Source organism: Zingiber officinale, chromosome 3B, assembly GCF_018446385.1.
Source record: "Zingiber officinale cultivar Zhangliang chromosome 3B, Zo_v1.1, whole genome shotgun sequence".
In the NCBI taxonomy this organism is placed as follows: Eukaryota; Viridiplantae; Streptophyta; class Magnoliopsida; order Zingiberales; family Zingiberaceae; genus Zingiber; species Zingiber officinale.
Window position 1 is genome coordinate 22,833,834 of NC_055991.1, and position 144,179 is coordinate 22,978,012.

A 144,179-nucleotide genomic window follows, 5' to 3' on the forward strand; every position below is an offset into this window, starting at 1 on the left:
GAAGCATCATAATTTCTTCTTTAACCGTAGCAGTTGTACCTATACCTATCTCTTCCTTGATAAAGTCAGATAGTTTGTCGAGATATCTTATAATAAAAAAGTCTACCACTGTCATTTCTTGAGATGGATCGGATGAATCAACGTCATATCATAATATGTACTAAAATATTTATTGCCTATGCTTGAATTCTTACCAACTCATCCTCTAAGGGACGATTTAGTGGTTAGCGTATGAGGTACTGTCATCTTAAGATCGAGGGACGAGCATAGTCACTTTTTGTCCAATTGAATTCTTATGAACTCTTGTTTGCCTTTAGGAGAAAAAGAGAGCCTTCGTATAAAATTGATTGTGAAGAAGTAACCAGAATATTGTTAAGAGATATTAAACATCTAAAAGTGCTTTGTGTAAAAGAAATATAAGAAGAAGAATTTATGGAGAAAATATCATTTTGGATATATCTTTTCTTGAGAAAAAACTTATAAGATTATGCAAATAGTATACTAGTTAATTTCAATTTTAGATTTTCTAAAATAATTTTGAATGAGCAAAAATTAAGTAACCAAAATATTGTTAAGAGATATTAAACATCTAAAAGTGCTTTTGTGTAAAAGAAATATAAGAAGAAGAATTTATGGAGAAAATATCATTTTGGATATATCTTTTTCTTGAGAAAAACTTATAAGATTATGCAAATAGTATACTAGTTAATTTCAATTTTAGATTTTCTAAAATAATTTTGAATGAGCAAAAATTAACTTTTAAAGATCTATCTGTTTTATTAAAAAAAAAATCAACAATGCGTTAAAAATGCAAGTTTTTTTTTCTAACTTACATTTGTTTAATGGATGCACAAGATTATTTTTTAATTAAATAAAGTTTTAAATTATTTTATGGAATTTAAATGTATTTAAAGATATGAATAATTTTATTTTACAAATTCAAAATTTTATAACTGGAGATTGTCAAATTATTTTTCTATTATTTTTTATATTGATTGGTTGTAATTATTTCTTTATTGTGTTATATATTTTTATATAAATAATTTTCTTATGAATTTAAGGATGTGAAATGTTTTATATTATTAAATATTTTATAAAAATATTTTATAAATAAATGTAAATAAAATTTATGCTTTTATGAATTTGATTATAAAAAAATAATGATTTTTATGAATTATATTTATTGAAACTTTTATTTAGTTACGTTTTACACAAAGGTCAACATCTCATTTTCTTAATTTTAAAAATTAAGGGCATCTTTTGATTTTACAAATTAAAATTTTCTATTTTAATTTATTTGGTCTTATCAATAATTAAAATATAATTGATGTAAGATATATCTTTTTATCTGAAAAATTCTCAAGTCAAACAAATTTATTGACTAAGTGATTTGACAAGTAGTTATGTGAAATTCTATAATTCTTTAATAAATCTTAAAAAAACGTTTAAAGTCCAACATTTTCTAACTTTCTTTCTTTGATTTTTTTAATTAAATAAAATTATTTTATTTTATAATTTAAACATTTCCTTTTACTCTGTAAGATTCTCTAGTTGGATATTCTATTTTATAAATTATTTTTGTATAAATTTAAATAAAAATTATAGATGTATGAACATTGTCATATATTAATCTATACAATTAAAATTTTATCAACTTGATTTTTTGTATTAACTTGGACCCGTCAACCAATCTGTTTTTCCAGATTTTATAAAGGTATCTTCTTTTAATATATTTTTACCCAAATTGAATTGATGCATCATCCATTTTGAGGAAGAGGATCTACAAAATAGTTGAATGGTATTTGAGTTTGTTCAGATCTTCTTCCAAAAATAAACGGAAAAGAGTGTTTTGCATACCAGATCGAACTGAGAATATATACAATAATCCAGCAAAATTAAAGGAAGAGAAAGAGCTTGGAAAAGGAAGAGAAGTAACATACCTCAATCACTGAAGATTGAAGTTTTAAGCAAAACTGATGGATAGAATTGCTGGATCATCTCCCAATTGCTCAACTCATCAGTCTATATGAGAGATGTACGTTTTGCTTTCACGTCTATTTGAGGTTTCTTGTTCGGAGGCTGCTGTTGCTGTATAAGAAGAGGTCGGTCCCCTTATTCATGTGCAATTATTCATTCAATGTCGACTACGTACCTCCGTGTTCAGACCCGTGTTCGGCACGTACACTGTGAACATAAAATACTTATTATAAAGAAAATATAAGGAGTAAGATTAATCAAATTATTTAAGATCTAAATTAAATAAAATATTTTTATAAATCAGTCAATTTAATCATATTTTAAAGTTGAATCAGATTTGACCGGCCAAATGGATCATTCATGCCGGTGTTCTCCACATGTTCCAAACGTTGAGAAGGGCATGATGGAAATACAAAAAGCTGCAGGAAATTATGTTAGGTCAGGTCAGCAAAACAATCAAGCAAGGTAAGTTCAACTGTCAGCCATGGAAATTGGCGATCGAAGAAACCTGTTGCCTATTCCAATTCATCTATATATCCACCAAAAACTTGCAGGTCTGCAACACACCCAACAGATTCATGTAGCTGATCTCTAAGCTTCATAGAAGCAAAAGTCTCATGAGAGAGAGAGAATCTTGAAGATGATCTAAGGATGTATGTAATCACACAAATCCCAGACACTGAGATGCTTTGATCGTTCAAATGCAAGATTATCTGCACACTATGATTTTATTTACACCATAACTAGACACAATTATGCTTGTATGGCAGAAATGACACAAACTAAGACTTACCAGTGCTCTATATGTGATGTGTAGGAAGACAGGCCAAGCAAAGCAACCTATGATCTGCTTGGTTGAATCCTCGTCTTCAAGGTATAAAAGACCCTAAATTCATTTGGGATCTTGATAACAACTTCTAATTAAAGTTTTCTACATACTCAGAAATTAAATTTTCAGTTAGGTGAATGGTTCAATTTGGGGATCGGAGGAGCCCACCTATGCATAAGATTTACTGATAACTATCTAAAATTCAACAACAAACATTCCATTGGAAAATTCTTGCCTACTCGCCGAAGAAAAACCCACCTAAAGACATAGTGTAGAAATTTTGTGGAGTAAAGTTGGGTGACACAAATTGAGGCATTCATTGTGAGGTAATCTTCATGACTAAAACTTGACAGCCACCTCGACCAAACTTTCTCATGTTTGATAGGGATGTGATAGCTACACCCCTGTTTTTTGCAATTCTTTGAGCCCATAGAATCTTGTGAACTTTAAAGCTGAGATAGACAAATTGTAAAAGGGAATAGGGCATGAAGTGATTTTGTCTCCAAACACAAACCTATAGTCGCTTTCTACTTTGCCTTGTTCAAACTTTAGGGTTTCTTGTGCATGATCATCACAACGAGGAATCAACAACCTCTTGTCTTTGAACATTCATTCCTCCCTATATATTTGTCTAAATAACACTTCCCCAAGTCAATTCTAGTCATATTCACTGCATAGTTACCCAAAAGGTTATACTCTAATTTTATTTGTTTCGGAATGATGTCATTTCTTATAGGATTCTCCATTTAGTGACGAGGAAGATCAAAGAAGATTTAATGATATTCAAGGACTTCTAGTCAACCTCTTCTTGAGATTAAGAGGCATTATTTATTTACATCACTCTCATATACATTGCCCTTAAAGAAATTGTTAGTGAAAATTGATCTCTAAGATCATGACTAATTGACTAAGAGTTAATTATCATAATATTGATAGAAGACTTTCAATTTGTTAAATTTTCTAACAAAAATAATGATAGATAGCAACTTAATCACAAAGGTTGTGAACTCAAGTCCCCATGATTTATCTTCCTTCTAAATAGTAAGGGACTGTCAAGATGACGGATCACCTTTTACTGCCAACAAAGATGATGAACTAGTAGTGTTAATAAAATCTAAGAAACAATGGAACATGTTCTCACTTTAATGGGCTTGTAAAGTTTTGAACTTATAAATCAAGGGAGGAGAACTAATTGCTAGCACCTTATTATTAATTAATACAATATTTTAAAATCTTTTTAAGGCTAAAATTTAGAATTTACAAATGGTTGGTCAAAAGTTAGAGTGTGGGGGCCACCATCAATAGCTTGTGCTCTCATGTGCTCAAGGGGCTATGAATGTTAACAATCAAATAGATTGAGTAGTTCTAATGTAAGCGTGGTGTGTGGTGAAGGAATCTCTTATATATTCTTGTACCCATTTCATCCCTTTTGAAGGATGCTTAGCTTGCATTGTCTCAAAGTGTAGTTAAAGATTATTATTATATATCTATCAACTTCTCTCTTATTCTACAGTATTATGTACGTAGTTAAAGATGAATTAGATTTGCTTGAATATGTAACTTTCAATAACAAAATTTTTCAAATCAAATTTGCTCAGTATTACTGTTGGTTTATTAAGCGACCATGCATGAAGTTTGTGAGGAGGAACAACTGCAGTGCTCTCTTTCTTTTCCTAGCTCTCTGCATTGGGTAAATAAGTCCAAAACATTTTGAATGACAAGCATCCAACTTCTGTGGCACACTGAGTTTAATTTGTTACCAGTGCAGTAATAAGGTCGAGAGAATATATTTATGTACATTGTTTCACTCGATTGTTAGAATACTGGTAGATGAGGTGATCAGTGGTACAACTTCAGGGTTAAATGCTGGTTGGGTTCAGCGGTTGGCCTTTGTCTCCATTCCATTCTCAGAGGAAGAAACCAAACCGAGAAGGTAAGTGCAACGCGGTCAATGGGCCCCATCGCTTGCCACATTGCGACACACTTGCCTGCAAAAGACACCATGCATCAACAGCAACACCACTCTCCTACCTCCCTTCTCTCTCTCTCACTATTCAAATTCCTTTTTGGTTGCATTTTTATTATTAATTTGTGGTGTGAGGGAGATCGAGGAGAATCATCCACAACGGAGAGACGAGAGGAGGATGAGAGGAAGAAAAGTATGACAAGTAACTCAGAGTTATCACAAGTACTCGAGCAGCAGCAGTAGAAGAACGAAGAGTGGAGAAGGAAAAGGAGGAGGAGGAAGAGAAAGAAAGAAAGAAAAAAGTATCCTTTCTGGTTCTTGCATATTTTCCCTTCTCTTTCTCTCTCTCTCTCTCTCTCACACACACAACACACACACAAGGAGGAGAGGAGGTGGATTGGAAACGGAAAGGAACTTATATCTTCTCTATCTTCCATCTTTTTATATCTGATATCCAATTGTTTGTTTGGTTTTGCCAGCTGCTTTGTTTGTTCTTTAGTAGAGGTGTGGGAATAAAGAGCAGTGATTTTGGAGGTTTTTGTTTAGTGCTGTGTGGTGAGCATGCCCAGATCTACTATCCTCTACCAGTATTTGGGCCTTTCTGGTTTCTCATCTTCTTCCCTTCCTTTGGTTGTTTCCTTGTCTTCAGATCTTGAGGAGGAGCTAGGCCTGAACAAAGTTGGAGCTCATGGTTTCATGTTGGCTAGCGAGTGTTTTCTTCTGCGGCGCAGATATGGAGCAGTAGCTCGTGTCGTCTGACATCGATCGCTCTCCAGAAACCAAACAAGCAACAATTTGAGAAAGAGGAAGATAAGAACAACAAGGAGAAGAAGACCGTGTCCGGATTCCGCTTTAAGATGCAAGCGGCTCCGTCTTCTTCGTCGTCCTCCTCCATGCACTTCTTCGGATTGATCAGAGATGAAGATCACCAACTCATCCACCAAACGCTGCCGCAGCTACCGTCGCAGACGCAGCAATTAGTCACGCCGCCACCGCCGCCGCCGCCGCCACCTGGATCGTCGTTGACCACTGATACTTCTCCAACTACAGTTCCTCCCAAGAAAAAGAGGAACCTCCCTGGAAATCCAAGCAAGTACCTCAACTATATAATTCTTCTCTATTTTCTTTAGGGATCTATCCCCTTTAATTTCTTTAATTTATCTAGTGAATTGACTCAATTTGGTACCTAGGTCGAAGAAAAAGTAGATCTTCTACTTCAATTATTAGTATCACCATGCATGCATATTGATGCATCCAGTCAACAAATAGCCAAAACGCATGCAGCTCGTAAAATATCTTGAATTCTTTTCACAAATTCTACATTGCATCAAGTTGCAGATCCTGATGCGGAAGTGATAGCGCTGTCGCCGAAAACGCTGATGGCGACGAACCGGTTCATCTGCGAGGTGTGCAGCAAGGGGTTCCAGCGGGAGCAGAACCTGCAGCTGCACCGGCGCGGCCACAACCTGCCGTGGAAGCTGAAGCAGAAGAACCCGAACGAGGTGCGCCGCCGGGTGTACCTCTGCCCCGAGCCGACCTGCGTCCACCACGACCCCTCCCGCGCCCTCGGCGACCTCACCGGCATCAAGAAGCACTTCTGCCGGAAGCACGGCGAGAAGAAGTGGAAGTGCGACAAGTGCTCCAAGCGCTACGCCGTGCAGTCGGACTGGAAGGCGCACTCCAAGATCTGCGGTACCCGCGAGTACCGCTGCGACTGCGGCACACTCTTCTCCAGGTACATCATCATCATCAGCATCATCATCATCATTATCATTCCATGTGATATAAAGATGCACACACATACATACGTATTCAATCAATCCTGATCTATCGATCTGTTTTGGTGTTCATGTTGCACGCAATCTCATGCATCGTTGACTGATTAGCGTCTGTGAAGCTTTTAGGGTTAGAGAGTATGAGAATGAAACTGCTCACACGTGAATGTTCATGGCAAAGGAACAAAAAAACACAGCGAGGCTATTGAGATCTCAAGAGAACTCATCAAATTAATATGCCTCTCCACAACATCTCATCGAAACCAACGCCAACGCCCCTCCTCCTTTCTCCATCTCTCTCTCTTCTTCGAGTTCACGTGGTGACTTGAACGCAAGGCTTAGCAGGTGAATTTGTTGCCTTGCGTTTGGAGATATCTTGGCAAAGGGGGGCAACGAGTTGGCCTTGCTGGTCCACACCAATTCACAGGAATATACTTTGCATTATCAACGCCACTACTCTTAGATTTCATGTTACAATTTTCACTGCCTTTACTTCTGACATTTCTGTTAAGGGACCTTTATTTTGTTATCTTTTGTTGTTTTGGTAAGAGTTAATTCTCTTCTTCTTCCCTTGGATGCCTCAAAGGAGTCCAATCAACCCATGAGGAAAGCTTTCATGTAGGAGGAGGAGGTAATGCATTTATTGAAGATAATTGCTGCAAACATTCCTCCATTGCATTGAATGAGGAGTCAGTCCTAAAAAAGGGTTTTGGAGGGGAACAAACTCTGACATTTTCAACTCTATTGAGGTTTTTTATTTTTTTATTTTTCTTTACTTTTCAAACTGATCCCTCACAGGAAGAGGACTAATTGAACTCAGTTTGTCCCTATGCTTTTACCAGCTGAGCAAACCCTAGCACATCTGTATGCATTTTCCATTATTTGAATTGGCCGATGTTATCGTTTTTGTTAACCTAATTTTATATATATAATTCATTTTATATAGACTTCATAATTAGAAAGTATTTGTTGATGATTATTAATTAATGCAGGAGAGACAGTTTCATCACACACAGAGCCTTCTGCGACGCCCTTGCGCAAGAAAACGCCAGGCTGCCGCCGGCCGGCTTGAGCTCGGCGATCGGCGGCGCAGCAGGTCAACTCTTTTCCAGTCGAAACATAAACCTCGGCCTTCCGCAGTTCAACTCGGCTCAGCTCTCGTCTTTTCAAGATCACCAAGATCCGTTGCCGGCGCCGCAGCCTAATTCCGATCATCATCTCCTCCACTCCAGGTCCAGGATCAATATGAGCAGCGGCCAGTTCGACGTCGTCATGGCTAATCATCACCTTAACAACACAGTCTCCTTCCGGGCACCGCCGCCGCCCCATCAGATTCCGCACTCGTCCCCTTTCTTCCTCGGGATGGAGGACGGCGCGGCGGCGCCGGCCTTGCTTCATGGCGGCCAAGGCTTCGGCGGCGCCTCGGCTAATAATAACAGCAACCTTTTCAACCTCGGCTGCTTCTTCCCTCCCAAGGTCGAGGGAGACGAGCAGCAGGGCAACGAGGCCGCCATGTCTCTCTTCGGCGGCGGCGAGCTCATGGGCCACCACGAGGTCCCCACCATGTCGTCTCTCTACAACCCCGAGGCGCCGCCGCTGCTCCCGCAGATGTCGGCCACCGCGCTGCTCCAGAAGGCGGCCCAAATGGGCGCCACGTCGGGAGACGGCGGCTCGATCTTCCTCAGAGACTTCGGCGGCGAGAGCTCCAGAAGCGCCAACGAGAGGCAGTACCAAGAGATAATCATGAACTCGCTCGGCGGTTTCCACCGGCAGGGATTCATGCATGACGTGGAGGAGGAGAAGCTGAACCAGCGCCTGAGCACGAGGGACTTCCTCGGCGTCAATGGCAGCATGATGAGGAGCATGATGGATCCGGCGGCCATCGGCGATCACGACTTGCAGGGATCATCCATGGATCACTCCACCTCCTCCACTCCATCCTTCAAAAATGCCGGTGGAAGATTGCAATAGGACTACTCTTCATCATTAATCTTAATTAGGGCTAATTAATCGAGCCAATCTAATTAGCCTTAATCTTAGTCCCTTCTTCCTAGCTAGCTCGAAAGCTCCTTATTAAAATGTTGAAACTGGCAAACTTTTTCTTCTTGTTTTTTCTTTAAACTCATGCTTAATTAGCTACTTGAATTCATAACTGTCTTTGCAATCTCCTCGTTGCTGTTGATTAAGTTTAATAAATAACAGCTTGAATTTCTCTTCTTAATCTGATAATTAATCCTACAATCGATTACGTGAATGCATGCATGAACTAGTACAGTAATGTAGTACTGCATGAACTTAAAATGCTTTTCTCTTTTGTTTATTCTTATTATATCTGTGATTCAACTTAATTAACGTAGCATTTTATATCGATCGAGGACATGAGTGTTGGCAAAAGCTGATGGAAATTGCATGTTCCTTTTAAGTGTAAGCATCGAAGTGACAAATCAAGTTCACGGGTTGCATTCCCTATACACGAAGGTGATTGTGCATTGGATACGAAATATATTTAAACTATCGATATTTTCATTATTTCATATATGAATGAGCGATAACCAGTCATGTCATGGCACATGAAAATTACTCTGTCATTCTGACAGAATATTTGCAGCAACCTTTTACGGATTTATTTGTTACTCGGATTGATTTATATTTCTGCTAATCATTGAGCATGTGTATAGACGTACGTTTGTGAACCAGATGTTTTATATTTATTTTCATTTTATCAATCCTTGTGGCACTTTCAACTTAGAAATGATGAAAGTTTTGTTAAAAGAATTAAAGTGGCTTCTGTGCTCATCACTCTGAAAGGGCCTTTTTTTATTGTCTTAGACATATACAACAATCTTGTTTGAAGCCTGATTCTTTTCATTATACACAAAAGCATCAAGTAAAGGATGAAGGTTGAATGATCAAAATGATACAGATAATTTTAATTTGGATTTTAATTACTGTCAATCTGCATAGTCTTTACAAAAATGATCTATTGGAAAATATAGCTGATGATCATATTCAATCATAGACTTTTAATGTATAAGTTGTCTGTTCTTAATATGTAGATTGAAAGGATTGCTCAAAATTTATTCAATTATATGAACTTGACCTAAGCATAACTAACCATTATTCAAACCTATGACAAGTATGTGAACAGATATATTAATGAAAGATATATATTAGAGTTCTCTCCACCTAAGAGTTGTGCTTCTTCATCAAGTTTTAAATGATTAATTGGATGATATTATTCAAAAGATCTACATTTATTATATATCATAATTTTTACCATACAAACTTCTTTTATCTTTGGAAGTTGTTTACTGAATTCAACTAAACTCAATTTATAACATTTTTCTGTGAGGATAACAAAGGAGTGGAAAGAGGAGTTTTCTATTGTTTCGAGAGAAAAAAGGTGAGCAAATGTGTGCTTCCCCAAATGCTTCATCTAAAGATTGAGGTAAACAATCACAGACATTTTTACAACAGTTTGTTTTTTTTTCATCAATACGAGATCTGAAGCTAAAGAACTGAAGACATATATAACAAAAAGGAGAAATTAGCATACCTAATTTGGTTACGAGAAGGGTTAAATAAGAGAAATAAGGGTGGTAAAATTAATCATCTGCTTAATTCTCCTTCACTTCCTCTCAATCTTTGAGGGAAGAAATCACTACTCTCTTCTTCCTTGTGGATCCGTCGATCAAAGGAGACACATGAAATGGAGCCCCTACACTTCCCTTTACGCTGCATGTGATCCTTGCCGTGGAAGTAGACAAACCGCCCGTGTTGGCTGCCCATGCAATAGTTAATTAATTGGAATTGGAAGCTTGTGGTGATGTGGATATCTATAGATAGATACGTAGATATTATTTAATTTAATTCAGTTTAATTAGATGAAGAATTGATCGAGAAATTAAATGCGAATGTCGATAAAAGAATTACTTCTCTCGGCGATGGATTCTCAGAAGAATATTGTCACTGAGCTGACCGCAGAACAAAGGAAATAAAAACACTGATAGGCTTGCCTTTGGTAGTACTTAATTTGAGATTAAAAATTTTATCTTTTTATTTTTCAGTGGTGGCGAAATTGCTGAAAGGGCTGCATTTGATTCTATTCGTACACTGCAACAGCACCCAAACCGAGATCCTGCAATGGCCCTGCAAACTCATGTCAGGTGATGCCTCGGGATGTCATCCGCCATGGCTGACTAGGCGTGGAAGAGGAGATGCACAAACTACAAAACCAAGTTGAAAAGGATCAGTTCAATAGAGCAGATGCCGCACGGAAATGAGTACAGAGGCAACAGTTGAAAGATGACGCTGTTGAAGAATGAAGATCTCTGATGCTTTAGTGCTTTGGAAATGGAGAGCCGTCGTGGAGCAGAGAAAGGGGAGGTATTTAGTCCCACATTCTATGTTTCTATTCTTAAATGCTACTTTATAAATATATGAATGGACGCAGTGTCAAAAGTTTGTGTGATTGCATCTAGTTGAGTATTAAAGTCTTGATTGTAACATTTTTTTGAACCGTGAGGTATCGAGCGATTACGTGGAAGAAGCGCGACCGCCATCAAATTTCCATCAACGCCCTTTCTCAGCCGTAAACAATGCACTACATTGCCAGGGGCTTATTCGTAATCCGAGTCCTCCGAGGGTTTAGGAGTTTACCCCGCCGCCACGGCCGCGACGTGGCGTGTTTCCTTTCGCGCAACCGGGGATTCGAAGGGGCGCAGCTCGGCTCTCCCCCACAGCATCGCTTCCTCGACGGCGATCGCGGTCGACTTTGCGGAGAGACGCCGCGCGGAAAGGAGGGGAGGAGGGAAAGCGAGATGGTGGACACGGGAAACGCCGGCGAGGGCAAAGAGTGGCGGAAGGGGTTGCGGGTCTTCTCGCCGGAGTACTATGCGGTCTGCGCTATCGGCGGCATGCTTAGCGCAGGCACCACCCATCTCGCCATCACGCCGCTCGACGTCCTCAAGGTCAACATGCAGGTGCGAGACTCGATTGATTCCTTGAAAAGGAAACTATTTTCCTTCGCTGCGATTCTTCCCTGATGTTCTTTTGTATCGAAACTTGCGTGTATTTGGGGAAAACCTCCGAGGTAGGGACTTTTCCTGAATGAATGCGGCGGATTTCATCTTCTTGTGCATCTTCTACTTTGATAGTGGAGGAAATGTTGAGGTGAAGTTTCTTGTTTATTTAGGAATGTGAATTAGGTTTCTCACATTAATTAGGGATGTTGTATGCTGCTAAATCCCAATAGCAATGGGTTTCTGAGAATGTCTGTGTTCTGCTCTATTGCTGGTTTATGGTCTTGCTCTGCCATTTAAATTGCCCACATTTTTTGCACTATAGCCGATGAAAGCGATAATCTCTTCTGAATTATTTGCTTGAGTAGCTGAAACTTGATCTCAGTGAGTATACACAAATATCTGCCATCTAGCTTCGAACATCCCATAAATCATCCTCATGATTCACTTATCAAAAGTAAAGTGGAAAACTCTGGTTATGAAACCATATTTAGGATGAAGGAAGAATCCTTTAGGTTCATAATCAACTCTAGTACAAACCAATTCTGGAGCATCTAGGTCACACTTGACCTTAATCGTTACTCTCCTTCATATTGCAATTTTGTTCAGTGGGTTGTGAGAGCCTCTTCTTGTAGGACTACTCATCAGTTCTTAATGAGTATTATAAGCTTTGTATCCACTTATCTATAAATTACTTCCAATTACAGGTGAACCCTATTAAATACAATAGCATGTTCTCTGGACTCCATATCCTTGTCAAAGAACATGGACCGGCATCACTTTGGAGAGGTTGGGCTGGGAAACTATTTGGATATGGTGCTCAAGGTGGCTGTAGGTTTGGGCTCTATGAATATTTCAAAAAGGTGTACTCGGATGCGCTGGGAGGACCAAACAGAAGTACAATTTACTTTGTGAGCAGTGCATCTGCACAAGTAATAGCAGATGTAGCCCTTTGTCCATTTGAGGCTGTGAAAGTTCGTGTGCAAACACAAGCACATTTTGCTAGGGGAATGGTTGATGGCTTTCCTAAGTTATATGCATCTGAAGGATTGTCCGGGTAATCGAATTCAGCGATGACCTTTCTTTGTGTTCTAAGATTGTGTCATCCTAGAGCTAATCTTCATTAATCTATGAATGAATCATCCAATATTCATTCTATTGCAGCTTCTACAAGGGACTCTTACCACTTTGGGGACGGAACCTACCATGTACTCACTCACTCTCCTTTTCTCTTTCCCTGCATTCTTACTGAAATTTCTTTTATTCATGTATCAAGCATTTTCTCTTCTTGTATATACAACTAAAAATTTATGTGTTTTGTTGGAATTATTTATCAAAATTGGTCGATTACAACTTCAGGTTGATCAGCTCCTAAATGTTACTAACCATGTGTACTAAGAGGTCCTAGAGTAGACATTTTAGCAACACTTGTTACTCTGTTTTGGTTCTGTCTTAATGACAGTTTTATATGAAGAACAATCTGAGTTTTATAATATACCATGATACAGTTTCTATTCTGATGTTCTCGACCTTTGAGCATTCTGTCGATATGCTATACCGTGATGTCATCCAAAGGAAGAGGGAGGAATGTTCAAGAGCTCAACAACTTGGTGTGACTTGCATGGCTGGCTATGCATCTGGAGCTGTTGGAACTATTATATCAAATCCTGCAGATAACATTGTTTCTTCACTTTACAACAAAAAAGCTGACAGTATCTTGCAGGTACCCATAGAACTATACTCTCTTGAACTGTCCTTTTACTCCACTTTGTGCTACAATCATCGATAACGAAATACTAGTTTCTCACATGTGCAGGCAGCAAAGAACATAGGATTTCCAAATTTGTTTACTAGAAGCCTTCCTGTTCGTATCACGCTCGTTGGACCTGTTATAACACTGCAATGGTTCTTCTATGACACCATCAAAGTATTAACTGGACTGTAAGTATATAAAAACATCAGTAACTACGCAAACTCCAATACTTCGTAGTTAAATGGTGTTTGGATTCAAATAAATGCACTTGAAACACTTGGATTTGAATGTTTCAGGCCAACAAGTGGAGGTATAGCACAGGATTATGATGAAGTTAATAGCATAACCTGATTTGAAGCAGGATCAAGTGCTGATCTGACTGGCAAGATCCAACTATTATTCTCCAAATATATTGAGACTGTAATCAGTATCATTCTAACTCCAGCATTGTAATTTTGGCCAGAGTCAAATTGAATTGATGAGAAAATCAAGGCGAAACATCTGCTATTTGCAATCAGAACAGGTTGCTTCTGACAGTGCTTTTGTTTTTCCCTCATCAGTTGATGCTGATTGCTACAAGCGACACTAATATATGATGAATAATGTTATGTACAGATGGCGTGAATATTTATTTACGCATTTTTCATAAAATAATGTAGATAATGATATTTTGCAGTGCTGTACTGTACTTTGTTGGTTACTCTACCCATAATATCTTATGGGCAAATTCCATTTTGTAGTGGTGCAAGTTATTAACAAAAATTTCCTTTTGTCCTAATTTTTTCTGCAAGTGCTCAAATCGATGTCTAGATATTAATTAGGAATATCATATTTCAAACTAGTTTATTGAATTATTCTGAATCCATCGTGCTATAAAAATTTTGTTTTTAGCTCTGATGTATCAAGAGAAATCCGGGTGAAACACATTCTCCGCTATCCCAGCGGCCGGACTCCCTCCACGGACCTTGCTCGGCCTAGATCTCTCAACTATGCTCATGCACGACGGCTTTCCTATCCGAAGGGATCCTCGCCGAGCTAGGCCTTTTCGACCTCAACCTCTGACAACTCCCGATGAATCTCTGATTTTGTTTGTAGAATTTTAAACCTTAAATTTTGCAATATTAATTTTGCTTTTTCTTATTTTATGTTTCACTGGTGGAGCAGCTGAACTGATCATACATTTGGAGACTTCATCACGTCCGTCCATTCTCCTCCAGGGAAATCGAATCCGTTCATCGGGCATACGGATCCCATAAGAAGTTCCATCCATGCTCGTCATCGTATTATTCTATTACCTCATCTCCCCTTCTGCGGTCGACTTCGATCTCGAAATCTAGGGTTAGGGTTACGATCACGAGCTGGGTAGAATTTGGGCGTTTTACCCGATCATCGGCTTCAAATTTTCTTCGGTTAAGACTGTTATAGGTGTTCGATTTAGTCTCCGACCGCACATCGTGCTTGCCGTGAACGATTTTAGGGTTTTCTTGATTCGTCGCCGGGGAATCGATGAACGACCCATCGCAGGCGTTGAACCGAAGCTACGGGATCTGGCCTCCCCCGCATCCCCCGTCCGAGGATCCGATGGGGTTCGCGAACCCCGTCAGGCTTCCTCCGCCCTTCGCCGCACCTGGGGGAATCATGCACAGCCGAATGAACTGGAATGCCAAGAAAGACGCCGACAAACGCAAGATGGCGACGGGCGGCGCCGTTGCAGGAGTGGCTCCTATGGGTGGTGGATTGGCCCCACTCTGCGGCGGAGGCGTCTCCGGCTATAAACCTCCGAGCCTCAACGAGCTCCAGTTCCAGAACCGAGTCAAGGCCCGCAGGTTCTGCCAAAAGAAGAAATTTCCACGCTTCGCCCCCTTCGCCCCCCGCAACACGACCTCCTTCATTATCCGCGCCAAGAAGTTCGGCGGGATCGCGTCGCAGGTATCGCCGTACCCCGTCACACCCGCGGTCCTCCCGACACCCAAGTTTTCTCCGACTCGCGAGGTCCTGACCGACATGGTCAAGGAGGAATGGGGCGTCGACGGCTACGGCTCCATGAAGGGGCGGATCCGCCTCCGATCGCCGAGGGGCGGCTACGAGATCCGTCCGGGCGGCAGCGGGGAGGACGACATGGAGGACGATGAAGGGTCGAGCGAGAGCGACGTGGAGGAGCACCTGGAAGTGGAACGGCGGCTGGACCACGACGTCAGCCGGTTCGAGATGGTGTATCCACGGGACCAGCACGTCCTGCAGTCGGAAGCGGACCTGCTGGAGAGCAGGGTGGATGACCAGGACGCGCGCATCGCGAGGCTGGAGGAGGAGAACCTGACGCTAAAGGAGAGACTTTTCCTGGTGGAGAGGGAGATGGGCGAACTGAGGCGGCGTCTGCACTTGCTCCAGCCTCACGGCGGCCTCCTCGAGAGGGAGATGAGCAGTAACAACAACGACAATGCCAACAACCACAACAAGAACAACAACAGCGACAGTAGCAACAACGACGTCATCGAGGAGTGCTCCGCCGGGAGCAGTGGCAATCCCACACTGGACTGCGGTGAGAGGAGCAAGAAGGTATAGTTTCTGCCACGCCTGTGTATAGTCTTCGTGCTAAATGCTATAGTAGGATCGAGATGTTGTAGTAGAATCGCATCATATCAACCCGTGTAACTGCAATCGAAAATGGTTCTGATTGAAGACTCGTGGTCTTATCTTGTTGTTTCTGATGTAGATTTTCGCTACTTAATTCCTTCGATGCTGTGCATAGTCTTTTATTATCGATTTGGCTCATAATTTTTACTATGAGCAGTTAATTAAGACAATAATTTATATTGCGGCTAATTTGTCCTGTCCAATAAGTTTGAAACAAGTATACTGAAAATATTACAAATGGAGACTAATGGTCTTTTTAGTTGGAGCGAGGGGCCGGCGGATCGAAAAAGGTGAAATTGTTTTAAAATCTCCATGTAAATTTAAACATTTGCATTCGGTTTTTGTGTAAGATTTTTTTTTTCTTTTTGATACATAACTAAATCGATTTGTATGTTTCAACTCTCTAATTCATACGAAATTATCAATTTATCCTTGTATTAAATTAAAATCTTTAAATATTATTTATTTCTCTTCCTAACGGTCGCACTTTTTCTTATTTTGAGCATTCGCGGCTCTAAGTCATCGACGACGTAGTCCCCGACTTCCCCTTCAAACCATCTTCGACCCTAAAGCATCTTCATCGATATTGAAGACAGAAATCTAAGAATAGGCAAAATCTACTTTCACCTTCAATTCAAGAATCATCGATAAGTTATAATTTTCTACTATATATTTCGATTCATTTGTTATTCTTGTGTGAGAAATCGAAGTTTTAGGTCATCAGTGTTTTAGTTTATAGGTGTTTTCGATTTTATAAGGTTGAGGTTGAATAAAATTGAATCGAATGTATATGAATAAAACTTTGTTCTTCAATTTTTATACGATTGAATCAAATGTTATATTTTTTGTGGATTAGATTAAAATGAATTACGGAAGGAGGCCTTGTAACCTTGTATTTTTGGGTAGTTGTAAGTACAAGAACCAGTTGTTTATGATTTCAATTTTTAGTGGTTGTAGTTTGATGGATATATATTCGAGTCTTGGCAAAAATTGTGTGGAGATTACTCCCGAATCTACGATTTTGCAATACCTAGCTCCACAACATAAAATGTATATGACTTTGAACGATGATGATGATGTGTTCAATATGATACATTTTCATATGTGTATGAAGCTGAGCATGATCGATTTGAGAGTAGAGAGCAGAAACGAACATATTGACGACAGCCTAAATTTAGAGATATAGCATATATTATATCCCTCTTCATATTATGGTTTTGATAATATTATATGTTACATCTAGTACAAGTGCATATGATATAGTTAAGTTGACACTATTAATCGTATCAAACTGGTAAGGGTTGAGGAGGAACAAATACAGTCAAGGAGTTATCAGGAGCCCCATTGTTGAATACTATAGATGTTTGGATTAATTGCATCCATGGCGAAGGGTAAAATTGTTGGTGCAATCGACCCAAGTTTGATCGGTACGATCATGGTTTTGATGTACGTGTCAAAGAGTTTAAGTTAGACTTTCATATGTGTTTGATATGCGTGTTTAAGTCTTGTAGGACTTGGTGAAACACACATGAAGAGCTTGGTGCAGTTAAGCTTGGGAAGCTCATCCTAGGGCTCGAATCATTGAGTCGGTGAAGGATGGTGTGGAAGACATCCGAGGGACCGTCGGACGAGGAGCAACGGAGTGGAGCCGAGGGAAGTGGACTTCAAGGCAACGTGAAGGATGGCACGGAGAGGAGCCGCGTGCTCGGGTGCATCTGAGGGACGAAGGCCGAGGAAGAGGACTTCAAGGGTGACTCCGGAGAGGAAGAGTATGAGTGTGTAACAAGGTGCAGTCAAGTCGGTTGCAACTTTTAGCAGTCGACTACACCAGTCGACTTCATGTTTTAGCAGTCGACTGCACCACTCGACTGGCAGCGAACAGAATCATTTTGTTCGCTCATTCGGCAGCGACCAGTCGACTGATAAAACATGCAGTCGATTGGTAAATGACCGTTGGCAGACCGTTGGTGCTGCAAAGTAGTCGTTGGCTACCTCCAACGATAGCACCAGTCGACTGATAGTTTTGTCAGTCGACTGGTGCCGAGATGAGTTGATATGATGATCAACTCTCTCCTCTTATTTAAAGGAAGCTTTGGGCATGAACCTCCCTCCATATCCGTGGGGCCGGCACTAGGGGGGCCGCTAAGGTAGCGGATCTACCTTTAAAGGAAGCTTTGAGGCTTGAAGGAGGTTACTGATTATTGTTGAATCACTCCTTGTCATTACCCAAAGCTTCCAAGCCTACTCTCTTCCTCCTAAACCTAAGTTCTGTAACAACCCAATTTTCCCTATTTCGAGTTCTAAATGTCCTCAAAAATATCTGGAAATGCTTTTAAAATGTTCTAGAGATTTTTAGAAATTTTTAGAGTATTTTTATACAATAATAAATTAGTAAAAATAAGGCAATGAAGTTATTAAAGAAGAAAAAATGTTTAGTATGATATAGAATAAGTTAATTAAGAAAGCTAATTAAAGATATAAATTAGTTAATAGTATTGAATGTAAGATAGAGAGTAGTTGATGTTATTAATCAGATTTGTCCTGCAAGTCGCCACAAGTTCATCATTGTAAAGAGGAAGAGATCCTTTGTGAGAGGTTTGCTCCACCGAGAAGGAGAAAGCTCTAGCCGGAGATTGCCGGGGATTTATCCACCGAAGGATCAAGGGCTCGTCCACCTCAAGGACACGTCGTGGAGTAGGAGCAAGCAATTTCTGAACCACGTTACATCGAGCTTGTTAGCGATTTGGTATTCTTTCTTTATTGTTTTCATTAGTTAGTCGTATTTCCGCGTGTGCACTAATCTTTTGTAGAGAAGAAAGTGAAGTTGGGGGTAGCCTAGCTATCCAACCCCCTTTTAAGTCGGCCACCGATCCCTTACAAGTGGTATCAGAGCAAGGACGCCTTTCAACGGACTAATCGCCGAGAAGAGCATTTCATCAAAATGGTCGGCTCAAATATTCATCCACCCATATTCGAAGGAGACTTCTCTTGGTGGAAGAAGAAAATGGAGGTATTTTTCAATACCGATTTTGACATTATGCTAATCATGAGAAGTGGTTTTGAAGAACCTAAGGATGAACGCAATGAGACAATTGACATAACAAGATGGACCAAAAGGCAAAAAGAAGAACATCTAGCAAATTCCAAGGCAATGCATCACCTACTACATGTTCTTCCACAACAAGAAGTAACAAGAATTGGAAACTATACAAGTGCCAAAGATTTATGGGAAAAGCCAGTGGAGCTTCATGAAGGGACATCGGAAGCAAAATTGGCAAAAAGAGACCTCCTTCAAACTCAACTCAACAATATCAAGCTTGAGAAAGGAGAAAAGGTATCAATTTTACATTCTAGAATTAAGGAAATTATTAATGGGCTAACAAGTGTAGGTGAGACACTTTCAAATCGAGACATGATGATGAAAGCCCTAAATGTTTTCCCAAGAACCACAACTTGGAGCTCCATTGTAGATTCATACTACATGTCAAAGGTGTAGGACCGTTAGATTCGATAGAGGAGGGGTGAATATCGATTCGAAAATTTAGAGTATAAACGCAGCGGAAAATTAAAATAGACACAAATGTTTTACTTCGTTCGGAGCCTGTGACGACTCCTACTCGAAGGCCCGTACTCCGTGAGTACTTTCGTTGGGCAATCACTATCAATTCGAATATTACAAAGTTAAGTACAAGAATTGACAGATAAAGAAAATACCGACAATAGAATTAAAACAGAACCAGCACTGAGTCGGAGAGCTTTTCGTGGCGTCGCAAGAGCACAGAGCAGCAGATCTTGGATTCTAAGTTCATATATAAGCTCTACCCTTGCCCCTTCTTTTATATGAAGCTCAGGGCGCCCCGGATCCCTTCCAGGCGCCCTGGTGGGACGTGGCAGGTCCAACCAGTGAGCTCCACGTGGCGACGCGCAATCGGGATAAAACTTGCCTCCCGGGCGCCCGGATCCCTTCCGAGCGCCCGGACCTCCGGGCGCCCGGATCCCCTCCCCCTCTTCTCCAGAAAGTCCTTCTCCTGCAAGAAAAGGTTAGTCCGAGGCAAATGTACCCTGCAGCAAAGATTGTTAGCACAGTTTTATAAATAAGCAAAGTATGACTTAGATTCCGTCTTTCCGAGACCGGAATCTAGTCACGATCTCGACTTAGATATCCGAAATGGATCTAAGCCGGATCGACGCCTAATGTTCCCTTCCCGGGAACGCGTCCTCGCAGTCACTCCCCTCCAGTGACTTACCTTACTTACCTGCCAGACGTCCGGTCAGCCCTTCGACCCGTCTGGACTTCTCGCCAGCTATCCGGTCAGCCCGTCGACCTAGCTGGACTTCTCGCCAAGCGTCCGGTCAGCCCGTCGACCCGCTTGGACTTCTCACCAGCTATCCGGTCAGCTCGTCGACCTAGCTGGGCTTCGTGCCAGACATCCGGTCAGCCCGTCGACCTGTCTGGGCTTCTCCTGCACACTCGATCAGAGTGTTAGACAACAACAGACTAACTTAACCTGATTTGTCATTCATCAAAACCTGGGTTAAATCGTTAGTGCTAACCGCACCAACAAAAGGACCTAGAGAAATCCTCTCTAGATGAACTCTTCTTAACAATGGAGCTTCACGAAACAAGAGTTGAAGGATTAGATAGAGAAGCTCATAGATCAAGAGGAGTAGCCCTTGTGGCAAACAAGGGAAAAAGAAAGAAAAAGAAATCTTCATCACCACCATCTTCCGACTTTGAAGAATCAAGTGCCTCAATGGATAGCGATCAAGAGACATATATGGTAAGGAAGATGAGAAAGACATTTAAATCTTTTTCTTCTAACAAATCTCGTGCTAGGAAAAGTTTTAGAAGCAAAAGTAGGACAAGGAAGATCATTTACTATAATTGTCAAGGAGAAGGACACAAAAGAGATGATTGTCCTCTCTTGAAGAAGAAGGAAGGGAAGAAAAAGGAGGAGAAGAAGACAAAAGAAAAAGGGAAAAAGGCTCAAAACCTAAAAGCAACATGGGATGATCCATCATCATCATCGGAGGAAGAAGAGCATCATGTAGTCAATTTTGCTCTAATGGGAATTGATGATGTAGCCTTCACCTCATCCAAACAAGAATAAGGAAGGAGCTCAAGTGAAGATGAAGAAGGGAGCTCAAGTGAAGGGGGAGGACAAACTTCGGATTCGGACGTCTCGGTAAGTGAGGTACATAATCTTCCTCCCCATGTTTTAATTAAAATTATTTCAAACACAAATGATGATTTGTTTAAGGCAAAAAGAAAGAACAAATCCTTGAAAAATGATATTTGCATGCTTAAGGAAAAATTAGAATCCATGACTATTAAGGATAATGATATGCATGCTTCTTCTACAAATTCAAATGATTCATGTTTAGAAGAAGAAAATAAGGCTTTAAGGGAAAAGGTAGAATATCTTACCAATGCCCTTAGAAAATTTGAAATTGGCTCTAAAACCTTAAACATGATTATTGGGAGTCAAAGGGTAAGTTTTAAGAAAAATGGGTTAGGATACAAGGAACTCAACAATAAAAAGACCTACCATTGTCTACTTGCTAGGGGCCAATAAAAAACCAAGACTATAGATAGAAAATGGATCCCCAAGGAATATTTGGTTAACCCAATTAGAAAGAATTTCTATTGAGTGCCAAAATCAATTCTCAAGGGTTAGAGGATTTTAGGTTAGTCAACCATTAAAATCATAGTTCAAATCTTTGAAAAATGGTTGACTTGAGACCTTAAGGGGGAGCACTTAGCCTTGATAGAAATTCATGATCAAGGGGGCTAAGTAGGAGTTATCTTCATCTCACAATGATTTGCATTATTTTCTAACCTTAAATGTGAGTTGATAGAATGATACAAATAATTCACTTATGCTTATGGCATCTTGATGAGTTATGAGATGTATCAATTTTTAGTGATCATAGGCCAATTATGGGGAAAACAAATGTTTAATTAATGGACATCTTGCCCATAGATCATAGTTGGACATTTCAATTGTTTTGTAAACAATTCTATGTTTTATTTATAGTGGATAGTTATTTTGAAACATATGAATTCAAAACTAAGGTTTAATTTGATACAAACTTGAGTGTTTTCAAGGTGTTTGAGTTTTTATCAAAACTTCAAAAATATGATGAATTTTCATAGAAGCATATTTTTCCTTGTTAAAGAACATTATAATAAATATGTGTTCAAAATTTCATGATTTTTCTAATTTTCTAGAATTTTTTATGCATTTCTGAAGTTGACTTTGAAAACTGAAAGTCAACCTTGTAATGTGCCAGTCGACTGCAACAGATGGTAGTCGAATGGTACCTGTTTTCCAGCACCGTCAAGAGCAGATTTTGGGTATTTTTAAGTCCACATTGATACCATAGTATGTGTACATGTTTGGTATAATTTTTTATGGTGTCAAAGGGGGAGAAATGGGTAGAATTAAGTTAGAAACCTAATTGTGTGCAAAACTTGAAAATTAAGGTTGAAGAGCATATGTTAAGGGGGAGCTTGGGAATTATGCTTCATGTTTACATATTGCTTTTAATTTTCATGTTGTTATTAATGCATAACTTAAACATATTGCCAGACATCAAAAAGGGGGAGATTGTTGGTACAATCGACCCAAGTTTGATCGGTACGATCATGGTTTTGATGTGCGCGCCAAATAGTTTAAGTTAGGCTTTCATATGTGTTTGATATGCATGTTTGAGTCTTGTAGGACTTGGTGAAACACACATGAAGAGCTTGGTGCAGTTAAGCTTGGGAAGTTCATCCTAGGGCTCGAATCCTTGAGTCGGTGAAGGATGGTGTGGAAGACATCCGAGGGACCGCCGGACGAGGAGCAACGGAGTGGAGCCAAGGGAAGTGGACTTCAAGGCAACGTGAAGGATGGCATGGAGAGGAGCTGCGGGCTCGTGTGCATCTGAGGGACGAAGGCCGAGGAAGAGGACTTCAAGGGTGACTCCGGAGAGGAAGAGTGTGAGTGTGTAACAAGGTGCAGTCCAGTCGGTTGCAACTTTTAGCAGTCGATTGCACCAGTCGACTGCATGTTTTAGCAGTCGACTGCGCAGTCGACTGGCAGCAAATAGAAGCATTCTGTTCGTTCATTCGACGGCGACCAGTCGACTGATAAAACATGCAGTTGATTGGTAAATGACCGTTGGCAGACCGTTGGTGCTGCAAAGTAACCGTTGGCTACCTCCAACGGTAGCACCAGTCGACTGGTGCCGAGATGAGTTGATATGATGATCAACTCTCTCCTCTTATTTAAAGGAAGCTTTGGGGCTTGAAGGAGGTTACTGATTATTGTTGAATCACTCCTTGTCATTACCCAAAACTTCCAAGCCTACTCTCTTCCTCCTAAACCTAAGTTCATTATTGTAAAGAGGAAGAGATCCTTTGTGAGAGGTTTGCTCCACCGAGAAGGAGAAAGCTCTAGCCGGAGATTGTCGGGGATTGATCCACCGAAGGATCAAGGGCTCGTTCACCTCAAGGACACACCGTGGAGTAGGAGCAAGCAATCTCCGAACCACGTTACGTCGAGCTTGTTAGAGATTTGGTATTCTTTCTTTATTGTTTTCATTAGTTAGTTGTATTTCCGCATGTGCACTAATCTTTTGTAGAGAAGAAAGTGAAGTTGGCGGTGGCCTAGCTATCCAACCCCCCTTCAAGCCGGCCACTGATCCCTTACAAAAATTTCAAGGATGCTGCTGATTTTAAAAGATGTATTAAAAACTATGCTATTTGTGAGATACGACACAATAAAATAACCTATAATGATTTAAAAGAATTTTTGGACATTTTTTAAGATTTATTTGGAGGATTTATGACAGTGTTTAAAGGGATAATGGAAATCACCCTTTGAGGGGCTTGTTAGGGAGTTAATTAGGTGGAGAAATTAAACCCTACCTATATAAATAGGAAGCTACAGTGCCCGAGCCCTAAAGGCTACCTCGTTCCCTTCTCATTCTCTCCGTGTCCACTCTGCCGATAACCCTCGATTTCCTCTCGAGCTCACCTTATCCGCCGACGAGAATCAGCACCGACGCACCTCCCCGGTCGATCGCCGGCGCTTTGTCGCAGATCGAGCCTCCGAGCTTCTCAACCCCTTAACAGAGGTCGCGACGGCGGAGCGTTCTTCAGAGAGCCGTAGCGCGCGAGGAATCTCCGGCCGGAAGGAATTGATCTGAGCTCCGGAGTTGCTGAGGAAGAACCGCCGATCCCTAGGGCCGATCTTGGTGAGAAGTACTCTATACGGTGGATTTGACTTCCCGAGCCTTAGGGCCGAGCCAAATTCGTCGGGAACTCTGTGCCGCTTGAGGTATGTACTGTCGTGGAGGTAAATTGAGGTGAGGATGGTTTAGATTAGGGTTTCTTAGCTATGAAGACTTGTGATTTGATGCCAGGTTGGGAGGATTGTATGGATTGAGGTATTGATGTGGCAGTGGCTGCTGGGAAGGGCTCGATCGCAATTTCAGCAGCTGTTTTTCACTCGGGAAACATCAGGTAAGGTCTGCACCACTCCAGGAGTTCGATTTGTAGATCTAGGTGATGAATTCGGTGAGAATTGGGGGTTGATTAATGTAGGGTCTCTGTGATCTTGGATCTGTGATTTGAAGCCATGAATGTGAGGTGGTACTGATTGAGGATCGTTTGTGGCAGTAGCTCGCTGGGGAGGGGCTTGGCCATGACCTCCAGTAGCTGTTCATCATCCAGGACTTATAGGTAAGATATTTTACAGTATTGAGACAGTAGATTTGTGGATCTGAGGGTGTATTTCATCCGAATTGTGCATTGATAGTGTGATTTCAATAGTTTGAAGGCTATGTAGGAGCTCTGTTCGTGAATTTTGGCAGGGGGTATTGCTGGGAGGTTTGAGCCGAAGACCTCACCTTCCGGCAGTGAGTGATCAGTGGGGTGTAAGGTAAGGTTTAGGTTTTCCGATACCTAGTTTAATTGAACAGTTATTTTGTACATTGTTGTATTGGGTATTAGTAGTCTAGTGTGGTTGCGTTTGGATAATAAACAGAACTTGGAACCAATTCATCTGTCGTGTACATTAGTACAGTTAATTAGTTGCATATATATATATATATAGCTAAAATTGATACGTTGACACAGGACTTGGATCGGGACGAGCGTCGTGACGAGATTGACGTCGGATTCAGCCTACGTTTGAGGCGGGTACTTTTACTTATTTCTCTAGTTGTTGTTCTTGGTGCATGAGTAGCCCAGATAAAGTAGAGTTTATCTTGACTCCACTCATTTTATTTCTTGTGCTTGATACTTTATCCACTCAATCTTCGAGATGCTCATTTCCGTATCTATACAGTCTTCCGTTGTTATTCTTGATAACTAGCAGATACTATATGTCATGTTTACCTGTTTGACTACTGTTTATTTATGCTTAGTATTGAGCATGCGGATTCATGTAGCATACCTGATTTTTGTATATATGATGACTGTTGCATTATTCGCATCATGTCATGCATGCATCGCCGATGACCTTGGCTCCCTTGTGGTTGAGACGGTCATTAGCCAAAGCCGCACGCTCGGCCACTCATGGGTAGTGGCGGCTGGAGCGTGCTGCATGTCCTGTCGCGCTGCACTCGGTCACTCATGGGTAGTGGCGGCTGGAGTTGTGAGCCGCAGGGACCCTATTGCTATGTAGCTATTTAGCTACTATGCAAACTGTCCGCTCGGTCACTCGAGAGTAGTGGCGGCTGGAGTGTGGTACAGTTGTCATCGATCCGGTCTCTCGACCATACAGGGGTCGTGGTGCAGAGAGGTGGGCGGGGTGACCATCCGTGCATACGTCGTTTCTATTATACCTGCTTCTGCTGTTATATGTCTACTTATGCTGTTCTGATACCACATTTATTTGCTATGTATGCTTGGACACTGTTTGCTTTTACAGTATACCTTACATGTGATCTGGGTGATTATGGATAGTACTCTAGCAGTTTATGTTTTCCTCAGACCTTACACTGTTAGCCTAGGATATGGTATCAGGTATGGAAATATACTTTGTTTACTTAGTAGTATCTGCTATTTATCTTTCCGAGACTGTATCCTTTTGTATTCCTGTTCTTTACTATACTCATGCACTGTCTATCCTTTTACCCGCTGAGTTTTATACTCACCACCCGCATTGGTAATTTCACCAGGTAGCTGATAGCGATGCTAGTACGCTTGGAGGAGGATCCCGACTGCCGGTCCCATGTCACTTCTGAGAATGGTTTTACGGTTTTGGTTTTCCTTTTATTGTGAGTCAAACCTTTGAATTTAGCATTGTAATAATTGAGCTGTGGACTTGTTATTTGTATTTGGTTGTTTTGCCGATAAGTCAAGCCGGGCCGGCCCGCGGTGAGTTTTTGTTATCTTATCTTTGTTGATCTTGTTTTCCGCTGTGTTTGACTTTACAGCCGTGTGGGCTGCATATTATCTGCGTGGTTGTGATATATTTGTATATGTATATTCTGTGGTGTTGTATACCGGTTCTATTTGTCACTGCTACAGGGGAGGTGCTGTCCGATTTTCGTCGGACAACCTTACTCTCGGGGCGTGACACTATTATTACAAGACGTTTATTTTTTATAAAAAAAATATCCGCAAGAAGGTAATTGTTATTTGTAGTGAAAGGAGTTATGGATGAAGAATTTATGCTTCAAAATATAAAGCAGATAGTATATTTGTGATCTAAAAATGCAACTTGCGACATACATGTAGTGAAAACAATCTGCATAGTAGAGAGCATCCTACAGCCGATGCAACTTGGATTGCTAATGTGATGAAAGATAAATTGAGAGGAGAACCCTCTTATCGCCCTTGTACAATTCAGAAAGACTTGCAAAGAAATTATGAGGTAGAGTTAGACTTCCACAAAGTGTGGAAAGATAAGGATTTAGCAATGCATGATATTCATGGCACAGAAAAGGGATGCTATGATAGGTTAAGATGGTATTGCCATGCTATTCAAGAAACAAATCCTAGCAGTGTTGCTGAGTGCAAGATTGATCTCATAACATCTAAATTCAAATGATTATTCATTTATTTCCATGCATGTGCAGTTTGTTTTCTTACTGGTTGTAGGTTGTTGATTTTTTTTTTATGAGACTCATATAAAGAATAAGTATAAAGGTTGTATCATAGTTGTTGTGTCAAAGGATGCTAACGATGATCTTTTTACAATTGGTTATTCTGTAGTGGATGTGGATAATGACGCTAATTGGGAATGGTTTTGTTATCATTTGAGAAACATCCTAATTTCATGTCAAAGCATTTCGTTCAACGAGTTCACTTTTTTCTTCGACAGACATCCTGAGATTATGATGGCAGTTGAACAATTATTTGTGGGTAGTCACAATTCCTATTATTTGAGACATTTAGTAAATAATTTTATGAAACAGGTAAATAATTAATTACTTACTTTTATCTAGATACATGTTTTGAATCTGAAATGATTTGTTTGCCTCATTCTAGGTGTCGCGAAGTTATCCAAAACAAAACAAAAAGCACTGGTCTTTGGAATTCAAGAAAGCTGTGTATGCTCCATCTTTGCAAGAGCATGAACAACATATAAACAATATCATCGACTCCATGCCACTTGCCAGAGGGTTTATTGTACAACCTCATTTTCAAAGTTGAGCAAATACTTTCTTTCTTTGTGATTGATGAGGTGTTATGAATAATAACATAGTTGAGTGTTAGAATAATTGGGTTAAACCAGCTTGTTATCTACCTATCGTGGTTATGGTGGACCACATACACATGCAGATCATGAACATAATGCACCGGTGGCGTGAATCAACATTGGCAATGGTTAAGGAATTAATTCCAAGAAAGGAGAAGGCTATTGCTAAAGTATATCTTGAATTTTGAAATTTGAGAGTGCATTTTGTTAGAGTGTATATTAAAAGCCTAGCTTTTTATAAACTTTTATTTTAAAATAAAGAATCACATTGGTCAAATGTCTATATTTGTATGTTAAGTGTAGTTGTTCAATTAATTTATATTATAAATAACATGGTGTGTGGTGTCACACACAGAAGATCATATTATCAATTCCTTATAATTTATAAATAGTGGCTCACGACTAAGATGGAAATGAACAAACCATTGGAATAGCCGTAGTGTAATTTGGTATTAGTTTATCTTAACTATAAAATTACACTAGTACACTCTAAGTGTATTGAGCAGGACCATTTAAGGTAAGTTCTTTTTATACTGACTGAATAAAAGAACAAGACCTTTTGATATTATGGAAGTATGTGCTCTTAATCTGGATATAATAACAAACACTTATTTCTTTGACTTATCAATGGGTGAGATTTAGTTCGATAAATCAAGAGACCCGATAAGTTGAGAAATGATATTATTTATAGTGTGTGTTGTTGATTATAGAAGGAAATTGTGTCCTAATAATCTAGGTTGATAATGTCCCCAAGAGGAGCTCATAAGGATTGCCATGTAAACCCTGCAGGTGGACTCAGTCCAACATGATGATAAGGCTGAGTGGTACTACTCTTGGAGCTAGATATTAATTGAGTTGTTAGTAACTCATTTAATTAGTGGGCATTCGATATCTTAAACACAAGGAGATTAACACACTCATGATAAGAAGGAGCCCAAAATGTAATTTGGGATTGGTGCGGTAGTTCAATAATAATTCTTTAGTGGTATGAACTATTATTGATGAAATTAAGTTGGGTGTTCGGGGCGAACATGGGAAGCTTAATTTCATCGGGAGACCAAAATCAATTCCTCCTCTCGGTCCCTATCGTAGCCTCTTATTTATAAAGTATTATACTCACCCATACCCACCTTCTTACCCACCTTAAGGTGGTCAGCCAAGCCTAGCTTGAAGCCCAAGCTAGGGCCGACCAAACCAAGGTGAGTGGGTTTCATTAGGTAGCCGACCCTAGCTTGAACCCAAGCTTGGTATGGTCAGCCACATTAAATTAAAAAGGACTTTATTTTTAAAAATATTTCTTATGTGGAAGCCATGGTTTTAAAAGAGAGTTAAAAATTTAAATATTTCCTTTTATAGTTTTCTACAAAAGATTAAGTGAAAGATTTTATATCTTTCCTTATTTGTAGTTAAAAGGAATATTTTAATTTTTGATAAAACTTTCCTTTTTTGTAATCATCCTCATGAATTAAAAGAGAGTTTTAAAATTAAATCTTTCCTTTTATAGTTTCTACAAAAGATTAAGAAAAGATTTGATATCTTTCCTTATTTGTAGATTGAAAAGAGAATTTTAATTGTAGAGAAAACTTTCCTTTTGTAAATCATCCATATGTTTTAATAGAGAGATTTTAATTTATAAAAATTTTCTTTTATGACCAACCATGAAGGGAATTTTTTAAAGAGAAATTTTTATTTAAAAATTTCCGGAAACAAATTAGGAAGTTTTAATTTTGTGTTTAAAACTTTCCTTGTTTGGAAGAATTAAGGTAACCGACCATATAAAGTTTGAAAGAGAAATTTTATTAAACTTTCCTTTCATTGGCAAAGAGAATAAGGAAGTTTTAATAAAACTTTCCTTATTTGTCAAGTTCAAAGAATATAAAAGAGAGGGTAGAGGTGTCTCATCTCATAACAATATCTTTTCTATTAGTTCCTCTCTTCCTTGGTTGTTGGCCGGCCCCTCTCTTCCTCTCCATCTCCTATTCTTCTTCCTTGGCCAGCAGCATCTTCATCTCAAGGAGTTTTTGTTGGTGGCCAGATATTGTTAGAGGAAGAATGAGAGATAGGAGACTTTGTTTCTAGCATCCCTTGGAGCTTGGTGGTGGTGGTCGAACCTCATCTTCTCTTGGAGTTCTTGTGGTGGCCAAAACTTGTTGGAGAAGAAGGAAGCTTTGGTGGTTCTCATCTCGGTAGATCGTCGCCCACACAACGTCTGAGATAAGAAGAGGAATACGATAGAACATCAAGAGGTTGTTGCTTACAAAGAAAGGTATAACTAATAATTCTATTCCGCATCATACTAGTTTTCTTTGTATAGATTTTGAAATACCAAACACACGAGGCATATGATTCTAGGTTTCAGATTTGTGATTCGAGTTTGTGTTCTTTTGTTTTTTTCGATCTTGTGATTCGATTGCTTTTTTTGGTTAAACCTAGGGTTACTATAAGGAAATTAAATATTAAATTTCGTTGAAAGGCTTTGTCTAGGAAGTGGTGGATGCTCTCATACCCAAGAAGGCCTAGTGTGTCGCCATGTTTAACCTGGAAGCCAATATCTTAAATTAATATTTAATTCAATTTGTAACATGGGTGGATTTGGATCAATAATGTTAAATATCGTTTGCGATCCAAGTCTAAACCTTTAAGAACAGATAAGTTAAATTTGGAATCAATAATATTAAGTTCCACTTGCGATTCCTAATTTAATTTCTAAAGAACATAATAGATTGTTAGGAATGATTCAGGACTTATACAAAATTTTTGTACAGGGGAACCAGTACAATATTCTGAGTATCAACCAACACATTTGTCATGTTATTGGAGGTTTGAGGTAGTTGATGATAAAAAATCCTTTGCTATTGATTTAATGGATAAGAATTGTTCATGTAGAGTTTGGTAGATCAATAAGCTTCCATGCAAGCACGCTTGCGCCACTATTAAGTCGAGGTCGTTATCATTGTATAATTTTTGCTACAGGTATTTCAAGACTGGAATATATCGTCCAGCATACAAAGGAATTATTAATCAAATCTTAACTTTTAACATTAATGCATTAACTCTTGATGAAGAAAATGTAATTGACGCTCCTGATGTACGTAGGCAGCCAGGCCGTAGGAGGACTAAGAGGATATCATCTCAAGTTGAAGCATGTGTGTCAAAGTATAGTCATTGTCAACTAAATATATGACACTTAGTTTATTTGTGTGTAGCTTGACTAATACATTTTTTACACTTTCGCAGGAAAAAGAGATTGTTTAGAAGGGTAATCAAGCATGAGCTTACATACTATAAGGCCTACACCGAGTATTAGCATTAGTGATTTACACATTGTATAATGGTCCTGTTTTTGAAAACCTTGTGCAAGACTTGGTTTATATGTAAACATATATGAGTTATGTTTATGGTTTATGTTAACTTTGTATCATGTAATAATTACTGTTGTGTTTGTGGAAGAGGTTAGGAATATGAATAATATGTGTTTGTGTTTTGATATTTGATATGTGCTATTTTGTATACTTTGGTTCACGTGGTGAGATTTTGAATGACTATATCTAATTTCGACAGAAACTTGAGTACAAATGTTGATAAATTGGGTATATAATATGCAAGGATGAGTATAAATATTGAGAAATTAGGTATATAATGATAATGACTAATTAACTGAAATATGGTACCATAGGCATGTTTGGTATTGACAAATATATATGATATGTAATGATGTTCCCTGCATAAACATTTAGGAATGTGTGATATACAATACACAATCCCTCAATCAACTTTGAATTTAGATATATTATACCAATTAAATCAAGTAGTGTTTTTAGTGGGGTGCCACAAAAGTGTCTAACCTTAGTCCAAATGTATCTGATAGTTTACAAATTGTACTGACATCGTGTAAATATATACCTAAATTAGCGTCAATTGTGCCTGAATTTGTTTAGATAATGAATCTTAAATGAGCTTACTAAGTATTATAAAATCTCCATAAGCAAATGAGATGGTTAAATTCAGCTCTCACAAGCAAGAAAGGAACAAGAAACAAGTTCATGTAGAAAACAGTTACGGGTGCATTCATCCAACTGTTTTTTATAAGTCAGCTAATGAATCTAATTTGTTTATTAACTTTTCATATATGTCAGCGATCTTAGACGCATTTCTACAGTACTCATCAACTAACTCTAGCTGAATATTGATTAACTTTGATAGTTCTTCAGTTTGCTTCTTTTTTTTACTAGAACTTAAAGAGACAATTGACGTAGAAGTTGAGCTCAAACCTATTTTGGAAGTAGTGGTGAAGAAAGCACGTTGTCTCTCCTTGTATGAATTAAAAGCTATTAATGCTTCCTTTTTACTCAGATACGATTTGTGCAACGCACCGCTATATTTGTTAACTTGAGCATAAATTTATTCCCAACTGTCATAAACATCGGGTTTTCTTCCAACAAAAACAACATACATTTTCTCCTATATTTATAATAAACAAACATTTCAACCATAAATTCCTTCTAAAATAATATGTTGAAATAAAATCTTAGGGTTCACCATTTAGCACTCAAATCTCTCTTGTCGTCCCCACTTATCTTGCTGGCGTCGCCTCTGTTGTCGTCGTCACCATTTTTAGGATACAGATTGAAGTTTGCAAGAGAGAGTTGGGAGGGAGAGGATCGATTTTAGGGAGTTGGGTGGGAGATGAGAGATTAGGGTTTGGTAGGCTTTTACTGCCTCTACTTCGGCTTTTAAGATTTTTTACCCATGTACATGAGGATCACATGCACAACAACTGTTAAGTATTTTGTTTTAACAGCATAGTAGGGACATATTTTAGATGAGGGGGCTTTATACCTGGATGCTTAAATCTTGTATAATTATACTCAATTAAACTACATTTATGATCAACCTATTGCAGATAGTGCACAATTTGATAGAAAATATATTTGATTTAGTTTAAATTGTGTTGAATTAAGATGGAATTATACCTCCTTTTGAACTTTTTGTACCTAATTAAATTGTATTTATATGATCAATGACATATAAATTTGGACATTTAATTATACCAAATTAACATATAATTATACTTAATTTAGGAAAATTTGTACCTAATAAAGTGGAGCAATAGTGTCATTGACCCGAATCTACATTATATGATCAAGTATGCACACAAGGTAATATAACCAAAATAACTCACAAACATTAACCTCTTATAGAATTGGTTATGGGTGTATATCATATCATGTGAATATCTTGTACATTTTCCTTTTCTACTTATGAAGTATTGATTCTCATATTGGTTCCTCCATATTTATGTTAATATGACTTTTACCCTACTGATGGAAATAATCATCCCTAGCGATGTTGTTGACCACACTAAATGATAAGTAGTAGCACTACAAAAAAATAAGGGTTTAGCAGCGGTTTTTCAAGGCCTATACTAGTGGTTTACGACCGCTGCTAACCCTATTGCACCGGTTTTGTAACCGGTGCAAGTGTTGGCGACGCTAAATGCAACCGAAACGGTAATACTGACCGGTGGTTTAAACTTATAAACCGCTTCTAATGCTTACCAATAGCAGCGGTCTTACGGTGGGCCTTTAGGAGCGGGTAGTAACCGCGTATATAGATCAATATGGGTCGCCTTAAGGTGGACCTTTAGGAGCGATTAGTAACCGATTCCGAAGGTCAACTTTTACAAATAGTTAAAACCGGTCTTATAACTTACTTTGCAATTTAAAAATGACGTTTTAGAAGTGGTCTAAAACCGACACAGAAGGATGATTTATTAGAGGCGGTTGTAAACCATTTTAGAAAATAGTCGTTTAGATGCGGTTGTAACCGATCCTATAAGTTTATTATACAACAGTGACACTATCTATAGGAGCAGTTTTAAACCGCCTCTAAATATACAGAATTATCATATTTAAAAATGCTTTTATATCATATTATACCTATAGATTTCCAAAATGAATGCTCAATTTAAATCAATTGATAATATTAATATTTCACTGCACAAATCTAATTTATATTCATAACACAATTTGGATTACCAAATAAACAAGTCATATTCATATTTAAGTTCAAAATATTCATAACATACATTTAACACCACACTATACCACTAATACAATCCTTTCTTTAATTCCCAAAATATATAGAAACTTCAATAACAAGTTTTCTCCGCCAATAAAGCATCAAAAGACATTTGCTTCAAGCGACAAAAGGCATTTGCTCCAACCTTCAATAGCAACCTTCAAAAAAAATGCAAACTTCAAATAATGCAAAGACATATAGAAGGGAAAAAGACATAAAAGACTATATAGCTATAAAGAATGATGAATACCCTTGCAACTTTAGTAGTTGGAAAAAAATACAATACAGGATGAAATAGAAAATTTAGACAAGATCAAGGCACAAAGCAGCTATACATGGTCTTCATAAACTACTTTAACTCGTTCAATGCTTATCTAGTCAAGGTTGTGAGATATGATATTGCAGATCTACAAGATTTCCATCATCAACAAAACTCAATATGAACCATGAAATATCCAAGTTAAATTCTATAAGGAATAAACAACTTTTTTAGAATTTTAGAGAGAATTAAAGTTGAACCTCACTATATATTGAATAAAATTAAAGTTGAACCATTTGCAACAGCTTTTACAAAAATGAAATGAAATTAAAAAAATATTATTATCGAAATGCCTCCTCATGGACTTCTATTGGTTGTGTTCCTTCAGATTTATCTTGAAGGTGAGGATCCACAGTCTCTTTAAGTAAATTCTAACAAGAAAATAAATTGTTAATAGAATAAAAATATATTTAAAAGTCGACTTAAAAAGTGAAATATATTATTACCTCAATTCGTATTTCCTCGTTATCAATAAGGGCGCCTCCTTTCTTTCTACTTCTTCGACTCAATTGTTGTATTTCAATACGACTCGATTTTCTTCCATTTTCTTGAGACTAACAGGATAACAAATCCACATTTAGCACCAAATATTAATAGCATAAATTCTTCTATTTGCATAACAACTTATAGAAAGAAAATAAAACAGTAATAAATTACATTGGTTGTAATTATATAAATTACAGTAATAACAACTTACAGTAATAAATTCTATTTATATAAATTCTTCAAAAACTAACTATATACATTACATTGCTTGTAATCAATTTCTAGAATCCCATAAAACCTTGGAACTTCAAGGATAAGAGCATTAAAGTGTAAAACAGTAAATAAGCAGTGTGAAACTAACTGTAAGAAAGAAAAGAAATAATTTTGATTCTTACAAATTTATATTCCAATGATGGAATATTAGTGCGTCCTTGTGCATGAGTCCCTTTCTTTTTGTTCGCATTTTCTCTATTGATTTTTGAAGTTTTCTGGCACAAAAATTTATAAGGAAATTATAACATCTATAACATATATAAAAAACTATTAATACTAGTTGTACCTCGGTAGACTTCCAATAGTTACATAAAACTTCCCATGTTTGAAGTGTCAAGCCATGAGGAATGGGTTGTATTGCAACAAGCTCTTCTAGTGGAGTATTTGAATCATAAGATGTAGCTTTCACTTCGGTCCTCCACCTTCTCCACGCAGCCCCCATCATTTGCATTATAACTCTTCTATGGCAATTGGAGATACAGAAACGTGCCTATAAACATAAAATAAAATATGTACATGATTTAAATTCATAATTGAAATTATGATCTTGTAAACTTACAGTAACAAGTTTCCATGCATCATTCAAGCGATTTGTCGGCATTTTTCTCCAATCTAAAAAGCTCAGGGGCAACACAACTCCATTCCGTGCAATAGTCCCAATAAAATTTGCAAGAGTCGGTTGTAGATCACCGTAAGGCTGTTCCCTTTCATTGAATTTCACTACCAGCATATGATCGGGATGTAATGCATGAATATATCTCATAATAGTCTTGCCACGTTTTCTTTTCTGAGCTTGGGATGAAGACATGATCTCATTTTCATCTGAAAAATATAATTTTCACTTAGTGTTTCAAAAAATAATTTTCTATTCATATCCAAAAACATTTTTCACCTTGCTCATTAACCTCCTCATTTTGTAGCTCTAATGGTGAATGAGATGTTGTATCTTGTGATTCATTTTCATGATCAACTCCTCTATTACTCGATTCTTCTCTCGTAGATCGTCTTTGGCTATTTTGTATTAGCTTTCGTATTCTTTTGTTTGCCATTTTCAAAAGTTACCTACAAATCACAATATAGAAATATGAATGAAGTTTGAAGTGTAAAATCTGAAATTGTCATAAAATGTTCAAGCATAATAACAAAAGAGAACAAATTTTCTGCATTAAAAAAACATCTAGTTAATTAACTCAGATATCAATAATAAAAGAGAAACAATGTTCCGCATTAAAAAAACACAAGGAATGAATTGTATTAGTCAAAATACATAACTCTAGTAGCTGTAAGAAAAGATTTATGTCAAAAAAAATTTAATCTAGTTGAAGTGGTTGAAGACCTACTTGAGCTGAAAATCACTATAAACAATAGCATAAATAGAGTTGGTGACGACAACACTAAAGAAACACTAACGAAAACAAAATTATGTTGTTCATCATGCTGCCTTCTTTAGTGATATTTACCAATATAAAAGTTATACAAAATTAATCTGATTTGATGAAGATTCAAAGGGACCGAAAGATAACATAATTGAGAACATCTAAATGATTGGCTCAAGTATCATCAATGACGTGGAAACTTTAGACCTTGTACACCATATATTTCTTTCAAACTATATCACAAAATAAGGGGAAAAAACTAAAACAGAAGCTCTAACAACACGAACTACATCAAACCTGATAAATGTAACTGCAAAACAATGCTAATAAATGTTGGTGCAATATCCCTCAGGTCAAGGGTGACCTGGTTAACCAAGCTGAGTCTTGGTTAGGGTTTAGATGTTTGACAATAAGATATTGATTGAAGAAGAGTCAAGTAGGTCAAGGTTGACTGGATACTTGACTGGGAAGTCCTAACTGGCAAGTTAGGCAGAAGGAAGTCCTAGTGAGTGAAGCTAGGCAGAAGGAAATCCTGGTGAGTGAAGCCAGGTGAAAGTCCTAGTGAGTGAAGCTAGGCAGATGGAAAACCCTAGTGAGTGAAGCTAGGTGAAAGTCCTAGTGAGTGAAGCTAGGCAGATGGAAAACCCTAGTGAGTGAAGCTAGGTGAAAGCCCTGGTGAGTGAAGCCAGGCAAGGAAGGAAATCCAGATGGATCAAGGATGATCGGACATCTGGAGTTGGGAAGTCCAAGTAGGTCAAAGGGATTGACTGGATACTTGGCAAGGAAGGAAGTCCAGATGGGTCAAGGTTGACCAGACATCTGGTGGAAGTCCAAGTAGGTCAATGGAGTGACCGGATACTTGGCACGACGAGTAAAAGTCCAAGTGGGTCAAAGGGATTGACCGGACACTTGGTGGGGAGTCCTGGCAGGTCAAGGGAGTGACCAGATGCGAGGCATGATGTACCAACAGGTCAAGGTTGACCGGATGTTGGTTAGGGAGGTTTGGGACTTGGTTTTGGGCAAAAACCAAGTGCTGGATCGATCCGTGGATCGATCCAGGCTGTGGATCGATCAGTGGATCGATCCAGATTCTTCCCAGCGAACAGAAAGCCTCTGGATCGATCCGTGGATCGATCCAGAGGTCCCGATCGATCGGGACGATGCTGCTTCGCGCAACAAGCGTTGGATCGATCCGTGGATCGATCCAGGCGCGTTTCCTGAGCACAGAGGCGCTCTGGATCGATCCGTGGATCGATCCAAAGCCTCCCCGATCGATTGGGAACATTCGAATCGATCGGGATCCGACCGTTGCGTCGTGTTTAAAGCCGCAGGCGAGCGTGGTCTTCGGTATCTCTTCACGAGCTCTTCTCAGATTCATTCCAGCTCCTCCACAGCTCTCTACAAGCACGTGATCGCCAGTTCTTGAAGGTTCTTGGAGGCTTTCCAAGTCAAGAGGCGGATCTATTGCAAGAGGAAGAAGTTAGGGTTAGGGTTTTTACTGCACATCTTGTAAGCTTTTGCTTAACTTGTATTTCCCTTTCTTCTTCTTGTATTGAGAGTGTTGTAGGGCTTCTCCGCCTTTGGTAGTTACCATAAAGGAGTGTTTTCATAGTGGAGGGTGCGTGCGTGGTGTGGATCCTTGGACTAGTCACCTCTTGTGAGGTGGATACCAAGTAAACCAACCGTGTTAGCGTTGTGTGATTTGTTTCTGTATTTTCCGCTGCACATCTTTGAAGAAACAAGCAACGCCGAGCGACGAGCACGCGACGAGCTATTCACCCCCCCCCCTCTAGCTACTTTTGGTCCTAACAAGTGGTATCAGAGCCAGGTTGCTCTTCACCGGAATCATCGCCGGAAGGGTCAAGCATATCAAGAAAAGCTAGAGGGTGAAGAAGTTGGAGCAAATTCTTCAAGTTCAAGACTTCATCAAGCTCAACTTCAAGATGCAATTCCAAGATGGACTTGGATTTGACACAAGGGTGGCTCCACCATACACTTCCACAAGTTTTGATTCTTGGAGATCAAGAATCGAAAACTTTCTTATGATGGAGATAGAGCAATGGTTTGCTCTAATGGAAGGCTTCAAAGCTCCAACGAACTCCAAGGGCAAGCTTCTAAAGAAAAGCAGATGGAGCTCGGAGCAAATTCAAAGGGGCGAGGCAAATGACAAAGTGACCAAGCTTTTGGTCAACTTATTGCCTAGCCACATCTTGGCTCAAGTTGGAGAATTCGAAGATGCCAAGGAGCTTTGGAGCAAATTGGCCAAGCTTCATGAAGAGATCCCCTCCACTGTACGAGATCAAGAAGAATCCAGAGAGGGAGACTCTTTGGAGCAAGACCAAGAGGAGGATTCCGAGGTTGAGAGATGCTCAACCTCCGAAGAAGAGGAAATCCAAGAAGCTTCATCCTCAAGGGAATGCAACGAAGGGAACAAGGAGGGAGCATATTCCTTGTTTCATATTCAAGATGATGAAGCCTCCACCTCTAGGATTGAGGGGGAGCAATCCTTGGTGACACCGGATCAAGAAGAAGGAGAAGCCTCTACATCCGGGTCAAGAGAAGAAGAGGAGGAAGAAGCTTCTACCTCCACAAGTCAAGAAAAATCAAATGGAGGAGAATCAAGGTCCGATCAAGAGGAAGCTTCTACCTCCGGGATCCAAAGAAAAGATGCCACCCCTACAAGCAAAGGTATAAATATTTCAATTAATAATAAAAATCATATTATATGCTTTGAATGTAGGGAACATGGGCACTACAAGAGCAAGTGCCCTAAATTAGCCAAGAAGAAGGGCCAAGTGGCACAAAAGGGCAAGGAGAAGCCCAAGGAGACCATCCCCAACACAAAGAAGAGCAAGGAGCATATTATATGCTTCTCTTGCAATCAAAAGGGGCATTATCGTAGTCAATGCCCCAAGGGGAAGAAGAAGGTCAAGGCTCAAGGAGGCACTAGTCAAGGGGGAGCCTCCAAGGTAAAGAAGAAGGTAACATTTATTGAGCCTACTCCTTTACATTATGGTAAAAAGCATGATAGGTCTAACTTTTATCATTTTAATGCAATTTACCATAAGAATAGAAAGCATGAGGGCTTTAAGGAAAAGCATGTGGCCCTACATGCTAAGACTATCACTCCTAGGGTTAGGAATGTAGGTAATAGTCTAGGCAACAACTCTAAGGATTGTAGATACAAGCCTAGAAACCAAAAGGCTCATGGACTTAATGAAAAACCAAATTCAAAGGATTTAATGATAGAAAATCAAGTCTTGAGATCAAGACTTGATAAAATGGAAAAGACCCTAAAAAGGATGGAAAATATCCTAAAAGGGCAAAATGAGCAAAACCTAGGGCTAGGAAAGTCAAAGCCATCAAATAGCCATAGAGGTTTGGGATACAAACCAAAGGCTAAGAAGGATGTGCCTAGTTATCATAGGGTTCCATATAGTTATGGAACAAACCCTAGGTTTAGTGGTCAAGTCAAGAATACTAGGGAAGTCATCCCTAAGAGTATTTTTGCAACCAAAGTGACTAAGACTTCTAAGAAGTCTAAGAAAGTCACTAACAAGGTCACAAGGGAGGCTATCCCTAGGGTTGACCTAGAAAATGTGACCAAGGCTTCTAAGAAGCCCAACAAGGTCACTAGGAAGGTATCTAGGGAAGTTATCCCTAGTGAGTACCTAGAGCATCCAAGGAGCACCAATAGGTTTTGGGTTCCTAGGAGCATCTTCTCTACCCCATAAATGGGTCAGAGAGTGTCAACTCCAATTAGAAGGGTAGTTAACCCAACTTTGAGGAAATTGACACTCAAGGAGCATTTTCAAGGTTTTTGTTAACCTTTGAAAATGAAATGGAACTAGTATTTACTCCTTGAAAGAGTAAAATGTGCCTAGTGGTGAAAATTTGATTTTAATCTTAAGAGGCACATATTGGGAAATTCATAAGAGCTACCAAGTTGGGATTTTGGTATGTTCTTAGGAAATTTAAGGCAATTCGGGCCTTAACTTTAAAGTGCTACTCTTGTGGAAAAATGAAATATGCCAACATTTGAGGAATATGCTTAATTTCAATTGGCATAAATTAATCAAGGGAATTAGAAATGCCAATTTAGGTTTTGGCGTTTTCTTGACGCACTTAAGGGCAATCTAGGTTTAAGTTGTAAGTTTAGCTAAGGTTTTAAGGATACTTAGATAGTTAATCTAGGTATATTTTATTTATGCTAAATCTTGCCATGATTGTTTGCCCATCATATGCCATGACATCATGTCTACTTTTGCATTCATGACTTATTATGAAAAATACAAAAATACCATGTCATGACATTCATACATCATGTAGTTATAGGATATTTTCTTTTGAAAATTATTTCCTTTTGATGTATGCCATAACATTATCATGCATTAGTTTAATTTCTTGTAATTAAGGATAAATGGCATTTAACAACACTTATTAACAAGTGACATCCTAGGTGGGTGTCTAATATCTCCAAAATGCCTAGATAGATATGCATGATCCCTAGATTAGGGCAAAAACCAAAATCTCTACATCTCACAAAGACCTATAAGATGACTTGTATGTGTTTTAGTACACATTAGATACAAGTGAGATGTTAGGATGATGAACAAAACTCGAGATGTTGATTTAGTGCATTCTTTTGAGTTTTAGTTTCATCAAAACACAAAGATATGTGTTTTCCCATCATTGGGAAAGCTAATGTACAAGTCATGTGCATTATGCCCAAGGAACATGATGGGATATTGGTTTTGAAAATGTTTTAAAATGTTTTTGGAAAACCTTGGTGAAGGCTATCTTTTGATAGTAATCACCATTGAATAGTTAGACACAAACTTGAAGAAAACATTAAAGTTTTTGCAAGTTTTCAAGTTTGTGTCAATCTTTGAAAATATGGTGTATTTTCATAGAAAACTATTTTTCCTTGATAATATATGCCCTAAACAATGTCTACACGAAATTTCATAATTTTTGGATTTTTTGTAGAATTTTCTAGGGGTTTCTGAAGTTGACTGAAATGGAATTTCAGCAACTATCAGAGCTCCGATCGATCCATGGATCGATTGGAGTGCCTGAATCGATCCATGGATCGATTCAGAAGGCAAATCTCGCGAGCAGTAGCTCTCTGGATCGATCAGCCGATCGATCCAGGTAGTCTGAATCGATCAGTGGATCGATTCAGAAAGGTTCAATCGATTGGAACCCAACTCCAATCGATCCAAGTTGCTGATTTTGGCTGGGAAAGCCTGATTTCAGCACTTTGAACCTATTTTAGTCTAGGTAACCATTCCAAACCCTTAAAATACATTTGTATACATAAAAAGGGTGTTTTCGTGTTGAAAACAAGGATGGAATGGTTAAGGAAGACTTCATTGAAGTTTAGGTTGAGGTTTGTTTCAAATATTGAACATTTGAACCTCAAAACTTCTAAATCTGGGTTTCCTAAAGGTTTAGGGATTCCAAGTCATTGTTGGTGCAATGACAGAAGTAACCAGTCTTTAGGGGAGGACTCTTTAAGACATGATCTATTCACAGCCTGGAAGGTGGTTAACCATTGTGAACTTGCTCAAGGTTGAGCATTTAAACTTGAAATGGGGATAAATGGGGAGTGGATATCCTCATCATTTCAAGTGGCAACTCAAGTGGTTGAAAATGCTCAAGGTTGGGTATTTGTCAACATTGAGGGAGAAGTTAAGGATAATGAAGGGTATGGGACCTTCGATATTAAGTTGATCACAATGAGTGAAATTGTGATCACGATGAGCAACTCTTCAGGGGGAGAGTCTTCAACAAATGGAGTTGTTGAAGTGTGCCCAAAATTGGAGCATAGGTTGATGTGTGTCCAAAGACAGGTTGATGTGTGCCAATAGGGGGAGAATGAAAGGAAGTAAGTTAGGTTTTCATTACCTAGAGGGAGTTTGCCCTCTTAGGGGGAGAATGAAAAGCTTAATTTATGGGTTCATTACCTAGTGGCATGAAGAAGGAGGCTATAGGATTAGCCTAACTTACATGTGGGATTGTAAGTGTTATTGTGGTATTGTCAAACATCAAAAAGGGGGAGATTGTTGGTGCAATATCCCTCAGGTCAAGGGTGACCTGGTTAACCAAGCTGAGTCTTGGTTAGGGTTTAGATGTTTGACAATAAGATATTGATTGAAGAAGAGTCAAGTAGGTCAAGGTTGACTGGATACTTGACTGGGAAGTCCTAACTGGCAAGTTAGGCAGAAGGAAGTCCTAGTGAGTGAAGCTAGGCAGAAGGAAATCCTGGTGAGTGAAGCCAGGTGAAAGTCCTAGTGAGTGAAGCTAGGCAGATGGAAAACCCTAGTGAGTGAAGCTAGGTGAAAGTCCTAGTGAGTGAAGCTAGGCAGATGGAAAACCCTAGTGAGTGAAGCTAGGTGAAAGTCCTGGTGAGTGAAGCCAGGCAAGGAAGGAAATCCAGATGGATCAAGGATGATCGGACATCTGGTGTTGGGAAGTCCAAGTAGGTCAAAGGGATTGACTGGATACTTGGCAAGGAAGGAAGTCCAGATGGGTCAAGGTTGACCAGACATCTGGTGGAAGTCCAAGTAGGTCAATGGAGTGACCGGATACTTGGCACGACGAGTAAAAGTCCAAGTGGGTCAAAGGGATTGACCGGACACTTGGTGGGGAGTCCTGGTAGGTCAAGGGAGTGACCAGATGCGAGGCATGATGTACCAACAGGTCAAGGTTGACCGGATGTTGGTTAGGGAGGTTTGGGACTTGGTTTTGGGCAAAAACCAAGTGCTGGATCGATCCGTGGATCGATCCAGGATGTGGATCGATCAGTGGATCGATCCAGATTCTTCCCAGCGAACAGAAAGCTTCTGGATCGATCCGTGGATCGATCCAGAGGTCCCGATCGATCAGCCGATCGATCGAGACGATGCTGCTTCGCGCGATAAGCGCTGGATCGATCCGTGGATCGATCCAGGCGCGTTTCCTGAGCACAGAGGCGCTCTGGATCGATCCGTGGATCGATCCAAAGCCTCCCCGATCGATTGGGAACATTCGAATCGATCGGGATCCGACCGTTGCGTCGTGTTTAAAGCCGCAGGCGAGCGTGGTCTTCGGTATCTCTTCACGAGCTCTTCTCAGATTCATTCCAGCTCCTCCACAGCTCTCTACAAGCACGTGATCGCCAGTTCTTGAAGGTTCTTGGAGGCTTTCCAAGTCAAGAGGCGGATCTATTGCAAGAGGAAGAAGTTAGGGTTAGGGTTTTTACTGCACATCTTGTAAGCTTTTGCTTAACTTGTATTTCCCTTTCTTCTTCTTGTATTGAGAGTGTTGTAGGGCTTCTCCGCCTTTGGTAGTTACCATAAAGGAGTGTTTTCATAGTGGAGGGTGCGTGCGTGGTGTGGATCCTTGGACTAGTCACCTCTTGTGAGGTGGATACCAAGTAAACCAACCGTGTTAGCGTTGTGTGATTTGTTTCTGTATTTTCCGCTGCACATCTTTGAAGAAACAAGCAACGCCGAGCGACGAGCACGCGACGAGCTATTCCCCCCCCCCCCCCCCCCCCTCTAGCTACTTTTGGTCCTAACAATAAAGAGTGCTACAAGGATATTTGTATACTTCTCAAATTCCATAAAAAAGTATCAAGAACATTGCCAGTGATTTTGTCTCGGCATTGCTCAAACATCCTTTGACTTGAACTGCCTATATCAAGAGATTCATCCCTTTGACAAAACCCATAAAAAAAACCCTAAACAAATTCCAAAAGCAAAAGCCTTTACCTGCAAAGAGTAGAAGGATCAAAGACAGGGCAAAGAGAGGTTGAAGTATAAAAACTCTAACAGCAGATAGGATTCGAAAATAGGTCTAATAATCTGTAGAAGGCTTCCAAAATCAATATTAAGCAACATAATAAAAAATTGGAATCAGAGGATGAAGGAAACAGCGGCGGAAGGAAGAGGCGGAGGTTATGGTAGCTGCGTACCTGGGAGGAGACGGAGGTTCCTGGCTGTGTGACTAGAAGAGGCGGAGGTCGGAGGCTCGTCGATGATGGGATGAAGGTGAGTGTGTTTGTGGTCTGTGGAAGGCGACGAGGCGACTTTAGTGGGAATGTAAATTATGTTAAGGTAATGTGAGGGGAGGGAATTAATAGCGGGAATGTGAAATTTGGGTGCAGGAATGTGAAATTTGGGTGGAGTTTTATTTTTATTGTATTAATATTCATATTTTGTTTAATTAATTTAATTTATTAAAATAATTTTAAAAAATAGGGAATGTAAATTATGTTAAGGCAATGGAATTTTGATTAATATTCTAGACCTGGACCGATCAGGCTCCAACCTGATCGGTCTGTGGACCGATCGGTCCCTAGGCTGATCGGTCCCCAGACCGATCAGCCAACTCTCTGTGAGAGTTGGCTGGTCTGTGGCCCGATCAGGCTATAGGTGGATCGGTCCCCAGACCGATCCCCCTACCTTCTTTGCCTCTGATCGTTTCCTGATCGGTCTGGTGACCGATCAGATAACTTACAGTGAGCCACTGTTTGGTTTCTGATCGGTCACCAGACCGATCAGAAAACCCATAGTATCACTGAATCGGTCTGTTGACCGATCCAATGCCCATGTGGATTTAGAAGGCCAACCAGTAAAGAAGCCCACTTATCACTAGCACATAACACTTACTCACTTCATTTCCACAATTGAATACTAGAGTACTTTTAAACATCAGAAATCTGGTTTCATAAGAAATTAGAAATCAGATTGAGAAATCAGAAATCAGAAATCAAATTCATAAACAAATCAGATTCAGTAAATAAATTCTGATTTCTGAAATAAATTCTGATTTCTGAAATTGCCTTCCATAAACCTGCACATATTCCTCCAAATTGGCACAATGGCAACTCAACAACAACATTTTGAAAACAGGTTTCTCAATTTCTGAATTGTAATTACTCAAAAATCAGATATAGAAATTAGAAATCAGCTTTCATTTCAGAAATCAGATTCAGCAAATAATTCTGTGGTTGCTGAAATAAAACTCAGCAGAACACCTTCACTTCATTTTCAGAATTGTGATTTCCAAGAGATTACAACTGAGTTCATGGAGAGTTCAAATAAATAACAATTCCCTTTTGCCATATTGATTTGTACTCACAATACATTAGAAAAAATTCTTATTGATAGAGCTTTAGAATAATGAACGAAAACACAAAAATCAACTAAAGCTTTCATCATCTGTTTCATTGTTCACAACTGGAAGAGCATCAACTATTGAGCCCTCTACATCAGTTCTAATTAATTCAACATCTACTCTATTTACATCACCTAATATTGATTCCATATTAGAAAAATTATTATGAATAAAATGCATCGTATCCATATCATCTTCATTGCCCATGTTATACGTATCTCTTGGTGTGTGACGAATGGCGCAGTACCAATCCTCCTCCTTTGGATCACGAACATAATAAACCATTTGAGCTTGCTTTGTTTTCTCCACATTTGTTCAATTGATCCTGTTTTTATTCTCACATTTGGTTTTGATGCATTACTCTTACCAAAAATCACATTCCTGTTTAAGGTCATTCGTAGAACGTCAGATCCAGACAATGGTGCCAAATCTAACTCACGTAACTCTGGTTTGCCATAACTTGGCATTGTTCGCATTTCTGAATCTGGTGGTAGAAAACAACGATGCCCTCTGAATGACCACTTTTTGCCATGTTTTAGGTACACTGCATCTGTATTATCAGCACAAGTTGGACATGCATTCTTGGCATATGTATTCCATCCAGACAAACAACCCAAACCAGGAAAATCACTAACTGTCTAAAGTAATGCAACCCGCATTTGAAACAATTTTTTTTTCACAAGCATCAAATGTGGCAATTCCATTTTCCCATAAATCTTTCAATTCAATCAATAGGGGGCGCAAATATATATCTATATCATTGCCAGGTGCTTTTGGACCAGGAATAAGGGTGGATAAAATAATAGAATAAGGCTTCATGCATTCCCAAGGTGGCAAATTGTAAGGCATCAGGACAATAGGCCAAGTACTATGTGAAGTGCTTTGATTTTTAAATGGATTAAACCCATCAGCGGCGAGTCCCAAGCGTACGTTTCTAGGATCAGACGCAAATTCATAATGACGTTCATCAAATTCCTTCCATGCTCGAGAATCAGCTGGATGCCTTAGATTTCCATCTGAAACATGTTTTTTGAAATGCCATTGCATATTTTCAGACGTCTTAGATGACATGAATAACCGTTGCAATCTTGGTTTCAATGGAAAATACCAAAAGACTTTGGCTGGAATTTTAACTTCAAGACGTTTTTTTCCACCTTTATACGATCTCCTTGATGATTTCTGCAAATTTTTCCATCTTGGAAGGTTACACACTTTGCAAGCCTGTTCATTCTCATTTTCCCCCCAATAAATCATGCAATCATTTGGACAAGCATGTATTTTTTCATAATGAAGTCCTAAACTAGAAATTAATTTCTTTGCTTCATAAAATGACTTATGCACTTGAGCTTCAGATGGAAGTACTCAACGAAGGAAGTCCAACAATGCTATAAATGACTTATCACTCCATTTTCCATTCACTTTCAGTTGAAATAACTCAACAAGGAACGACAGTTTAGAAAACTCTGTGCATCCGGTATATAGCTGTTGTTTCCCTTCCTCAATTAGTCGATAAAAATCTTTAACATTAGACTCCATCGGTGTATGACTCGTTGATGCTCCAATGTAATTTTCATTACTTGTAGATCCTTCATGAATTCCAAATGCATCATGCAGCATTTCTTGTACCATCGGTTCATGGCTAGTTACTTCAGAAACTTGTTGCACTGAATAATGAAGTTCTTTGTTATCATGATCTTGTACAATTAGTTTTTCTCCATGAAAATTCCAGATGCGATAATCTTGTAAAATACCATTTATCATCAGATGTTCGTGTACTGTCTCACGATCATGACTCAATGAATTTATGCATTTGCAACAAGGACATGGTCTCGTGACATCTGGAGCCGCATCACCAAATGCATAACGCAAAAAATATAGGATTCCCACCCGATACTCAAGACTGCCATGTGGCGCAGCCATCCATTGCTTCTGCATAATTTGATGCTGTTCAATAATTTATAAAAATTAAAACATTGAAGCAAGATTTATCAAAAATTAAAGAAACTTCGTAGATAAAATTTCCAAGAATTCAACAAACATATATATAAATACAATTACTAAATATAAAAATGAAGCTTAGCATCATAGACACGTTGTAAGCAAACTACAATAATAAACTTGAAAAATAATACGGATAACTCGTAGAAAAAAAAAATCAAATTAAGGGATTCATTGGAAAAATTTACAAATCTACTGGCCAACACAAATTAAACCCTAATCGATTATAATTTTTATCACCATTAACATATAAAAACATTGTCACCATACGAAAACTAAACCAAGAAATTACCTCGAGAAACAAAATCAAAGGCGATTTATGATGTGGATGTCGAAGGATGATGCTAGGGTGCAATTAATCTGATGTGTCGCTATAATAGAGAGGATCGCTGGAACATAGATGGTCGATAGAAAAGAGAAGGTCGCTGGAACAAAGAGGGTCGCCGAAATAGAAAGGTTTGCTGGAATTGTGAAAATAATATGAGATGCGAACATGGTTTTTTATTAATCTCATATGTACCCTTTAGGAGCGGTCATAAGTTCCTTTTAGGAGCGGTTCTAAACCGCTTCTAAAAGGAACTTATAGGAGCGGTTCTAATAACCGGTTCTATATGTGTCCAATAGCAACGGTTTGACAACCGCATCAAAAAAATCTCAATTGAATCGGTTTTAGGAGCGGTTACACTTGACCGATTCTATTGGATCTGCTGTTACAACCGCTTCATCAACCGCTGCTATTATTGTGGTCATAATGTCCAATTTTTTTGTAGTGTAGGTTCCACAACATCCTAATTAATTTCTATATTGCGTTCAATTGTTGATAAAAATTATACCCGATGGAAATAATCATCTCTAGAGGAAGTATACCTGATTTAGGACTTTGTGTACCTATATTTTGTTGCATGACTCTAAAAAGTTTTGATTGTCCTATTGTAGACAGTGTTTATTTTGATAGGAATTATACTAGATTTAGAGGAAAGTATACCTGATTTTGGACTTTTTGTACTTATATTTTGTCACATGACTCTAACAAGTTTTGATAGTCCTATTGTAGATAGTGCTCATTTTGATAGGAATTATATAAACATTATGCTGAATTTAGAGGGAAGTATACTTGATTTTGTATCTATATTTTGTCACATGACTCTAACAAGTTTTGATAGTCTTATTGTAGTAAGTGCTCATTGTGATAAAAATTATATGAGATTTAGTTATAATTGTGATAAATTTAAAAGAAAATATACCTTATATTGGACTTTTTGTACCGATCTTTCGTACCTAATTAATAGTGTTATGATTTATCATTATGTACCATTATGATCAATGATGTCTCCTTAAAATATTTCAAGCAATAGTGCCCCAGGTTATTGATCGACCTATTGCATATAGTGTTCAATTGGCTACAAAATATATTAGATTTTAGTATAAATTATCCTAAATTTTGGAGGAGGTATACATAATTTTTGACCTTTTGTACTTATAAATTGTGTGCTCAGGTTGCCATCACTCAACAAAATTTCTGCAAAATAAAATTCATATGTCTGTCATCATTAATCAACATAAAAACTAACAGTACAAAAAAAATTAGCCATCACATATGTTTTTCCATAAACAACTCAGAGAACTAGAAAAATTAGCCAAATATTTTTTCAATAATCCATTATCATCTGATAATATTATTGATGCAACATGTGCTCGATAATTGTTCATCTTCATATCATTGGCAAACCTCTAAAAATTATCAGTATCACAGGATAGACACTCGACCCACATGCTAGCATAGATACCACAATCAAAAGTGGCACTTTGATGACAACAATCGGCTCTGATCACCTCCTGACTGCCTATGGCAAAACCTGAAAGATGAACAATACAACCAGCTAAAAAATGTATCTACAAAATAGGGAATGCTTTAATACTCAATCTTAAGACTTATTGGAGTAAAATATTATCAAACTCACATATACTCTGTTTGTCCCAGTTGAAAATGAATCATGGTTTGAATTCCATAGTTTGAATTTTCCTTTAGATACTTCAAAAACCAACAGATACCAATGCCACCTATCATTAATAGGGAAAATTATATATCTGCATCTTGTAAATATATCTTCATTTAGATCCTGCAGTCTTCCCCTGTGGTCTATGTAAACCTAGCAAGAAAAGGTTCGTATTCTATGTTCTGTAACTGCCTGTATTTTCCATATATCTCCAAATGCATCAACACTTCTTGCTAGATATTTAAAATAAGAGTACAAATGTTACCTTAATTCATCTTAATCTAATAAGAAGTACAATCAAATATCAACTGTGCTACGAACCTGTACAGTAGTGTGTCTATATAATATATCTCAAATCCATAAGTTAGACTCTATTTTTTCATAATCCTCATGTAAACGTTTATGATTTGACAATCAATAGACTTACTAAACAAAAAAGGACAGAATACAAGTCCAGTCAAGCTCAGGAAGACATCTTGCCAAATGACAACACTAGATGAAGAGAAAAATTATTTTCATTATAAATATTGAGAAATAAGTGTTAAGACAAAATTTATTATATTTAAATTTAAATTACTCCAAATAATCCCTAAATAGAAATTTTATCAACACCTTTCTCTCTTCTTCTGATCCTTCTTCGTAGCCACAGAAATCACATCTCCCCTTATATGCATCTATTTTATTTTTGGCATGACTCTTGCAATCCTTCTCAACATCTACAATGGATTTTATCTATGTGGTAACATATTTAGTAATATAAGTTAAAATCCATAATGGTTAGCAACAATACATAATAACACATAAAAACTATTAGACTTCAAAATAACTATTCTAGGTTATGCTCCATCTACCTATTTTATTCCCTTCCTCCTGCGTTTTGGTGTTGAGCTAGGAGGAGTCATAAACATTGATGTCTTTCTTTTCACCACAAGATCAGCCCTATTCCTCACAATATCCATAATAGAAGATTGTAAAAAGCTGATCTTCTCTATTTTTGAAGTAGCAACGTCACTACCAAAAACATGCTCTTCACTTGAACCACTATTCTTTTCTACTTCCAATCCATCACCATCAGATCCTACCAATCTAGTATTTTCTTTATTTAATTGAGAAATAACATCTTTTACCATCAAATCAACATTATCATCCAAGTTAGGAGTTAGATCTTCATTCACTTTCACATTCAACTCAAATAACCCGACAAGTTCAGTCTCACTACCAACTTCGACTTCAACATTCTTATTTTCTTCAAAATTAAAATTTTCTTTCTCACCACCTATTTTTTCACTAACTGGTTCTGCCTCCACATCATCATTACTCTTTTCTTCACTATTTGGTTCAATCATTATCTTTTTATTAGCTAATCCATGACATCTCACACAATGCTTTTACCATCAAAATAAGAGTAGTGTAGTCAAAAAAAATATCTTATCATCATTATTTAACATAAATAATTTTATTATTTCTATATTTACCAAAGAACTTCCTTATTTGCCGCTTAACAGAATCTCCTCATCTGAAATGGTACTATATCCAACACTTTTTCATAATTATAAGTAAAACATCACTTCTATAATCATATTTACAAAAACCATACTAAAAACATAGCAATTTGCTAAAATCAATGTCGATAAATAATCTCTCGGTAGCATCACATTGAATAGAAATCTTACTCCTTTCCCAATGACACAACCAAGGAAAACACCATAAAAATCGTGCATGCCCAAATGAAGGTATTCTTTCATATAACCATATCTGAATACACAAAGGTATTATTACAATAATATGAAATATATCACAATCACACTTCAAAAATTTAAAACTCACCAATAGGCTAACAGTACAATGATCTACATACTTTTTGCTTCCTTTCAGCCTATTGCCATTACCCGTGGTATGTAAAATAAGTTGGTGACATACAAATATGTATGCTGCATCTTGCCACAAGTAATCAAAGAACCTTGTCAGGTTATCAATGTAGGACATAATAAATCGAGGAGTGGAATAGTTACCAACAAGAAAATAACACAGTTAAATAGAAGACAAATAAACATCCTAACAAAATCATCCACTTCAGAATCCTTCTCTGATCCAACTAATACAAGCATTTTATCATGAATTGTAGTCTTATTTACATTGTCGACTTTTCCTCCAAATAACCGAGCCATAAATTTGGACTTCATGCTAGCATCTAAATCAATAGACTGCCCCACATAGGTCAAACCAAAGATGGTGCAAAACTCGATCGATGTGAATGGAACTATAATATTGTCACCAAATAAGAAAGAACGCGAATACTGCTAGAATATGTTTAATACTAAATCTATTCTAGTACTACTAATTGTCATCTAGGAATCTCAAGTCATAGAGCAAGTGGAGTGCTTTTGATCCTCTCTTTTTGCTTATTACCCAAATTAGGTAGCACTTCATCCAACACAGCTTTGAAATATATCGGTGAACAATGCGAACATGATTGTTTACTGCTTTTGCTCTTGTTCTTCTCCATAGATTTCCCCTTAACCTCCTTTAATTTTATAGCTCGGGTTTTCTTTCCCATTTCTACATAAAAACAAATTACTTAACAATTCATAACATAAACTATAATCCATGAAAAATATGAGCATTAAAACACTTAAATTGAGTAAATGATTCAGTTTATTGATAATCACTACACAACAACCATATATCTTATTGAATCATTCAATTGAAAAAGATAAAACACAAATACATTCATAAAATAGGTTATAATTAGAAATACAGAACTCATTTTTATTCAAACTAACAAAATCAACCACACTTAAACAACAAGAACAATTTATAATTTATACTATAAAGTACAAGTCATGGAAAATATAGGCATCAAAGCACTTAAATTGAATATATTATTTGTTTTTTTACTAATTAATACACAAAAGTAATATATATCTTTCAATTCTTCACTTGAAGAAGATAAAACACAAACACAATCATAAAATATAACTCAAAGATCAAAACTAATTTTATTTTAGCTAGCAGATTGGAAAACATAAAAAATTTAAACTATTTACCCATTCATATCCTAAAGTACAAACCCTAAATATTTTAGACATCAAAGCGCTTAAATTGAGTATATTATTTAGTTTATTGATAATCAATACCCAAAACTAACATATATCTTTCAATTGAAGAAGAGAAAATATGAACACACTCATAAAATTACAATTCGAATATTAAACCTAATTTTATTTGAGCCAGCAGAATGGACAACACCAATAATTATAACAATTTATCCATTCGTATCCTAAAGTATAACCTTATAGATTTTGAGCATCAAAGTTCTTAAATTGAATATATTACTCAGTTTATTGATAATCACTATAAAATTTGCACACATCTCACATTCCTTGAATTGCAAAAGATGCAATACAAACTCATTCATAAAATTGCAATGCAGACATCTAAACCTAATTTTATTTAACCTTAACCTCATAAAATCGAAAACACCTATGAACTAAAGCTTCAATTTTTTGAAGACGAATGACAAATTAGTAAAAATCTAGGGTACATAAATTTTATTTGCCAATGATTCAAGGGTTTAAGATGGTTTAGTCGGGTTCTGTCGCCTCTCTGATTTTTGCCTTCAACGTCGATGGAGATGGTTTAGGGATGAAGTCAGGGAGTGCATCGCCGATGGTTTGGAGTCACAGAGGCATTGTGCGTCACCGAGTTTTGGAGTCATGGAGGCAAAGTGCGTCACTGAGGTTTGGAGTCGTGAAGTGATGCGTCAAACGTTTGGAAAGAAAGGAGCAATTGTGCATTTTAAATCCAAAAAGGGCAAATAGTAATATTACCCAGGTTAGGGAGCTGAAACAAATAAACTAGTTTGGTCAAGTATCGAGAACAAACTTATACTGACACGAGGACTGAATGCAAATGTTTAAGTTTGCATAGAGATTTAAAGGTAATTTCCTGTTGAAAAAGTTGAAGAAAAAAATTTCAGACGAAAAGTTTTATGTTATTTATTTAAAAAGATGCATCAATCATCATTCTTATTATTTACTTATCATTTGATAATGGACGGATGGATTTGTGAATCCATTGCGATGATCTCATCATGAAGCGATGAATTATGGATTGTCGATGAGTTGGTTGGGAGTTTAACTAAAAAAGATTTCAATAGGGAAACGCCAAAGAATGCCTGCAAGCACCAACAGGAGGAGGAGAAAAAACCATTAGTAAACATGCCAGGTGATCTCTGGCATAGCTACTCTGACGATCAAGTCAAAATCCGGGAGGAAGAACAATAGTGTAATGGAAGAAAGATAATGAACTTGTGTACCTACGATAGCGGAGAGATACCCCTTTTATAATGCTTCTTGTAATCTCAACATTTAATGAGGCATCTGCTAGTAATATGTCTAATCAGCATGCTTCCACTGTATCCTGTAGTTTCATCATAGGTATGAGGAGTATTACGTATTTGTGCAAAGATATAATCTTTTGATTTTCTGATAAACTCACGTGTTGTATTAAGTGAAAATACTGGCTCATGGGCTAGAAGGCCTATTGGGCTGCTAGAAGATGGACTGAGAACAAGGAGCCCAATCTTTCATGAGGAATGACTAGGTCATTATAGCATCCCAGTGGGGCACTGGCCTAGGAGTATGCCTGATCGGTATTAGACGATCTGAATGTAATGGGGAGCAGAGCCCCATAAGTATCCAGCTGAGTGGGGAACTGGATCCTTGAGAGCATGTCTGATCGGCATTAGCCGATCGGGATGTGATGGAGAACAGAGCTCCATAAGTATCCGTCTGAGTAGGGAGCTGGGCCCTTGAGAGTACGTCCAATCGACATTAGCCAATTTGGTTGTAATGAGAAGCAGCGCCTCGTAAGCACAAAGTGGGGAGTTGGGCCCTGAGAGTATATTCTATCACCATAAGCCAATCGGTATGTAATGAGGAGCAGAGCCTTGTAAGTATCTTGCAAAGTGAATAGCTGGGCCTCCGAGAGTATGTCCGATCGACATTAGTCGATCGGGATGTAATGAGGATCAACCCCATAAGTGGTTGGTAGAGTGGGGAGATGGGTCCCTGGAGGTGCTTGATAGCCCTTGGCCAACCGGCATGGGGAGATCTTACTGGGTAAGTTACTCAAGTTTTGACCCATCTTAGACTTTTGACTGTAATATATTCCAGTCTGCTAACCTTTGAACCTCCTAGGGCCCCTCCCCATTCATCGTATCATACGGATTACTTTTTGGGTTTTTCTTTTGTTTGCTCAAATTGGACAGAAAGACTTCCTCCTCCACCGCATCTCCACCCTCAACTATCCCTGTGCAATGGCACGCGCGATTGACATGGGCAGTAACCTTGTGAGCCACGATGGTCGCCTACGGTTGCGTAGTGCTGCTCGCGAGCCACGCTACCTTCCCAGGGTGGCAACCTCGCGAGTCACAAGTAGTCATTGTGGCTTGTGGGCAGTACTACTCGACCATGGATGGCCATCATGGCTCGCAAGTCAGCTCGCATTCTGCCCTTCCATCCTATGGTGGCAATAAAGACGAACACGCCTAGGGAACCGATGTGTGCGAAGGGCTTCATCCACCTCCGTCACGCGTTCGATCGATCCTCTCTGGCACCTCCCTTCGTTGTGGTTCACGAGGAAACCCACCTTCTGCCCCATGGCGGCGACAAGGATGAAACGGGACTAGATCCTTTGGTCCACTTTTTGTGGACCAAGAAATGGTCCACAATACAATTGCGGTAGGATCGCAGCCACGATTCAGCCACAATTAGTTGTGATCTCTCTCTCTGAGTTCACCTTCCCACTCAGGTTATAGTTTGGGTCGGGGTGGGCGGCCACAGGCTGCCTCAGCTCGGCGCTCGACAACTCGGTCACTTGTCCACCACCCCGACCCAAAGTATAACCTGAATGAGAAGGTAAACCCATAAAGGAATCACAACTAATCACGATTGAATCACGGATGTGATCCGGCCGTAATTACCTTGTGGACCATCCCTTAGTCCACAAAAAGTGAACCAGAGGATCCTCTCTCGGATGAAATGCCCAAGGAAAAGGCATGGGTGAAGGGTGAACTCCGCCACACATCCAATCGACCCTCTCTGACCCTCCCTTCGCCATTTTTTTTCCTTTCCTTGTTTTTTTTTCTCCCTTTCTCTTTTCCTTTCTTCTTTTCCTTTTTCTTTTAATTTCTCTTCTTCATTCGAAAGAGTTTTTTAGTTGGGATTCCTTTCCCTCCATAATCCGCAACTCGAACGAAACACAACATAAGAAACAAGGTTTTTGACATGGAAATATATGGTAATACTTTTTTATAGTTTAATTTCTGTAACCACGTCAATTGAGTACGCTCCATTCCTTTGCTAACAAAGTTTTGTCGTGGAACTAAACCCTGATCTTCAGTATTTCATTCGATCCACGCACCACCACAACCCTACGGTTTGACAGTGCATAGATATTTTGATGGTTGCCACTATTCCATATAAAGTTTCTACATTCACGCTCAATCTTCTTACTGATGATCTTGGCCGGAATTCTGCACACCTGCATATCGAGTGTCGAGGTTGCTGCTGACACAGGTTAGGAGGACGGCGTCCTCTTGCGAAAGTCACCAACTGCAAGCCAAGCACGATCTCCTCTTGTGAAAGTCGCCAAAGCTCGGCCTAATATTGCAGCATCCCTCTCTGCTCCTGCACGTCTTGAGTAGCATTAACAGCAGTACAGTTTGTCAATTTCCATCTAACAGAACGTATGCCTTGGGTCCACCTCCTCCTCTTTCCCCCTTCCAATGTTTTCACTCTCTTCCAGATCAAGAAAGGAACACGTACACGACCTGACATCTCTAAAATATCAATTCACTCTTCAAGAAAAGAACCCTGAAATTTGAACACGTACCCTGAATTATTTTGCCAAATCAATCGTCCAAATTCTAAAATAAATAGGGCTTATTGAATACTTACAATATCGCTTATTGAATAACATTCATGTTAAAATATTTATGATTATAACTGCCGCATGTCGCCGTATAATCATCATTAATCAGATACCTTGATTATTTTTATTTTTTTTCAAATAAACCATGCACTGGGGCCGAAGTCACGTGTCTCCCACCTGTGCTATGTGGCAAAAAAGTTGTCGCGGGCCCCTCGCCGCTTGTTTTTAAATCCGAAGCTTGTGGACAAATAATTTGGCGCCGCGTGTCTGATACTTTTAGCAACTCCCAGATATTTTTTTTCACACTTTATTTATTTTTTTATATTCTTAATTTTGAGATTATTTTTTTCTCAGATATTTAAAGCGACCGATCTTTTCTTTCGTTGCTTCAGGAACTCCACTGCCAAGGAGAGGAGACGGCGACAGAGAAGCGGGCGAAGGGCGAGCGATTTGTCTCCTTCCTTGTGTTTCAAGATCAGGGAAGAAGCCGCGACTGCGACCGAGGTTGAGAAGAAAGAGAAGAGGTTGTTACAAAGGAAGAAAAGCCCTATCTACTACTGTGGGACATGTCCGCCGCTCAACTTTATTTTCCTTTGATTTTGATGGTTTACTTGTTTTGACCTCTTCTTTTGTCGTTGCCGATTCTTTTGTAATTCTTCGCATTAAATACCGTTGGTGGAAATTGAGTTTTTTAGCGATTCGGATGAAATCGAACTAGGGATGACGAAAACATCATTTTGCGTGTTCTTATTTGTTACTGATGATGGATGGAAAATTTTGGTGGTCTAGCCACTTTGAATCGCTCAACAAAGTTGAAAGTTTGGTCCAATGTCATCTGAAAAAAATCGGTTTGCAAACATAAATAAATAAATAAAATCTGAACTCGATTGAGGAACTGAAACAATCTGATTTTCCTCGATTGTGTGAGTTGGAGCTTCGTGTTTCTATGGTTTCCTTAACTTTTGAGCCTTGGTCATGAATTTGTATTCTAGTTTTTCTTTATTAATTCGTCTTTTAAATTTTTGAGAGGATAATTTTTTAGGCGATTAAAAAAAAAATTATCACTTTTTTGGCGGTTTCATTGAATAAAATAATATGACAGCTGCTGCTTAGAACTATTGTTATTCTTAAGTCTACGAATTGCTAGCATGGTTAGTTGCTGCTAACTTGATTTAGTTACCTATTTTATAATGTAGATGATGTTTTGAAATGCAGATATATATGACAGGAAAATTCTGAATAGATCAATAGTCTCTAAACCTCTGATACCTAACGAGTTTGATCAATTTATAGTGGCAGAGAGAATCCACAATTTTTAGTAGTTTGTCCAAATTTTGTCCTTATAGACATTAGAGAACTCGACAAGCTGATATTTAGGTGGTGGGGCATAAAATGCATATAAATCTCACCCGCTATGCCCTCTCCTTCTCTTTTTTGATATGATATTTTCAGATTAAGTAATTGATCACCCTTAGCAGATGTTTTAGCTGATTTTTTTTATCTTAATTTGTTCTCCTCCCCTAATATACGATCTAAAAGAACAAGAATCATTGAGAATCCAGCTCCAAAGAGGATTAGATCACAATCTATGTATCCAATATTTTAAAAGAAAATAAAGTATTTTTAAGAAAGAAAAATATAACCAACAACACACACTCATTTGATATGCAGCTATACAACTTTGATTGTTAGCTACATTGTTTTGTGTGATCCACTTTTTAATTGGCAGTTTACCTAAAGAAATCCTCTGATCTATATTTTGCTTGAAAATTCCAAATTTTCAGCAGCTATTTTAAACTTTTGGTTTGTCTTTATGATTGACAGGAGAAGAGTATTCCATCAATGAACGACATCCATCTGCCAAATAAGCAATTTTTTGTTAATGCAAGTCCATCTCTTGATGGCATTCAGTCTAAGGAACTGGCATTATCAGCAAAGGATCCACCGATTCGGGTATTTTTCTGAGATAAAGTTCAAAACCATGCAATGTGTTTCACTGATCAAATGAATTCTTAGTGCATTGTTGTTATTCTTGTGAATTAGGCGAGGAAACCTTACACGATTTCAAAGCAGCGAGAGAAGTGGACAGAAGAAGAGCATGAAAAGTTTTTAGAAGCCATTAAGTTCCATGGTCGTGCCTGGCGTCAAATACAAGGTGCTTCACAAGTTGCAATGACTTATGATGACATCATCAACTATTTTTTTCTTCTTTTGATCACTCTTGATTTGCAGAACATATTGGCACAAAAACTGTCATTCAAATCCGGAGCCATGCACAGAAGTTTTTCTCAAAGGTGTACTATTAGCTGTCCAGTATTTTTTTTCCTTTCGTATCAATTCATACTTGTTTTTTTCTCTTTTCTGATTTTTTTGCCTCAAATTCCAGGTTTACTGTGAATCAGACACCAGAAAGTATGTTGAGATACCTCCTCCACGGCCAAAGCGAAAGCCAATGCAGCCTTACCCCCATAAGCTGGTTCATGCATGCACTGCCGCGATTCCAAATGTGAAGCTACAGGAAAAATTCTCTCCTACAATTTCATTTTCTGACCAAGAGAGTGGGTCGCCTGTGTCAGTCTTATCTTTGGTTAATTCCAGAGCCTTGAAGCCTCAAAATATATGTGCATTACCATTATCGTCTATGGTCGGATCAGACTCAATGGAAACATCACCCAGTGATTCAGAGAATGGATGTTACTCCCCATCCTCATCAACTGTTCACCACCATCAAATATTACCATTGGATCTGGAAACTAATTCTTCAACTAATCTATACAAAACTTCACTGGTACTTCTTTTGAATCCTTTGATATCTCTTTATAATGCAATAGAAGAAGAACAATCTCATGATACTGCCTATTTCATTATTATCAGGGTGTTGATGTGCATAGAAAGAACTACATATCTCCCGAAAAGGTTTTGTCAGAGCAATCACAGGCAACTAGTTTGAAACTCTTTGGAAGAACACTTTCCATCACCAACTACAAAAATGCAGCTGAACGTTTTGAGGTTGTGCCAAATGTTGATGTCTCTACTGAAGAGAAAACTGACACCGACATGGAGGTGCAAACTAAATCATTTGTACAATTCTTTCCCTGCAAAAGTTCGAGCGGTGTTGTGAGCATAACTGCAGGTGATAGTGTGGCACCTTCTGTGTGTTCTCAAATTATTAAATCCAATGTTGCAGCGACACATATTCAACCTAAAGGTAAAGTTCAAATGAATTCTAAAGCTGAAGTAATTGATCCACTGCCTATCTGGAGTTCTTTTGAAGGAAGCCTATCCCTCACATTCACCAAGCAACAGAACATGATGTTCAAACTAGATATGCCTCTGAGAAGGACAGAAACTCCAACCATCCTAAAAGGATGTCCTAAGATCGTCATGGATGATGACAAGCAATCTGTGGAAGGACAAGAAGGTTCAGGATTGGAGGAGGTGCCTAGATGCACCAGTTACAGTCTAGAGAGAAGCAAAAACTCAGCTTTCTCGCGTGTCAAAGCAAGATAGACAGACCACAGGAGCAAGAGGTTTAGCGCCCTAAGGTGAAAAGTGAGTGTACCCAAGTATTCTTCTGATATATACATGAAGACTAACAGATCCTGTAGGCCATTGGTATCTGCTCCCTTTTTTGTATCTTAATCAAATAATTTTGTGTTGGAAATGTTTCTGGGTCATTCTCTTTGTTTCTATTGTGTACACATATAAGTTTGTGTTAGATATATATATTTTTTGTTTAATCTAAGGATCCCTTTTTATGTTACTGGTAGAAATCTAATTGGTGTTTTACCAAGAAATCATGCAGCAGATATTTGATATTGAAAGAGATAGTTGGGCTCTTCCATCTATTAGCCAATTTGTCAGTGTTTGGATTGCATATATAATATTGTTGTATGAAGTGCACACATTATATCTGTTAAGATTAAAAGACCATTGCAGCTCGGATAGTGAACCTGATCAGGATATTGCTCCTTTCTTTACGTATCAGAATATTGAATTGTTGGGAAGCAATATTACTATAACAACAACAACAACAACCAATTCTTATCTTATAGGTAAAGTCGGTTATATAAATGTTTTTACACTATTAACCTCTATCTCCTACTATATCATTATTTATATTTAAATAAATTTTATCTTATTTTATTATTGCTAATCAAGTTTTTTTTTTTTGTCTTTCTCTTGCTCATTTTATATGCATGTTTGTCATAATTTTACATCGCCTAATTGGAATATTTATTAATCATCTAAGTACATACTTGTACCATCTGAAATGTGTCTCTCAGAGTTTTCATTCAATAGATGTAACTCCGACTTTTTCTCTAATGCTCTCATTTCTTATTATATTTATTCTCGTATGCCCGCATATCCACCTTAACATTCTCATTTTTGCAACTCTCATATTCTGCTCATGTGCTCGAGTCATAGCTCAACATTCAGCTTTATATAACATAGCAGGTCAAACTGCAGTTTAGTAGAATTTTTCTTTAAGTTTTAGACGTATTTTACGATCACATAAAACACCTAATGTTATCCTCCATTCAACCATCTTGCTTGTATTTTATGTAAGATATTTCTCTCAATTCCTCCATCATTTTACAAAAAGAATCCTAAATATCTAAAGCTCACGGTTCCGGATAACTCGTCATCTCATATCTTAACAATTGTCTCATTATGTCTAATATTATTAAACTTAAATTTCATATATTATGTCTTTATTATACTAAGCCTAAAATCTTTCCTTTCTAGTATTTCCCGTCAAACTTTTAGTTTAGCATTTATTCTTTCATGTATTTCATCTACTAAAACAATATCATCTGCAAATAATATGCATCATGGTATTGTGTCTTGAATATGTGCAGCGAGTTCGTTCATAATTTATGTAAAAAGATAGAAACTTAGAGCTGGTTCTTGATGTAATCTTATCTTTATTGGAATTACTTTAGTTACTCCGCCTGAAGTTTTTACTCTAGTCGTTACATCCTCATACATATCTTTAATTAGTTCAATATATGTTACACTAACATTTCTCTTTTCTAGAATTCTCCGTATAATTTCTCTTCAAACTCTATCATAAGCTTTTTTAAGTTAATAAATACCATGTGTAGATCTTATTTTTGCTCATGATATTTTTCAATTAATTATTTAAGAAGATGTATAGCTTCTATTGTCGACCTTCTAGATATGAATCCAAATTGATTTTCGATCACCATGGCCTCCTTCCTTAATTTTTTTTTATTACTTTTTTCTAAAGTTTCATGGTACGACTCATTAGTTTAATACCCCTATAGTTTGCATAATTTGTGTTGGTACAATCTGCACTAATGATCTAACTTAGATTTTGATGAATGGCAAGCGAGTTAAGTTAAGTGTTTTTGTGATCTAATGCATTTACTGAGCATGTAGGGATTGGCAGATCTAGGGAATCTGACACCAGGCTGAAACCCAACTAGGTCTAAGAACTCGATAGTTGGTGCGAAGCCCGGATAGGTCAAAACACCGACTTGATATCTGGCGGGAAGTCCGATTTGGTCCACGGGGCCTGACAACTGGCCGAAGTCTAATTGGGTTTGCGGACCTGACAATTGGCAAAAAGACCTGGTGGGTCGATAAGCTGGTCAATAGACTACAAGTTAGTAAGTGAAGGTAAGTCACTGGAGGAAAAAAGTTTCAGTGAGAATAAGTCCAAGTTTGGACTTTAGATGCTAGTCCAGTTTAGGATCATATGGGACACCTAAATTGAGACCATGATTAGTTTCTAGTTTTAGAAAAATATAAACTAATTAATACTCTTATTTTATGTTTGTGTTAATCCTATTTTGCCGGGTATACTTTGTTTCTAGACTAACATACTTTGTAGCGGTCAAAAATTACTAAAAGTCTCGGATGAACAGTGTTTGTTGCGCCTCCTGCAATTAGAGACACCCCGGAGCAAAAGGCGCTTAGACGCCTCCTGGCGGTTGGAGGCGCCTCAAAGGTGTTGGAGGCACCTTCGTGCAGATAAGAGCCAACGGTCACAAAGCTTATCGAATGCGCAGATTACAGGGCTGGAGGCGCCTCGGAGGACGATTGAAGGCACCCTCAACATGATAAAAGCCACAGGAAGAGGATTTTTTTCTTTAAATAAATTTGCTTTCCTAAAAATGTTAGAAACTATTCATGTTGGTCGAGCACCTTTTTCAAGGAAATATAGAATAGCAGGAACGTTTGAATAAGTTTGATTATTTATCAAATCATAGAAATCCACTTTTCGAAGATCTCTCCCTTCTTGTCGAGATCGAACATCAATTGCAATGATTTGATAGATGGCTCATTGGGATAGATGCACGTAAGCAATCTCCCCCAGAAACGTATATCAACTCCAAAGCAGAAGGGATGAGGGTTGCAATTGGAAGCGCCCTCAACGACCAATAAAAGGAGGGTTGGAGTAGCCCTTCTCACTCATCAATAATCAACTTAAGTTCTAAGTGCTACAAACCTTCTGAATCTTTGGAAACGTTCGTCTACCACTGAGTTGCTCCTCCGAGTCATCCGACCATCTCCGGCAGACCAACAACAACACACGAGCGCGCACGTCCATAAAGTTGATAAAATTTAATTAAGTGTTGCTTTCTTTTTACTACTACTTTAAAAAGGAAGTGTAGGTTGTTATACTGTCCCTATCTTTGTATTCGATTACCATTTCCAGTAGTTTCGGAAGAGGCATTTAGTGGATTAACCGTCGATAAGTTTGTGGGACCTGAGTCTTGGAGTAGGAGTCATCGAAGGCTCCAAACTAAGTTAAATCGACCGAGTTTTTCCTTGTGTTCTTTTTAGTTTAAATTTTTCACTACGATTTTGTTTTAAATTTTTAAAATAACTCTGTTTTCAAAAACACGTGATTCATCCCCCCCCCTCCTCCTCTCAAGTGCTCATAGTCCAACAAGTGGTATCAGAGCTAAGTTAGCTCTGAATTGGTACAACCACCGATCGAACAGGAGGTTCATCGATTTTCAGTTTCTCTCGTTTAATTATAACTGTAACTTTTTCCCACACTACTTACCCCAAGACTTAGTCTTGGTATCTGTTTAAAGTTTTCTTTTTCAATAAACCAATGGCCTAAATCGAGGGATCTAGCACCATTCGTCCCCCGATGTTCAACGGAGATGACTTCTCATACCTGAAAAAATGGATGGAAGTATATCTGAAGACTGACTTCGACTAGTGGTTCAGCATAACAAAAGGATACAAGGTGTTAGTCAACCACCACATTGGAACTCCAATTGACCCGAAAATTTGGAATTCGGAGATGAAGAAGAAATCCCAAATAGACTTCAAGGCTCTCAACATAATCTGTGCGACCTCACGAAGGAGGAACTAAACCGCGTCGGCCCACACGAAAACACAAAGGAGTTGTGGGACAAGCTCATAAAACTATACGAAGGGACCAACGATACAAAGGTAACTAAAAGAGATTTGTTTTAAAATAGGTTATTTAATATCAAAATGCAAGAAGGAGAGACTGCAAGTCAGTTGCACGTGAGGATCAAGGACATCCTCAATAGGCTCCACACAATCGACTACCAGATAGAGAATCAAGATCTTATAAGGTACCCCTAAACACATTACCTCGAAATATATTATAGGCATTCATCATAGATGCCTATAAAATTTCGATGAATCTTTTAAAATTAAAATTAGATGAATTATTCTGTAAATAGAGTTGCACGAACAAACTAACACTAAATCCACCGAGAAAGGTATTGCTATCTTTGCAGGATTGTCCAAAGAAAAGTCCAGAACTAAACCGGAACCAAAAGTTGAATCTGACTCAAACTTAAACGATGAAGAGCACTTACTAAACCTGGTAAGAAAAATGTTCACTAAGAAAAATGAGTTCACCAAAAGGGACCTCTAGAAGATCAAGTCCACCTCCAACAACAATAAGGTGAATGTCACGTGCTTTGGGTGCAACAAAAATGGGCATCATAAGCACGATTGCTCGAATCTCAAAAAGAAGAAAGCCCTCAAGAAGACTTGGGATGAGTCGTCATCGGAAGAATCGGGCAGGAACAAATCGAAGCACACCAACTACCTCGCACTGACAGCGTCCAAACCAGAATCGAAAAATGAATCAGAAGATGGGTCCGAACCCGAATCAAGCCACGAGTCTGTACTCGTTTCCGAAGGTTCCAATGAGGTATAAACTGGTTTAAGTAAAAAGTTTTTCAAAATAATTACATATTTATATAAGAAATTGACTATTTTTGAAAATCAAATAAATGAACTAAGTATAGAAAATAAAACACTGAACAAACAACTAAAGTTAACTTCAAAGACTAAGCCAATTCAAGCTAAAATCCCAACTCAACTAAAGTTAACTTCAAAGACTAAGCCGATTCAAGCTAGAATCCCAACTCAAGTTGCAAAACTTGAGGAGGATAATTCCATATTGAAAGGCGAAGTAGTTGAACTAAAACAACTTTTAGAAAAATTCACAACTAGATCCAAGTATCCTAATATGATACTTGAATCACAAAGAGTTGTGTACAATAAGTTCGGACTCGGATATAAGTCCAACTCGACTAACAAGACTTTTATATTTCTAGTAACCTAAAATAAAAATCAAATCAAAACTTGGGTTCCAAAAATGTATCTAACCATGGAAGTAGGACCAAATCAATATTGTGTAGCTAAGAATTAAATAAATTATATAAAACAATAAACTAATAAATCAAATAATTTAAACCCAAACTTTAAATTAACTAAAACAAACTTGGGCCATAAGTCTAAAATAAAACCAAAAACTAACTATTGATTTTATAATTATAAAATAAATAAACATAAACTAAAAATCAAAACAAAATGCAAAAGCAATAATTTAAAGGGAATGACCAGAATAGCTAGCACCTCGCGAATCTAGCCTATCCGATTGGGTAATTAAGGACCAGATAATTTGATCTTTGACCAACATAATATCAAGATGGGGTAAGATGATAGCACGTTAGGAAAACTCGATCTAGGAAGTCAGGTAGGGTAAAGCGTATCCTATTTGGTCTACTTAGCTGAATGAAACTAACCAAAGGTACCTCGCCACATCCTAAACTAGTTAGGCCAAGGTTTATTAATAGGAAAATTAAATGTCCAATTTCATAAAAAGGTTTTGTCTAGAAGTGGTCATTGCTCCGATATCCAAGAAGGTTTTGTCCCGTGCCTCGCCAAAGCTTGGAAGTCGATTTTTGAAATGTGTATTTAATTTACTGACAGTTAAACCTGAACATAATACAAAGTCAAATTATCTTCAAATATAAAATCAACTAATTCATCTCATAAAATTATAGAAATACCTTGATTGATAAATTAAACCGAATACCTTGATTAATAAATTCAACCGAGTGATATGATTAATGACCCAAAATTTAATTAAATGGTAATTTAATTCCACTTTGAATATTAATTTAATTAAATATTAATTCAATTAAACCCTAAATATTAATCCACTTAAACTTTAAAATAAAGTTAATTAAATATTAAAAATTAAATTAAAACTTAAAATTAAAATAAAATTAAACGTAATGTTAATTATGTATTACATTAAAAAAATTTAAAAATTATTTTAAAAGTATTTTAAAATTATTCTAAAAATTATTTTTAAAATATTTTAGAAATTATTTTAAAAATTATATTAAAAATCTTTTAAAAATTTATTTCAAAAATATTTTAAAAATTATGTTAAAAATATATTAAAAATTATTTTAAAAAATATTTTTTTAAAAAAAATAATTTAAAAAATAAATATATTATCTTAAAAACTTAGTTTAAAGCTAAAACCTGAAAACTTACTTACAACGTATACTTAAATTAAAACTTAATAAAATTAATTTAAACCTAAAGTTTACTTAAAGTAAGTAAATTAATTCATTTAAACCTAAATATTAATTAAATTAATTATAATTTAATTAACGTAAACTTAAAACTAAATTAAATAATTAATAAGTAAATAATTAAAATTATTTTAATTAAATTAAATTTAAAATGTTAATCTAACCTTAATTGATAATTTAAGATAACCTCAATTGAAAACTCAATTTAATTAATACCTTAATTTAATTTAACCTAATTAACTAAATTAAATAATTAATAAATAAATAATTAAAATTATTTTAATTAAATTAAATTTAAAACGTTAATCTAACCTTAATTGATAATTTAAGATAACCTCAATTGAAAATTCAATTTAATTAATACCTTAATTTAATTTAACCTAATTAAAACTTTATACTAAATTCAAATCACTCAAATTACTAATCAATTAACTTAAATCTCAATTAATAACTAAATATTATTAATCCAAAATAAATAATTAATTTAATTGTTTTGAAAATTAATTAATCAATTAATACTTAAATTAATTACAACGTAATCCTTAATTTAACCTAAATTAAAATATAATTAAACTTAACTTAATACAATTAAATTTAAATAATAATTAATCAATATTGATAATAAACAATTCAATTTAGTTTCAAATAAACTATCAATCCAAACATAAACCTATTAAATACCCTTAATTCGAACTTAAGTTATCTTTAACTTAATGGAACATTAGTAACCAATTAATTCATTTGGTCTAAAAATTAATTAACTTAATGCTAGAATAATTTTCTAAAATAATTAATTAATGATTAATTTAACAATCTCAAATTAATTAAACTTAACTTATAATTTTTCAAGGTTACATATTTTATGAAAATCAATATTCCAGCGGTAAGTCCCTTAAACAATTAGATAAAGCTCCTTGATAACTATAGATATGAGATTAAGGTGAAGTGTCAACTTAGGGGGAGAAAAGAGCAAAAACTTAGAAAAACTTTTTCAAACTCTTGAATAATATTCTAAAAAGAAATTCTAAACTATTTTGCTCAATCTTTTTAAAAAATATTTTGAAAGACACTTTATAACTTTAAAAATTATTTTGAAAAATCTTCTAAAGTTAAAAATGCTTTAGAAATTATTCTTTGAAAATCCTTTCAAAAATTAAATTTTATGAAACCTCTTTTCACAATGTTTTGAAAACTACTTTCTAAAAGTATTTTTGAAATTACTTTCTAAAAGTATTTTTGAAATTACTTTCAAAAATTACTTTGAAAGTTAAACTTTAAAAAATTACTTTGCAATACCTTGAAAATTAGTTTGAAAAATATTTTAAAATTTATTTTAAAAAATAAAACTTTTTGAAAAATTAATTGTTAGCTTAAATTCTTTTACTTATAAATTTCACTTAAATTTTTTCTTTAAATTTGTTTTAAAGAAAATATTTACTTAAAAAAAATTAAATCTTTAGTTAATTTATTTAAGAAACACGTTTATCTTAAATTAAAAAATACACACTTGTACAATATTTTTTTTAAAAAAATTACTTAGTAACTCTTTGAAAAGTCAAATAAAAGGTTGAAAATTACTTTCCAAGGATTTTTGTAATTTTTGTTGGAAAATTATGTTTTAGGATTATTTTGTATAAGAAAAATCTATAGTTAAAAATCTTTTGAAATCTTCACTTTAACTCGTTTTACTTAAAAGTACTTAAAAAATACTATTATTTCATAAAATCACTTACCAATCAATATTTAAAAAAAAATCTTTTTTTTTTGCAAAATTATTATTCATCAAAATTTTTTACAAATGAATTTAAAATTCTTACCATCTCTTTTTAACTCAAAAAAATTCTGACTCTGCCTAACGATTCATATGATTTATTTATTTTCTTGCTTGTTTTTTTTAATGAATGTCAAAGGGGAAGATTAGGGTTAAGTTAGAACGGAGATTAATTTGATAAAAAGTTTGGTTAAGTTAGAACAAATTATGTAGAAGATTAAGTTGATAAATTCAAAGCTAACTCTACAACTCAAAATGATCTAGAAATAAATACGAATTCAAAATCTAAAATTCTTAGATCATTCTTGCAGTCACTTCTTCTATTTTATTTTCTCTAACTTAAATCAGGTTGTCATTACATCAAAATGGGGGAGATTGTTAGTGTAATCAGCACTAACGGTCTAACTCAGGTTTTAATGAATAACAAATGAGTTAAGCTAGGTGTTTTTATGATATAATGCATTTACCAAGTATGCAGGGATTGACGGATCTCGGGGATCTGACACCAAACTGAAACCCAATTAGGTCTGAGGATTCGATAGTTGGTGCGAAGTCCAGATAGGTCAAAGGGTCAATCTGATTTCTCGCGAAAAATCTGACTAAGTCCACGGAGCTGAACAACTAGACGAAATCCAGTTGGGTCTGCAGACTTGACAATTGGAGAAAAGACCTGGTGGGTCAAGAGGCTAGTCAATAGACTGCAAGTTGGTAAGTGAAGGCAGGTCACTAGAAAAGAGAGTTCCTGTGAGGATGAGTCTAAGTTTGGACTTTAGGCGCTGGTCTAATTTAAGTTCAGTTGAGACACCTAACGTGAGATCATGACTAGTTTCTCGTCTTGGAAAGATGGAAACTAATTAATATTCTTATTTTATATTTGTGCTAACCCTATTTTACAGAGGTGAAAAAGTACAAAAAGTCCAGGATAAATAGTGCTTAAGGCGCCTCCTAGCGATTGGAGGCACCCCGAAGCAAAAGGTGTTGAGGTGCCCTGGATCGAGGGTTGGAGACACCTCAAAGGTGTTGGAGGCGCCCTCGCACAAATAAGAGCCAATGGTCGTCGGTGCCTTGGAGGACGATTAAAGTCACCCTCAACAGGATAAAAAAACGTAGGAAGCGGAGGTTGTCGACTTCGAAGCAGAAGGGATGAGGGTTGCGATTGGAGGCGCCCGAAGACTATTGGAGGTTCCCTCAACAACCAATAAAAGGAGAGTTGGAGTAGTTCTTCTCACTCATCAATAATCAACTCAAGTTCTAAGTACTACAAACCTTCTAAATCTTCAGAAATGTTCGTCTGCCACTAAGCTGCTCCTCCAAGTCATCTGAGACCATCTCCGACAAACCGACAGCAACACACGAGCGCGCACGACTATAAAGTTAGTAAAATTTAATTAAATGTGGCTTTCTTTACTACTGCTTTAAAGGGGAAGTGTAGCTTGTTACACTATTTCTATCTTTGTATTGGATTATCTTCCGACAGTTCCAGAAGAAGTGTTTAGTGGATTACCCATTGATAGGTTCGCAGGACTTAGGTCTTGGAGTAGGAGTCGTCGAAAGTTCCGAACTAAGTAAAATCGACTGAGTTTTTCCTTGTGTTCTTTTCAGTTTAAATTTTTTTGTTTGATTTTTTTTAATTTTTAAAATAACTTTGTTTTCAAAAACACGTAATTTATCCCTCCTCTCACGTGCTCACGATCCAACATTTTGTATGTCTCACTTGTTCTTATATAAGAGAACTAGAGTACTTATCCTTCATTGATCAGACATTTTTTTTATTTTCAATATTATGTTAAATAATTTTATAGATCATTCATTACCTTGTTTCCCTAGGTACTTCTATATCTCTATTGGAATATCATATGGTTCAACGACTTTTTCATTGTGCATCTCATTTAAAGATTATTCTACCTTTGAAGTTTACATTCTATGATAAAAATTTAAATTTCTATGCTCATTTGACCTATTAAATTACCTAAGTTAAGTTGGTCACCTAAACGTTCATTAAAAAGTTGATGAAAATACCTCTTCTACCACTCTTTTATTTCTCCATTGTTTACTAGTACCCTATTACATTTATCTTTAATATATTTTATTTGAATAAGTTCTCTTTTCTTTCTTTCTCTCACGTTAGTTATTCTATAAATATCTTTTTCTCCTTCTTTTATATCTAATTTTTTATATAATCGTTCAAATTTTTTTTTTTTTTTGCTTCATTCACTACTTTCTTAGCTTTTTTTTCTTTGCTATTTTTTTTTTAAGTTTTCCTTATTCTTACAAATATATAATTTCTTATAAGATATTCATTTTTCCTTCACTTTCTCTTGTACTTTTTCATTCCACCATCAAAATTCCTTAATTAATGGTGCATGTTCCTTTGACTTACCGAGTACACTTTTAGCTAATATTTTCAACTTTGATACCATCTTATCCTATGTAGTATTAGAATCATCGTATATTTCACCTAATGCTTGTACTCCTACTTTCTCCTTAAATATATTTTGCTTCACTCTTTAACTTCCACCACTTAATTTTAGGAGTCGTATATATATTTTTTTCTATTAATACTATATTTGTGATGTATATCCAATACTACTAATATAAGTTTGGTAGTTAAGCTTTCTTCAAAGATGATCATACAATCTTTACAAATCTTTCTATCCTTTTTCTTAACCATAAGAAAGTCAATTTGCAATTTATCATTCTCACTTTTAAACGTGACTAAGTGTTCTTTTTTCTTAAAAAACGTATTAGCTAATATAACATCATATGCAATCGTAAAATCTAATATAATTTTTCCTTCCTCATTTCTAATTCCAAACTCATAACCTCATATACCCTCTCATATTCCTTATTTTTCACTCCAATATGCTCATTTAGATCACCTCTTATTAAAATCATTTCATTTGACGAAATGTTTTATAATATTTCATCTAAGTCATCTCAAAATTTTGATTTGGTAGTCTCATCTAATTCTATTTGCGGTGCATATATGCTAATTATGTTCATAGTTTCTTTTACCACTATTATCTTAAGGGCTATAATTCTTTTCTAACTAACCTACAACTTCACCCTTTAACGAACTATCTACAACAATACTTATTTCATTTCTTGCTTGACTCTTTCCTATGTATCATAATTTAAAACCTGAATTCTTTATTAGTTTTACCTTCTCGCCTACCTTTTTTATCTTTTGTACATACAAAATACTAATTCTTTTTCTGATCATCATGTATATCACCTCCATTGATTTACTAGTGAGAGTCCCTATATTCTATGTTCTAAATTTAAAACTATTAATGTTTCTATCATATTTATTTTTATCTAACTTGATCCTATCCGAGTGCTGAGCTGATGGTCGCTGTGGACGTGGCGCTCTCGTTGACTCTGTGTGGCCCTCTGAGTGACGTAGCTCTCCGACGATGACCTGCAAGCACAAAATCGAGTCGGGAAGGGGATCTCGGCGGCGGTCCTCCGACGCTCAAGTCAGCTCCCGGCGACAAGAAATTGAAAGAGAGTGACGAGAACTGTAGATACAGTGGTGATAGTGCATACCTCTGTTGAAGTCTCGGGGTCTTTATATAGGGCTCCCTGAAGGTGCGTGCACGTTTATCGAGACATGCATATTTCTCAAAGCATACCTGTAACGAGTGTGTCAAAAAAGCGTGTCTGACATCATATCTGACGTGGTAGTGGAAACTTCCGTCGTACGATTCTCTGTCTGATCCGGCCACCTACCATGCTGCCTGTCGACGACACTTGTCTCAAGGAAGATAGAGTTACCTGCCCCCTTTGTCTCATACTAAGCAGGACGGAAGAACCGCTCGGCTAACGTCGCGATTGGTCGAGCGGAACATCTGCTCAGCCAATCATACGAAGGCTCTGGCGCTGCTCATACGAAGGGGAAAACACGACCGAGCGGGACATTTGCTCAGCCAATCATACGAAGGCCTTGGTGTTGCTCGTACGAACAAGAAAACCTCGATGGCCATAGTTCCCGTTCGGTTGAGATGAAAACCGCTCAGCCTTCGTCTCCTGTTGTTAAGCCGAGCTAGTCACTCGCCGGACGTCAAGAGCTCGGACCCGAATCGAGCCGAGATGTCGAGATGCCAAGTCGGCTTTCCGCCAATCAAGGAGGTAATTTGCCCGATCAAGCGCCTACAAGGTATTGATCACACCCCACCCACCCCCACCCCCACCCCCACCCCCACCCCCCCCCCCCCAAGTCCAAGATGGATATTGAAGTTGGCAATAACAAATGAAACATGAATAGTTGGAAAAGTTGAATTTATTAAACTGGAAAATATAAAGAATATATATATATATAAAAACCATCCTAAACGGTCAAGATAAACACAACTTGCTAATGATGTACAATGCACCCGCTGAAGACACTTTTCAGTGAAATCCACATGATTCAAGCAATTACACTAAGAATATCACACTCTGTACATAGCAATTTTGTAGCAAAGTTGCAGTCTTTACATTGGCTCAGAACTGTTAGCTAAATTGACATCTGGAAAGGAATAAAAAAATGAATTATAAACATTTGTGATTCCCTTGTTCTGTTGTTTTAACTTTTATCTGCAATTTAATCTAAAGGACAAAGGACTCCCAAGTGTAAGTCTGTTACTGCAATTTGTCCGTGAGTCATTTTGCTTTGGCTTTAGAAGATGTACCGACATAAACACATATATGAAGAAAATAGTCAGGATTCTTCAGGTTATTAACCACCCAAGCGAACGGTATATCCAGATCTGGTTCAATCCCTTGAATGCGTACTAGTGTACCTTTATTTGGTCCTTGTCTTCCAAAGGTTGATTCTTCTACTAAATCATTTTTCATACTAGTGGTTTCTAAATCTCTGTATGCAGAATCAGCTTCCTCGGTTCCATCAAGTTCATTAGCATTAGTAGATGCTTCTTCACTAAAGATTTCTCGAAGTATATTTCTCATCGCATGCTTCAGTGTCATGTAATTGCCTGCATCATTAAACAGTTTATGACAATGCAATTATACATCTCATTACTAATAGTCTAGAATCAAAATTATTTCCAGAATACCAACATGAGCAAACCATTTGGGATAAAACCCAAATGCTAGAAACCGACATATGGACAGTTACTGATTTTACAGTTATTGTGGTCCTTGGAAGGGTTATTGTTACTACTATAGGAAAAAAAGATACTTCTCTAGTCAACTCGAGAAAGATAATACCATATGAAGTGATGTGTTGATTAATAAATTAATCAAACATGAATGCATATGCTTTAATGAAGGAAAAACTAATGGATTTAGTGTTAAAACACCTTAGAATTATTTACACACCTCCTTCCTTGTGGAACTCAATTGCTCTGTTTATATAGGAAACACTGTCCCAATTATCAAGCGTCTGCACATCTTCTAAATATTCAAGATCTTGATCAACATTCCGAACATATAATCTTACAGGAAGTCTGCCTGAGAACAGATGTGATTAGTGTGAGAATATAATTTGAATTTACTGGTTGCATTTTTGCCAAAACTTCCAATTTCAAAAATTACATAGATCAGCTTTTTGTAAGTATGATTGTAGGCCAACAACAGTCCCAAATTAACCTCATGCTAATTACCAACTCAATTCCACATTACTAACGTTTCCAAATTCCTAATCCACATCGATGGGAAAAAGGCAGTGTTTACCTTCCTAATTCCTAATGTGCATCAACTGGAAAAGGTAGTTTGTGTTGTAAGATCATTCAGGTCTATGTTCGTTAACAAGCTAGTTAATTCAGACCCTACCAATTGGCCACAGTTGTAGCACTAATAGGAAACTCATGTATATAGTTTTAGTCCTATTTAAACTTTATGATTCAACTACATCTAGCATAATACATTATAAAATAGTATATAAGATAGCCAACTTTTTTATCAGTAAACATTATGACATTAGCAAGTACAGAAATTAATTTCCAAGCTTGTTTTCGTACTAATTTGGCCCCTTGAGTTCTTAATGCTAACAACCGAACAGAAAAAATAGAACAAGAGAAGAGGCTCTTTTTGCTAGAATGATAGAAGCCATGTATATATAAGTTGTGAGGAAATTTGAATCTATGAAATTGGCATGCTGGAGGATAATATTCTTGCTCAACAATAAATCTGAACAGATGGAATTGAAAAGTTCAGCAAAATGGTAAATACTTTACAGTTTGTTCAAAATGCCGTGGGGAATACTCAAATAAGCATTTGATATATAAACTATATCAATTGCAAATGGAAGATAACCATCAAATTTCAAACATGAATTATCTACTACAATCCAAAGATATAAAATTGATGATAAGAGGAAAAAACAGAGATACTTGGTCTATTAGATCCAACAATTTCTGGTTCATCAGTAGCTTGCCGTGATTGCATAGATGATGCCCTATTAAGAATGCAATCTTCACCAACAGGTCCAAGCTTAAGTCTGGATGAGATTCGATGATAACCATCCATGTCACCTGGTAACCAATTTTGTTACCACTTTTGTTAGTGCCCAGCACCACTGTAGGTGTGGGGGTATAGAGATGGATACACAAAAAAAACAAGAGATTGGACAACAGCATTCATATGCATCAACCTATATTCACATATTACATAAGGATAGATGCAGGCAATCAAGTAATCTGGAAGTGACTGATAAATGGCTCATGTTTATATCACCATCCCAAACCAAAGTTATTCAACTATCCAGTTAAATGTAATGTTACAAACAAGAAAATTGTACGAGTATCAGTTGAAATGCTCATATACCTTTTATCAACGACTGCCAAAGGTCAAACTGATCTGCTTGTGGCATATTCATGATACTTTTACTGTTTCCATTGATGACATAGGCAGCCTATAGATAAAGATGTTATATAAAACATCACCTATAAATTAAAGATGTTATGTAAAACATCAACATAAACATATAATTTTTCTTTTGATTCGTTTCAAACTTATAATTTTATTGCAATCTACTTTTATAAATTTCTATAATCACTTATGAAGATTGGCGAAGGGGCGCCTTGGCGCAACGGTAGAGTTGTTGCTTTGTGACCAAAAGGTCACAGGTTTAAATCCTGGAAACAACCTCTTGCAAAAAGCAGGGTAAGGCTACGTAGAATGGATCCTTCCCCAGGACCCCGCATAGCGGGAGCTTCATGCACCGGGCTGCCCCTAAACTTATGAAGATTGGTAATTTTACGACAATGATGCTACTAATTTTACCCTTTTTTTTTTTGGATAGAAAGTAAGAAGCAAGGTTTTAAGAAACATTGTAGCCAATATGCACCATGGTCGACCCACCATATAGCATATATGAAATACAAGAGAGCATTTGCAAGGGCATATGCAATCAGTTAATATATATAGTTATGCACAATAAAATATCTTAATTAACATATCATATGCTTACTTATACAAAAAATAATTATATGTCAATCATTCAATATGAAACACGTTTAACAACCAATATTAATCAACAATGTAAAGGCATCATTATAAAAATAGCATGCATATATTAGCTAAAGTGTTCATTTGCAACTAAGTGCTTAAGACTTACAAGTTAAAAGATACCAAATAAGATAGCTTGGGTTTTAAGTTATTTTGATTCAGTCTCATATCACACATACTCTGAATATGTGCCCAACCACCAAAAGGGAATTCACACACCCAATATGTTGTGCAAATCCTTTCCAGAATCGGTCAAGCAACTACATATTGTGATCTAGCCAACCACTTTTTAAAACCATATGAAATGCAAAAGCAAATATGGAGCCAGCATGTAAAATCTTAAAAGTCATACCTCTTTTAGTGAATTAATGTAACTCCATTTCACAGTTTCTTCACCTTCACAAGGTGTCAAAACTTCTCCTGGATATCCTCTAAAATGAACCTGTGAATATATTACACCATTTAGAGGATACACTGGTTAATAATTCCTTTACAAATAAGATTATTGCTAGTCCTTAAGGTTCCATAAAATGGAAAGTGTCATATGCAGTTCAGACATATTTATACTGCATTATAATACAAAACAAAGAAACTATTCTGTGAAAAAGGATGAGAAAACAAATAACACAGGATCCATATATGAATTGGCAATTAAAAAACAATTTCAAGCAATTTTTAATTACACATCAAAGATATCTAACCATCAACTTAAGTCTTCTAAAACCAACTTCTAAACACTCTGAATTATAAGCATGATAATGAAATACATATTTGGCACTTGACAATGACACAACAAAAACACAGATGCAAAAAGCAAAATTTTGAAAACCATGGTTCAGCATAACTTTAGACATTGCATTCAATGAATATACTTTTCCTATATAGTTATAAATGCACACTAACACATATACATTAGTAACAATTTATGCTTATCATTTAAATCAGAAATTCTTGATTATAATTGAGAATTGTAGGGGCTTCTTCAGACATAATAAGTCAAAGGTCCAGCAGTAAAAACACTATAGTAGTCTTTCTTCTGTATAACAAACCTCCTCTAAACAAAAAGTTGTATTTTAATATGTTAAGGCAGCTTGTTCCCAAAATTTAAGGAGGTTAAGGGTAGGGTGCATTATATTTAGGATGTGATGGTAATATTTTTAACCATTTTACATTATATTGTTTGCTGGTGGCAGCAGCTCTATCCTTTTAATGCTGATTAATTGCTTATATCATCAGATGATATAGAGTGACTCACATAATAAGCTTTCGAGACAAATAGCTAGGTTTCTTAAAGTGAGTAGTTATATTTAATCAATAATCATTACCTTTGGCGACTGATCTCTGTAATCCAAACAGTCATGAAACTCCAACAAGATCTTAAGACAAACATTCAAATAATATGGCCTAGATAATGCATTGTTTGACAAAAATTCACTGAGTTTACATATATTAATTAATATTACTTTCTCTAGTAATTGGTACTCATATAAAATCTTATATCTCCAAGAAACTTTTTTTACTAACAAATCATGCTCCAAAAAAGAGTTTTTGGGGCCTATGTTTTAAATGTTATTTGCTCTAGATCAAATTGTAGTTATCTAAAAAGCAGCATATCACACAAGAAATAATTATAAAAATGTGACGAATTACCCTTTCATACTAGTGTCTTGCAATTGCATATAAAGTTTTGGTTGGCATAAGCAGCCATAGATAATACAGGAATTCTAATATAAGAATCTGGAACATAACAAAAAATGCCCCACAACTAAAAACAACTAACAAGAATACAAAATGACTAAATGGAAATACATCTATTAGTAAGTATACATGCTTAATACTTGTACTCACTTATTCAATCTGTTTCCTTATTCAAAAGTTGACAATATAACCTTTTTAACTGACAATGAAACTTTTTAGTGAAATGAATATCTGATGGAGCCTATTTCTGGACTATACATTATACAAATCATGCAAACTATACATAAGAATGAGACTGAAGCATCTATATCATTCTATGAAAACTATGATATAAATATTTCAATTCCTTTGAGTAGAACAAACATCAAGTGAATCTCTTGAAAAGTACAAAATAAATAACTTGACAACAAGCCATACAGTAAGAACACAAATCATGTAAGTTTAATAAAAAGATCATACAACAACAAAAGATCATACAACAAAAAAAAAACATTTTCAATGTGAGTGAGACTGATACAGCACCGTCCCCTACCGTTAGATTCCATGGTCTTTCTGGTTCCGCGCATAAAAGATCAAACAGAACTCCTAATGGTACATACCTATTATAGATGCATAAGTACACGTGAGACTTCAACAAAAATACAAATCCACATTCTATCAAATTCTACACTACAGCGATTAAAGACATACCACTTGAGAGGCAACCCTTTGTAGTCAAACCAAACAGTATCTTCGCCTGGAGGAAGTGCACCACTAAAATAAGGCTTTATGATCGGCACCAGCAGAGGCAGATACCCAATACGGGGTCCCAACACCTGAAATTGTAACATAAAAAATGAAATTTGTGCATAAACATCCAGTTTTACTATCAAGACAATGATCGAAACGAGGGTGGAAAAGAAAACTGAACTAACAAAACCAGTACTCAGCCCATAGAATCAAAGGCTGCACTTTTGAGCCGAAGACCTTGTTTTTAGTCAAGGCATAGATTTCAAGCATACAAAATACCGTAAGACGCGATAGAGGGAAAGAGATCTAATCTAAGAAGGAGAGAGAGGGGATACGGTTTTGGTACCAGCGCGGGCGGCGGCGGCGGCAGTGTGGTGACGTCAGATTCGTGGAGATGGATTTGGAGAGGAATGGCTCCTTCCCACACATACTTCATCGCCTCCTCCGAGCACAGCTCCATCGCTTTGCTCCTGTCGTAACCTCTCCCCTCCTCTCCTCTCCTCTTTGCTTCCTCGTTCCGATTTTCCTCTTGATCTAATTAATTATTGAATTAAACAAGCCCAAAAAATTTGAATTGGGCTTGAGCGTACACGGAGCGGCCCATTAACCTTTCAACCAGGTCAACGATCCGAGCTGAAAAAATAAATAAATCACAATCGTTAGTTCTGAATCGTACGGTCAAATAAGAGCTACCCACGGATCGCCGATGTCACTCTTCTCCAATTCCCGACCTTCTATATAAATTCCCTCCGCCCATGCCTTTCTCGCTTGCATCCAAATCGTACTCCAAAATCCCTTCTTTCACCTCCATCTCCTTGCGTTCTTCGACTCTCGCGACATGTCCGGCCGCGGAAAGGGAGGCAAGGGGCTCGGCAAGGGCGGCGCGAAGCGCCACCGTAAGGTTCTCCGCGACAACATCCAGGGCATCACGAAACCTGCAATACGCCGCCTCGCCCGCCGCGGCGGCGTTAAGCGCATCAGCGGCCTCATCTACGAGGAGACTCGAGGCGTGCTCAAGATCTTCCTTGAAAACGTTATCCGCGACGCCGTCACGTATACGGAGCACGCCCGCAGGAAGACAGTCACTGCCATGGATGTCGTCTACGCCCTGAAGCGCCAGGGCCGCACGCTATACGGCTTTGGCGGCTGAGATGGCACAAATTCTCTAATTCCAATGTGGCGTTTTCTGCTTAGTGCTCTTGGCCGGTGGAGTCTGAAACCTCCATTTTTAACGGTGTGGCTTCTTAGCTTTGTGGTAGTTGTAATTTAGTGTTTTTATGCGTTTTTATTATCAAGAATTACTTGTTGAACAAATAGCAACTCTTTGTGCTTCTTGCATCGGTGAAATGGAAATATATGTTAATCTGGAACATATATATCTGAAATGGAAATACAAGCTAACAATTCACCGAAAAACTGATGATATCTCTTGATCCGCAACCCAAATGCAATATTTTTACTACAATCAATAGCAGTCGATGTCACAACGAGAATAGATGTTAATCTGTAACAAATGATCTTTAACATTGCTGCCTTCCTTCTAAGCACATTGGCAAATTTGCCCAGGGCCTTGGAATCGACGAGTTACTCAAAAAAAAAAACTTTTGCACAAACAAGAATCTTCCCCTACAAAACCACTAGGAGATAAGCACAATGCCAATTACACTCACGCGCAATGGCACCACGAATAATTGTAACAAACTCAAGACGAACTGGACATCAACAAATTTGCAATATCAAACTAGATCACTTCGTTATGCGAGCCAAACCGTTCTTCCATTCACATAATAGCAAACATAAAACGATCCACAAAAAGAGAAAATATTGCTTAAGTACAAGTTAGTAAAGACGATACAACATTTCAAAAGAGAGCTTGATATGCTAAGGTTGGTCCAAGTCCCACCCTTCCAGACAAGTGAAGCTCGAGCCAGACGTCCCCTACTCATCATCCTCTTCCTGATTTAAAAACAAAGAAATTCAGAACTAGTAAATGCAATTCGTATCATCTTTTTAAGAAATATACGACACCAGCTTATGACATCACAAACCTCTTCGCTTCCTTCGGCATCCTCGTCGTCGTCATGCACCTCAGACTTGGATTTGTCGGACTCGTCTTCTTCAGCAATAGCAGCAGGGCGACTTCCTCCCTGAGCCTATTAAATCATGCCGAGAACCAGTTGATTGAATTTTAAATTTATACACAAATTCAATTGATACGCATACCTCATTCTTGTTGTATGTTGCTATTTTCTTAGTGTACTCCGCCTTCAATTTGGCTGCCTTGGTAACGTAAGGAGCCTTATCCTGCAGTACAAACAGAATATTACATTTCGATTGATATTAAATCAACGGCACGTCGAATAAAATGAGGATAAAAAAAAGCTATTATGAATAGCTTACTTCCTCAGACAGAGATTTCCATTTATCGCCACCAGCTTTACCGACCTATTTACATCAAAATATTTTAATTTAATAAATGAGAATCACGCGCACATAAGAACGCACACGCAAAAAAGGAAGAGAAAATAAGCATGTTGAACTCTATACAGCTGAAAGAGAAATCTTACCACGGCCACGGATTTATTGTTAGGATGCTTTTCTTTAAAAGTTTTTCTGAACTCTTCCCTGCCGATCCAAGTTTGAAACAAGGTGATAAAATCAAATAAAATATAGACCCAAATAAAACATGCAATCTCACATAAAGACGAAGAAGGCGCTAGGGGGCCGCTTAGGCTTGTTGGGATCCTTCTCAGCCTTGGTGTTCCTCGGCTTCTTACTCGCTCGCTCCGATCCCTTCTTGACAGCAAGCCTTTAAAACAAACAGAAACATCAGATCACAAAACCTAGAAAATACAGGTTAGAGCATATCGCAAAACCTAGAACCATAGGGATGACTAATGGCCTAATCTAGTAAGCAAAAATCGATTAGAGATCCGCACTTGCTGTCAGCCTTCTTCGGTGCATCCGCCTTCGATTTCCCCCGTTTCATGGCGAGACCTGGCAAAAAACAAACGATCAGATGATCCACGAAGCCCTCAGGAAATGAAGATGAAGAAACAAAACAATCGGCGAGGAGAAGATCGAGAAAACTCACCTCGAGAGCAGGATTTCGCAGAGACGACCGACACAAGCAGCAAAGCGATGAAGATAAGCGATGGAAAAGGGGGGACGTAGGGGAGGCGGGTTAATAAAGCAAGTGCGGCGGTGTAGGTTGTGTTAAGCAGGGAATCGCGATCGGACGGCTGAGGCGGGTTGATGCGTGTTTTGGAGGGTGATATTTTGGTGTACAGATCAGCGATCCGCGTGATCTCTGCCAATTGGCGGCTCAGATAGCTCCATATCGGAGATAGCCGTTAGAACGCGACGCAACGAATTCACTTCTGGCGGCACGCGGTGGATCATTTTGAAAGGATATTTCCAACATTGTTAAATTACACAACAAAATCAAAAAATAGGTCTCTAATTTTTTTTATAAATTTTTATCAGACCATTAGATAAGTTTATAAAATTATCAAATCATACCAGATAATTTTAAAATTATTAAATTATATATCTATTTTTTATTTTATCATTATCAGTTAGACTGATATTTTTAATAAGTTGAATCGATTTATATCAAAACAACAGAAATCCGAATAAACCAGTCAATTAATTTTTTTTTAAAATTAATTAATTTATGTTCAAAAAATTTAAAAATTTATTATTCTTAATATATTAGATGAAATTAAAGTTTAAAGACATAAATATAATCAGAAAAATTAGCTGAACACCTAAAATCTAATTTTATATCAATCTGAAATTGTTTAATCCATCAATCTTATTTTTTTAACATGAATTAAAATTTATAAATATATTTATATTCAAAAATAAAATTATTACTCTCAATATATTTAGTCAAATTGGTATTTAAAGACATGAATATAATCAGAGGTAAATAAACATATAATAACTAGTTTCATATCGATCTAAGATTATTTGATCCATTAATAAATTTTGAATAAAATTGATTAATAAACCAAATATTAAATTGACGTTTGAGAACATAAATATAATTAAAAGAAATAATTCACCATGTAAAAATTAATTTTATATTAATACAAGATCATTTAGTCTATTAATCAAAATGTTAATAGACTAATAAACTGTAATAGAGTGCTCCCGAAAAATAAATATTTCTATATCTTAGCATACGTCTATATCTCTAGCATGTGTCTATATGTTAGCATCCAAAAAAATAATTTGCACATAGGGCTCCTGTATTGTTCATGTTCATAGCTTCTTAGACTAATAATCTTATTCGAAATCAGAGTTAGACGAATCATCGGGTGAAGTGGATGGAATGTTGAATGAATTATGATATCCTTGAGAGAGGGGGGTATGCTGAGATGACTTCTATATTGACCAAGTCGTCAAAAATCCTCTAGTCAATGCTATCTGTAGCTAGCTATCGGGTTACCTCGGTCCCTAGTACCCCAATACTCGAGGCAGATCCAGCGAATATATAAATAACAAACTAAAACATAAAATAATGAAATGTGTATAGGATAAAAATGGAGAACGTATCCTGGCTCAGGGGGCGTCCTCAGGTGGATCGATGAGCTGATCGGGACGCTGCTCGAGTTATCGTGACCTGGAAGTGTAGATGACTCTGAACAAGATGCAGAGCTAGATCTGATGACGCGAAGTCGGACACGGTGGCACGAAACCGGATTCGACCTCGACACGCAGACCTGGATATGACATCGACACGTAAGTCGAGATATGTCATCGGCATGCGGACCGAGATATAACAACATGAAGTCTAGACACAAAGCATACAGTCTGAGAATACAACTGCGGCTCGCAGGCCGAAACATAATAAACCACAGGGAGCCAAATCAGCGACTAGATATCATAGGACGACAGCAACTAGCTATGGTAAGAAGTCGACGACCCAGAGTGTAAAGGAAGCAATCCTGGCGTTGGATTGAGTCGAGATTGACTGGCAGCAACCACTAGAGGACAACGTCGACAACTGGGGTGCCAACAGCAGAGGTGAGGAGGTGGCAGTGTCTGTGGCGGAGGCCTGGTCTACAGCGAGAGCTGTGAGGTCGGTCGGTGGAGAGCACATTGTGAAGGAGATTGTAGGATAGAAAAAATTTAGATATCTCCATAATAATATGATATTGTCCACTTTGGCCCTAAGCCCTCATAGTTTTTCTCTTGAGCTCTATCCAAAATGTCTCATACCAATGGAGATATCTTTTTCTTATAAACTCATGATATGTTTACAACCTTACAACCCCAAGAATCCCCCCCCCTCAAACAAAAGACCACAAGATCCCCCTTAAGCATCGGGTCACTCTTGACCTACTAAGGGCCTCCCCTCGAGTATCGAGTTACTCTTGACTTGCTCAGGATCTCCCTCAAGTATCGGGTCACTCTTGACCTGCTCAAGGTCTCTCCTACTTCGTTCAAGGTTTCACCCACATGGTTCGATCTTGGATCATGGCTCTAGCTCGTGCTTCTTTAGACGGTTAGTCCGGTGAAGAGCGACCTCGCTCGGATACCAATTGTAGGATCGAAAAGAATTTAGATATCTTCATAATGGTATGATTTGCCCACTTTGGACCTAAGCCCTCATGGTTTTGCTTTTGGGCTCTACCCAAAAGGCCTCATATCAATAAAGATATCTTTTTCTTATAAACTCATGATCTTTCCCATGTGTTTTCAATGTAGGACTATGTTTGCAACCTTGCAACACCAACAAAGATGACGGAGAGCATCGGTGGCCAACCGCTAACGGCCGAGAGGCCACCGGCGAGTAGCTAGAGACGCCAAAAAGGAGGGGAACCGGGCTGGGTGGCGCCAATGCGGAGAGGGAGAGGCAACACGATGGCCCCATTAAGGGTTGGCTGTTGCGGCGAGGAAGAAAGGAGAATGGAGGAACGAGCTAGCCGTGGTCGACGGCGTGTGTGGCTACGATGCGAAAGCCATAGAGTGCGACAGCAACACCCTTGGCCTGGAGTGGGTCGTGGGTGGCCTGCGGATGGCCGGCGAAGGCAACGTCGCTGGAGGCGACGACGTCTCGTGAGAGAGAGAAGAGGAGGAGAGACCGATATAACGCCCGACGGTGGGCTACGTGAGGAGGGTGGTACCGGTGTGAGTCAGGCGGAGGAGACAATGAAGAAGCCGGAGAAGAGGAGGCTATCACAGTCCCCTCCTTCCTATGATGCGGTAGTCGCAATGGATAAAAAATGAAGCCACAAAACCCCCTCAAAAGCCCTATCTAGAAATTGACCAAAATACCCCTCCTCCTTCCCCTAATTCCTTTAGGGTTCTTAAGACATATCTACATCACAAGCTTCCCCTTCGAGTCTAGTCGAAAGAGGCGCAAGTTTGACTGATTAGACCAAGCCAAACATAAAGCAGATTCGATCCTGAATACAGAATCAAATCGATGGGCGTGTCGTATAATGTCGAACAAGTAGTTGCGAACGGCGAGCGCCTGACAGAGCGGCGAGAAAAACAAGGGCTGACTAAGCGGCGAAAAACAATGTCGAGCAGATGTCAAGCGAACGGAAGAATGCCAAGCGTGCGTAAAAAGCGAAAGATCGAGTAGTGCCGAGCAGGAGATAGAAGAAATGCCGAGCGGGAGGAAAGACGATGAGCTAGCGATGTCGAGCGCACGATTGAGAAAGTGCCAACCGGGCAAGCGAGAGAACGCTGAGCGGGTGGAAAGACAATAGACAAGCGATGTCGAGCGCGGAAATGAGAAAGTGCTGACCGGGCAAGCAAGAGAACGCTGAGCGGGTGGAAATAGGACGGACAAGCGAAGCCGAGCACACGACCGAGAAAATGCCGACCAGGCCCTAGAGATAATGTCGATCGGGTGGAATGAGAACGGGCGAGCGAAGCAGAATGCACGACCAAGAAAATGTCGACCGAAAAATCGAGAGAACGTCGATCGGGTAAAGAGATGCTAGGCGAGCGAAGCTGAGAGCAAGAACGAGAACATGTTGACCGAAAAATTGAGAGAACAACGATCGGGTATAGAGATGCTAGGCGAGCGGTGTCAAGTGCGCAACCGAGAAAATATCGACCGAGCAATAGTAAACTACGACCGAGCGTCCGAAAATTATCCACCATGTGATCGTGAAATGCGACCAGACAATAGGGAGAATGTTAACCGGGTCAAAAGACAATGGGCAAGCAGTGTCGAGTGCACGACTGAGAAAGTGCCAACCGGGCAAGCGAGAGAATTGAGCGGGTGGAAAGACAATGGGCAAGCGGTCGAGTGGTACCAGTGAGCGACCGAACAAACAGCCAAGCAATACTAATTGAGCGGCTACGAAGATGTCGACCGAGTGACAGAGACAATGTCGAGCGAAACCTAGAGGCGAATGGCAAATGAGAGTGAGACTCGTGAGCTGAGCTGGAACGAATCCTATGAACGGAGTGGGCATAGTGTTGGTGCGGTTAGCACTAACGGTCTAACTCAGATTTTGATGAATGACAAAGTAGGTTAAGTTAGTTTCATTGTGATCTAACACTTTAACTAAGTGTGCAGGAGAAGCCCAGACTAATCGACGGGCTGACCGGATGTCTTACACGAAGTCCAACTAGGTCAACGGGTAGACCTGATAGCTGGCACGAAGCCCAGACTGGTCGACAGGCTGACCGAATGTCTGGCACAAAGTCCATCTAGGTCGACGGGCTAACCTAATAGCTGGCACGAAATCCAGACTGGTCGACGGGCTGACCGGATGTCTGGCATAAAGTTCATCTAGGTCGATGGGCTGACCTGATAGCTGGCACGAAGTCCAGACGGATCGACGAGCTGACCGGACGTCTGACAGGTATGTTAAGGTAAGTCACTAGAGGGGAGTGACTTTGTGAGGACGCGTTCCCGGTTTGGGAACTTAGGCATCGATCCAACTTAAAATAATTTCGGACCTCTAAGTTGAGATCATGACTAGAATCCGGTCTCAGTGAGACAGAATCTAATTACTACTCTTCTTCTATTGTGCAAACTTCTATTTTGTATGGTAGTTTAAACTATTATTTTTGCCTAGGACTAACTCTTTCTTGCAAGAGAAAGACATTCTAGAGAAAGGTGGTCCGGGTGCCCGGAAGGCAAATCCCATCCTGACGTAGTTGTCGCACGTGGAGCTCATTGGTTGGCTAGGCTACATCATGGTCCAGACTCCCGGAAGGGATCCGGGCGCCCGGAGCCTCCTATATAAGGAGGGTGAGTCCTGAAGCAAAGAACAACAACGACATCTGCTCTACTGCGCTGTGCTCTTGCGATGCTGCCTCTCCGACAACCTGCGGCTCAAGTTCTGTTTATTGTTGTCGGTATTATTCATTTTTTTTTGTAGTTCTTGTACTCAAATTTGTAAATTTTCACGAACTATTAGTGATTGTCCAACGAAAGCACTCGACAAGTGTGAGCCTTGGAATAGGAGTCGACCAAGGTTCCGAACCAAGTAAATTGGTTTGTGTTAGCATTGTTTTACTTTTCATTTTTCCGCTGCATACTCGCTTAAAATTTCTCGATCGATATTCACCCCCCCCTCTATCGACTTTTACGATCTAACAAGTGGTATCAGAGTAGGTACCGCTCTGATTTGGTGCAACCACCAATCAGACAAGGTTTTTTTTTTTTAAAAAAAAAAGGAAATTAGGTATCATTTTTACTTAAAAGATATTCTTATGACTTTCGTTTTTTTCCCTCCAAAAATTATTTTTGAAAAAGTTATTTTTATTTTTTCACCATTGGTTAGTGTTAACAAAATATCGTGTTTAACAAAATTTGTAGTAATATTTTATTAATATTTTATTTTTTAAAAGCAAAATTATTTTTCTCATGAATATTTCTTTATCTCCCACATTGCTTACCCCAAGACAAAGTCTTGGAAATTATTTCTTGTCTATTTTTTTTTGCAAATATACCAATGTTAATACAAGAAGGACGGAGCATCCACGAACTATCATCATAGGATCAAAAAGATTTCAACTACTAGAGGCGAAGAATGGAATGGTTCTTAGGAAGCCTAAATTTCGATAATGTGTTGATATTGAGAAAACCTTCTCGGGACTCAGAATTGAACGAAAATGTAAGTAAACTTATTTGTAACATTTTATCTAACAATGTTTTATGTAGACTAGAAAAGTACAAAAATGCACATGAGATTTGGACTTAGTTGATCAAGCTACACGAAGAGTCATTAGAGCTAGAGGATCAAGTCAAAATAAAATCTGGACTCGAGTCAAATCTAATCAAAAAGCCTATTAAATTTGGGGTTGCATTCAAGGTTAGTAATATTTATCAAAATATCCCTACTAGTAGTAGTTTAAAAAATATGCATATTAATTTGGATATTTCTGAAAACATACGTGAAAATAGTGTATTTGATAATACATGCAAAACTACCCCTAGGATATTATCTGATAAAACAAATCTAATTAATTTAGAAAATTTGGAAAATCTGAAAATAATTAATAACTCTAAAAATTCAAATGATAACCGAATCAATTTGAATGATTCTACCTCTAAGAAAAATTCAACTAATAATATTAAAATAATTACTTTATATAAAAAATTAAATAAATTAATAAATTCAGAAAAGTTAAATATTAAAAATTTAAATTTAAACTTAAATAAATCTGAAAATTCAAATGATAATGATGACAATGTCAATATTGCTCTAGATAAAATTAATAAATTTCTTAATAAATTATTTAATAATCTAGACAATATCAATTTAGAAAATTCTATCCAAATCCAAGATAATTTAATTAACAAAAGATTAAATTTTAAAGATAAGACTAACATAATAAATTCAACTAATAATATAAACTTAAAAAACAAAGAAAATATAAGGATAAATTCAAACATTTCAATAAAACCAAAACCGAATTTAATATATTCAAAGTTAAACATTAAAGAAAATTCAAAATTAAATATTAAAGAATATTTAAAATTAACAATTAATAAAAAAAATTAAGGGATGGACCTTTAAAGAAATATAATTCAAACAGTTTAATCAATTCAAATTTAAAAACTAATAAAAACTTAAACACTAAAAATCTTAACTTAATAAAATTAAAATTAAAAGAAAATTTAAATATTAAATACACTCCTTTAAAGAAGAAAATTTTGACCAATTTAATTAATTCAAAATTAAAAATTTAAATTTAAATTATAAATTAAAAAAATCTTAAAATGAAAATCAATAATTTAGGGGAGACTCCAAACTAGTTGGCACCTCCAAAACTAACATACCCGGCAGGGTAACTAGGATTAATTTAAAAAGAGACTAAGTTTAACTTTACCTACGGTACTGGTGAAATTTTGGATGATAGTAAATTAAGGGAGCTCAGTTTATGCATGTCTATGAAGATATGACTTCGACCTGGTACATTTGGCTAAGTGGAACTAACTGAAGCTACCTCTTACGAATCCTAACTAGTTAGACCAAGATTTTGTACTAAGTTCAGTGGATAGGACTATTTAGAAAACCTCGAAATCATGGTTACACTAATGATATCCAAGTGACTCACCATAGCAAGAAGTTTATCCAAAGAATGTCTATTTGTTGAGCCTAAAGCTAAACTGAATCTAACACAAAGTTAAACCAAATCCTAAAAATTGAACTTAACTTCATCTCACAAAAATTATAGGTTTTCCTGACTGAAAACATAGATCGGGTGAAATGACTAAGGACTTCGAATAGAACCAAATCGAATCGAATCGAACCGAATCGAATCGAATCGAACCGAATCGAATCGAATCGAACCAAATTGAATCGAATCAAGTCGAACCAAATCAATTCGAATCGAACCAAATCGAATCAAACCAAATTAAATTAAATCTAATTAAATTAAATCTAATTTAATTAAGTTAAATCAAATCAAATTCAATTCAATTGAAAATTCAATTTATTTTAAAAATTATTTCAACTTAAAAAAAGTTAAAATAGATTTCAAAAATAATTTTTAACTTAAAATCTATTTTAACTTTAAAAAAAATATTTTAACTTAACAATTTATTTTAAAAAATATTTTAACTTAAAAATTCTGTTTTTTCTTAAAAAAAAACTTATTTTAAACTTTAAAATTATTTTATTTTATTTTTTTTTTAAATTAACTTAAAAAATTATTTTAAAAATTATTTTAACTTAAAAAAATTATTTTAACATAAACTATTTTTAAAATTATCTTAACTTAAAAATTTATTTTAAAATTATTTGAAAATATATTTTAAAAATTATATAAAAACTAAACTAATTTTTTTTTTAAAAAAAAAAAAACTAAAATTAAAAATCAAATTTAAGATTAACATACCAACAAATTAAATTAAATTTAAAATGTAATTAAATTAAACTAATTAAATTAAAATTAATTAAATTATGTTAAATTTAAAACCTAAAAATAACTTAAAACTTAAATTTAACCTTAAATTCAAACTTATTTTAAAACTTAGATTTAATTTAAAATTAAAGCTTAACTTAAAACTTAAAATTAAATCTTAAATTAAAAAATATATAAATTAAAACTAAAAATTAAAATTAAACTTAACCCTAAAATTTAATTTAAACTTACCTTAAATTAAAATAAAAAATTAACTAAAACTTAAATTAAATTAAGATTTAAATTTAAATTAAAAATCAACTTAACTAAAACTTAAAATTAACTAAAATAGATTTAAATAAAATAAAATAAAATTCAACTTAACTAAAAATTAAAATTAACTGAAATAAATTAAAATTAAATTAACTAAAAATCAACTTAACTAAAAATTAAATTAACTAAAGCTAAATTAAATTAAAATTCAAATTAAAATAAATTTAATTAGACTTGACCTTACATTAAAAGGTTAATTAAACCTTAACCTTAATTTAACTCAATCAATCTTAATTTCAATGTCAATCAAAATCTTAACTTTATTGTAATTAAATCATAATTTATCTTAATTAAAGATTTACCTAAATTGAACCTTAAAATTACTTAACCTGGTTTATTAACTTTAATAAATTTAAACTTCAAATTAATACTAACCTTAAAAATCCTACTTAAGTTAAATCTAATAAAAGGATGAAGTGAAATAAATAAAAAAACTATATTATAACTAAGACTTTCATTTAATCAATTAACTCAATCATTTAATACAAAATTTAAGCTGTTTTAATCAAATAAGTTTTGAATTGAGCTACTTAACTTATTATGGATTAATTTAAATAACTTTATTTATAAATAATAAACTTTATAAACATAAGTGTTACTAAATCCCCTAAAACACTTAGGTAGAAAAATGTATTAAGGTTTTGAAATTTAACATACCTAAACCTTAAGGTGTGTTTGGTTCAAGTCATCGTATATAACCTTGGTTATATGATTACTTAGTAATCATATAACCAAGGTTATGAGGAATAAAACATAACTTTAATCTTGTTTGGTTTAATTTAGGTAATGCTATAATCTAATTTAATATTTACTATATTACCCTTTATTGAATTTGATATTTAATTAATTTTTCAAAATTAAATTAAATTAATAATATTATTAATTAATAAATTGATAATATATGTAATAAATAAATATAATTGTTTTATAAATTTTTAAAAAGTTTATATATATATATATATAATTAAAATAAATTTAGACATTTATTAAAAAAATTATATCTTTCTCATTTTACTGTGCTTCTCTCCCATCGCTAATGTCGCCTCCTCTGCGCTAATGCCTCCTTCTCTCCCATCGCTAATGCCTTCTCCTCTGCGAATCGCTAGCGCGCCCTCCACGAACCGCCGACACCGTCCTCCTTGGATCGCTGCTCCCTCCTCTGCGAACCATCGGCACCATGCACCTTGGGCTACTGCTCCCGTCGTCGGTGTGCTGCCTCCTCTGCGAAGCGAACCAGTGGCACCGTCTCCCTCCTCCGTGAACCACCGGTGCCACCTCCGCTAACCATCAGTATCGTTCGCCTTGGGCCACCGCTGCCTCCTCCGCAAGCCGTCGGCACCGTGCACCTTGGGCCGTTGCTCCCTCCGCCGGCATGCCACCTCCTCCACGAACCGCCGACGCTATCTCCGTCTCCTTCCTCCGCAAACTGCTGGCACCTCCTTCGTGAACCGTCGGCACTGTGTGCCTTGGGTCGCTGCTCCCTCCTTCACGAACTATTCAGAGGAAAATCTTGAGCTTATGACTGCTGCTCTCTCCTCTGTGAGCCGTCGTCGTTGCTCCATCCCGACGATGGCCAGCCTCAGCCGCGTTTACTCCGCAGTGCTCGCCTGCTCGCAGTGCTCGCCTATTCGTAGTGCCCGCCTGCTCGCCATCACTGCTTGCTCGCCATCATTGCTGGCTGAGGATAATTTTGGAAGAAAATTGTTGTTAACCCCGAAATCGTTAAAAACCTAAGGTTTCCAAGGTTTTTTTATTCCGGGTTATATTCCCTGATTGCTGGCGGGGATGTTGTATTATCGGGAATCACTGATTACTTAAACCAAACAAAGTTATCCTTGATTACTTACCAAGGTTATCAGCGATAATCCCCAACCAAACACGCCCTTAGTGTTAATTTAAGAGGGAGAGATAAATTAATGAAGAGTAATAAATTCAGAGGGAGTATCAACTTTAGGAACTCAAAGAGAAGATCAATTTTTTATTAGAAAATTATTTCCTTAAGTTTTTTGGGATTTTTTTAATTATTCCTTATCAAATTTCTTTTTTAATTTTTTAAAAATCCTACCTTACTTTGAAAAAAAAGTATTTTTTTCATTTCTTTGAAAATATTTTTGCAAAATTAATTTTAAAAATTATTTTTTATTTCCTTAAAAATACTTTAGCAAAATTGTTTTGAAAATTTCTTTAATTTTGTAAATTTAATCTTTGAAAAATGGCTTTCAATTTTTTTTAAATTTTAAAAACTTATTCATTATTAAAATAACCTTCAAAAACTTATTTTTGAAAATAGATTTCAAAAACTTGTTCTTGATAATGACTTTCAAAAACTTAGTTTTGAAAATTGACTTGTCTTTGAAAATTAGTTTTAAAATTGTATTTTATAAACTTAGTTTTAAAATTTGGAAACTTGACTTTGTTAATCTTACTTTTGTAAAGTATGTATATTTGAAAATTAGCCTTTATAAAACTTATGTTTGAAAATTATTTTCTTAAGTTTTTTTCTTGTAGATAAAGTTTAAATTTTACAAAGCTAGTAAGTTATTTTTCTAAATTAGTTATTTTTTTTCAAACTTAGTTTTGAAAAAACTAAAAGATAAAGTTTAAAGCAAAATTTTCTATGTTTTATACTTTAGACTCTCCTAAGTCAATCTGATTTTAGTTCAGGTTTTCAATTACGTTTTTTTTCTTTCACTTAACCATTTATTTTTATCTATTCTATATTCTTTTTTGATAAATGTCAAAGGGGGAGGGTTAATTGGTTTAAGTTAGTTAACAAACAAAATATAAAATATCAAACCCTAAACCCTAACTTAAAAACCATCTTAATTGATTGCTTACTTTTTGCATATGTTTTCACTAACTTAACCCAGGTTGTCATTGCATCAAAAATGGGGAGATTATTGGTGCGATTAGCACTAACGGTCTAACTCATATTTTGATGAATAACAAAGTAGGTTAAGATAGTTTCATTGTGATCTAACACTTTAACTAAGTGTGCAGGAGAAGCCCAGATTGGTCCACGGGCTGACTGGATGTCTGACACGAAGTACAACTAGGTCAACGGGTAGACCTGATAGCTGGCACGAAGCCCAGACTGGTCGACGGGCTGACCGGATGTCTGGCACAAAGTCCATCTAGGTCGACGGGCTAACCTGATAGCTGACACAAAATTCAGACTGGTCGACGGACTGACTGGATGTCTAGCATAAAGTTCATCTAGGTCGACGGGCTGACCTGATAGCTGGCACGAAGTCAAGATGGATCGACGGGCTGACCTGATAGCTGGCACGAAGTCAAGATGGATCGACGGGCTGACCGGACGTCTGATAGGTATGTTAAGGTAAGTCATTGGAGGGGAGTGACTTGGTGAGGACGCGTTCCCGGTTAGGGAACTTAGGCATCGATCCAACTTAAAACTATTTCGGAACTCTAAGTTGAGATCTTGACTAGAATCCGGTCTCAGTGAGATGGAATCTAATTACTACTCTTCTTCTATTGTGCTAACTTTTGTTTTACAGGGTAGTTTAAACTATTATTTTTGCCTCGGACTAACTCTTTCTTACAAGAGAAGGACATTCTGGAGAAAGGTAGTCCGAGCGCCCGAAAGGCAAATCTCATCCTTACGCAGTCGTCGCACGTGGAACTCACTGGTTGGCTAGGTTACGTCACAGTCTAGGCGCTCGGAAGGGATCCGGGCACCCTGAGCCTCCTATATAAGGAGGGTGAGTCTTGAAGCAAAGAATAACAACGACATCTACTCTACTGCGCTGTGCTCCTGTGACGTTGCCTCTCCGACAACCTGTGGCTCAAGTTCTGTTTATTGTTGTCGGTATTGTTCACTTTTTTTGTAGTTCTTGTACTCAAATTTGTAAATTTTCACGAACTATTAGTGATTGTCCAATGAAAGCACTCGATGAGTGTGAGCCTTGGAGTAGGAGTCGACCAAGGTTCCGAACCAAGTAAATTGATTTGTGTTAGCATTATTTTACTTTTCATTTTTCCGCTGCGTACTCGCTTAAAATTTCTCGATTGATATTCACCCCCCTTCTATCGACTTTCACGATCCAATACATAGAGCCCGTGAGATCGAAGGAGAACACGAGAGCAGAGCCCTTGAGCCGAGCAGGCACAGAGCTCGTGAATCGAGCAAGAGCGGATCCCAAGAGATCGAAAGACATAATGTCAATGTCCCAATCGGGGATCCGAGTGGGCGCAAAGTCCACAAGTCAAGAAGTGAGTGAGGCACGTGTGTCAAGCAATGCGGCGAGTGAGATTAGTGCTGACCAATAAACAACGATGAGCGAAACACGAATGGTGAGTGCCGGACAGAGCGACAAGTGAAGCGAGTGTGATGAGTGCTGGGCAGAGCAGCGAGAGAGTGGTGAGTGCTGACCGAGCAACAACAGTGAGAGAAATGTGAATGGTGAGTGCTAGGAAGAGCGATGGGTGAAGCGAGTGCTTGACGCCAACTAGGAGGGAAACCTGACCGACTAGTTGTGGTGAGAGCCCTGCTCGCTTATAACTTACACTAGGACGAGAGTTTGAAACATCGACCGGGATGTCGTTGGGGCGCGAGAGCATGCTCGCTTATAACTCGCACTGGGGTAAGGGTCTGAAATCCCGACCGAGAGATCGTTGGGCGTGAGAGTATGCTCACTTATAACTCGCGTTGGGAGAGAGCCTAGAGGCGTGAGAGCATGCTCACTTATAACTCGCGCTGGGGCGAGAGTCTGGATTCCCGACCGAGAGGTCGTTGGCCGTGAGAGCATGCTCACTTATAACTTGTACTGGGGTGAGAGTCTGAAGGCGTGAGAGCATGCTCACTTATAACTCGCGCTGGGGTGAGAGTCTGGAATCTCAATCGAGAGATTGTTGGGCGTGAGAGCATGCTACTTATAACTCGCGCTGGGATGAGAGTCTGGAATCTCAATCGAGAGATTGTTGGGCGTGAGAGCATGCTACTTATAACTCGCGCTGGGATGAGAGTTTGGAATCTCGACCGAGAGGTCGTTGGGCGTGAGAGCATGCTCACTCATAACTCCGTTGGGGCGAGAGTCTGGAGGCGTAAGAGTATGCTCGCTTATAACTCGCGCTGGGACGATAGTCTGTAATCCCGACCTAGAGGTCGTTGGATGTGAGAGCATGCTCACTTATAACTCGCACTGGGGCGAGAGTCTGGAATCCTGACTGAGAGGTTGTTGGGCGTGAGAGCATGCTCGTTTATAACTCGCGCTGGGGCAAGAGTCTGGAATCCTGACCGGGAGGTTGTTGGTCGTGAGAGCATGTTCACTTATAACTCATGTTGGGGCGAGAGTCTAGAATTCCGACCGGGAGGTCATTGGTCGTGAGAGCATGCTCACTTATAACTCGTGCTAGGGCGAGAGTCTGGAGGCCTGAGAGCATGCTCAATTATAACTCGCACTGGGGTGAGAGTCTGTAATCCCGACCGAGAGGTCGTTGGCATGAGAGCATGCTCGCTTATAACTCGCGTCGGGGCGAGAGTCTGGAATCCCGACCGGGAGGTCGTTGGTTATAAGAGCATGCTCACTTATAACTCGCGTTGGGGCGAGAGTCTGGAATCCCGACCGGGAGGTCGTTGGTCATGAGAGCAGGCTCACTTATAACTCGCACTGGGGTGAGTGTCTAGAGGCGTGAGAGCATGCTCACTTATAACTCGCGCTGGGGCGAGAGTCTGAAATCCCGACCGGGAGGTCATTGGTCGTGAGAGCATGCTCACTTATAACTCGCGATGGGGTGAGAGTCTGGAATCCTGACCAGGAATTGATCTGGAAGACCGACCGAGAATTAGTCTGGAAGCTCGATCGAGAATTGGTCTGGAAGCCCGACCGAGAAATAGTCTGGAAGTATTCTGGAAGGTCGGCCGAGAATTAGTCTGATCTCGGAGTGGTGTCGACCGACTAAGGATCTGTCTCGGTCTCTCAACTCCCGAATACCCGTGGAGTGAGGGGAGAAGATAATAATCTAATCCCTAACCGTCAAAGGGAGTGAAGCCAATATAAGGGAGCAGAGTCCATAGCAATAGAAGGAAGTAGAGTACCGTGGGTGAAGGGAGCAAAGCCTGTAGATGTAAGAGGATGCAAAATAGGTGGAGGATGCAGAGCATATAGTAGTAATAAAGTGCAGCACCTATAGCAGTAAGAGGATGCAGAGCCCCATGGTGAAGGGTGTAGAGCCTAGGTATAACAGTTAGAGGATGCAAAGCCCCATGGTGAAGGGTGCAGAGCCTATAACACACCTGACCAGGGAGCTAAGCCCCTAGTCTCTGATCGGAGAGTAAGACTCCTAGCCTATAATCAAAGAGTGAGACCCCTAAATCTTGATCGGGAAGTTGTACCGCGAGTCACTGATTGAGAAGTTGTGTCCCTAGTGTCTAATCGGGGAGCTGTGCCCCTAATGTCTGATCAGCGAGCTAGGTCCCTAGTATCCGATCAAAGATCGAAGACACTAGTCTTTGATCAAGGAACTAGGATTTTACTCTTTTATCAGGGAGTTATAACAGATCCTATAACCGTAAAAAGGGAGCAGAGCCCGTAACGTACCTGATCGAGGAATCGTGCCAATCAGTTGAGGATTTTTCTCGGTCCCTTGACTCCCAAATACCCGTGGAATCAAGGAAAAAATATAATGGAAAAACTAACCTGTCGACTAGCTGAAGCTCCAACTCAATCCCTCGACGCCCGAATACCCGTGGAGCAAGGGGAGAAGATAGTATGTTTGTCAGGATCCTCCGGGATTGTGATAATGGCAGAGAACCTCCTAACATCGCCCATCTTCACGTTCCAAAACAGGAGGAGAAGATTCCCACAGATGGTGCCAAATTGATCCTGTCCAGAATCTGAGTCAGATGAACCGTCGGGTGAGGTGGATGGAATGTTGACCGAATCGAGATGTCCCAAGGGGTATGCTGAGATAACTTCTATGTTGACCAAGTCGTCAAAAGTCTTCTGGTCAATGCTACCTGCAGCCAGCGACTAGGTTGCCTCGGTCTCTGGTACCCCGATGCTCGAGGCAGATCCAATGAATATATAAGTAACAGACTAAGACATAAAATAATGAAATGTGTATATGATAAGAATGGAAAATGTACCCTGGCTCAGGGGGCGCCCTCGAGTGGATCAGTGAGCTAGTCGGGATGCTGCTTGAGTTATCGTGACCCGGAAGTGTAGATGACTCTGAACAAGTTGCAGAGCTGGATCTAACGACGCGAAGCTGGACACGATGGCATGAAACCGGATGTGACCTTGGCACACAGGCCGGGATATGACATCGGCATACAGGCCGAGATATGTCATTGACACGTAGGCCGAGATATAACAACATGAAGGCTAGACACAAAGTACATAGTCCGAAATACAACCGCAGATCGCAGGCCGAACATAATGAACCACAAGGAGCCAAATCGGTGGATGGATACCGTAGTATGATGACAACCGACTGTGGCAAGAAGTCGACGACCCAAAGTGCAAAGGCAGCACCCCTGGCGCTGGATAGAGTCTAGATTGACCGGCAGCAACCGTTGGAGGATAGAGTCACCAGTCTGGGGCGCCAAAAGCATACGTGAGGAGGTGGCAATGTCCGTGGTGGAGGCCTGGTCTACAACGAGAGCTGCGAGGCCGGTCGGCGAAGAGCGCACTGTGAAGGAGATGAAGGAGAGCACCGGTGGCAGAACGCTGATGGACAAGATGCCACTGGCGGGCAGCTGGAGACACCAAAAAGGAGGGGAACCGGGCTGGGTGGCGCCAGCGCAGAGAGGGAGAGGCGACATGATGACCCCGTTGAGGGTTGGTTGCTGCAGCGAGGAAGAAAGGAGAAAGGCGGAATGAGCCGGCCATGGCCGGTGGCGTGCATGGCTACGACGCGAAAGCCACAGAGTGCGACGGTAACACCCTTGGCGTTGGAGCTGGTCGTGGGTGGCCAGCAGATGGCCGGTGAAGGCAACGTAGTTGGAGGCGACAGCGTCTCGCAAGAGAGAGAAGAGGAGGAGAGACCGATGTAGCACCTGACGGTGGGCTACGTGAGGAGGGCGGTACTAGCGTGAATCAGGCGAAAGAGACAACGACGAAGCCGGAGAAGAGGAGGCTATCGCAGTGCCTCCCTCTTCTGATGCGACGACTGCGATGGATAAAAAATGAAGCCAAAAAACCCTCTCAAAAGAACTAATTAGCAATTGACCAAAATGCCTCTCCTCCTTCCCTTACTTCCTTTAGGGTCCCTAAGACATATCTACATCAACTAAGATATCAAAAAAAAAAATAAAAAAAAAAATCATTTGCATGACCATTCCTCCTCACTCAAATCAATTCATCAACCTCTATGTAGCATCACCCAGCAACCGTATAAAATTTTATAAATGTAGCAATTGTTGTATTAGAGGAGAATCTGAATAAACCGCCTCTCAACCCATACAAATTAACTTTTAATTACATATATATTGTTTCAATCTTAAATCTTATAAATTACATGCTAATTGCTAGATCATTGACAAAGATTAAATTAGTCACTAAGAAAGTCAAAATATTTCCTAATTCATGTAACAGGGTTGACCAAAATGATCACGCTCAATTAAATAAACAATAATTACGATAGTTAAAGTAACGCAGCAACATGGTTTTTTAATATGAATCAACTAATATATTCTCTAAAAAAAATAAATAACAAAAAAATTTCTCTCACTAGGATAAATACAGATCAAATACAGTTGTCAAGAATCTTGTCTGAATGCCGGCAGTAGCTCACACATCACAGTCATAAAACAAAAACAAAAACACAATATTAATCTTCTCAATGATTAATATGCTTGAATAATTGTATTAATGATTGCACACACACGAAGAAAAAAATGAAAGAATGATTTTTTTTAATAAAATAAAAGAATAAATTCTAATTTTGCCAAGGCATTCTGTATTCCCCTTCTAGACCTAGTGTTCCAAACCATTTCCGAGTTGTATCTCGAAGTAAAGTATCATTAACTTCACAAAACATACCGGTCCAACCACGTGGCTCGATCGCCTCAAAGCCTAAGCCAGGCACTCGATCCTGCGAACCTAGGCTAGTTGATTGTTTCCAATCGGTCACATAAGTTGACACTCTCCTTCGAAACTTGATCTTGAACTCGTTCCAAGCTTGATACTTGTAGTGGTTCACCCTTGCCTCTCGGCGTCTCATAAATTTTGTCTTGAAATTATCTTTTAGTATAAAGTGGTGGATTGAGTTGGACAGCGAGTCATCGATAGCATTGAGACGAACTAGCGATTTGTGTCGTTGCTCGGCTCGACGACAACAGGTGTAGCCTTGGGTCACACCAGCTTCGGGGTGTCTTTGTTGATTTGATGGTCCAAATTCGAGACATCGGATGGAGACTTGGCCGATCTCCGGTTGGACCGGGAGGAGTGAACCTAGCATGGACCGGTTGGGCGAGTTAAAATTGGTCCAAGCTGGGGCAAGGATGAATTCGTCCACGTCGATGAAGGCCATCCAGTCGCACTCGTAGCGGTTCGACACTGCACAATGGGAGAACCCGGCCTCCTGGGTCTTGGCCCAGGGCCAGGACCGGACTATGACGTCATGTCCCTCGGACCTGAGCCGCTTCACGACCGGGTCGAGCTCGTCCTCGCTCGCGTTGTCGTAGAGGAAGAACCGCTCGATGCCGACGGCGGCGTGGTACGTCACCCACTCGGGGAGGAACTTGGCGGCGTTGAACACCATCGTGCAGGCGCAGACGCCCATGCGGCTTCGCGACGGCGGCTGGCTACCGATCGACGGGAGACGGTATTCCGCCACCGTGGCTATCGGCGCAGCCTCGAGCGCGACGGCGAGGGAGACGCGCAGTGGCGAGGGAAGACGCACGGACGGGTGGGGGCAGCGGAAAACCTCTTGGGCGGATGACGTAGCGGGGGTCGCGGCCAGAGCGGAGCCTCTGGAAGCAGGAGAGAAGACGCACTTGATGTCGGCGGCGGGGCGGACGGAGTGTTTACGGCGGTTGATTCCCTTAGCGAAGACTATGACCTCGTCCTCGGTGGAGAAGGATTGGTAAGCCACCGGCATCGACCACCGGATCATCTCCCGACGAGGGAAATCGAAGTCGTGGCCGGTAGCAGAGGCGGCGGAGGAGGCCGAGGCGGCGATGAGGCGAGGGGCATAAAACGGCCGGATACGGCGGAGCCGGCGAGGAAGGGAGCATCGGAAGGCGGTAGCGCCAGCGCGGCGAGCAGGGGAAGAGACGCCGGTGTGGAAAAGGCAGATAAGGCTTCCATCGGCGGTGGCTGCTGTGGCGGACGGAGAGGATTGAGGAGAAAGGACGAGGAGAACCTCCCAATCGGGAAGTAGGACGCCATCGAGAGGCGGCGGCAGCGAGGAGCCAAGGAGCTCGCTGACGGCGCGGGATGTGAGGGGGCGGCGGAGAGCCGTGGAGATGAGAGCGGCTGAGGGGAGATAGTCACGAGATACGCGGAAGGAGAAGGAGCCAGCTAGGAAGATGAAGACGAAGACAGCGAAGGAGAACGGCGACGTCGCCAGCCTCCGCCTCATGGTTCGATTTGGGAGCCGTGCAGGAGAAGGAAGCAGACCGGTGGGGACTGGGAGACGAGGGGAGGAGAAACCCGAATATATCTTTTCCCCCAAGCGTCTACCAAGTGGGTCCCATAATTCGACCACGAATCGGGAGAATGGATTGGTGAAGCAGACAACCGGTGCTGAATATTATTAAGTGAGCGGTTATCCACCCCATGAATTACTAAACACAGCTTATTTTCTAAATACACTCGTAACAAATATTTTATCATAATTTGTTTTTAAATACATCCTATACAATTTCTGTATTATCTTTTCTAAAAACCCTTAAAACCAAACAAAATCTTAGCATCAACTTTCTACCTGCGATTTTTGCCATCACTCCTACTTGAGCCATTTTCGCCATCACTTTCGTCACCTTCGCCGGCTCCCCCTCTCATCTTTCCATTTGTGCAACTCGATTTCTAGTCAAATCAAATAATGTTAGTGTTCGTTCAAATTATTATATTATTTTTGTTAAATTTTACGTTTAAGTTTCAAGTGTTCATAAAAATCTCTCAAATTTCAATCGTGTGTCGTTCTTCCTAATTTGTCTCTTGTTCATCTACAATCTGCCGAACGCACCAGGATCTGTTCAGTCATGGTTTCCCGAATGCAACATAATATGTTCAATCAATGAACGCCAAACGAAACATTAAACATTTGGCCTCCAGCAACTGAACACCGACAAATTTGTTCGGTTGTGTGTTGTCAAACGCATTGTGTTTTGTTCTATTTTGAGTGACCAAACATTTCTATTATTTTTCAATATATGTTGGTTGTATATCTAATTCACTTGTTTCTTATGTGCAGTAAAAATGTTAAAAACATTTTCAAGGAGAAATAGACTAACGACTTCTAATAGAAAGCGTCGACGAGAGGGACTTGCACGAGAGGGACAATCATTACAAGAAGAGGTACCACCACAAGTATCACTACAAGAAGATGTGCATAAAGAGGTACCTCCACTATAAAATTTACCTTCAAGAATGAATGAAGGTGAAGGAGAGCACGATCCTGTTGGAGGGAACTATATTTTGTGTTATTTTGCATGTATAACTATATTGGATACATTTTGATATGCTTTTGCATGTATAATTATCTTAGATACATTCTGATGTGATTTTGCATATATAACTATTTTTGATATATTTTTGGAGTAGTTTGATATGAAGTATGTTTGTTGGAAAGAATTATTATTTAGAGTTTGTAAGTATGAATATGTTTGTCAGATGAGATTGATTGGTAAGTTTGTCAACGATTGGTGAGCTAAAAGCTAAGACCCCTGAGCAAAAGAATATATCGATCGATTGACTAATCAATTGAAAAACCTTTAATCGATTGGGCAATCGATTGAAAAGCACTCTTGCGCGAACAGAGCACTCTCGAATCGATCAGTTGATCAATTAGATTCTCAATCGATCGATTGAGAAGCATACTCGTGCAAACAGAGCACTTTCGAATCGATTAATTGATCGCTTAGATTCCTAATCGATCAGCCGATCGATTGAGAAACATACTCGCATGAACAGAGCGCTCTTTTTTTTTTTTTTCTGTTGTTGGGCCTGATATCTCTCCATTGGGCATGATATGAAAAGATATCAAACCTAACGTGGGTCTGATCTCCTATAACAGGGGTGGGAAAAAAAAATTAAAAAAAGAAGAAAAAAAGAGAATTTATTTTTTAAAAAAATCTTTAAACAACTATTAGAAATGCCGAAAATAATAATGGAGAGCATATTTAGACTTCTTATAATTTTAGAAATCCATAGGATCTGAAATGCTTTCAATTTGAGTTATCTAGGTCGATTAGTGGATTTCGGTCAAAACCCACTGATCGACCTAAAGATCTCAGATTGCAACCATTTCAAGTCATGTGGATTTCTAAAATTTCAAGAAGTCTAAATATGTTCTCCATTGTTATTTTCGGCATTCCTAGCGGTTGTTCAAAGGTTTTGAAAAAAATAAATCTCTCTTTCTTTTTCTTTTTTCCTTGTTTTTCATGTTGTTGTTATTGATATCTCCCCATATTAGGCCTACATTGGGCCTGATATGGAGAGATATCAGGCCCATATTGGGCCTGATATAAGAGATATCAGGCCCAATATGGACCTGATATCCTATAGTAGGGTTGAGAAAAAATAAAAAAAGGAGAATTTATTTTTTTCAAAACCTTTGAACAACTACTAGGAATGCCGAAAATAACAATGAAGAACATATTTAGAATTCTTGCAATTTTATAAATCCATAGGATCTGAAATACTTGCAATATTAGATCTCTAGGTCGATTAGTGAGTTTTAGTCAAAATCCACTGATCGACTTAGAGATCTCAGATTGCAACCATTTCAGATCATGTGGATTTATAAAATTGCAAGAAGTCTAAATATGCTTTCCATTGTTATTTTTAGTATTTCTATTGGTTGTTTAAAGTGTTTTTAAAAAATAAACCTCTTTTTTTTCCTATTGTTGGGTCTGATATCTCTACAATGGGCCTGATATGGAGAGAATCAATCCCACATTGGGCCTGATATGGAGAGATATTAGGCCCAATTTGAGCCTAATATGAAGAGATACCAGGTCCAACATGGGCCTGATATGAAGAGATATCAGGTCTAATGTGGGCCTGATCTCCTATAACAGCGTTGAGAAAAAAAATAAAAAAAGGAGAAGAAAAAAAAGGAGAATTTATTTTTTTTTTCAAAAATTTGAACAACCACTAGGAATGCCGAAAATAATAATAGAGAACATATTTAGACTTCTTACAATTTTAGAAATCCACAGGACTTGAAATGGTTGCAATCTGAGATCTCTAGGTCTATCAGTGGGTCGAAAAATAAGAAAAAAGGAAGAAAAAGAGAGATTTTTTTTTTTTAAACCTCTGGACCATCACTAGTAATGCCAAAAATAACAATGGAGAGCATATTTAGACTCCTTGTAATTTTAGAAATCTACAAGACCTGAAATGGTTGCAATCTGAGGTCTCTAGGTCGATCAGTGGATTTCGCTCGAAATCTACTGATCAACCTAGATACCTCAGATTGTAACCATTTCAGGTCCTGTGGATTTCTAAAATTACAAGGAGTCAGTCCAAATATGCTCTCCATTATTATTTTCAACATTCCTAGTGGTGGTCTAGAGGTTTTGGAAAAATTAATTCGTATTGAATAAAATTTAATAGGTGAGAGAAAATAAGAAAGAGATTTGATCATCCAAAATGAATAGTTTATACTTAGCATGCATTAACATGTTCCGAATAGTAGGATCATATGATTTGTAAAATCACGATCCGAATCGTAGGATCATATGATCCTGCGATTCAGAAATCCAAAATCGATCTAGGATCATGCAGAATCGATTTTTGCAGTAGGATCGCAACAGGATCAGTAGGATCGCAATAGGATCAGTAGGATCGGAACATAATCGATAGGATTGTAACAGGATCGGAGCAGGGTCGGTAGAAGTTTTGAAAGGTCATAACTTTTGACTCTGATTGAACCATGAGACCTATAAATATATCAAATTAAAGCTCGTTCAGAGATCTTTAATAAATTTCAAAGTTTATGCTTAACCACCCTATTTCAAATCCAAAAAAATCATTTAAATCCTTTTTGGATGCCTAGAAGATTTTATCTTTTTTTATTATCATTTTTTTCGTCTCGTTAGGGTTTTAAATTATTTAAATATAGGTTTAATTAATTTTGAGTTAGTTTTTTATCAATAATATTTAGTCATTTCTTTTACCCAAAATGATGAGTTTTTGGATGCCTATTGTCTAGTATTGTGTGGCATCAACTAGTCTTTAGAAAATTATTTTCGTCGTTCATATTTGAATCAAAGGATTCAATAACTTCTGTTATGTACGTTAGGTGCTTTGTTGACCTTTAAATTAGATTATCTTATAAACCAAGAAAATATTTTTGACAGTGAATGTGTTATTATTATTGTGTTAATAGAAATTTTATATTTTTTCATTTTATGATATGAAAATAGATATTATTACTATGCGAGATTGGTAGTTCATTACTAGTTAATTTTAATTTGTACATATAATAATGTAATTTGAGGTGTTGAGTGCAAATAATTACATATATATGCAAATTAGTTATTTATTTATATATAAATGAGTTTTTAGGTATCTTTTCTAATGATTAATCATGTATGATAAAATTTTAAGGATTTTTGATAGGATTATATGATTCTACGATCCGACCCCGACTGATCCGATCCTAACTCTAAATCGATTCTACGTAGGATTATGTGGCAAAAGGCGAAATCGCTCGGCCCTAGCGCCCCCGCTGCACCCGACACGAGGGAGGTAAATCACGGCAGCCGAGAGGGCAAGTGGTAGTAGGATGAGTTGCACAGGGTCCGAAGATTTATACGTCGACAACCTTACGATTCGATCCCACAATTTTATATGATAAGCATGCTATCATTTACCATCTCAAATAACCCGTCGACTCTGATTCTAGGTAGGATTATGATTCTACGTGCGATGAAGCTTTAGGCCAAGGCCTTCTAAAAGGCAATCAAGAAAAGTAAATAAAAAAAGGGACAGGTCACTAAGTATACGATGATATTATTATCAATAAAATTTTAGGATAAATTTTGATTAATAGTTTATGTCTATTTTTTTTTTTATATATTATTCAATTATCTAAAATTAATTGCCATCTGATCCTGTCCGAACACTGAATCGATGGACGCTGGGCACGTGGCGCTATCTGGATCGATGACGTGGCTCTCTAATCGGCCTTATGGAGCTCCGGTGAACCTACAAAGAAATAGGGCCGGGAAGGGGTTTCCGGCGACGACCCTCCGACGCTCAAGTCAGGCAAGAGGAAACTAAGGAAGTGGCTTCGAAGATCCAAGATTGCGTACCTCTGGCTAAGTGTGAGGACCCTTATATAGAGCTGTGAGGAGACTTATGCACACATACCGAGGCATACACGTGTCCTCTCACCATACCTCAGTATGGGCTTGCCAGAGGAGCTTGCCTGACACCATACCGCTACAGTCCGAGCATCTCTCTGATGGGACGGCAGAACCTTCTGTCGTACGGTTCAGCGTATGACTTGGTCGCTGGACATGCTTGTTGTCAGAAGATATTTCCCAATGTTGTCAGAAGGTGTTTCCCGATGTTTCCCTTGTCCTTTTGTCTCTTCTGTTCCCGCGTCAAGCGTCCGACCGCTCGGCAGTCCTCTCGTATCCGTCCGAATGTAAGTACGGATCCGCTCGAGAGATTCCCGGTCGGGTGCTCGGAGATTCCCTGTCGTGTGCTCGGCTGAGACTGTTCACGGCATTGCTGCCTTGTGCCTCGGTCGAGCGGGCCATCCGCTCGGCCCGGTGACCTTGTTCCCCATGAGCGTCGGAAACCCGACTCCCCGACGGGTTATCTTTGATTCTGTTCTGACCGGTCCGGCCGGTTGATCCGACCCTTATCCGATCGACCGAACCTCATCTTACCCTTGGACTTTTGACCTCTATGTGTCATTGACTTCCCTCAAAGGGGGTCCCCCATCCTTACTGCCGGATCACTTGCCTCTCCTTCAAGTCTAGTCGAAGGAGGCGGTTAGTCCGACTGAATGGACCATCAGTTGTGCCGAGCGGCGTCTATATGCAACTATCCTCCGCTCGGCCTCCACGGGGGCAGCTACAACGTCAGTCAACGCCAACATTCCTCGGATCTCTTCGCAGTTTGTGCCAATCTCCATCATTAAGGCCGAGAACGCGCTCATTAAATGCGACCCGTGGCACCCCCGATGCCGTCAGCGTACGGCGGCGGCGTTACCTTCGATGGGACCGCCTTAGTTTGAAATCGACGGCCAGATGCGGGCTTCGGTTCCCGTGACCTGCAATCGACGGTTGAGGCCGCTCGGGCTTAACCCTATAAAGCCTTCGCCTTCTCCTCCTCCTCGCCGCATTTGCGTCTCCGCGTGTCTAGTAGCTGCCTTCGGCGTTTCATTGCTCCGGCAATCCTGCTCCTCTGTTCTCCGATGATCTCCGGCGTTCTTCCTTCAATCCCCCTCTTCGTTGTAAGGCTCTCCCACTTTCTCTCTTTAGTTCTTGTATCTTCTTTGCATTTCTTTTCCGAGTTTTGGTCCTCGGGGCGCCGTTTCGTTTGACATCCTCTTTCTTCTATCCTCCACCTTTCTTCACCTTTTTTGGTTTCGTCCGTTCAGACAATGGCTAGTTCCTCTCAGCCTCAAGACCAAGCCCTCGGCGCGTGGTACACCACCATGGAGTCGCGCTTCGATCGGCGCGACGCCGACATTCTGATAAATAATTTTGACATCCCTTCCGACCTCGAAATTATCTTATCCACTCCCTCCGCTCGGCCACACAAACCGCCGCACGGAGCCTTTTGTGTTTTCCGCGACCAGTTCACAGCCGGTCTGCGACTTCCAATTCATCCCTTTATCATTGACGTTTGTAATTTTTTCGGCATTCCGCTCGGAAGCCTAGTCCCCAACACTTTCCGCCTTTTATGCGGCGTTGTCGTCCTATTCAAAATCCACAACATTCCCCTCTGACCGGAGGTATTCTACTATTTCCACATAGCTTCGGGCTCGGACTTTTGCACCTCGGTAACAAAATATGCCAAGAACTGCGCCTTTATCGCCGACCGGGGTTGATACTGAATATCAAACTCACTCAACTCCGTTGTCCACTTGACGAGCCGTCTGGATGCTTCTGGGTTCAGCAGCACTCTCCCCAATGGGCTATTCATCCGGACGATGATTGTATGTGCTAGGAAATAAGGACGAAGTCTCCGAGCGGCGAGGACCAAAGCAAAAGCCAGCTTCTCGAGTCCGGTGTAGCGAGATTCAGCATCTTTTAAAATATGGCTTAAGAAATACACGGGTTCTTCTCCGCTCGCCCTCACTAATGCCGAGCCTACTGCCTGCTCGGTTGAAGATAAATAGATACAGAGCGGCTCACCTACAGCTGGCTTGGCTAGCATGGGCAAAGAGTTCAGATATGTCTTTAGTTCTTCAAACGCCTGATCGCATTCCTCGTCCCAATGGAACTTAGTAGCTTTGCGCAGGATCTTGAAAAAAAGGGAGGCTCCGGTCGACAGTCTTGGAGATGAATCTGGACAACGCAGTTATCCGACCGGTCAGTCGCTGTACTTCCCTCAGATTTCTTGGGGGCGGCATATCTTGCAACGCTTTGACCTTGCTGGGATTTGCCTCTATGCCCGGCTCGGTCACTATATATCCCAAGAAACGCCTGCCTCTTGCTCCGAACAGACATTTCTGAGGGTTGAGCTTGACTCCATACTTCCTCAGCGTTCGGAAGGTTTCTTCCATGTCCATAAAAAGATCAGCCGCGCGGACGGACTTGATGAGAATGTCATCCACGTACACTTCTAAATTGCGTCCGATCTGCTCCTTGAATACTTTGTTCATCAAGCGCTGGTAAGTTGCTCCTGCGTTCTTCAATCCGAATGACATTACATTGTAGCAGTAAGTGTCGTCGGCTGTGACGAAACTAACCTTCTCTTGATCCCCTCGGGCGAGTGACACCTGATGGTAGCCCTGATAAGCGTCCAGCATGCATATTAACTCGCATCCGGCTGTGGAGTCCACCAGTTGATCAATCCGAGGGAGAGGGTAGAAATCTTTTGGGCATGCTTTGTTGAGATCTCGGAAATCAATGCAAACCCTCCATTTGTTGCCCGGTTTGGAGACTAGCACCACGTTCGCCAACCAGCTCGGAAACTGCACTTCACGTATGTGGCCGGCCTCCAGGAGTTTCTCGACCTCCGCTCGGATGATGGCGTTTTGTTCGGCGCTGAAGTCCCTCTTCCTTTGCTTCACCGGCCGAGCATCCGGTCGGACGTGAAGCTCATGCTGTGCTATTCTTGGCGAAATTTTTTCTGAAGACATCACAATTTTTCTGAAGACATTTGATTACCTCTTCTTTCTGGCTTGTCTCCAGATCGGCCGCGATGAATGTGGTGGCTTCCGGTCGGGTCGGGTGGATTTGCACCTCCTCTTTTTCTTCATAAACCAAAGAGGGTGGTTTCTCGGTTATGGCGTTTACCTCGATCCGTGGCGTCTTCCGCGCGGAATTGGCTTCCGCTCGGACCATTTCGACGTAGCATCGCCGAGCCGCCAGCTTGTCTCCTCGCACTTCTCCACCTTTATTTTCGACCGGGAACTTCATTTTCTGGTAGAAGGTGGAGACGACCGCTCGGAACTCACTGAGCGCTGGTCGTCCCAAGATAACGTTGTATGCTGAGGGGGAGTCAACCACGACGAAGTTTGTCCTCCGCGTCCTTCTGAGCGGCTCTTCTCCCAGCGAAATACCCAGTCGGACTTGTCTGACTGGCAGAACTTCATTGCCCGTAAACCCGTAGAGGGGGGTTGTCATGAGCAATAGCTCAGCTCGATCGATTTGCAGTTGGTCGAAAGCTTTTTTGAATATGATGTTGACCGAGCTGCCTGTATCAACGAAAATGCGGTGAATAGTATAATTAGCTATTACCGCTTTGATAAGGAGGGCGTCGTCATGTGGCACTTCGACTCCCTCCAAGTCCCTTAGCCCGAAGCTGATTTCGGGTCCGCTCGCCCGTTCTTGGCTGCAGCCGACCGCATGAATCTGGAGCTGCCTGACACTCGCCTTCCTTGCTCTGTTGGAATCACCTCCGGTCGGCCCGCCAGCGATGATGTTGATTTCGCTGCGGGACGTGTTGCTTCTATTTTCTTCCTCCCGGGCGGATGGCCTGGGACGTTCCTTAGACACCCGGGGATTGTTCTCGTGCCTCTGAGGGTGATACCGCTCGGGAGACTGTAGTCGATCGGCTTCACGGTGTCGCTGTCGCCTGTCGGACGATGGCGATCGACGCTGGCCACCCCGGGGCACGGGGTGGGCGATCAGGGGAAGGCTCCGGCAATCTCTTGTATTATGCGTGTCTGCCCGGTGGAATGAGCAAAACATTGAGGTCCATACCTTCTTCTTTGGTTTGGGCCACTCGGCAGATACCTCTTGAATGACGTGGGATCTTACATGTTGCTGGGGGCAGGCTGCTTCAGCTCGCGGTCCTCTGGACGGCTGATGACCAGTGTGCGGCTTCCGCTCGGCAGGGGATTGTCGCTCGGTTGGAGCTTCTTTCCTTCGGGCCGCTTGAGCTTCCTCCACATTAATGTACTCGTTGGCCCGGTGTAACATATGATCGTAGTCTCGGGGCGACTTTCGAATAAGTGAACGGAAGAAGTCACCGTCCACGAGGCCCTGTGTAAACGCATTCATCATCGTTTCTGAGGTGGCCATTGGAATATCCATGGCCACTCGGTTGAACCGTTGGATGTAAGCTCTGAGCGGCTCCCTGGGCTCTTGCTTAATGGCGAATAGGCTGACACTGGTCTTCTGGTAGCGCCGACTGCTTGCAAAGTGGTGGAGGAAGGCCGTGCGGAAGTCTTTGAAACTTGTGATGGATCCGTCCGGCAGCCTCCGAAACCACCGTTGCGTCGATCTCGAGAGGGTGGTAAGGAACACCCGACACTTTGCTCCATCTGTGTATTGGTGTAGGGTAGCTGTGTTGTCGAACTTACCCAGATGATCGTCCGGGTCGGTGCTTCCATTGTATTCCCCGATCGTCGGTGGAACATAATGCTTTGGCAGAGGGTCCCGCAGGATGGCCTCTGAAAATTGTCGGTTGATCCTCTCGGGGGAGGCGTCCGTTCGGGGAGCCTTGCCTTTTCTGTTGTCTCGCATGGGCGCCTCATCGGATGAAGGTCCTCGATCACGGTGAACTGTTGCAACTTAGGGAGGCGTACAGAACAGAGCTCGATGAAATGGAACCGTGCCAGACGGTGCTTCCGCTCGGCCTCCCGTCGCGGACGTCGCTTGCTGCTCCATCTGCTCGGCTTGTGCCTTCTGTTTCTGTTGTTCCACGAGCTTAGCTGCTCTTACCTCGATTAGAGCGTCGAGTTCCTCCTGGGAGAGCATCAAGGCGTGCTGTCGTCCAGCTTCGTCCATCTCTTCTGTTCGGATGCAGGTGCGTTCCCACAGACGGTGCCAAATTGATCCTGTCCGAACACTGAATCGATGGACGCTGGGCACGTGGCGCTATCTGGATCGATGACGTGGCTCTCTAATCGGCCTTATGGAGCTTCTGTGAACCTACAAAGAAGTCGGGCCGGGAAGGGGTTCCCGGCGACGACCCTCCGACGCTCAAGTCAGGCAAGAGGAAACTAAGGAAGTGACTTCGAAGATCCAAGATTGCGTACCTCCGGCTAAGTGTGAGGACCCTTATATAGAGCTGTGAGGAGGCTTATGCACACATACCGAGACATACACGTGTCCTCTCACCATACCTCAGTATGGGCTTGCCAGACACCATACCGCTACAGTCCGAGCATCTCTCTGATGGGACGGCAGAACCTTCTGTCGTACGGTTCAGCGTATGACTTGGTCGCTGGACATGCCTGTTGTCAGAAGATGTTTCCCGATGTTGTCAGAAGGATTTTCCCGATGTTTCCTTTGTCCTTTTGTCTCTTCTGTTCCCGCGTCGAGCGTCCGGCCGCTCGGCAGTCCTCTCGCATCCGTCCGGACGTAAGTACGGATCCGCTCGGGAGATTCCCGGTCTGGTGCCCGGAGATTCTCTGTCGTGTGCTCGGAGATTCCCTGTCGTTTGCTCGGCTGAGACTGTTCCCGGCATTGCTGCCTTGTGCCTCGGCCGAGCGGGCCATCCGCTCGGCCCGGCGACCTTGTTCCCCATGAGCGTCGGAAACCCGACTCCCCGACGGGTTATCTTTGATTCTGTTCTGACCGGTCCGGTCGGTTGATCCGACCCTTATCCGATCGGCCAAACCTCATCTTGCCCTTGGACTTTTGACCTCTACATGTCATTGACTTCTCTCAAAGGGGGTCCCCTATCCTTACTGCCAGAACAGTCATCCATAATTTATCTAAATTTTAATTAATAATTTGTATCTATTATATATATATATTATTTAATTATCTAAAATTAATTATCATCGATGATTTACCTATTCGGAGACGAAATGACGGAGGCGACAAATGACTTTGTAACATCGAGAAAAGTAAACAAAAAGTCCTCCAAAAATAGTCACGACAAAATTTAGACATTAAAATTATCGCTGCGTTATTGTTTAAAAAAAAATCGTACTTGAGTTTGCTGTCTAAGATTAGATAAAGTAGGTAGCTACCGCACATTAAAATTGACAGTAGAACTGTTGCCACTTGAAGCTAAGATTAGATAAAGTAGGTAGCTACCGCACATTAAAATAGACACTGGAACTATATATATATATATATATATATATATATATATATATATATAAAATTTTTTTCATAGAATTTAAATTTCCCTCTTAATTTATAATATTTAAATATTCATGAAATATATTATATAAATTTAGGATTCAAGATTTTAAGATTTAGTAGTAGAATTATAATGAATTTGAGTTAATAAGATATTTCCTCTAGAGTTCAGTCTTTCCTCTTAGTTTATAGTGTTCAAAATTAAAAATTTTAGATGCTCACGGGGTATAGTATTCATCTTTAAGGAAATGTTGATTAAAAAAAAGAATTGAGGCGCTGAGATTTGATCCAGGTGCCCCAATTCCGTTATAAAAAAATTTGACAAAGGCACCTCCAATGTATTGGAGGCGCTTCGAATCAGGACGCGCACGAATCCATAGCAGATCAATTTTCTCTCTCTATATAGAGTGGGAGGTGTCTTCGCATGTGAGAGGTACCCATTATATACACACACATACGCCCCTCACATGTTTGAGGCGTCTCAATCAATTTTTTTTTTATATTTTTTAAGCTCTCAGTTGTGCCAATAAAATTTTGACTTTAGGATTTAGGGGTTGAGTTATAGTATTAAACATACAAAAAAAAATTAAATTAATTTTTTTTTGGATATGCACGGGGTGTGTTAAGTTGCCGGCCAACGTTAAAACTATATCAAATGTACAATGAATGGATATAGTAAACTATTGTACTAATATTATATTGTTCCTCGGAAGGAACATGTTGTAGGGTTCGACTGTAACATTTCGGTAAGGACCGCTACATCTCTAAAACTTGGGTATAATGCTAAATATGCACGAGTTTACATTGTAGGGTTTGACTGTGACATATCGGTAAGGATTGTTACATCTCCATGAAAACTTGAGTGTAGTGTTAAATAGGCAAGAGTTCTCACATCATAGGTTGAATAAGAACAAATATGATAGAAAAACTAATAGTCTAAGATTTGGAACATAGGAACCCTCATTAGTAAATCAATGGAGGTATTAGATACCATGATTAGGAGAAAAATTAGTATTTTATATGCACAAGAGACAAAATGGGTAGGCGAGAAGATAAAAATGATAGAGAACTCAAATTTTAAGTTATGGTATGAAAAAGTAAAGTAAGAAATGGAGTGGGTATTCTTGTAGATAGTTCGTTAAAGGATGAAATTGTAGGAGTAGTTAAAAAAGGAGATAGAATTATAACCTTTAAGATAGTAGTGGCGAAAGAACCTATGAACATAATTAGCGTATATGCACTACAAGTAAGATTAGATGAAGCTATCAAATCAAGGTTTTGAGACTACTTAGATGAAATATTACAAAATATTTCACCAAATGAAATGCTTTTAATAGGAGGTGGTCTAAATGAGGAATATGAGAGGGTACATGAGAGTTATGAGTTTGGAACAAGAAATTAAGATGAAAAAATTATATGAGATTTTACGATAGTATATGACCTTATATTAGCTAATATATTTTTTAAGAAAAGATAAGAACACTTAGTCATGTTCAAAAGTGAAAATAATAAATCACCAATCAACTTTCTTATGGTTAGGAAGAAGGATAGAAAGATTATATTTGTAAAGATTGCAAGATCATCCTTGGAGAAAGCTTAACTACCTAGCATAGGTTAATAGTTTTGGATGTACGCCTCAAACATAATAATAATAGAAAGAAAATATATATGACTTCTAGAATTAAGTGGTGGAAGTTAAAGGATGGGAAGCAAAATATATTTAAGAAGAAGGTAGAAATACAAGCATTATGTGAAATATACGGTGACTTTAATATGACATGGGGTAAAATGGTATTAAAGATAAAAATACTAGCTAAGAGTGTACTCGGTGAGTCAAAGAGATATGCACCACTAAATAAGGAATCTTGGTGGTGAAATAATAGTACAAGAGAAAGTGAAGGAAAAATGAATAGTTTATAAGGAATTATATATTTGTAAGAGTGAAGAAAACTTAAAAAAATAAATAATAGTCCAGAAAGAGGCTAAGAAAGTAATGAATAAAGTAAAAAAATGAAACTTTTGAATGATTATATCAAAAATTGGATACAAAAGAAGGGGAAAGTGACATTTATAGAATAACTAAAGTGAGAGAAAAAAAGACAAGAGATCTTATCCAAATAAAATATATTAAATATGAATGTAATAGGGTACTAGTAAACGATGGAGAAATAAAATAACAGTGGAAGAGGTATTTTCATCAACTTTTTAATGAAGATTTAGGTGACCAACTTAACTAATTTAAGTAGGTCAAATGAGTGTAGAAATTTAAATTTTTATTATAGAATTCAAAATTCAGAAGTAGAACAAGTTTTAAATGAGATGCACAATAGAAAAACTATTGAACCAAATAATATTTCGATAGAGGTATGGAAGTGCCTAGAGAAATAAGATATTGAAAGACTTACACAATTATTTAACATGATATTAAAAATAAAAAAAAATACTTGATCAATGGAGGGTAAGTACTTTAGTTCCCTTATATAAGAACAAGAGAGACGCACAAAATTATGCAAACTATAGAGGTATGAAACTAATGAGTCATACGATAAAATTTTAAGAAAAATTAATAAAAAAAATTAATAAAGGAGACTATGGTGATCAAAAATTAATTTGGGTTCATGCTTGAAAGGTTGATAATAGAAGCTATATATCTTCTTAGACAATTAATTAAAAAATATCGGGAGTAAAAATAAGATCTACACATAGTAGTCATTGACTTAGAAAAAGATTATGATAGAGTCTCAAGAGAAATTGTATGGAGAATTCTAGAAAAGGGAGGTAATAGCGTAATATATATTGTGTTGCTACAGTTGACACTAATGATCAAACCTGAGTTTTGATGAATAACAAGTGGATTAAAGTTAGATGTGTTGTTGATCTAACCTTGTTACCGAGTGCGCAGGGTTGACTAACTTGACGGGTCAAGAGTACCAGAAACTAGATAGGAAGTCCAAATGTGGAATTCTAGCAGGAGGTCTGGATGTTAAATTTTCAATGGGTTGAAGTCAGGATGTGCAATTCCAGCAGGAGGTCAGGATGTTCGATTCATAATTGGCGAAGTTTGGATGTGTGATTTTGATAGGAAGACCTAGCGGGTCAAATTGGACATCGAGGAGGTAACTTGACATTTGGTAAGTGGAGGTAAGTCATTGAAGGAGAGTGAGTCAGTGAGGATGCACCCCGTTTAAGGGGACAGTAGGCGTAGGTCAATTTTATGTTCATTTTGAAAAACCTAAAATAGACCAAAACTGAGACCATGACTAGATCCGGGTATAGAGGACATGATCTAATTAATACTAAATTGCCTATTTTTGTGCTAACTCTATTTTATCAGTTAGATATTTTGTATTGAACTAACATATTTTGTAGGGCAAAAGGAGCACAAAATGCCTCAGGTGAACAGTACCCGAGGTTCCTTCAAGCCATTGGAAGGCGTCTTGACTACAGTTCATAGAAGGCGCCTTCAGGAACTTGGAAGACACCTTTAGTCACATAAAATTGGATTTTGTCGATGATAAGAGGTGGGCTATTCAGAATAAGACTTTACTCATTGAAGGCACCTTTAGTGCTAGGGAAGACGCCTTTAGTGCTATGGAAGGCGCATTCAACACTCAATAAAAGGATGTCTCGACCAAGGCTTGAGAATAACTCATACAACTCTTCTATAAGCTTTTGCGCATCGTTTTGACGCTCCAATCGCTCCAACTTCGTGCTGCGGCTCTGCTACAACGTTGCTACACTAGACTACTGTTGGGGAATCATCCAACACCGAGCTACATTCTACCATCTTCAAAAGTGTTGGGTAACGAACGTTTGTTATTGCACTTAATTATTGCTTCACAACAAGTGTAACTTATTACACTTATCTGAGTTTTTGTTATACTCGATTCCCTCTTCTAGCAGTTCCAGAAAAGGTTATTAGTGGATTACCTATTGATAGGTCCGCGGGACCTGAGTCTTGGAGTAGGAGTTGTCGAAGGCTCCGAACTAAGTAAAACCGCTTGCGTACTTGTGTTTTGGCTTTTTGTTTCTGTGTTTACTTCTGCTGCATACTCGCTTTTCAAAACAAAAAAAATATAGAGTTTTCCAAAACCACGCGTCTCAATCCAATAAGTGGTATTAGAGTCCTATTAACTCTGAATTAGTGCAACCACCAATTAAGCTGGGGGAATTATTTTATTTTTTTATTTCAATTTTTCATATTTTATTTGAATGGGTAAAATTTACCTCTTCAAATAACTCTTTTTCATTCAATTTTTACTCGAAGTTGGTGCAACATCACTCGAGTCATCGATATTTCTTTTTTACTTCAAACTCTGCTAATCTAAGACCTAGTCTTGAGACATTATTTCTTCATTTTTTTGTCAGATAATTCAAATGGCCCAACTCGAAGGGTACAACACTGCTCACCCTCCACTCTTCAATAGGGATGACTTCCCCTACTGGAAGAGAAGAATGGAGGTATAACTAAAGATGGATATTAATCAATGGTTCACCATTCGACGAGTATACAAGGTGCCAGTTGACGAAGCAACCAAAACACCTATTGACCTGGAGGATTGGAACCCGGATATGAAGAAGAAGTCCCAGACTGATAATAAGGCGTTGAATACCCTCTAATGTGGGCTGACTAAGGAAGAGCTAAACTAAGTTGGACCATTCAATAACGCAAAGGAATTATAGGACAAAGTGGTCAAACTAGACGAGGGAACGACAAACTCAAGGGTAACAAAACATGACCTTTTATTAAATTCTTTATTTAATATCAAAATGCAGGACGGAGAAATCGTAAGCCAAGTATATGCTAGGATCAAGAATATCCTCAACGACCTACACATGATCAGACATCAACTCAAAAATTGTAACATTATCAAGTACGCTCTTAATTTGTTTCCTCGAAATGCACCGTGGGCATCGATCGTAGATGCCTATAAAGTTTTGAGGAACCTTTCAAGGTTAAAGTTAGATGAACTATTTTCTGAATTGGAATTGCATGAATAAATTAACGTCACAAAGGTCGAGAAAGGGATCACTTTTCTTGTAGGTACTTCAAAGGAAGCCAAAGCACGAACCCAAACCAACCTGAGCCAGAGACTGAGTCCGACTCAGAGTTTGACAAAAAAGAGTAACTAGTGAACATGGTAAGAAAAATGTTCACTAGACGTAAGAGAAACTTCTCCAAGCACGACATGAAGAAGATGCCTAAGTCCACATCCAACAACCCAAAGGTGAACGTCACATGCTATGGTGCAACAAGAAGGGGCACTTCAAACATGAATTCCTAAATGAAGATAACACAAAGAAGACAAAGCAGAAGAAGGCGCTTTAAACGACCTGAGAGGAGTCCTCCTCGGATGGATCAGAAGCCGACGAACCAAAGCAAGCAAGTTACCTCAAGCTGATGGCAGCTGAAGGCGAATCAGATCAAGAAGACGAGTCAAAATACGACTGAAGAAACAGATTCACATCTGGTTTAGATGAACCAAATGGGGTAAATTTTAATTTTATGCAAAATTTTTTAAAATAATTTGTTGTTTGAATAAAAAATTAACAAAAACTGAGGAACACGCTAAACTCCTCAAGGAAAATAATACCCTTAAGGAACAATTGAACTTAACCTCTTTAACTGATCAAGTTCAAGACAGAAATTCAACTCAAGTTTCAAGACTTGAGGAAAAAAATTCTGTCTTGAAAAGTCAAGTTAAAAAACTAAATTAGTTGGAAAAGTTTACCTCGGGAACCAAGTATCTAAACATGATACTTAGATCCCAAAAAGTTGTTTACCCTTAAATTATTTCTAACCCTAACTCAAATAAAAAACTAACTAAAGTTTGGATTCCTAAAACTTATTTAACCAACAATGTAGGACAAAATCAATATTATGTACCTAAAGATAAAATTCATATTATTAAAAATAAACCCCAAAATAATTTAAATCAATCAAGAAAATTTATAAAATCAAAGCATAAATCTAACAAAAATTACAAAATCTACAAAAAAAACTATAATCAAGTTTACTATAACTATAAACCTAAACAAAAACTTAAAAAGGAAAATCTATGATTCAGGGGGAGACTTCAAATTAATTGGTACTTCAAAAACATAAACTTTATTCATTAAGGGTAATTAGGACTAGAATAATTAGGACAAAATTTAACTTGACAAATAGTACTAGAGAAGTTTGGGATGATAGTAGGTTAGGAAAGCTCTGTCTATGCATGTTTAAGAAGATATAACTTTGATCTGGTGCATTTGACTTAGTGGAACTAACTGAAGCTACCCCTTACTAATCCTATCTGGTTAGACTAAAATTTTATACTAAGTTCCGTGGGCAGAGCTATTTGGAAAATTTTGAAGCACGTGGTTACTCTAATGATGTCCAAATGACTCACAATATCCTATATGTTTATCCAAAAAATGATTGCTTGTTAGACCCAAAGCTAAATTTGAATATAACACAAGTTAAACTAAACTCTGAAATTCAACTTAACTCATCTCACACAATTATAGAATTCCCTTGATTGAAAAATATAGATCGAGTGATATGAATAAGGATTAAATTAAATTAAAATAAATCAAATTAAAATTAAAATTAAACTTGAAATTTAAACTTAAAATTTAAACGTAAAATTTAAACTTAAACTTAATATTTAAACTCAAATTAAAATTAAAACTTAAATTAAACTTAAATTTAAATTAAAACTTAAATTAAATTTAAAATTTAAGCTTAAATTAAACTTAAATCAAACTTAAACTTAAATTTAAAATTTAATCTTAAAATTAAATTTAAACTTTAATTAAAAAATTTAAACTAAAAAATTAAACCTAAAATTAAAACTTAAATTAAAAACTTAAACAAAAATTTAAATAAAAACTTTAAATTAGAGATTAAAATTTAAACTAAATTTAAAATTAAATTTAAATTAAAACTTAAAACTCAAATTAAAAATTTTAACTAAAATTTAAATTTAAATTTAAATTAAAACTTAAATTAAAATTTTAAACTAAAAATTTTAAATCAAAATTAAAAGTTAAAATAAAATTTAAATCAAACTAAACATTCAAACTTAAATTTTACAAAAAAAAATGGTTGTTATCTAAGGAGCCTCCGATACATTCGGAGGCGCTCTCGGAAGGGCATCAAAATTCCCGCCCAACTGACTGAAGGCGCCTTCAACATAATTGAAGGTGCCCTCCATAACGCATGGAAGACCCCTTCTATAGGATTGAAGGCACGTTCAACCCGAATTTTATAAGTAGACAGAGACTTCGCTCTGTTCGCGAAACAAACTCAGAAAGGCACCTTCCAGCCGGCTATTACACCTCTTTCTCCACTTCTCACCTACCAAACTCCACCTATGTCTCCTAGATACCCTCTAACTCAATCTATCTAATTATTTCTCTATATTTGTGTATTTTTTATTGAATATTTGCATGTATATATTACTTTAGGAAGTGATAGAACGTTATTATGTCCCAAGTCAGTTCTAGTAGTGCCCCCTCTACTGATGCTAGATTCCCTACTGAGCATCTTAAGCTATATTTCTTAGATTGTTCATATATTGTATTGAAATATAGATTTCTAAGTAGGACATTTTTTTACCCATTATTGTGCCCCTATTATAGAAGTTATAGACTATTATAAGTTAGATAGATTAGTTTACTGTAGTCATTCAGTAAACTTAGACTTATGTGCCCAATTTTATGGCAACTTAGTTAAGGTCGATGACTTGACATACTTCACCATAGTAGGTGGTAAAAACTTTAGGTTTTCACCCACTCTATTTATGATAGCTTAGGATTTAGGCAATCTGCCTGCCCTTTTTTGTCTTATCCTAGTAGGGATTTGCCATTTGGCGAACCCTACTCCCATATTATATTGGATACTATCCATATATATTTTTTGGGGGAGGAGAGAGTACTCACTGTGTATAGAGTTCTTACCACCTGTATTTTGCCGATTACATCTCACGATGCTGCAATAATGCGACCCTCCCATTCTTTCTTCCTTTATGTACTATGCAAGCGACAAGACATCAACATTGCATTACATATATTTCAGAATGTTGTTTATTTATCCAGTTTCATCACTAGGAGACAGGTTCATATGCCATCGAAAATTTTGTTATTTGATATGCTTACTCATATATTTACATTTTCATACTTTGGTATACTTATATGCATATATTTTTTATGAATGCTAAAGGGGAAGGGTAAAAGTTAAGTAAGAAAAACTAAAGACAAATCTTGAAAATCTGAACCCGAAAATGATCAAGAGAATAAAATAGAAATTAAAATTACTTAATTTTTCTCTTGAATCGTGTTATTGCTATTTCCTTTTTTGCATTTTTTTTTTCTAACTTTAACCCTGGTTGTTATTGCATCAAAATGGGAGAGATTGTTGGTGTAGTTGGCATCAATGATCAAATTTGAGTTTTGATGAATAACAAGTGGATTAAAGTTAGATGTGTTATTGATCTAACCTTTTTACCGAGTGTGCAGGGTTGACTAACCTGATGGGTCGGGTTGACTAACCTGATGGGTCAAGAAGACTAGACACCAAGCAGGAAGTCTTGATGTGGGAATTTGGCAGGAGGTCAGAATGCTCTATTCCCGATAGGTTGAAGTTTGGATGTGTGATTCCGGCAGGAGGTCGGGATGTTTAATTCCCAATTGGCGAAGTTCGGATGTGCGAAGTCCGCATGTGCGATTCTGGTAGGAAGACCTGGTGGGTCAGATTGAACATCAAAGAGGTAACTTAACATTTGATAAGTGGAGGTAAGTCACTAGAGGAGAGTGACTCAATGAGGACGCATCCCGTTTGAGGGGACAGTAGGCGTCGATCCAGTTTAGATCCATTTTAGAAAACTTAAACTAAGACCATGACTAGATCCGGGTATAGAGGACAGGATCTAATTAATATTAAACTTCCTATTTTTGTACTAACTCTATTTTGTAGGTTAGATATTTTATATTGACCTAACACATTTTACAGAGTAAAAGGAGCACAAAATGCCTAGAGTGAACAGTACCTAAGGTACCTTCAAGCCATTGGAAAGCACCTTCAAGCCATTGGAAAGCACCTTCAAGAGCTTGGAAGGTGCCTTCAGTCAGATAAAATTTGACTTTGTTGATGATAAGAGGTAGGCTGTATAGTATAAGACTTTACACATTGAAGGCGCCTTTAGTGCTATGGAAGGTGCCTTCAATACTCAATAAAAGGGTGTCTCAACCAAAGCTTGAGAACAACTTATATACAACTCTTATACAAGCTTTTGCGCATCCGTTCGATGCTTAGATCACTCCAACTTCGTGCTGTTGCTATGCTATGATGCTACTGCACTAGACTACTGCTGAGGAGCCATCCAACACTAAGCTCCATTCGACCATCTTCAAAAGTGTTGGGTAATGAACGCTTGTTATTGCACTTAATTATTGCTTAACGGAAAGTGTAGCTTGTTACACTTATATGAGTTTTTGTTGTATTTGATTCCCTCTTCCGATGATTTTGGAAGAGGTTATTAGTGGATTACCTATGATAGGTCCGCGGGATTTGGGTCTTTGAGAAGGAGTCACCGAAGACTCCGAACCAAGTAAAATCGTTTGCGTATTTGTGTTTTGACTTTTTGTTTCTATGTTTAATTCCGCTGCATACTCGCTTTTCAAAACAAAAAATATTGAGTTTGGCAAAACCATGTGATTCACCCCTCTTACGTGAATCTTGATCCAACATATTAAACTAATTAAGGATATGCATGAGGATATAATAACCAGAGTAAAGACTTCAGGCAGAGTAATTAAAGTATTTCTAATAAAGATAGGGTTACATCAAGGATCAGCTCTAAGTCCCTATCTTTTTACACTAATTATGGACAAACTCACTACACACATTCAAGACACAGTACCATGGTGCATGTTATTTACAGACGATATTATTTTAGTAGATAAAATACGTGAAAGAGTAAATGTTAAACTAGAATCTTGGCGGAAAATATTAAAAGGGAAAAGTTTTAGGCTTAGTATAATAAAGATAGAATATATGAAATTTAAGTTTAGTAATATTAGACGTAATGAGATAATTGTTAAGATAGGAGATGACGAGTTGCTCAGAATCGAGACGTTTAAATATTTAGGATTATTTTTGTAAAACGATGAAGGAATTGAAAGAGATGTCTTATATAGAATACAAGAAGGATGATTGAAATGGGGGAGAACGTCAGATGTTTTATGTAACTGTAAAGTACCTTTAAAACTTAAAGGAAAGTTCTATAAAATTACAGTTATACCTTCTATGTTATATGAAGCTGAATGTTGGGCTATAACTCGAGCACATGAGCAGAAGATGAGAGTTGAAGAGATGATGATATTAATGTGGATGTGTGGACATACAAGAATGGACAGAATAAGAAATCAGAGCATTAGAAAGAAAGTCAGAGTTGTATCTATTGAGGGAAAACTTAGAGACACGTTTAAGATGGTATGTGCATGGACTTAGATGACCAATAAATGCTTCATTTAAGCTATGTGAAACTATGATAAATACCCATATCAAACCAGGAAGAGAAAAATCAAAAAGGACTTGGTTATTAATAATAAAATAAGATAAAATTTATCTGAGTATAGATGATGATATAGTAAGAGATAGAGCTCAATGGCGTAAAAGAATTCATATAGTCAACCCCACCTTGTAGGATAAGACTTGATTGTTGTTGTTGTTTATTGCATGGGGTGTGCATGATAAATTGTAATATATATATATATATATATATATATATATATATATATATATATATATATATTGTACATGTGTATTTTTTTTACTTCCTTTATCTCAAATATTATACCCTAAACTTTAAACCTTAATCCCTTAACTTTAAAAAAAAAATAAAAAATAAAAATATACATGATGCCCACGGGATGTGCTGCATTAATAAAGGCATGCAAATTCAATGAGAACCTATTAAAATATCTAATAACTCTCTAGCTCATAAACTTTCAAGATTATTATTCTAATTTCAATGTCTTTTTACAGCAAGATAAAGCAAATGAGAAGAAATACTTGGAGTTTAACTATGGACAAGCAAAAGAAAGTCAGAATTTTTACTTCTCTAAAAATGATGAGGTTTAGCAACTAGAAACTTTAATAGTTTTATAAAAAAGAATATCAATTTAACTTTGATCAAAGATTAGGATTGGATGAGATCCAATAGTGCCTTATTAACAACATATAGAATAGACCACCTCACTAGGGGTAGCCAATTTGAAAATAGCTGTCATCAATGTCTTGACAAATTACTTATTAACTATAATATAAAAACCTGCAGGTAAAAATTTCTTATACTATGCAGTTTATTCTGGGCCAAACAAGGTGTTATTGCACTTGGGAAGAAACAAAATTTGTAATAAAAAATTTAAGGAATCCATCCTGCATAGGATTTATAATCTACAAGAAGTATTTGAAACTGTTAGGGTCCATTATCAACCTAATTTTTTCACGAGTACTTCTCTTACAACAAGGTCTTATGAAGCTGTTATTTAGCAAGATTTATCTTTCAAGGACCTCTTAAGTCCAAAACCTCATTTCTTTCAATATATGGAGAACAACCAAACTAAGGAAATATCTAAAGAATATATGACTTTAAGCAAACTTCAAGCTAGGCAGCAAGAAACTGCTACTAGTCAATCGACTCCTACAGTTATTAGTAATAAAGCCAATGATTCTTCTTTAGAACAATTTCTAATACTTTATACATTTTTGGAGCTCATACATAAAGGAGAGATTCAAGACATGTCTGACATATTTGTTTATTAAAACATAGAATATAGTTATGAACCCAGATGTTAACATACTTATTCGCAATGCAACACTCCAGTTCTTTGCACAAATGGGTGTCCCTGTCAAATCTTTTACTCTATACGGAAGACCAATATCCTCTATGAAGACTTCCAAACAATAGAGTATAAAAACATGATTATTACTCCCTTAACATTAATGGGCTCAATAATCTATGGATTACAAACCTAAAGACCCTAGAATATTTTCTAGCAATGTTAGAAATCACAACAAGAGTTGCGTTGGAAAAATTAATGTCACCAATTCTCTTACATATTGATAGCGAATGGTTAAAACCAAAATAGAACCCGCAAAAACTTGATTAGACTTCAAATTGAAGGCTTAATTAATGACTATGAGTTTCCAAAATGGACAACATATAATAAGTCAGATTAAGATACTAATTGGATTTCTTTAATCCGATTAGAAAAGCAACTTTGACGCTAAAGAATAGCTCTCCAAGGAAGCACATGGGGATGAGATCTATGATAAACTCACAAGTTTTTCTCTCAGCAGGAGAAACTAGTACAGAAAAAATTTACCGACCAAATAAAATGGGAGTCTCATTTTTTCTTTTTCCGATTATAATTGAACACATCACTTTAGTCCAGTATTACAAAAAATGACAAGAGGAATAGGAAAAGAAGCACTCACCATTGTCTACCATAACTTCTACGTCAGCCATGATGTTTACATCCACTAAAGAAAAGAACATTGATAATGCAACAGAATGGCAGACCCAAGATTCCCCAACTTTTCTTTATGTCTTATCAATGTACTCAAGTTAAGTCAACCTGTCTTATCTTTTGGTTATGCAATTTTAATAACTCCTGAAATTCGAAGGCTTAAAAAACCTCTATATAAGGACTCTCTATTAAATGACTAAGGCATCAACACAACAAGAAGAATGTGTCTCATAAGGAATAGGTGTGCTTGCTATAAGTCTGTAAGTTTTTAAGTTCTTGTAAAATAAGCAGTGTGTGCTCTTTTTGTAAGTTTTTAATCTCATTTTGTTGTAATTTCCTAACTTCTAGTTTGCAATAACTAGTTTGTAATTTCCTAGTTTGCAATTTCCTAAGTTGTAATGCCCCAACACTCTATAATTTTTATACGACAACTTAACAAACCTTTCAAGGAAAGGCCTTATTTTTCTCAACCTATGTCAAAAATCCTCAATCTTTGTCCAAGTATACATTTATGTAGAAAGGTAACTATCTAAAGAAGAAAACGGAATTGTTGTTGTTTTTCATACTTGTAAAACCTATGCTAGATCTAAGTTGGGCAGCAAGAACTAGAAGCGTATTGTAAGTCCTAGCTCTATCGGGGTAAAGGTGAAAATCTAAGGCTCAAGATTCTTGAGGATTCTTAATTAGTGAGGCTCCCTGGTGAGACCAAAAATGAGAAAAACATCTTTCCCAAGTACCTAGAATTATCCCAAATCCCATAAAAGCCTAAAATAAAGGTTGGTTTTGTTTAAAACACTATAAATAGTACTTTGACAATAAACATACATAAAATCACTTAGAACTCTGAAAGTTTAACGAAACAATGACAAACTTAGACACATAACTCCAAAAGGAGCACAAAAACTCCAATTTTTAAAACTCTTGGTCTGGCACTAGAACCCTGCTCAGAACTTCTTGGATATGGAGCACTTTATACAAAAATCTCAAAATTGGTATCAGAGTCCTAAGATCTTTTGGATCACTATACAATGCATGAATTCTAGTTTTAAAGAATTTTAGGACTTTCAGAAACTAGACTTTTTAGATTTAGTTTTATAATTCTTAGCTAGAAAAATTATTACGTCATATCAATATAAACATAGTTGTTATGTTAGATCTAGGACAAATAATCACTGTTTACATAATGAAAATTCACTTTAAATATCATCATAGATATACTCATTAGTTTAGGAACTTCCCTAGCATCCCAAGAACAATAGACTAATCACATATTGGAACAAGTGTCCAATAACTTATTACAACCAACTCAGATAATAAACGACTTAAGACTAAACATAGACCTTGTAACGCCCGAAAATTCTTCAAATAATTTTAGAAATATTCTATGATTTTTCTGGAATTTTAGAATATTTTTATGGAATTTTTAGAGTAGCGGAAGTAGCAAAAACAAATGGAGTCGTAAAATAGCTTACGCGGGTTTTGAACCCGAGACCTATGGGTCCTACGACTTATGGTGGACTCTAGTAACCGGGTGAACCCAACAGGGCCGTGCTGAAAGAAGAGGGAATCAATTATATTTATAGTTGAGTTGGCCGAATTAACCACTTAATATAAATAGGAAAATAATTTAGTGAAGAGTTATTTTGATCGTGACTCTTCTCCTCCTCACCCTAACCTCACGCCGCCCCTTTTCCTCTTCCTTCTCTCGGCGCCAACCACAAGCACACCTAGGGTTCCGTCCCTAGGACCATAGGAGTACTTTCCGGTGACGACTCCGACACGAGGACGCTCCCCTCCGCGAGAGGAACGCATAGACGCGAGTAGACCGTCGAAGAGATCTCTCCTCCGGAAAGCCTAGCGATTAGATTTGTAAGAAACTTCGTGTAGAAGGTAAGAAACCCCTCACCTGCAGTATAAGTAGCTTTCGTATGAATTTTATGCTTCAGTTTAGTAGTATGTAGATTTTCGGCACAAAGGATGCGAATTAGCGCATACCAAGTGTTCGATTAAATTGTTAGCACAGTTAAAATGCAACTTAGGCATTTTATTAGCTTAGACAAATGCAATAGAAGCATTTGCACAGCTTATTTAGTCTTGCTACAGCTCTTATAGGACTAGATGTCCAATGGGTGGGCTCCCACAGTCGCCTCTAGGTTCAGACAACCTAGCTCTAGGTTCAGATAACCTAGAAAGAGCAAGACGAGTAATAATTAGCTATGTTCAGTATTTTACCTTCTCAGTGGCACTGTACTAGATTAGATATCCATTGGGTTGGGCTCCCATAGTCGTCCCTAGGTTCAGCTAACCTAGTAAAACCCTACTAGATTCAGAATTTGCAACCCCGGGTTTAGTTAAGGATGCGCTGTAACGACCCGCCTTCTACTGACTAGGCTGTGAGGCCGATCGCTACATTATGCTGTGCTAAATTACTATTGCAGAAATCTGGATTGATTAAAATTTTACTAAACTGATTATTGTAAAATCTGAACTTAATATTCTAGGTGTACCTAGGAGTTGTACACATGCTAGGGAAGATAATCTATGCCTCTCGGATGTCCTGCTAGCTGTAATCAGGCATTTCAATCGATCCATGAATCGATTGGGCTGTCGGATCGATCCAGCTTGATACCGGCACGGAGAAAAACTCTGGATCGGTCGGCTGACCGATCCACAAGCTATCTTGCTTCTGTATGCGGCTGGATCGGTCTACCGACCGATCCAGTGGCTCACTGATCGGTCGGTTGACCGATCAGTGAGCTTCTGTACTCTCTACTAACTCTATGTTCGCGACTGGATCGGTCAGCTGACTGATCCAGTGGCACAACCTACTTCTGATCGATCTGTAGATCGATCTGGTTTCTGATTTCGAATTAGAACCCCGGATTTCAGCACTTGTTCATGCCAAAATCTCACACAACAATTATATAATGCATGGAAAATGTTCTAATATCTATCAACTAGCATTCTAACATGATATAGTGCGAGGTTTATTAATTTATAGCATTTAAGCCACTAGAAATGCATAAAGGTATCTTAAGAAAAGAAACTAAGTTCTTATTTGCTAAACTCCCTAAGGATCTTCGTTCCAGGTTCCTGCCACACACACCATCTCTGCATTGACCTCCAGCTTCCTCTGCTAGTCCATCTTCCCTTTACCTTTATCTGCAGTATAAGGAAAAATAGTATCTGTAAGCTTTAAGCTTAGTAAGAAACCATCTATCTCACTAAAACATGCATACGATGCAATTTATGATTTTAAAACATGCTATTTGAAAATACATACTGAATGTGCTAAGCATGGCATGGCATACAACACATAGAAAGCTAACTGATCATGGCATACTATTATCTAAAACAGGTGTAATAAAACTGAACATAGAACTATCATACATAATCATAAGAGTGAACTGAACTGAAGCATGAACTGAGCTAATTCTATCAAATACTAGAACTGTACTGATTTCACCTAGCTATTCTGTGGGAGTTTAAAAACTATATACATATAATAGGTGAAAATACATAATCATGCTGTTGTTTGGGCCCGACAACTGTACTTTGCTGTGCGCGCATCCCTAACTAGACCCGGGTTTGCAAGTCCCGAATTTAGCAGGGTTACTAGGTTAGCTGAACCTAGGGACGACTGTGGGAGCCCAACCCAATGGATATCTAATCCAGTACAGTGCCACTGAGAAAGTAAAATACTGAACATAAGCTAATAAATTCTTGTCTTGCTTTTACTAGGTTGTCTAAACCCAGAACTAGGTTATCTAAACCTAGAGGCGACTGTGGGAGCCCACCCGTGGGACATCTGGTCCTGTAAAAGCTGAAGCAAGACTAAATAGGCTGTGTAAATGCTTCTAGTGCATTTGTCCAAGCTAATGAAATGCCTAATTTGCATTTTAGCTGTGCTAGTAATTTAATCGAACACTTGGTATGCGCTAATTCGCATCCTTTGTGCCGAAAAGCTATATACTACTAACTAAATCATAGAATTCACACGGAAGCTACTTATACTACAGGTGAGGGGTTTCTTACCTCCTGCTTGATGTTTCTTACGATTCTAATCGCTAGATTTCCGGTGGGGAAGATCCTTTCGACGATCTCCTTGCGTCTATGCGTTCCTCTCGCGGAGGGGAGCGTCCACGTGTCGAAGTCGTCGCCGGAATTTGCCCCTTGGAACCCTTGGGACAGAACCCTTGCTTGTTCTTGTGGTTGGAGCCGAGAGAAGGAAGAAAAGGGAGATGGTCGGCGGAAACTAGGGTGAGGAGGAGCAAGTCACGTTAAAATAGAAAACCAAAATAACTCTTCACCCATTAATTCCCTATTTATATTAAGTGGGTATTTCGGCCCAACTTAAACTTAAATATAAATGTTTCCCTTTCCTTTCAGCACAGCCCTGCTGGGTTCACTTGGTTACTAGAGCTATCTATAAGTCGTAGGACCCAATAGGTCTCGGGTTCAATTCCCGTGTAGGCCGTTTTCATTTTCTATTTGTTTTTGCTACTTCCGTTACTCTAAAAATTCTGTAAAAATATCCTAAAATTTCAGAAAAATCATAGAATATTTCTAAAATAGTTTTGAGAATTTTTGGGCGTTACAATCCCCCATACCTTATAAAAAGTTCATCCTCGAACTTAGAATAATTCTGGGTATTTCTGTTTCATGCTGGCTTCTTCTCCCATGTTGCCTCTTCTGCTGTGTGACTATGCCAAATGACTTTGACTAATGGTACTTTCTTGTTCCGCAATTTCTTAACTGCTCGGTCTATTATCTGAATAGGCCGACTGCCATAGCTGAGGTCTTCGCGGATATGTACCGACTGGGGCTCAATCACCTGGGTGGCATCTGGGATATGCTTCTTCAGCATAGAGACATGAAATACATTGTGGATAGCTGACATTTCCTGGGGTAGCTCTAGCTCATATGCTACCTTGCCCACTCTTCTGCTGATAAGGTATGGTCCCACATATCTGGGACTTAGCTTGCCCTTCTTCCCGAAACGCATTACTCCCTTCATGGGAGCTACTCTGAGGAACACTGAATCCCCAACTGAAAACTCTAAAGGTCTGCGCCGTGTATCAGCATAGCTTTTCTAGCGGCTCTGAGCTATCTCTATCCTCTGGCGGATCTGTTGTATAGCTGCCGTGGTATCTGCCACTAGATCTGTCTGAAGTTCTAGCTCTTTCTGTTCACCACTCTCATATCAGCAGATTGGAGATCTACACCTCCGCCCATAGAGAGCCTCATAAGGTGTCATACCGATAGTGGCCTGATAGCTGTTGTTGTATGCAAATTCTGCTAAACTCAGATATTTGCACCAACCACCCTTGAAATCTAGGGCACATGCTCGGAGCATATCCTCAGTACACATTTACTCGCTCGATGCATCCATCATGCGGATGGAAGGCAGGCTAAACTTTAACCGTGCCCAAAGTCATGCACACTCAGAAGTGTGGCGTGAACTCTTGTCTCATGCGAAATAATGGTTCGTGGGACTCCATGTAATTTAACGATCTCCTTGAGATACAATTGAGCTGTTCCATGGAGTAGGATATCCTAATAGCTAAGAAGTGGATGATTTAGTCAATCTGTTGACTATTACCGGATGGTATCAAAACCATTCGTGGTTCCGGGTAATCCCACTATAAAATCCATAGAAATGTCTTCCCACTTCCATTCTCGGTATCGTAAAACTCCCCTGTCTCGATGTTACGCCTTAACCCTCCGACAAGTTAGGCGGTCTTGTATATCGAGCGATGTCTCTCTTCATCCCAGGCCACCAAAAACGTTTCTTCATGTCCTGGTACATTTTGGTGGAGCCAGGATGCATCGCATAGGGAGTCTTGTGAGCCTCGTCTAGGATTTTCCTCTGTAGTTCCTCCTGATCCGGAACACATAGCCTGTCACCAAAATACAACACCCCGCTATCTGATATTCTGAACTCTCCACCTTCTGATTCTGCTAAACCTTGCTTGATTCTCTGAATTTCAGGATCCTGCTCCTGAGCTGTCTGGATGTCACCGAGCAAGGTAGACTCTAATGTCATAGTAGAGAGCTGTCCGACTATGAGCTCGAGACCGAAATCTGAGATCTCCTTCAGTAGGGGCGGTGACAGCATGCTAGAGATAATAGGGTGTTATGGACTGCTGAGGGCGTCTGCTACCCTATTCGCTTTCTGGGTGGTAGAGGATATCTATGTCGTAGTCTTTGACCGGTTCTAGCCATCTGTGCGCATATTCACATCCTGTTGAGAAGAAGTCTACCTTTCGATGACCATGATCAGTTACACCTTGAGCTCCATACAAGTAATGTCTCCAAATCTTGAGAGTGAACACTCTGCTGCAAGCTCAAGGTCATGAGTAGGATAGTTCTTCTCATAATCCTTAAGTTGTCTGGAGGCATAGGCGATCACCTTGCCATCTTGCATCAGCACTCCTAGTCCCAACTTGAGGCATCACTATATATGTCAAAGCTATCTGCATTCTCGGTAGAGTCGAATAGGTGCCTTTGGTCAATATCCTTTTCATCATTAAACTGTTCTCCTGATCCTCGTCCCTTTGAAATTTTGTTATTTACGGTAAGAGTCGCTGGGAGGCTATCACGGAGAAGTCCTCTCACAATTTCTGTAGTAACATGCTAATCCCGAAAGCTTGATCTCACTGGCGTTCTTGGGTCTTTTCCAGTTACAGCCTCTATCTTCTTGGGGTCTACCATGATACCATCCTTTGAGATGATGTGACCCGGGAAGGACACTGATCTAGCCAAAATTCACATTTGGTGAACTTGGCGTACAGGTGATTTCTGTAATACTGTTTTCAGGTGCTCTACGTGTTCTTCCTGAGTTCTGGAATAGATAAGGATGTCATAGATGAACACGATAACAAACCTATCTAAATATTCTCTGAATACCCTGTTCATAAGGTCCATGAAAGTAGCTGGAGCATTTGTCACACCAAAGGGCATGACTACAAACTCGTAATGTCCGTATCTAGTCCTGAATGCTGTCTTGGGTATGTCCCCTTCTTTAACCTTCACCTGATGATAACCTGATCTGAGGTCTATTTTAGAGAACACTGATGCTCCCTTTAGCTGATCAAACAGGTCATCTATTGTGGGAAGAGGATACCTGTTCTTGATTGTGACTTGGTTCAGTGCCCGGTAGTCTATACACAGGCGCATGTTCCCGTCTTTCTTCTTCACGAACAATACAGGTGCTCCCCATGGTGAGTGACTAGGACGTATGAAGCCCTTGTCAAGCAGCTCCTGTAGTTGCTCATGAAGTTCCTTCAGTTCTGCTGGAGCCATGCGGTAAGGTGCTTTGGAGATAGGTTTTGTACCGGGAGTGAGCTCTATCTCAAATTCGATCTCCCATGCGGTGCTAGGCACGGTAACTCTTGGGGAAGGCTGGTAGTCACATACGACTCGGACTACGCTGCTGTTGGTCCTTGTCATTGGTCTTGACTACGTGTCTAAGAACCCGTACATCCTGAATCCATTAATCTCTGTGCCTTCATGGTGAGAGAAACTTCTTGGCCTTGCTTTTGGGTTCTCCGATGAATTGTGCTTCCGCTTCGGGTTGGAATATGACTTTCTATTTACGGCACGATGGAGGCACAGTATTTGATCAAGAAGTCCATCCAGAAGATGACGTCGTGGTCGGTCATATTAATCACTATCGGATCGCAAAAGAGCTCTCTCATGCGCTATAGTGACCGCCTTTGCTCGAGCCGGTGCGTGGGCGCCATGATTTCTCCCGAGGGTAATGTCGTGAGGCGCTCACGAGTACCTCAGGAGTCTTGCTAACTTCTCGAAATGCCACGGATATGTATGAATGGGTTGCCCGAGTATCGAATAAGATAGTTGTACTTTGTTGTAAAATACTAATCGACCTGTAACAGCTGTCGAGGCATTCTGCGTCCTCTCCGGTGAGTGAGTAGATCCTCGCATTGGTCGTAGCTGGAGGGGCTACCCTGGCCGATATGTGGACCATCTAAAGTGGCATCGATGTAAGTGGTGGCCTCCATCTTGAATCGGTGTGGTGAGGAAGGCGGTCTTGTTTGGACCTGCTTGGCCATATGCCCTTCTGTCGCATTCAAAGCATCCTCGTGTGCCCTTCCGACAAACTCAGGATGGAATTTCCCCAAGTAGCACACTTTGGATAAGCGGGGTTGGTGGCCCTCCTTTGGGTAACTCCACGGTTTGCGCTTGTTCTTGAAGTTCCCTTTCGATTAGAGCCATGGGGCTGTGGCCTGCTTGTTTACGAGTGCAGAGCCTCCTTGACCTTTAGCTTCGAGAGGACTTGCTTCTGATGCTATTCTGGTAATGCTCGGTGATTAGAGCACCGCTCACTAATTCTTACGTGGTTTGTGGCCTATGAGGCCACCACCACGTTCATTGCTATTCCGGCCTCGGCATCTTGAGCATCAACCGGATTCGTTCTTTTGTCTTGACTAATTCAGGGCATAGACGAGCCAACCTGTTGAATTTCTTCACGGCTTTCTCAACCGATAGGTTACCCTAGCGAAACTCGGTGAACTCGTCGTAGTGATTGGTGACCGCATGTGAAAGAACTCCTCAAAGAATTCCTTCTCGAAGTCACCCCATGTCATCTGGTTCATTCGCTTTAACTTTCTCCCACCACATACGTGCATCTCTGTCGGCAGAAGGAGGCGCACTTCACCTTCTCATGTTACGGCCAGTCCAGCTCCATCGTACTTTCCGGTGTTTTGAACCATGCCAGAGCATCCCATGGTTCATTCTTTTGAGAAATTCTCGGCTTGACTCTGCCCTGGATCGAGATAGGCTTCTCTGCGTTCTCTGCTGGGACTCTGGTGCCGTAGGGATTTGGTGGAACCTCTAAGACCCGTGTCGCTAAGTTAGGCTCGGGGTGACGGTGGGAGTGTTCTGCGACTAACCTTTAAGGTGGCTATTTCTGTTCATTTAGCTGTAATCGAGCCACTAGTCTTTGTAAGGTGCAGGGAGGCAGGCCTGCCTCATCTTTGGGGCTCGATGGTGGTGCCCTTCTAGCTGGGCGTCCTCGTGCCATTTCTAAAGACATGCAGGACATACATGATTAACACAAGCATAATAGAGAAACTATTGTTATCATGTTAACTACTATCATAATCAAGCATGCTTTAGTTATCCATAACAGAAAAGCAATAAACATACAAAGTGAGAGATATTCTTACTTGGAAGCTGCAGGTACAATGCTGATGTGTGTGTAGGAAGTATGGAAACTGCTCTGATACCACTCTGTAACGACCCGCCTTCTACTGACTAGGCTGTGAGGCCGATCGCTACATTATGCTGTGCTAAATTACTATTGCGGAAATCTGGATTGATTAAAATTTTACTAAACTGATTACTGTAAAATCTGAACTTAATATTCTAGGTGTACCTAGGAGTTGTACACATGCTAGGGAAGATAATCTATGCCTCTCGGATGTCCTGCTAGCTGTAATCAGGCATTTCAATCGATCCATGAATCGATTGGGCTGTCGGATCGATCCAGTGATCGATCCAGCTTGATACCGACACGGAGAAAAACTCTGGATCGGTTGGCTGACCGATCCACAAGCTATCTTGCTTCTGTATGCAGCTGGATCGGTCTACCGACCGATCCAGGAGTACACTGATCGGTCGGTAGACCGATCCAGTGGCTCACTGATCGGTCGGCTGACCGATCAGTGAGCTTCTGTACTCTCTGCTAACTCTCTGTTCGCGACTGGATCGGTCAGCTGACCGATCCAGTGGCACAACCTGTTGGAGCAATCCCAATGGTCCGCGGGACCATGTGTTTTGGTGTTTGGGCAAAGGGTTTAAGTTAGGTTTACCCTCGTTATTTGATATGTGTACTTGAGTTGTGCAGGACTGCAGGTGACACATGTGACTCAGGTTGATGGCTTCGGGTCCGGTGAAGGATGGAGCATCCGAGGGACCGTGGACAAGGCAGCAAGGACAAGGGCCGAGGGAAGCGACTTCGAGGCATACGTGAAGGGTGGCATTGGGACGAGCCGCGGGCTTGGATGCATCCGAGGGACGAGAGCCAAAGGAAGTAGGCTTGAAGGCAAGAGGTCAAGGCTGCAAAGAAGAGTCAAGTGAGTCGTGAGGGTCCGAGTGCGAGTGAAATGTACTCGGGATGGGAAACCCTAAGTTTAGGGTTGTACCAGTCGACTGGTACTGGGACCAGTCGGAGAGGCTCTGTGCCCGAAATGACTGGGATCGGTCGATGGTCCAGGGACCAGTCGACTGATAGAGTGCCGTTGGGCTGGCACCAGTCGACTGGTGCATGGACCAGTCGACTGGTAACGGGCAAATCAGCAAGGCTGATTTCCCCAAGCTCTATAAGAAGGAGCTTGGTATGGCCGGCCAAGGCGACGAAATTAGACTTGGTTAAGGTCTAATTAGTAGTCTACAAGTGCTCAAGTGTTTGTGGAATCCAAGAGGTCTTGGTGTGTTGTGGTGAGGTTTCTCCACCCACAAGGAGCGACTTGAGATAGCCGGAGTTTCCGGGGGCTAATCCACCGAAGGATCGGGATCGTCCACCTTACGGACAGCCGTGGAGTAGGAGCATCATCTCCGAACCACGTTACATTGACGTGTATTGGTTTGCTAGTTCTTTTCTTTGTCTTTAGCTTTCGTATTCATTGTTTTAGTATTTGTATTTCCGCTTGCGCACTAACGAATACGTAGGAAGCGAGTTTTGGGGGTGCCGTCTATCCAACCCCCCTTCAAGCCTGCCGCCGATCTCCCAACAAGTGGTATCAGAGCGAGGCCGCTCTCCGTCGGACTAATCGCCGAGGAAGCTAAGAAGATGACCGGCTTGATAGAACCACCGAAGTTCGAAGGAGGAAGCTTATGGGACATTACCTTTTGGATGGTGAAGATGAAGAACTTCTTCGAGACGGATTGGGACACAATGATGGTGGTGGAAGAGCCATTTGAAGTCCTTAAAGACAAGAAAGGGAAGAAGCTCCGTCCACGACATTGGACCGAGGAGCAAACCACACGATCGGAGGCAAATTCAAAGGTAATATCAATATTGATTGAAATTTTGCCTTCTAACGTGATAAATCGTGTAGGTGAATACAAGAACGCCCACGAGTTGTGGAGCAAGGTAAAGAAAGTTTTAGGAGAAGAATTTTTGCCTACACTAGAAGAAGAAGAAAAAGAAAAATCCGAAGAAACGGATGTAGTTGTTCAAGAAGAGGAGGTGGAGCAACCGGAAGTTAAGCCATGCTCAACATCCGAGGAGGAAAAGGAGGAGAAGGAAGATGAGGCATCATCTACATCCTCAATAATTGAAGAAAATTCCAAGGCTAGTGAAGAAGAAGAAGAGGTCTTGGAAGTGGTTAATCTAGCAAGCACCTCCACCGAAGCAAAGTCAAAGGACCACATTGTGTGCTTCGGATGCAATGAGAAGGGACACTACAAGAGTAGGTGTCCAATGGGTAAGAAAGAGGTATCTCCTAAATTCAAATCAATTCATTTTGAATCTAATTTGAGTTATAGGAAGAAGAAGGAGAAGAAGCACATTAGATGCTTCACTTGTGGTGAAATGGGTCACTACCACACCAAATGCCCAAGGAAGGGAGAGCTCAAGAAATTGGCGCATTTGAAGATGTGGGAAAAGAAGTGGAGGAAGAATGGAGGCAAGAGTCAAGGGGGAGCTCCAAAGGTAAAGGGTAAGGTAAACCCTAGTTTAAATTTGAAGTCAAATTTAAATTCCTCCATGCATGCTAGGAATAATGTTAATCATTATATGCCCATGCAAAATTTTGGTTTCAAATATCATGATAGAAGTAGGGTAAATATCGATCATAGCCCTAGGAGACCTATGCATGATAGACCTAGGAAAGTTAAATTCTCATTACCTAAGGAGAAGAAGGTAATAGAGAACCAAGGCATTAATCCCAAGAAGGGGAGACATATGCCTAGAAAGGGTAGGTCTAGGAATGTCCAAGGTGGACATGTTGACTCTAGGTTTAGGAACCTAGAAAGGGAGAATCAAGCTTTGAAGGCAAAGCTTGATGGTTTAGAGAAATTCCTTAAGAGATTCACTATTGGATCTAAGGGATTAAGTATGATGTTGGGTAGTCAAAGACCCAACAATGATAGATCGGGCTTGGGATATCGATCTAGTCCCTCCAAGGCCAAAAGGAGACCATGTGCTAGGGTGGCACATGATAAGGGCAAGGGAGAATCATCTAAAGCCAATGAGAAGAAATATGCTAGGGTTGCATATGATTATGGCAAGGATGATGTGTCTAAGGTGCACCATTGTGGTTTAGCCATAGTGGAGAAAGCCTCTAAGAAGATGGCTAAGGCTAAGAGCTCTAGGGGGAGCTCAAAGAGTCAAGTTGGGACCCATGGCCAATGGATCTCAGGTGGGTACTACTTGGGGGTCTAGAGGAGCCATGGAGTGTGCCAAATGGTTTAGAGACGGATTTGAGTCTCAAATCTAGGGAATTGGCACACATGGTTTGTGTTTCATGCAAGAAATATGACAATTGGGGTCATATTGCATGATAATTGGTTTTGGATGTATAGATGCCATACAAACCAATGCTAGGGATGCATTGTGGGTTGCTATGGGCAAATACATCAAAAGGAAGCCAAAACTAGGACTTTAGGTCAAGGTTCAATTGAACCATTGAGCTAGTTTTGGATTTTGTGTCAATCTTGGGATTGGTAATAGATACATTTTGTAATGTATTTTTTCCAAGTAGACAAGGGTACAATAGACCTCTCCACAAAATTTGGGAATTTTTGGAGGTCTAGGGAATTACTGGTGCATTTCTGAAGTTGGTCTGAAAAGGCTGATTTTTTCAGAAATAGGGTACCAGTCGACTGGTACAGATACCAGTCGACTGGTAACAATGTTTTTGAGCACAGAATGGTTCTATAAGTTCATTTTGACGAGGGCAGTCGACTGGCACTTGGGGCAGTCGACTGATACCAGCCTGAAAGTGTTTTTCAGCGCTGTTCTTGACCATGTCAACTCGTTTAGATGTATGGGATCCAAGGGGGATTAATACATGAGTTTAGGGTCAGTTTGGATGATAAGTTTTCAACAATTGGGATATTGTTGGAGAACTTTTTGGATGTTAGGCAAAGGGGGAGAATTAAGGTTTAGTTAGGAAAACCTTAAGTGCCTTTGCATAGGGGGAGCCTTGGGATAGGTTTTTAAAAAGCCCGTGGTAAAATCATAGCTCAATGGGGAGCGTAGGTGTAGGAGGAGCCTTGTGATAGGTTCTAATGCATGTTTGCATCTTGTTTCGGCGGTTGCCAAGTGTGTAGCCTTGGCAACGTAAGTCCATTCGGCGGTTGCCAAGTGTGTAGCCTTGGCAACGTAAGTCCATTCGGCGTTGTAAGTCCAAGTGTGTAGCCTTGGCATCGTAAGTCCATTTGTTTTAGCATGTTTATTTGCTATATGTTTTCCCTAACTTAAACGTATTGCCAAACACCAAAATGGGGGAGATTTTTGGAGCAATCCCAATGGTCCGCGGGACCATGTGTTTTGGTGTTTGGGCAAAGGGTTTAAGTTAGGTTTATCCTCGTTATTTGATATGTGTACTTGAGTTGTGCAGGACTGCAGGTGACACATGTGACTCAGGTTGATGGCTTCGGGTCCGGTGAAGGATGGAGCATCCGAGGGACCATGGACAAGGCAGCAAGGACAAGGGCCGAGGGAAGCGACTTCGAGGCATACGCGAAGGATGGCATTGGGACGAGCCGCGGGCTTGGATGCATCCGAGGGACGAGAGCCAAAGGAAGTAGGCTTGAAGGCAAGAGGTCAAGGCTGCAAAGAAGAGTCAAGTGAGTCGTGAGGGTCCGAGTGCGAGTGAAATGTACTCGGGATGGGAAACCCTAAGTTTAGGGTTGTACCAGTCGACTGGTGATGAGCACAGAAGCATTCTGTGCCCGAAATGGCTGGGATCAGTCGACTGGTCATGGGACCAGTCGACTGATAGATAGCCGTTGGAGTGCCGTTGGGCTGGCACCAGTCGACTGGTGCATGGACCAGTCGACTGGTAACGGGCAAATCAGGTTCTGATTTGTTCCAAGCTCTATAAGAAGGAGCTTGGTATGGCCGGCCAAGGCGACGAAATTAGACTTGGTTAAGGTCTAATTAGTAGTCTATAAGTGCTCAAGTGTTTGTGGAATCCAAGAGGTCTTGGTGTGTTGTGGTGAGGTTTCTCCACCCACAAGGAGCGACTTGAGATAGCCAGAGTTTCCGGGGGCTAATCCACCGAAGGATCGGGATCGTCCACCTTACGGACAGCCGTGGAGTAGGAGCATCATCTCCGAACCACGTTACATTGACGTGTATTGGTTTGCTAGTTCTTTTCTTTGTCTTTAGCTTTCGTATTCATTGTTTTAGTATTTGTATTTCCGCTTGCGCACTAACGAATACGTAGGAAGCGAGTTTTGGGGGTGCCGTCTATCCAACCCCCCTTCAAGCCGGCCGCCGATCTCCAAACACAACCCACTTCTGATCGATCTGTAGATCGATCTGGTTTCTGATTTCGAATCAGAACCCCGGATTTCAGCACTTGTTCGTGCCAAAATCTCACACAACAATTATATAATGCATAGAAAACGTTCTAATATCTATCAACTAGCATTCTAACATGATATAGTGCGAGGTTTATTAATTTATAGCATTTAAGCCACTAGAAATGCATAAAGGTATCTTAAGAAAAGAAACTAAGTTCTTAATTTGCTAAACTCCCTAAGGATCTTCGTTCCAGGTTCCTGCCACACACACCATCTCTGCATTGACCTCCAGCTTCCTCTGCTAGTCCATCTTCCCTTTACCTTTATCTGCAGTATAAGGAAAAATAGTATTTGTAAGCTTTAAGCTTAGTAAGAAACCATCTACCTCACTAAAACATGCATACGATGCAATTTATGATTTTAAAACATGCTATTTGAAAATACATACTGAATGTGCTAAGCATGGCATGACATACAACACATAGAAAGCTAACTGATCATGACATACTATCATCTAAAACAGGTGTAATAAAACTGAACATAGAACTATCATACATAATCATAAGAGTGAACTGAACTGAAGCATGAACTGAGCTAATTCTATCAAATGCTAGAACTGTACTGATTTCACCTAGCTATTCTGTGGGAGTTTAAAAACTATATACATATAATAGGTGAAAATACATAATCATGCTGTTGTTTGGGCCCGACAACTGTACTTTGCTATGCGCGCATCCCTAACTAGACCCGGGTTTTCAAGTCCCGAATTTAGTAGGGTTACTAAGTTAGCTGAACCTAGGGACGACTGTGGGAGCCCAACCCAATGGATATCTAATCCAGTACAGTGCCACTGAGAAAGTAAAATACTGAACATAAGCTAATAAATTCTTGTCTTGCTTTTACTAGGTTATCTAAACCCAGAACTAGGTTATCTAAACCTAGAGGCGACTGTGGGAGCCCACCCGTGGGACATCTGGTCCTGTAAAAGCTGAAGCAAGACTAAATAGGCTGTGTAAATGCTTCTAGTGCATTTGTCCAAGCTAATGAAATGCCTAATTTGCATTTTAGCTGTGCTAGTAATTTAATCGAACACTTGGTATGCGCTAATTCGCATCCTTTGTGCCAAAAAGCTATATACTACTAACTAAATCATGGAATTCACACGGAAGCTACTTATACTGCAGGTGAGGGGTTTCTTACCTCCTGCTTGAAGTTTTTTACGATTCTAATCGCTAGATTTCCGGTGGGGAAGATCCTTTCGACGATCTCCTTGCGTCTATGCGTTCCTCTCGTGGAGGGGAGCGTCCACGTGTCGAAGTCGTCGCCGGAATTTGCCCCTTGGAACCCTTGGGACAGAACCCTTGCTTGTTCTTGTGGTTGGCGCCGAGAGAAGGAAGAAAAGGGAGAGGGTCGGCGGAAACTAGGGTGAGGAGGAGCAAGTCACGTTAAAATAGAAAACCAAAATAACTCTTCACCCATTAATTCCCTATTTATATTAAGTGGGTATTTCGGCCCAACTTAAACTTAAATATAAATGTTTCCCTTTCCTTTCAGCACGGCCCTGCTGGGTTCACTTGGTTACTAGAGCTATCTATAAGTCGTAGGACCCAATAGGTCTCGGGTTCAATTCCCGTGTAGGCCGTTTTCATTTTCTATTTGTTTTTGCTACTTCCGTTACTCTAAAAATTCTGTAAAAATATCCTAAAATTCCAGAAAAATCATAGAATATTTCTAAAATAGTTTTGAGAATTTTTGGGCATTACATGGCGCGCACAGCAAGTACAGTTGCCGGGCCCAAACAACAACATGATTATGTATTTTCACTTATTATATATAGTTTTCAAACTCTCACAAGATGGTTATGTGAATGCAGTATAGCCTCAGCATTAGTCTAGCATTAGCTTAGCTCAGCTTTCTGTATCAGATTAGTTTTCCTATTGATACAATGTGATAGTTTATAATTATCTTTATTGCCATGATCATTTTTGTTTCTATGTGTTGTATGTCATGTCTTGCTTAGCATATTCAGTATGTATTTCAAATAGCATGTTTTAAAAACATAATTTGCATTGTATGCATGTTTTGTGAGGTAGATGGTTTCTTACTAAGCTCTCAAGCTTATAGATACTATTTTCCTTATACTGCAGATAAAGGTAAAGGGAAGATGGACTAGTGGAGGCTGGAGGTCAATGCTGTGATGAAGATGTGTGTGGATGGAACTTGGAACAAAGATCTTAGGGCAGCTCAGCGAGTTTTGTTTTGAACATTAGAACTTTTTAACATTTTATTATTCCGCACCTTAGTATGTTAAATGCCATGAACTAGTAAATTATGCACTCTACCATCCTTAGAACATTAGTTATGTGATGCTAGATTGTGTCCTAGTCATTTTAGAACTTGTATGTGTGATTGAGGCACGAAGCAGTGCTGAAATCAGACTCCTGTACGAAATCAGAAACCCCAATCGATCGGCCGATCGATTGGAGGCTTCTCAATCGATCAACCGATCGATTGAGAAGTTCGTACCATGAACAGTAAGCTCCTAGATCGATCAGCCAATCGATCCGGATGCATTCTGTCGCGAACAGAAAGCCCTGGGATCGATCACTGGATCGATTGGCCAGTCTGGATCGATCAGCCGATCGATCCAGAATATTGCCCCGAGCACAGTAGCGTGCTGAATCGATCACTAGATCGATCCAACCTAAGTTCTGTATACAGTAGCCACCTGGATCGATCAATGGATCGATCAAGCCATTCCAATTGATCCGTGAATCGATTGGGAGGCCTGATGTCAGTAAGAAACCCTTAGTTAAGTTCCTTGACCATTGAGGGATGTAATATATGTCATGAATAGTTTAGATTACACCCTTAGCACATATAGAATCAAGAAATGGTAATAGTTTAGCAAAGTTTTAATTAGTACAGCTTCCACACCTAGACTTAGTGATGGTTATGGGTATAGCTTAGCACAGCATAATGTGACGGTCCGACCTTACAGCTTAGTTAGTAGAAGGCGGGTCGTTACAGAGTGGTATCAGAGCAAAAGTCCCATATTTCCTACACACACATCAGCATTGAACCTGCAGCTTCCAAGTAAGAAACGTCTCTCACTTTATTATGTTCTTTCTTTCATGTTTATAGATACTGTAGCATGGTGATTGATGATAGTACTTAACATGATAGTGATAGTAGTTGTATAAACATGATTGCTTTAGTTATGTATGTCCTTTGTTCCTTTAGAAATGACACGAGGACGCCCAGCTAGAAGGGCACCAGCCACTGAGCCCCAGCATGAGGCAGACAGTTCAGTGTCTCCCCCAGACCTGACAGCATTAGTGGCTCAGTTACAGCAGCAGTTAGCTGAACAACAATAGGAGATAGTCACCTTAAAGGCTAATCAGCAGAATACTCCCACAGTCACCCCGGAACCAAACTTAGCAACGCCAGTAGTTTTAGAGGTTCCACCAGTCCAGCCTACAGCACCAGTAGCCCCAGCAACAGAGGCAAGAAGAGAAGCCTATCTGATCCAGTGGCAAAGAGTCAAGCGAGAGAATTTCTCAGGCACCAGTGAACCATGGGATGCTCAAGCCTGGTTCAAAACACTGGAGAGTACGATGGAGGTTCTGGACTGGCTAGAACATGAGAAGGTGAAGTGCGCCTCCTTCTGTCTGACAGGAGATGCACGTATGTGGTGGGAGAGAATCAGAGCGAAGCGCCCAGTGAACCAGATGTCATGGGCAGACTTCGAGAAAGAATTCTTCGAGGAGTTCTTTCACATGCGGGTCACAAACCGCCACTACGACGAGTTCACTGAGTTTCGTCAGGGCAACCTATCAGTAGAGGAAGCCGTGAAGAAATTCAACAGACTGGCTTGTCAATGCCCTGAACTAGTCAGCACAAAAAAAGAATGAGTCCGGTTAATGCTCAAAATGCTGAGGCCGGAAATAGCGATGAACGTGGCTGGCGACATTCATAGGCCACAAACCATCGAAGAACTAGTCAGCAGTGCTCTGACCACCGAGCACTACCAGAACAGTATCAAACAGCAGAAGCAAGTCCTCTCAGAGTCCAAAGGGCAAGGAGGCTCAAGTACTCAGATACAACAGGGCCACAGCTCCAACTGGAAAGGGAACTCCGGCAACAAGCGCAAACCAGGGAGTTACCCAAAGGGAGGACCAGCCAGCAAACAACCTAGCTATCCCAAATGTGCTACTTGTGGGAAATTTTACCCAGGAGTTTGTCGTAAGGGCACACGAGGATGCTTTGAGTGTGGACAGGAAGGACATATGGTTAAGCAGTGCCCAAACAAGACTAGTCTTCCCCAACCACATCCGATTCAGTACGGAGGCCAGCCAACTCAGTTACATCAGATGCAGGCCGCTCTAGATGGTCCCCACATCAGTCAGGGCAGATTAGAAGCCCCTCCAGCTACGACGAATGCGAGGATCTACTCACTTACCAGAGAGGACGTAGAAAATGCCTCGACAGTTGTTACAGGTCAGATTAGTATTTTACAGCAAAGTGCAACTGTCTTATTCGATACTGGGGCAACCCATTCTTATATATCTAGGGCATTCGCCGAAAAGTTAGCAGTACCCCCAGAGGTATTCAGTGGCCAGTTTTTGACGACGCTACCTTCGGGAGAAATTATGGCATCTACGCACTGGCTTAGAGCAGTGCCAGTCATTATAGCAGACAGAGAGCTGTTTGGCGATCTGATAGTGCTAGATATGGCTGACTACAATGTCATCATGGGAATGGACTTCCTGATCAAGTACGGTGCTTCCATAGAGTGCCGTAAATAGAAAGTTATATTCCAACCCGAAGCAGGAGTGCAGTTTGAGTACAGCGGAGAGCCCAAGAGAAAGGCCAAGAAGTTTCTCTCAGCTATGAAAGCACAGAGATTAATGGATTCAGGATGTATGGGATTTTTAGTACACGTAGTCAGTACCAGTCAGGACAAGGACCAACAGCTAGCAGAGGTCCGAGTCGTATGTGACTACCCCGCAGTCTTCCCTGAAGAATTACCAGGCTTAGCACCTGACAGGGAGATTGAATTCGAGATAGAACTCATTCCCGGTACAAATCCTATCTCCAAAGCACCCTACCGCATGGCTCCAGCAGAACTGAAGGAACTTCATGAGCAACTACAGGAGCTGCTTGACAAGGGCTTCATACGCCCGAGTCACTCACCATGGGGAGCGCCTGTATTGTTTGTGAAGAAGAAGGACGGGAGCATGCGCCTGTGCATAGACTATAGAGCACTGAACCAAGTCACCATCAAGAACATGTATCCTCTTCCCAGAATAGATGACCTGTTCGATCAGCTAAAGGGAGCCACAGTATTCTCTAAGATAGACCTCAGATCAGGTTATCATCAGGTGAAAGTTAAAGAAGGGGATATACCCAAGACAGCATTCAGGACTAGATACGGACACTACGAGTTCGTAGTCATGCCCTTTGGCGTGACAAATGTTCCAGTTACTTCCATGGACCTCATGAACAGAGTATTCAGGGACTACCTAGATAGATTTGTTATTGTGTTTATCGATGACATTCTTATCTATTCAGGAACTCAGGAAGAACACGTAGAGCACATGAGAATAGTATTGCAGACCCTCCAGCAGAACCAGCTGTACGCCAAGTTCACGAAATGTGAATTTTGACTCGATCAGGTAGCCTTTCTAGGTCACATCATCTCCAAGGATGGTATCATGGTAGACCCTAGTAAAATAGAAGCTGTGAGTAACTGGAAAAGGCCCAAGAATGCCAGGGAGATCAGAAGCTTTTTGGGATTAGCCGGTTATTATAGAAAGTTTGTAGAG

At 39.0% G+C, this 144,179-nt stretch overlaps 9 protein-coding genes across 14 annotated transcripts; 5 read left to right on the forward strand and 4 right to left on the reverse strand.

Annotated features, from left to right (window-relative positions):
* The first annotated feature begins 4,864 nt into the window (after positions 1–4,864).
* LOC122056178 (zinc finger protein BALDIBIS-like) lies at positions 4,865–8,768 on the forward strand. Of its 4 annotated transcripts, none has more exons than XM_042618009.1 (5): positions 4,865–5,164; positions 5,252–5,327; positions 5,422–5,861; positions 6,105–6,507; positions 7,540–8,768. In XM_042618009.1, exons 3-5 carry the CDS (start codon positions 5,630–5,632, stop codon positions 8,516–8,518), a joined length of 1,614 nt encoding a protein of 537 aa, XP_042473943.1. In that variant the 5' UTR covers positions 4,865–5,164; positions 5,252–5,327; positions 5,422–5,629; the 3' UTR covers positions 8,519–8,768. The 4 variants fall into 4 exon arrangements, with proteins under 4 accessions (XP_042473943.1, XP_042473941.1, XP_042473944.1 ...); XM_042618007.1 differs by having other exon boundaries at positions 4,865–5,074; XM_042618010.1 differs by having other exon boundaries at positions 4,865–5,074; positions 6,111–6,507.
* Positions 8,769–11,033: 2,265 nt separating this feature from the next.
* Positions 11,034–14,060, forward strand: LOC122056179 (mitochondrial phosphate carrier protein 1, mitochondrial-like). The gene is made up of 6 exons (XM_042618011.1): positions 11,034–11,529; positions 12,276–12,625; positions 12,733–12,776; positions 13,077–13,291; positions 13,385–13,509; positions 13,618–14,060. The coding sequence occupies exons 1-6, from the start codon at positions 11,146–11,148 to the stop codon at positions 13,670–13,672; spliced, it is 1,173 nt and encodes a 390-aa protein (XP_042473945.1). The 5' UTR covers positions 11,034–11,145; the 3' UTR covers positions 13,673–14,060.
* A 538-nt stretch (positions 14,061–14,598) lies between these two features.
* Positions 14,599–16,052, forward strand: LOC122056180. The gene has a single exon (XM_042618012.1). The coding sequence runs from the start codon at positions 14,828–14,830 to the stop codon at positions 15,881–15,883; it is 1,056 nt and encodes a 351-aa protein (XP_042473946.1). The 5' UTR covers positions 14,599–14,827; the 3' UTR covers positions 15,884–16,052.
* Positions 16,053–33,836: 17,784 nt separating this feature from the next.
* Positions 33,837–35,862, reverse strand: LOC122054756. Its single transcript, XM_042616194.1, has 5 exons — positions 35,706–35,862; positions 35,373–35,635; positions 35,100–35,303; positions 34,501–34,608; positions 33,837–33,893 (listed from the first exon to the last, which is right to left on the reverse strand). Exons 1-5 carry the CDS (start codon positions 35,860–35,862, stop codon positions 33,837–33,839), a joined length of 789 nt encoding a protein of 262 aa, XP_042472128.1.
* A 20,729-nt stretch (positions 35,863–56,591) lies between these two features.
* LOC122056181 (protein REVEILLE 2-like) lies at positions 56,592–60,030 on the forward strand. 2 transcript variants are annotated; one of them, XM_042618014.1, is made up of 6 exons: positions 56,592–56,853; positions 58,110–58,238; positions 58,329–58,440; positions 58,518–58,579; positions 58,672–59,073; positions 59,160–60,030. In XM_042618014.1, the coding sequence occupies exons 2-6, from the start codon at positions 58,128–58,130 to the stop codon at positions 59,793–59,795; spliced, it is 1,323 nt and encodes a 440-aa protein (XP_042473948.1). In that variant the 5' UTR covers positions 56,592–56,853; positions 58,110–58,127; the 3' UTR covers positions 59,796–60,030. The 2 variants fall into 2 exon arrangements, with proteins under 2 accessions (XP_042473948.1, XP_042473947.1); XM_042618013.1 differs by having other exon boundaries at positions 56,593–56,809.
* A 12,285-nt stretch (positions 60,031–72,315) lies between these two features.
* LOC122056182 (autophagy protein 5-like) lies at positions 72,316–78,332 on the reverse strand. The gene is made up of 8 exons (XM_042618015.1): positions 78,145–78,332; positions 77,760–77,884; positions 77,602–77,668; positions 75,724–75,813; positions 74,688–74,775; positions 74,255–74,395; positions 73,242–73,373; positions 72,316–72,895 (listed from the first exon to the last, which is right to left on the reverse strand). Exons 1-8 carry the CDS (start codon positions 78,256–78,258, stop codon positions 72,564–72,566), a joined length of 1,089 nt encoding a protein of 362 aa, XP_042473949.1. The 5' UTR covers positions 78,259–78,332; the 3' UTR covers positions 72,316–72,563.
* A 237-nt stretch (positions 78,333–78,569) lies between these two features.
* LOC122056184 (histone H4) lies at positions 78,570–79,112 on the forward strand. The gene has a single exon (XM_042618018.1). It carries the CDS (start codon positions 78,637–78,639, stop codon positions 78,946–78,948), a length of 312 nt encoding a protein of 103 aa, XP_042473952.1. The 5' UTR covers positions 78,570–78,636; the 3' UTR covers positions 78,949–79,112.
* A 440-nt stretch (positions 79,113–79,552) lies between these two features.
* Positions 79,553–81,042, reverse strand: LOC122056183 (HMG1/2-like protein). Of its 2 annotated transcripts, none has more exons than XM_042618017.1 (8): positions 80,893–81,042; positions 80,738–80,795; positions 80,497–80,607; positions 80,366–80,423; positions 80,199–80,243; positions 80,022–80,102; positions 79,847–79,945; positions 79,553–79,754 (listed from the first exon to the last, which is right to left on the reverse strand). In XM_042618017.1, the coding sequence occupies exons 2-8, from the start codon at positions 80,785–80,787 to the stop codon at positions 79,737–79,739; spliced, it is 462 nt and encodes a 153-aa protein (XP_042473951.1). In that variant the 5' UTR covers positions 80,788–80,795; positions 80,893–81,042; the 3' UTR covers positions 79,553–79,736. The 2 variants fall into 2 exon arrangements, with proteins under 2 accessions (XP_042473951.1, XP_042473950.1); XM_042618016.1 differs by having other exon boundaries at positions 79,847–79,951; positions 80,893–81,039.
* Positions 81,043–98,091: 17,049 nt separating this feature from the next.
* Positions 98,092–100,146, reverse strand: LOC122056185 (glycosyltransferase family 92 protein Os08g0121900-like). Its single transcript, XM_042618019.1, has one exon. It carries the CDS (start codon positions 100,011–100,013, stop codon positions 98,367–98,369), a length of 1,647 nt encoding a protein of 548 aa, XP_042473953.1. The 5' UTR covers positions 100,014–100,146; the 3' UTR covers positions 98,092–98,366.
* Positions 100,147–144,179: the final 44,033 nt, after the last annotated feature.

Coding starts and splice junctions, on each gene's coding strand:
- LOC122056178 (XM_042618008.1), top strand. CDS start 5,630: ATGCAAGCGGCTCCGTCTTCTTCGTCGTCCTCCTCCATGCACTTCTTC. Junction 5,862..6,104: donor GAACCTCCCTGGAAATCCAA/GCAAGTACCTCA, acceptor CATTGCATCAAG/TTGCAGATCCTGATGCGGAA. Junction 6,508..7,539: donor TGCGGCACACTCTTCTCCAG/GTACATCATCAT, acceptor TAATTAATGCAG/GAGAGACAGTTTCATCACAC.
- LOC122056179 (XM_042618011.1), top strand. CDS start 11,146: ATGCACTACATTGCCAGGGGCTTATTCGTAATCCGAGTCCTCCGAGGG. Junction 11,530..12,275: donor TCCTCAAGGTCAACATGCAG/GTGCGAGACTCG, acceptor TTCCAATTACAG/GTGAACCCTATTAAATACAA. Junction 12,777..13,076: donor TTGGGGACGGAACCTACCAT/GTACTCACTCAC, acceptor ACCATGATACAG/TTTCTATTCTGATGTTCTCG.
- LOC122056180 (XM_042618012.1), top strand. CDS start 14,828: ATGAACGACCCATCGCAGGCGTTGAACCGAAGCTACGGGATCTGGCCT.
- LOC122054756 (XM_042616194.1), bottom strand. CDS start 35,862: ATGGCAAACAAAAGAATACGAAAGCTAATACAAAATAGCCAAAGACGA. Junction 35,636..35,705: donor TGAGGAGGTTAATGAGCAAG/GTGAAAAATGTT, acceptor TATATTTTTCAG/ATGAAAATGAGATCATGTCT. Junction 33,894..34,500: donor ACGAGGAAATACGAATTGAG/GTAATAATATAT, acceptor TTTTTTTTGAAG/GTTGCTATTGAAGGTTGGAG.
- LOC122056181 (XM_042618014.1), top strand. CDS start 58,128: ATGAACGACATCCATCTGCCAAATAAGCAATTTTTTGTTAATGCAAGT. Junction 58,580..58,671: donor CACAGAAGTTTTTCTCAAAG/GTGTACTATTAG, acceptor CTCAAATTCCAG/GTTTACTGTGAATCAGACAC. Junction 59,074..59,159: donor ATCTATACAAAACTTCACTG/GTACTTCTTTTG, acceptor CATTATTATCAG/GGTGTTGATGTGCATAGAAA.
- LOC122056182 (XM_042618015.1), bottom strand. CDS start 78,258: ATGGAGCTGTGCTCGGAGGAGGCGATGAAGTATGTGTGGGAAGGAGCC. Junction 74,776..75,723: donor ACATTAATTCACTAAAAGAG/GTATGACTTTTA, acceptor CTTTATCTATAG/GCTGCCTATGTCATCAATGG. Junction 72,896..73,241: donor TGAGTTCCACAAGGAAGGAG/GTGTGTAAATAA, acceptor TTAATGATGCAG/GCAATTACATGACACTGAAG.
- LOC122056184 (XM_042618018.1), top strand. CDS start 78,637: ATGTCCGGCCGCGGAAAGGGAGGCAAGGGGCTCGGCAAGGGCGGCGCG.
- LOC122056183 (XM_042618016.1), bottom strand. CDS start 80,787: ATGAAACGGGGGAAATCGAAGGCGGATGCACCGAAGAAGGCTGACAGC. Junction 80,608..80,737: donor CCGAAGAAGGCTGACAGCAA/GTGCGGATCTCT, acceptor TTTGTTTTAAAG/GCTTGCTGTCAAGAAGGGAT. Junction 80,103..80,198: donor GGAAATCTCTGTCTGAGGAA/GTAAGCTATTCA, acceptor TTTGTACTGCAG/GATAAGGCTCCTTACGTTAC.
- LOC122056185 (XM_042618019.1), bottom strand. CDS start 100,013: ATGAGGCGGAGGCTGGCGACGTCGCCGTTCTCCTTCGCTGTCTTCGTC.